Here is a 124,335-nt window from a genome sequence, read left to right as displayed (position 1 = left end):
AAATAAAAAAGATTCACAGATGCCCTCCGGTTCAAGCTTTACAGTATTAGAAACTATTACTACCCTCTTATAAAAATGGACTCGTCTGCACGATTGTCTCCGCGGCAACAGTGAAGGTATACCGCGTTCGTACTTGAATACATGAATACATACCGCTGACAACTTGTACAAGTCGTTAATGAGGAGTCAAAATCGGGGAGCCATCAGTTCGCGCGAGAGCCATCAGTTCGCGCGAGAGCAGTGAGTTCGCGCGAGAGCAGTGTTGTCGGGGGAGCACTATCTCAGCACGTGGGGCCGATTTAACGACTTGTCCACAAGTCTAGTTGGTGACCGGTTCAAGAGTTGTTGGACTAGTGTTCCCATTGGTTGGAGTTGGAGGTGACCAAACCACTGCAGCGTACGGTTTTCTTATGATGCTTGAGAGTGGAGGCTGCTTAAGCATTGGTCATATTGTGACATGGAGTTAAAGAGGCGCATTGTCTTCAAATCTCCCAAACTGTTCCTGTTTATGCAATAAAACACGTGTATAAGCGTGTTGTTATTATAATGAGTATTGATTAGAAAATCTCTTTGCCTCAGCTGTGGCAGCAGAACAATGGGAGACTTTCTGGGACGATAGAGGGCAGCAGACTTACCGGGTAAATCCATTGTTCTCAGAATTATGCGCATGTTCAGAACTACGTAAACAATGGAAATTTACCCGGTATGTCTGCTGCCACCTAGCGTTGGAAAGTATCCTATTAGGCCCGCCATTTTGTGTGGAAAGGACATTGCCATGATGATTGAAATTCTGTTCCGCTCAGCCCAGCTGGCTGTTGTTTTCACTGACATTTTAAAACTTATCTCTTTAACAACGTAAAGTTCCTTTTTGTTAATTTTTTGGGGGGTATTAATACATGTTCCTATAAGACTAAAGAAATACATTATTCACATTTTAAATGATTACAGGCCAGTGGCACTCACTTCAGTTCCGATGAAAAAAAGTTCAAGGTTTCGTTTTTCAATTTCTGAAATCAATTTTACCCCCTAACTTGGATAGTCATCAGTTTGCTTACGGAACTAATCGTAGTGTTGAGGATGCAATTTGTCTCAGTCTCCATGAAGTTTGCGCCATCTTGAGCAAGCTATGCTACAGTTTGTTTTATATTGAATGAAACCGTGTAAATTGCATTATAAACTTATCAATGACCTCGAGCTCGCTGTTTCTATTTCTAATTGGATTTTATACATTTTATTAAAACGTCGCCAGGTTGTAAGAATCGGTAATTGCACTTCACATCCTGTTGTGTTAAACAGCTACTTGAGCGGAATGTTTTTAACGGAAATGCTATTTTAACTTGTATGAAATGCGTTTGTTCACAATTTAAATGTAATTTTGATATGTGTAACAGTTCTGAATGTTTCGTAATATCGATTAAAAACTCAGGGTCCAATCTCAATGTTTTGAAAAACTAAAAACGCTTCTACCGTTGACTTCAAAATAATGCAGCACGCATAGTCTCATTTTCTTGGAAAAGACAACACATCACATTCAAATTACCTTCACTGGCTTCCTGTTCACTATCGTATATTTTCATGTTTTGCGTTAATTTCAAGGTTTTGTCTCTAAACATTATCCCTCTCTAATGACCAAATATAAGCCTCCGTGCTAGAAGGCTAAGATCTTCAGATTTGTCCTTTAATTGCATATATGTTTTCTCTCTCACAATGGAGGAAGAAAACTAATTTTCTTCCTCCATGCTCTCACCCACAATACCTGATCGATCATTTTAATAGTGCTGGTCCTCTTCTTTGGAATAAACTTCCTCAAAACATTCACGAAATATCTTTTATGAATAGGGAAACTCTCAAGTTAACCCAAGCTTATAAATAGCCCGTTAAGTTTTGTTCAATCTGTTTTTTTTTTATAATGGTGTTTTTGTAGTAGCGTTGTATATATTTATACTATAATATTTCTTACAAATAATTTTTCCGATTGCACAATGAGCATCTTGTGTGATACCGGTGCATAAATATTCATATTATTATTAATGAGTATGGTAAAGATGGCCTAATAAGCTTTCTATCCAAACCGAACTTCTTCAGAGGCATAAACAAGTACAAGCAAATACATATCCATGTACAGAAAAAAGAGGGGAAAGGGATTAAGGGAAGGATCCAGAAAAAGTGGGAAAATTATAACCGATCAAAGTTTCTAAACAATTGTTGGCTGTATACCAACATGAGTAAAGTGGTGAGGACAAAGGACATCTATATTATAAAAGCGCTTAAATCGCATGGGCGCCGCCATGTTGTTTTCATGTTAAGTGGTGCCCACACCCTGCTAAAATGATGCATCCCGGGGTCAATTTCGGGGTACCCGTGGGTTGGGGATAATGTGTTGTTTGTGACGTCACAGTCAAAGCGCGGCCGTTCAGTAACTTCGCGCGTACATACAGTAAAGAACAATGCATGGGAGGGGGGAGCTAGACACGACGACAGGACGTAGGCTGGGGGGAGGGTATTAGAGCACGTTGTGGTACAGGGAGAAGGGGTACGCAGTGTGGTACATCTGTTTGAAGGGTGCGGGGGAATGGCAAAAAATGAAGGGAACATAGTGAAATGGCTGGGAAAATAATACGGAAAGGGGAAACAGAAAAGGGGACTAATGATGACATTGGACAGGGGAAAATAAACTGGACAGAGAAAAAATACACACAACGGAAAATAACCTGACTGGCGGGACCCGCGCAGAACGGCGAAAGTTTTGGGCCGGAAAAAAGTGCAAAGAACAATTCACGGGCGGGATGTAGGAAAGGAAGTACGGGTTAGATTTAGGATGGGGACAGGAGGAAGGGGCACAAAGTGGTATGTCTGTGTCGGCCCTAATGGGGGACGGGCGGGGGAACGGCAAAAATAAAATGACGGGGGGAAATGAACAGGGCTGGGATAGAGATTGAAAAAATGAAAAGGGACTATCATGATATGGGACATGGGACAGGACAATATTAAACTGAATGGGGGGATCAAGCCCATGAAACGGGAAAGAACCACAAACGGGACCCGCGCGTAACTGACAAATATGAGTTATGGGCAAACAGTAGCAAGCAAAGAACAATGCCAATGCACGGGATCGCGGGGACGGGAGGCGCGCAGGCGTGGGTTCGATATAAGGGACGGGATAGGGAAGGGGCACACGGTGGGACAGGGAAGTGGGGAAAATGAACGGGGCTGGTGAGGGGGGAAAACGAAAGGGGACTTGAAAATGATACAGAACATGAAAGTAATAAACTGAACGGGAACAAAGCAAACGAAACGGGATATAAACCGGGCTTAAAGAACCACTATCGGGACCCGCTGGAAACTGGAAAACACTGGATGGGATTGACAAATAATGCCGAGACGAAAACAAAACAGACAAGGGTTAGTGTACGATTTCACAAAGCACTAAGATTTTTCTTAACTTTGGATGGGTGATTTGTATTGTGACCCTGCCAAGCCACTTTCACCCTCCCCTGTACACAACGCAGCATTTTATACGTAGAGCTTTCTAGCGGGGTTGCCGCGCGAAGCGCGGCAGCCCGCTAGTATTTATTATTACCATTATTGATGATTTTTTTGACTAATGGTGCCGGTAAATAAGCACGACCATGCTGCACAAATAAGGGCTCGAAAACAGTTCATAAATAGGCCATGGATAGCCTAATTTCCATGAAGTTAAGTCACCTGAAAATAAAATTTTACTTTTCCCACCCTCAATGATTAAACCATGCGGGTTTACTTTTTCACGACGCAAAACACCAACGTCACAGAAAGCGTCCCTTATAATGTTACTTGCTGAGGGCTGTAGTTTGGAAATAGTTTCACGAAAATAAATGTTGTCTAATGAGATATGCAAATTATCATTTACAACTCATTTTACGCGGATCTCTTGGGTCACTTTTTTCTCTCTCCAAAACTTTACGACTAATGAGGCTCTAAGAACAAATTATACAGTGAAATTCTTAAAATCTTCATTCACATTGAGTGGGGATTCGTGTCATTGGCAAAAACTTGATCTACAAGAGGTACGGGGTTGATTAGATTGGCGCGCGTGGAGGGTAATGTTCCTGTGAATGAATCAAAATTGCCCTCTCGGTGCTAGTTAGTAAGACACTGCTCTAGAAAGATAAAGGTCGAGGGTTCAAATCCCACCTGAACAATATGCCTGTAACCTTTTTTTCAAAAAACTCTAGAAGGCCTATAATGAGTTATTAGGCCCTACATATTTACTAACAATCCGATATAAACAAAACACAAAATACCATATCGGCTAATTCTTGGATGCAAATTATATGTAAAATATCCTTAAAGACTGGACACTATTGGTAATTGTCAAACACTAGTCTTCCCGATTCGTGTATCTCAACATGTGCATAAATTGAACCTGTGAAAATTTGAGGTCAATTGATCGTCAAAGTTGCGAGAAAAACACCTGTGTCACAGAAGTTGTGTGCTTTCAGATGCTTGATTTCAAGACCTCAAATTCTAAATCTGAGGTCTCAAAGTCAAATTCATGGAAAATTACTTCTTTCTCGAAATGTACTCCACTTCCGGAGGGAACTGTTTCTCATGTTTTATACTACCAACCTCTCCAATTACTCGTCACTCAGTAAGGTATGCTAATACATTATGGTTATTTTGAGTTATTTACCAAACCAATAGCATGCGAACGCAAACAATTTGCGAGCAATATTAACACCACCTTTTGCTCTCAAAAGTCCAGCTATGCAACTGGGGCGTTATTGGATGTTTTTTTCTGAATTTTTGTATTTTCCATTAAACAAGCACTGTGACAGTGGCACTTTTGTCACACCGTACCGTATACAAACAATATTTGCGGGGGGGGGGGGGATACAACTTGATTGTCAACCTTTGGCCTTTTGGTACAAGATGGCGCCTGTGTTTAGCAAGTTGCTGTCAAGCCGGCTATCGGCAGCAGTCGTAACAGGCGCTTTCCTTGTTCACATGCTCAAGAACAGACAGGCCAAGGCACAGATTCGACGAGTCGGAAGGTATGTTTACAGTTTGGGATATTTGGGGACTTTAAACCGTTTCATATGGAAGTTTCAACCATACTTTTGTCGACTGGGGTAGCGTAGATTTGCTGCGTAACGTAAAAACATGCATTACAAAGACCGCTGGTGCCGGTGGGCGGTGATTAGATACGGTAGTTATATAACTACAGTGGTGTTACGGATCGATGGTCGTGTATTTCCGACATTACATATGTAAACACAAATTATAACAAGAAAAATACATATTTTCTCTTTCAGTGTGGCCGATTTACCTGCCCACATAGATGTAAGTATTCAATTTTAAGCTTTAGAAAACCATTTAATCATTAATTAATGGTTCATGTTATTGCTTATTCTAGCATGTCTAGTCATTGTGAAATCAGCGGTTAGTTTGGTAGGATTCGAACCAACAACCTTGTGATTGCAAGTCCTGCAGTGTAACCATGGTTTAACTCAACACTTGCAGTGGCAGACTGGACCACGTCAATGTAGTCAAGACTCAGTTTTATGATAAATATAAAAACGGGGCTCTGTTCTGTACTATTTTTTGCCATTATTGTGGGGGGGGGGGCCTTTTGAGAGGGTTCTCGTTTTTAAATGAGGGGGCAACTTTGTTGTTGGTGACTTTGCTGGCGGGCGATTTGACTGGTCTCTGTCACTGACTTTGTTAGGTATACTTTCTAGTGGCTGACTTTTACTGGTTTTCGGGGGAAAAAAAGTCAAATAGAAATGAATTTAAATCCTTCAAGGAAAATTCAAAGATTACAATAAAAGAATAAAGAAAATCATGATAACAACATGAAGTTTGTCTAACCTATGTATAGTAAGGAGAATACATACAATGACTTACAAATCAAGGTGATGGCCAGTAGGGCTCAAGTGCTTATTATTAATGGCCTCCTTGCACTGTGAAGTATATAAGCCCTTGCCTTACGATTTTTTTTAACCAAAAACATTCCAAGTTTGTCAAAAGTTAATAGACCAGTAGGCCTATCGCAAAATAATACAATTTTTAAAACTGTTATTCTCGGGGATGCTGTAATTGCTAATAAAGGATTTGAGAATTAAATTAATTAATGAATGATAAGATTTTCTTTTATTAATCTACATTTTGATCAATTGTGTACCCAGGATCAGCCTCTAATTCAAAGAAGCAAGAATGATAAAGCAGCAGTGGATCTTGTATTTTTCAAGTAAGTACACTTTATTGTATCCTTAACTCCCTGAAAGCTGGATCACACCAGCAGGACAGACAGTTCTCTAAGAATAAACTCTACCTGGCAAGTACACACATGGTGTAACCGCAAACCTAATATATATTGATACCTCACCATGCAATGCCTCAATTCCTATACACACCAAACTAGTTCTCAAAACGTCCTAACCCGTCCTAACAAATCTTAAAACGGGCTTGGTCTGGCTGGAGCATAGCTTTGGCCGGCAAATGCATACAATGTGACCCTATCTGGTATGAGTTGTGTCTGTCTAGTCTGTGTACAAGCAGACCCGATCTGTGTCCACACATACATTGTATGTAAATCCGAATGACACCCAACCGCACCATGTCTAGAACATCCCTATCTTAGTATACAAATACAATCCAAGTATGGGTTTAAAAGGGCTAGGGCACCAAGGCATTTTCTCCTTGATAAAGGGCACCCTATGAGGAAATTATAAATTTCTACTGGAGCATTTCAAGGGCAACAGTGACCGGCATTGAATTTGTGAAGTTTTAGCGAGTAGCTTTTTGACTGCTTCAATTTCAGTGATTTTTTGTTGAAATGGGTACAGTCACAAAACTGTTTAGCCTACTTTTAAAATTGTTTTCTTCTGTTCTTCATTTGCCATGTTTACAGGCGTTTGGGAAGAGTTCTCAAGGTACTCATTCCAGGATGGTTCTCGGCAGAAGTAAGAGTTTTAAATTGTTATCGCCATTTGGCTTGTTATTCCCATTTGGCCCAATTTTTGTTGTTGTTGTTACATTGGTTAACAGTAGGTAAAAAACATCAGTACACAGAATGAAATTAAACAATGAAATAGTCTATAAAAACTGTTAAGCGCCCATAAAACACAAGCAGTGAAATCTTTGAATAAAAGCAGGGCATAAAAACAAGCACAAACACCAATGAAAAAAAAATATTATTTTAAAAGGAATGTCATAAAAATAGCAATCCAGTTATATACAAAAATAGGGCCATTATGAATGCCTATTTGGGCTGTTAGCTCAATGTGGCTGGTAATTCTCATTTGGTTTCGTTGAAAACTAGTCTGTTAACTGTTTAAAAGCTAATGCCCAACTCTTCATTGGTTGGAAATATTTAGTACCTGAGGGGAAAATTGCCCAAAACAGAGACGTCTCATACTATAGACCTATTGCATATGACGCACGTCACACTCTCAAAAAGGAGGCAGATCATTGGACAATAGCTGTTCTCTGTGCGTAAAAACATGCGCATGACCTCAGCATACCTGTAGCGTTTCACGTTATGCAAGGGGGAGCTATTGATTTCTTACACAATACAGAATGCACCTCCGCACTATGTGCGTAATTTTGGGTCTCTTTTGTGCATGTTTGTATACTTTTTTGTTTTTTTATTTCTATTTGTGTTGTTCTATATTAAGGTGCCTTTTTGAATTAGTTCCAATTGTTTTCTTTGTTGAGTAATTGCAGCCGGTAAATTGGTCAAATGAAGTTACATTCAATCACTCTAAAACAGATACACATTCTTAAAAGACCTTATATTCACATCTGAAAAGGAAATAATATGAACATTTTAAACAAGTAGGTTGCACAGTAGGCAAGTTGAGAAGTGGCGTTTACTAGCCTTCAGCATTTTACACCAGACAATTACAACCTGTATCTAGAAGAGTGGATGTATGACCAGGTTTCAGAATAAGTAGCTAGTAAAAACTAACGTCAGTTGCTTTACTAAACCCTAGGAGAGTCTCTTTCAATATCCTTGATAGTACCATGATCATTGAGTGTTAAAACGTGAGGCCACTTACATTTTAATGTCTTTATCCTTACATCAACGTAAAATTATCATTTAATGTTTAAGTTCAAAGTGAGGTTGCAGTTTTATGGTCATTAAGTACCATTGATAGAATTGATCATTATATGGCTTGTCACAACTGAGCAATCTAGTGCATCGTTCTCGACCTCTTGTGTTTGTGATCAGCCAAGTGTGGGTTTGAGTGTCAGTCTTTATACTATAAGTCATTCTCCCTTAAAGTCACCTGGAAATATAATTTTTTTTTCTTTTTTGAGTAATTGTTTTTAACGATTTATATGTTAAAAAAAAAAAAAAAAAAGTTGTGTGGGGGATGACTCCGCCTACCCCTTTTGTGACGTAAATCGAGGAAGACTTTGCCTCGATCTAACATCGAACACACATACTTGCAAGTACATTCAAGTCCTAGTCGTGAGTTTTACATTTGGAAAAAGGTTTTTTCTTGCATTTTCCCGGCAATGTCGACCAGGTGGATGCAGCAAAACAACTAAAGATCGGGTCAGTTTGCAAAGTGGTCCGGTCCGACGTCTTTTCCAGCGCTGTGCAGCAAACACTTCGAGCCGTGGTACTTAGAGAATCCGGAATACACTACACATTTTGGCATGAAGAGAAAAGTTCTTTTCTAAAACATGACGTCATCCTTACAATTTTTCCAACTAGTGTTGAAGTAGAAGAAGGTACCTGACAGACGTAACGAATCTAAAGGAGCATTTGCCTAACGTGAAAAAAATCAGGGATTGTTTCAACTTTGAGGGCATGTTTTTAGCTTGCACCAAGCGCCACTATCTTGTTCTGGCACTGCATGCGATTCATCGCGCCTCAATTTACGTTACGAACAGCGCCCTCTCGGGTCGGGATTATTTTTGAAATTTGTAAATAACATGGAAACTAATTTTTCAAAACCTTAGTTAATTGTTTATTCATCATCTACTCATCAAAACACATATTTTAGTGACAAAAGCTTTATTTTGACAAAATACCACTTCCAGGTGACTTAAAGACACAATAATGGTGGGAAACCGCTTGTACAAAAAAACCATAGTGGCCGGTAATGGCTGCAGGATCTGACCTACTTCCACTGATGAGACCAAAAAGGTCAAAGTAAAGGTCATGACCTGAACTGACATTTTCTAATGTTGCCATAGTAATATAAAACAAATCAAAGTTTTTGTCTCATTATTTGGTCATATCAACAAGTTTCAAAATTTCAACAACAAAACTATGTATGGGCATCTGGTCACATGGTGATGATTGAACAGAATATAAGAAGTTTAGGATTCGAGCTGCCTCTAGCCAACGGGCAATCTCGGTGGTCTAGTTGGTATGACACTGCTGTAGAATTGCAAAGGTCGTGTGTTCGAATCCCACCCGAGTAATATGCCTGTGATTTTTTCACAGAACTCATGTAAGTACCGAGTACACAGTGCTAACACACATTGGTGTATTTGGGTAAAAACAAAATGAATATTCTTTATTCCCGATGCAAATTTAACTATCTATTGAAGTATAATATAAAGCAAAACAAGTCTTTAGAAACCATTGATCTACTCAGCCAGTAGATGCACCCATGGTGTTACCGCAAACCAAATATACCTCACAACGAACGCCTCAAATTCCATATCAAACAAGACACTTTACCATTTTTTTCCGACCCTTGAACAGGGCCCGATTTCACAAAGCAATAAAATCCATCGTAAGACAAATTTTCAGTACCACCATAGTGATTTGCGTTGTGACATCACACTTTACTAAGCAACTACGACTGATTTGCAGTTGCGATCAATTTTAGCTCTTTGTGAAATCGGCCCCAGGACCACAAAGCTGTACATGTGTACTTGTAGGTCCCATACATTGTAATTCTTAGAAATTGTCCTTATAGTTAAAACAACACCTAGCATGCCTGTCGTTAATACTAGTGCTTTGAGACACCCGTAGACTAAGTGATTTAAAGAACCAACAATTTTACATGTATTACTTTTTACTATTTATCAAAATTGTACAATTTTGTTTCAGACGGGTTATTTAGCTTTAGTTGCTCTTGCGTTGATGGCAAGAACATACTGCGATGTATGGATGATACAAAATGGAACGGCTATTGAAAGGTAAGCACAAATAAATCAAATTATTTTATCAAACATTCATCTAGAATTTGCAAAGTTTATCTTTGAAAACAAGTGGCTTCCAATGAACTGCCAGGGAGGTCTGTAGCCAGCCTCCGTCTTTTTTACAGATATTTTCATGTTATGTGCCATCAGTGTGTTCCTCTTTATCAGGATGTTTGAGCGTGCACCCCATGCTTTCTGCTTGTTCTCATCGGGGCCCAATTTCATGGCTCTGCTTACCGCCGAATTCTGCGCTTACGATTACGATTCCCTGCTTACGTGCAAGCGCCGAATTTCTGCGCTAGCCTTGTAAGCATAGAATGCCTAGTAACTTGGAGTATGCACGCGCAGAATCCCAAATTCGCCGCTTACCCATTAAGTACGCTTGCTGTAAGCACATAATTCCCTGCTTCTGTAAGCGCCGATTCTGTGCTTACGGTAAGCAGAGCCATGGAATTGGGCCCGGTACACTCATGATTTGCATGTAGAACAAAAAGTCATTCCAAAAGTTATTTCAATGTACTTCATCTCCTTGCCTGGTGCATGTTTCCCCTCTATCATACAATTTGTACTGTTTTAAAGACACTGGACAGGTTTGGTAATTGTCAAAACCAGTATTCTCACAAGGTGTATCCCAACATATACATCAGATAAGAAATCTGTGCAAATTTTGACAAGAATGAAAAAAAACAAAAAACACCTGTGTTACACAAATTTGTGTGCTTACAGATTCATGAGAAAGGCTTCAGGCCTGAAGTTCTTTCTTAGGTTCAAATATTAGAGTGAACAATTATATCTTTCTGAAAAACTACATTACTTCAGAGAGAGTCTTTTCTCACATTGTTCCAATTATCAACAGCTGTCTGTTGCTTACCAAGTAAGTTTTTATGCTAGTATTTTGGGTAATCGTATTTTCGTCTTTAAAAGGATTTGTTCAAAGTAATCAAGAACAAAGAATATAATTTGTTTCAATCCGGAGGCAGCGAGCTTCAGGCTGTATACTCCCACCCCCAAGGAGTTGGGAAACCTTTGTAATTTATTAATTGTCATTTAATTGACATGCCTTTTGATTTTGATTTGTGTTGCTCTATATTAAGGTGCCTTTTTAAATTAGTTCCAATTGTTGTTTTTTGTACAATTGGTATGCAATCTCTTTTTATTCTTTTTAATTGTTTATTCTACACTCCTGTCATCTGTAATACTTGAAAGGGCAAGGGCACCAAGGCATTTTCTCCCTGGCTAAGGGCACCCTATTAGGAAATTGTAAATGAGCATTTCAAGGGCGCCTACTAGGCATGACCAGTGGGCACGGAGGCAATCGTCTTTTTTGCCTCCAAGAAGTGTCAGACCTGTAACTGTTTTTGATTCACTTTTTATACACTATTCTCTCTAATGTCTTTCTTGTTCAATGTAGTGGCTGATTCTATGAACTTGTACTATGTACAAATTTCATTGTTTGTTAATTAATTCATAATGTATCAGAGCTGTTTTTATGGAATTGGATTTTAAATAAACCATTTCAGTTCAATTAAATTTAAAGTATACCTGATGAGTAGGGATTAGGTAAAGTTCCTCAATTTAGGCATGTTTGTTTACTTTATTAGAACCCAGTATAGACCAATGCGACGCGCACCGGGCGCGCAAGTGTTGGGCACCGCGCGCCATTTGCTGCGGTATCTTCAATGCCTGGATTAAGCACAAAGACACCGCAGTTGTTAATTTTGTTTCTTCGGATTGGTCTATAGACTGTGCGAGTCACTTGCGTGTTTCAACCTTTGGGACCAGGGGTGGATTTCACAAAGAGTTAAGACTAGTCTTATCTCGAGTTAGGACGAGTTACTCTTCCTAACTTAGGACTGTGTACATGTACATTCATTTTAAATATCTCCTAGGACTAGTCCTAAGTTAGGACTAGTCCTAACTCTTTGTGAAATCGACCCCAGTGCCGTCCCAACAAGATTAAGTTTGACGTGGATAAGATTTTGTGTTGTCAATTATTTTAGTTTAACGTAGTTTATGATTATGAAAAATTTATTTATGTTGTTGTGTATGTGCTACTAAGTGATAAGCACTATCAATGTAAAATCAATTCAACAATATAACAGAGAAAACCTAAGAATTAAAATTAAAAAGCAGCTTCCAGTTACTTGCAAAAAAATAATACTCTGTGCCCCCTCCTATCACGAAACTTGGCCGCGCGGAACGAAAAGCCTTTTCATTTGCCGTTGAGGCATCAGAGTCCTCTTTAAACTGCATCTTGTGTTAACTCTACGCGTATAAACAAGCTTTTAGTAGTTGCACATCATATCCGGCGTAGATTTACAAAAGGGGTTTCTCAAAAGTTAGGATCAAGTTAACATCTTTGTCCCAGACTTTTACTTTTGTTTCAAAAGTAATAAACTTTATTATTTGTGTATTCAATAAAAAAAGCTGAAACTCCTTTTATAAACATTGCAATGAGTATTTTTGTTTTTCTCATTTCCTCGTAGATAAGATTTAAAACAAAAGATGTTCTCTGTTTTGCGTATTTTTTGGTTCATAAATGCGCAAGACTTGCACACTCTGCATTTTGTAATTCTCTCCACAGCATCAGGAAAGCAAATCAGCTGAATAGCACTAATGACATAGTTTTAGCTTTAAATACCTGGCTTTCATACAAACATGCCACACCATCTACGTGATCACCGTGTCAACGATACAATTTGGACATACATGCGCGTTAGTGGAATTTGATTATTTGTCTGAGATCCGGTTAACTAGCTTCTAATTTTAGCATTAGTGCGAAATGTTATTGTATCCTTGCCCATGCTGATACATGTATAATCAAGACAGTGGGTCGTCTGTCATTGTCTGTTGCTCCAAAAATATTTCTTGAAGCGCGTAAACAGGATATAGTTTTCAAAGAAAGTCTTATTTCATCAACCTTCAATTTCTTTTATGGAAGCTCTAACTTCAAACAAAATGTTTGCGCTTTTTGTTTACTGAAGTCAAATATCAAGCAGTAGTAGGCCGAGGGAAATAGGCCCCTCTTCTGGTCACTCACAGGCCCGAGGGGGAATAGATGTACACTAGTTACCGAATTATGCCAGTCAATATGTGTTTTATAACACAGCTCGGTTTTAAATGTCAAATAAGAACAGAAAAATAAGTTTTGTAGTTGTTGTTCACGGTTCAAGTCAAGAGAGGGCGCTGTTACCGCGGGCACTATTTGCGAAGACTAGTTCTCGCTCTGGTACTATTCCCGCAAAACGCGCGCGCGCGTTCACTAGCCTTTATTACTTCCTCCCACGTGACCGTGTTTCAGCCAACCAGAATACAGAACAAGCAAGAGGTGTGTTATAATTTCTGTTATTATCAAAACTGTCATCCTTCAGTCTATTATCATAAATCATGAAATTCTGATGATTAGGAATAATTCCTTGAGAAAAATGTAGATTTTCTCTATCAAAACTGCTAGTTGGTAATGGGGGGGGGGACACATAATTGTCATGAAATAAAGAACCATTGCCAAGCTTCAGAGGTCTGCTTAAAGGTAGTGGAAAGGGTCGTTAAGTTTTATGCAATTTTGCCGATGATAAGAGCAAGTTAATGGATTTTCACACAATTTAGTGGTGATTTATGGATTTCATTCCCAAGAAAATCTAATGTGGTATTACTGAGTGGGGTGAACCAAAAACAGGTTTTAAGTGAAGTGCTTTGGGACACTACAAAGTGCTGTATAAGATCCAAGTGTTTTCTAGGGTGTCATGGCCGAGTGGTTAAGAGCCTCAAATTCAAGTTCTGGTGGTTAAGTCATAGGAGTTTGGGTTCGAATCCCGGGCATGACCCTTGTGTCCTTGAGCAAGTTGCTTTACCATGTTTACTATAATTGGTAAAAGCCACAAGCGCCCTGTCAGCTAATGTAAAGAGCACTGACATGTTATTCTGAAATGCGCTACATAAGAAATGGATAACTATTATTATAATGTGCAAAGTTGATGGCTCATGTATCACTTTTTATTTATTTTATCAAAACAATGTATCCTAGTTGTTCCTTAGCCCTTTTTTATGCAAGTCGCCAGACACACAAGGCCTGAACGCCACTTCAAGGTGTGGGCTTCCAATTTTATTTTGTTGCCAGAGGCCGTTGCCACCTACTACTGTGGCTGATACCCCTTTACAGTCCATACAGATGTAGGCTTGGGTATCATCCATCAGAAGCCTGGCTGGTAGAGCAGAAAGCACTACCTCCCCAACTTTATGAAGCAATTATGGTTAAGTGTCTTGCTGAAGGACACAAGTGTCACGACCGGGACTCGAACCCACACTCTGCTGATCAAACACCAGAGCTTGAATAAAACACAAACAGATTTTCGTCGCAAGAACGACACATCTATTGACCCTCACACACTTCAACTGTGAAGATTTATAAAATAGATTCGTATAATGCACCTCAATGGTTAAACAAAAACAATTATTTGACAACATTTATTAAAAAAAAAAAAAAAACCATTCACATGCATGGATGAGAAACTTGTTTTTTTGGTTTTGTTTTTTGTAGGGGGGGTCTGCCTTTTGAACAAAAAACTGTTCTTTTCTCCAGAACTAGATAAACCTTGCTCTTTGGTCTACTTCTCTATCAATGAGGATTCTGTTCCTGAAAGCTCCGTGAAATATCTACTCAAGGGGTACCAAAAGGTTGACATGCGATAATTTCATCACGTCACCGAGTTTCCAGTGGGGACTCTCACCCCCAGAGTTTTAGTTTGTGTTTTGTTTTTGTGTAGGTGTGAAATTGTCAATGGAAATTTGCTCCACAGCACCTTTTATGGCTTGTAGTGTTTTTTGTACTGTTATATGGTAACAAATAGTTTTGTGTATTTTTTGTAAGTTTGATGTATAAAAGGCCAAAATGAATTTCCAATCGTGGATAATAAAGTGAATCGGATTGAATTTCAAATCCTTCTTAGGTTCTACATAAATCGGTGTCAGTAGTTTCAGTAAGCCTGTCTTAACCATTACATGTTTTTGTTTTTTTCAAGCACCTTGAATTGTGTGTTTGTATTTTTTTTGCACGATACTCAGGAAAGTTCTGAGTTTATTAATAGTATTTATGGTATTATCTTCGTTCTATTTTGCAGTTCCATCATTGGACGGGATGTTAACCTCTTCAAGACATACCTATTCAACTTTATTTATGCCATGCCTGCGGTGAGTGGTCGCAGCATAATTAAACAGAGCTCCTAATAATAAAACCCTTATAGTGTCATGTATAATGATATTCAACTTGTGGCCGCAGTGCGCAATTACAAGAAAGTTCACTCTGAGCCCACCAAACACAGGTCTTCTTTCAGGAGAACCAACCAGAACAGTGACTGACTCTACACAGAAACCTCTGAACCCCTATCAATAGGCCCACATCTCTCCCATGCTTCAGTCACCTGACAATGACTAGAGCAAGCTAGTCGAAATGTTGAGACCTGTTAGGAACTCACTCAGCGGTAGTGAAGTTTATAACAAGATTGTCCCCTCTATCCACTTAAGTTAATGTAGTCCCGGCCGATTTTCTACCTTCCTTCCATTTCTTTCCAGAGAAGTTGAGAAGTTTTCCGAATTCCGAAAAGGTACTCCGCAGTAATAGAATATAAAGCAAGACAAGTTCTCGAAAGGAACATAATCTACCTGTTCAAGTAGATACATGTACACACGTGGTGTTACCGCAAAACAAATATGTATTTTGTTAATAGTCTTTTTGCACACATTCCTGTGAAATAACAACTATTTCTATAAAGATTGTGTTGAAAATTATCTAAAGTTCACTTATTGTTTATTTGTCAACAGATCTCCTTGGTAAACAATATACTGAAGGTAAGTGAGAGACTTAATCATAATATTGTTGTAAATACGGGGTGTTTCGGGACTCTTTGGTTATGGGGGGGGGGGAGCAGAGGGGTCAGATTTAAGTTGTCTTTGTATGGTCCCTGGTAAAAAGGTCTCTTTCTACTTAGTAGAAATAATATCCTAGATCTGTGATTTTATCAGAAAACAACTAATTAATGTCTTCCAACCCTGATATTCCTTTTAAATTCCTAAGTTAGGACGAGTAACTCATCCTAACTTGAGATAAGATTAAGGCTTAATAAATAGTTAAAACTATTTGTGAAATCCACCCCTGTTTTAGTAAGAAGAATTCTTTGTTCACCTCCAATTGTTTGTAAATTATTTTTTTGCATACAGTATGGATTGAATGAGCTGAAACTTCGCTTCCGAACTCGCCTAACTACCCATCTGTATGAACAGTACCTCAAGTAAGTGAATAGATAAGTGTGGACCTCGGAGCTGCTTAACAGAGCTGCTTAACGGCCGATGTTGTGCTTACTGAACCATTTCATAGCATTGCTAACCGTAAGATTCCAGTGCTTACAGTATGAAAATGAATGCCCAATTAAAGGTTATAAATAACCTCCTTTAAAATAAATGAGGGAGCTATTTCTCCCAATGTTTTATTTTTATGACTAGCTCTCCATTGCTCGTTACAATTAATTTGAGTAATAACCAACTGGTGTCCTTGTTTCTTCTCAGGGGTTTCACCTACTACAAGATGAGTAACCTTGACAACCGCATCGCTAATGCTGATCAGCTACTCACCCAAGATGTGGAGAGATTCTGTAACAGTGTAGCCGAACTCTATTCTAATCTCAGTAAAGTAAGTCACTGTGGTTTTCTTGTTTAAAGACTGTATTGAATATAACGTCACCGTTCAAATATCTGCCCTACAACGTGGCGTCTGTAAGCATGTGTGTGTTTGTACGTGCATGTGCCGTAGAAATCAACCGGGAATGCTGCACATGCTGCTTGTTTTATTGATGTACGCATTTAGACGTGCATATGGTTTGCCATACAAGATGGTGACTTTCATAGCCAAAAAAAAAGGGTTATTCAATACGGTCTACTGTTTGGTTTATTCGTTTGTGTGTGAGAGCCTCTCGACCCATTTAAACCAAGAGGGATCTGGGTAATTTAACTGACAAAATCATTAATGAAATTATTTTTATGTTGCCCTTGCACCGATAAGGGAATAAAAGAGTAGCTAATGAGGTCTTTAATGGCTGTTTTAAAACTGGCAGGGTCGTGACCCTGTGATAAAGGCCCGAGCCGAAGGCGAGGACCTTCATCCAATGGCGAGGACCTTCATCCCACAGCGAGGACCTTCATCCCACGGCCACGACCCTGCAAGGTTTTAAACAGCCGTTTTAAGATCGAGTCACCACTCTTTTCTTCCCATTCATTAATGCCCTTTCAAGTTTCAGCTTCATTTGTCTTGAGTCATCAAGATTTTGAGAAGTAAAAATCACAAAGCACTGTTTTCAGTAGAGTCGCTTAGTCCGTTGTATATGGAAAATAAATGTTTTCTCATTAAAAAAAAAAAATATTTTTGAGAAATTGTATTAGTAATTTCTCAAAAAGTACACCACACAGGCAAGTAATACTTTAATGGTTGGTTAGAAAAAGGACAATTTTGGCGGAGCTACTGTGTAGTATGCTGGGTGGGCGCAATGGGGTGCCCTCTGGTTGTAAATTTTACTAGTGGATTGGCCTGTCGGCTATGAAATTTGTGTTTTGTGTCGTACAAAACTGTTCCCAAACCTTTCAACTACTTATAATCAGTCATAATAACACTAATCATATTTTAAAATATTAACAACAGAAAAATATTGAATATTTGACAGGTTTGCATGTTATCTTGCCAAGTATTCATTCATTCAATGAATTATTAAAAATCTATTAAATTTGCTGCCAGCAGCAGAATTACATGAACAGTAACATAATAATCTTCAATTATTCTTCATTATTTTCCCATTTGTTCACAGCCCATTCTGGATATTCTGATTTACGTGCGTGAATTGGCTGCCACAATAGGCCCCCAAGGTCCCACGTACATGATTGGTTACCTAGTGCTTTCAGGATTAATCCTTACAAGGTAATTGGCAATCAGAACAGAGATTGTAAAGGCACCTCTATGTACAAGGGGTCATTGTCTTAGTTCAATATGTAATAAGAATTGTAACAAGCAATAGTTAGAGCATTTTTTCAAATGAGAAATTGAGTGTATGCAGATAACAAAAAAAACACTTTTGGAGAACCCCCCCCCCCTCAAAAAGGCAAAACACAAAACACAAATTTGTTATGAACAAAAATCTTAAAAATAATGCTGCTGAAAACAATCAGAGCATACTGGTTGAGACATGTCCCATTGATTTGTCAACCACTGGCTCTTCTCAGAACCAGCACTCTGATACAAAGAGGTTTACACATCGTGCTACGACAAAACCGAACCCAAGTATTGTTAACAATTGTATGCCTAAACGCAACAGTAAAACCACAAAATATTTTTATCTGCTGCCTGCAAAAAAAAAAACTTCAAAACCAATCCACTGTGTGCGATTATATTTCTTTACAATGTAGATTGCGTCGGCCAGTTGGTCGGATGACAGTAGACGAACAACGATACGAAGGAGAGTTTCGTTATGTAAATTCTCGTCTAATTACAAATAGCGAAGAGGTTGCATTTTATCAAGGGAACAAGCGAGAACGAAGAAATATCTACCACGCCTTCAACAAACTGGTGAGTACTTTATTATATTAAAGGGAGTGGACACTATTGGTAAAAACTCAAAATAATTATTACCACAAAACCTTACTTGGTAGATCTCTGATTGAAAGTACTTTTGTTTCGTTTCTTCCAAGGTGAATCACCTGAGGAGCTTCATCTTTTTCCGTTTCTCCATGGGGTTTGTGGATAACATAATCGCTAAATGTAAGTACTATTTACTTTGATTTGTAAAAAAACTGCCAACATTCGTTCATGAAGGATCTTGGAAACCCATGTGCAAGGCCCTTGTTCAAGCCGGGTTTGGAGCGGGGTTCATAGAAGTGAAAGGCAAGGAAAGAAACCAAAGAGTTAACCTGATTCCACTTTAATCAGTTAGAATCTTCAGGAAAAAAATGTGAAATGGATTCAAATTGGGATTCACAAAGGTGAAATGAAGGGAAAGAAACCACTGAGCCAACCTAAAACCGCTGAGCCAACATAATGTCCAAATAATCGTGTAGAAACCAATAACTAAAAAGCAAGGCCCTTGTTCGAGGTGGGATTCCACAGAGAAAAGACCAACCACAAAGCCTACCTGATCTGCCAATAATCATATAGGATTGGGAAACCCCTAAAAGCAAAGCCTTTGTCAAAGGTGGGAATCAAACCAGGGTCCTCAGATCAATAAAACGACAAAGCCAACCGAGCAATACTCAACTAGTAACTGAAAACCCAAGGCCCATGTCTGAGGCTGGATTCGAACCGGGGTCCACAAAGAAAAGAAACAACTAAGCCAACATGATTCCCTTATTTGCTTTGCTGTTTTCCTATTATCTCATTCCAGACATAGCCACAGTAGTGGGTTACCTGGTGGTCAGTCGGCCGTTCCTCAATCTCAACAACAGTGCTTTCATTGGCAAGAAGCATTCCTTCTTGATGGAGGTAAGTCAAGGAAAGGTTAATAAAAATAATAACAACAACCAGTTTAAAAAAATCGCGTTACACATCCAAAGGGCGTCTCAAAGCGCTTCCAACATTATTACCCCTGATCACTGGGCCTTAATTCCATCCTTAAACCATCTCAGCTCCCTGGGGGGTTTACAGCCTGTGCAACAAATATGCTACTAAGCTAAACCAATCACAAGAACCATCTGTGCCCTCACAGGTACCCATTTGCCCCTGGGTTGAGAGAAGCAATAATAGTTAAGTGTCTTGCTTGGGACACAAGTGTCACGACCGGGATTCGAACCCACACTCTGCTGGACAGAGCTTCAGTTCGGTGCTCTTATCCACTTGGCCAAGACACCCTACAAAGGTCACTTTAACCTCAAATGATTTGTCATCGTTGAAGTAGAACATATTTCATTTTAATCTAAACAAGACCCAACAACTCGTTAGGGATAAAGCAACCTGACACTATTTCATCAAAGCTGCTTCTACTATTCCGTCCAAGGACGAAGGATGATGATTATTATGGCTTCTTTTACAGCGCTCAAATTAGTGATGCTCGAGGCGCTTCAGCATTCAGTATTTTTCCTGCAAGGATGCCGAGCTATATTTTGAAGTATGGGACCTACTCCTTGTACTTACATGTGTAGCACCATGTCAAACAAACAAGGGACACTTCCTCTATACAATAATAAAATGCACTGGGTTCTTTATGTGCATTACACAACACACTGGACCTACGGCTTTATGTCCAATCCAAAAGACTAAGCAATATTGTTCAAGTGTCTTGCTTAAGGACACACGTGTCATGACTGGGACTTAACCCACACTCTGCTGATCAAAAAAAACACCAGAGCTTGAGTGCAGTGTTCTGATCCGCTTGTCCTGAAAAGTCAAAACTATAAGCACGTAGGTATGTTTGATATAGTGATAGTGTTCTCTGCCTTTAAGTAGCTATACAAGAGCTTTACCCTAGTGCCCTAACCATGTGACATACGTGTAGCAACAGTCATGACAGTAGATTTAGTCTAAGGAATAAGGCATTGCACCAGACACCTTTCAAATCTAATATTTTATTTTACATTTAAGAGAGTGTTATTAATGTGTACTATAGAAACCATAAATTATTTTTATATTTAAAAACTATAGAACCCTGACCCTAATTCTTAGTCCACCATTAATTGCTTCAGGCATACTACAAAGCAGGATACATGATGGTACGCATGTCGCAGGCTGTGGGTCGGGTCGTCCTAGCTGGGCGAGAATTGACCCGGCTTGCTGGGTAAGTAATTTGCCCCAGTCCAAGAAACCAAATCCCCCTTTAAAGAAAATGGAAACTTCAAGCAAACCAGCATCACAGTGGCAGATCTGAAGCATCCATTTTGTTTGAGGGGGTTTTCTCTTCTTTCATGGCCCTCCAAGTCATAATTGCTTCTTGTCTTGTGTATCATTTGCTGCATGCTTCATTATAGGTCAAAGATCAGTGACCTCTAGGTTGGGATTCAGTGTGAAGAGCAGACAGTCCGAAGGAAAAACAAGTTTACATTTCATGAGGAAAATTTAAAGAATTATTGTTGAGCTGAAGAAGCTCCACAGGTTCTCACACAGTCTCCATATTTAGAGGTTCAGTACCTAGACTCCCTTGACAATATTGGCTATTCCTTTATTCAATGATTAGGAGTATTACCAGGCGGGTCGCATGCTGCTACGTATGGCCGAGGCGGTAGGCCGTATTGTCCTAGCTGGTCGAGAAATGACTCGATTGGCAGGGTGAGTGATGAGTTTTGAGTTTTGTTTCCATGCTCTATCATGAGCTCATAGCAAATCTCACCTTGTGTCTATCATGCCATTTCCTCTTAAAAATCTGTTAACACATCTCAGAGTTAAGGGCACTGGACATTATCACTGACTATTGGTAATTACTCAAAATAACTGTTAGCATAACAACTCACTGGGTAACAAAGCAAGGGAGAGCCGTGGATAGTATAAAACAATGAAAGAAACAACATCATTTGAAGTAACATAGCTTTGGAGAAAGATAATTTCTCACTCAAATATGAAGACTTTAAAGGAACACGTTGCCTTGGATCGGTCGAGTTGGTCTTCGAAAAGTGTTTGTAACCGTTTTTGATAAAATGAATATGGGTAGAAAGATGTTGTAAATATAGAATACAATGATCCACACAAACATGACTCAAAATTGCACGGTTTTCCTTTTACCTCGTCGACTAACACGGTCGGCCATTTATGGGACTAACACGGTCGGCCATTTATGGGAGTCAAATTTTTGACTCCCATAAATGGCCGACCGTGTTAGTTCGCACGGTAAAAGGAAAACCATGCAATTTCGAGGCAAACTTGTGTGGATCATTGTATTCTACTTTTAAAACATCTTTTCAATCATATGCATTTTATTAAAAAAAACGGTTACAAATGCTTTTTTATAGACCAACTCGTCCGATCCAAGGCAACGTGTTCCTTTAAGTCTGAAGCCTTTTTAGGCATCTGAAGAAAAAAAAACCCACATAATATATATGTGCAACAAGGGTGCTTTTTCTTTCATCATGCTCTTGCAACTTTGAAGACCTATTGAGTCAAAATTTGCACAGATTTGTTATTTTATGCATATCTTGGGATACACCAAGTGAAGAGTACTGGTCTATTAGCAGTACTATCTACCAAGGTTAACTTCAAAACATCAGTCCTTGTTATGAATATTTACGTATCTTATAAAAAACGCACGAGGGCCATCTCAAAATGCTTCTGATTTTTAGGGAAGTTAAGTATGAGGTTAGAATTATGAGACCTGTTTATGTCGCACCTTTGTATTGTTTGCTGTAACACCAAGCACATGTAAATGAGTAGGATTTGAACTTTGCATGGTGGAGATACAACCTACATGTAGTATGGTTTGCAGTATCACCATGTACATGGGTAGGATTTGAAACCTTGCATGGTGGAGATACAATCTAGTAAGGTTTGCAGTAACACCATGTACATGAATAGAATTTGAAACTTTGCATGGTAGAGATACAATCTAGTAAGGTTTGCAGTAATACCATGTACATGAGTAGGATTTGAAACTTTGCATGGTGTAGATACAATCTAGTAAGGTTTGCAGTAACACCATGTACATGAGTAGGATTTGAAACTTTGCATGGTAGAGATACAATCTAGTAAGGTTTGCAGTAACACCATGTACATGAGTAGGATTTGAAACTTTGCATGGTGTAGATACAATCTAGTAAGGTTTGCAGTAACACCATGTACATGAGTAGGATTTGAAACTTTGCATGGTAGAGATACAATCTAGTAAGGTTTGCAGTAACACCATGTACATGAGTAGAATTTGAAACTTTGCATGGTGGAGATACAATCTAATAAGGTTTGCAGTAACACCATGTACATGAGTAGGATTTGAAACTTTGCATGGTGGAGATACAATCTAGTAAGGTTTTCAGTAACACCATGTACATGAGTAGGATTTGAAACCTTGCATGGTGGAGATACAATCTAGTAAGGTTTGCAGTAACACCATGTACATGAGTAGGATTTGAAACTTTGCATGGTGGAGATACAATCTAGTAAGGTTTGCAGTAACGCCATGTACATGAGTAGAATTTGAAACTTTGCATGGTGGAGATACAATCTAGTAAGGTTTGCAGTAACACCGTGTACATGAGTAGGATTTGAAACTTTGCATGGTGGAGATAAAATCTAGTAAGGTTTGCAGTAACACCATGTACATGAGTAGCGCTGAAGAGTAGGATTTGAAACCTTGCATGGTGGAGATAAAATCTAGTAAGGTTTGCAGTGCCTCCATAGACTTGATTTGAATTTGAAACTTTGCATGGTATGGTACAGATACATTTGTTGATTGTTGTTGTTTGTTGTTGTTTGTTTTATCATAGATTCACTCAGCGTGTAACTGAATTGATGACTGTCCTGAATGATCTAAACAGTGGTCGTTACGAACGGACAATGGTCCGAGAGTCAAAAGGTGAGTCACCTCCATGACCCTTTTACCTCAATAATTAATCCCAACCTAAGATCACTTATTAGCTCCACACCCATTTCCAACCGTGTTATATGCCTGTGATTTTTTTAACAGAATTCGGGAAAGTACCGGTACTGATTATCAGTGCTAATGTAACCCGGAAAAAGGGTACACTTAGAAAATGAATGAATAAAGCTAAATAAAAATGCTAACTATGGGGGCACTCGCTTGAACAAATGAGAAAAACCAAGATCGGTTGGGCTAAGACGCGAGGAGATGAAAAAAAATAGGAACAGTGACTCAAAGTGTAGGTTTCTCAACAAAATAATAAAAAATAACTTTATTGACTATAAATCAATCAACAAAAGCAGTATTAAACAATAAAAACCTCTAGACCAAACTCAGGATCTAAACTTTCTTCCTTATAAACCTTAAATTAAACCAGTCAAACCTAAACCAAGATATCTAACTGAAACTCAAAAACCAAAACTAAACCAGAGTTAAACCTAAACCTGAAACACAGTGTCAAAGAAAAGTTACAAATTAAAATCAAAATGGCTTTAGGATACCGAGTCCAAAACAGCAGAAAATACTTCAAGATGGCAAATTAATCGTAGAAGTTAAAACTTGTGATGAGGCACACATAAGTGTGCAGTGTTCCTCTTTCGCTGCCAGGCTGCTATCTGATTATAATTATATACAACGCACTGGATGGGTGACTACACTACCAAAGGATTAAGAAACTGTTTACCAACATGTAACAAAAGACTTCTAAGAAATAACAACCTACATGTACAGGGGTGCAATAAAACAGCTGAAGGGACAATGTAAACAGGAAAAGCAATTAACTAGAACCTGGAATTAACTAACTTGAATAATAATACAATGAATTTTCTACCCCTACTACACTAACACACATCGGTGTATATGGGTAAAACCCAAATGAATTATGAGCAAATCTGTTCAAATAAATTTTGAATAAGTTAGACTCTTCTTGTTTGAGCAGTTGCCGCTCTTCTTAAAGGGTCTATGTACTTTTTTTAGGACAAAAAACACAATGCTACAGATTTACATTAAACTTACACAGTTTGAAGATAATGATAATAGAAAGCTTCCCTGGAAATATTACTTGATGAGGTGCTGTAATTTTTGAGAAATGAGTAAAAATAATGTCACAAAATTTTTTTTACCATGTAAAATCATATTTTCTTGACATTGTTTTAGTCATTACTCAAATGCACCTCAGCAAGTAATACTTTCAGGGAAGCTTTCTGCTATCATTATCTTCAAATGGTGAAAGTTTAATGTAAATCTGTGGACATTGAGTTGGGTGTTACAAAAACGTACCCAAATCCTTTAATTTGGTTCTTATCTTAATTTGGTTCTTGTTTTGTTCCATTTTCTCAGCAGATTCTGACAGTGAAGAGGATAGAGAACCACTGGTTCCTGGCAGCGGAAAACTCATTCATCAAGACCACATTATTGAGTCAGTACCATAACAATCTTCTTTAGATTAATACATGTAATCAGTGTTGTAGCTAGACCAATTTTAGTGGTGGGCTCTAAATCCAATTAAGTCTACCAAGTGTAGTGTTTACTATACGCATTGCAGGCAAGGTCTGCCTCGATTGACATCACAAAAGGGGTAGGCGGAGTCAGCCCCCCAAACAACTTTATATATTTTTTAAACATATAAATCGTGACAAACAATTACTAAAAAAATTGTTTTATTGTTCGCAAGCATATACTCTTATGTTTGAAAGAAAAACAATTCTATTTCCAGGTGACTTTGAGGACACAAGTGTCATGACCAGATGACTGGGACTCTAACACACTCTGCTGATCAGAAACGCCAGAGCCGTAATCCGGTGCTCGCAACCGCTTGGTCCAACATGCCAACTGTTTCTTTGTAAACCTATCCCCTGCCCCTGCTGACCTTCTACCCCCTATAATTAAAGTAAATTGAACCATAGTATTGTAAATCCTCAACAGTTCGATCAGTTGACCTAGAGTGTCTTCAGGAGAAACTCTATAAGTATTATTCCTATTTGTGTATGAATGCTTTGTCATATTCAGGTTTAAGCAAGTTCCATTGGTCACTCCAAACGGAGATGTCTTGGTCAGGGAGATGACCTTCACGGTCAAGTCAGGGGTCAACGTCCTGATATGTGGACCTAACGGCTGTGGCAAGAGCTCGCTTTTCAGAATACTTGGAGAGGTTAGTCGGAGCTTTCATTTTCCTCGTGGGCAAATGTAATAAAAAACAATATTAATCGGGTTTTTTATACAGCGCTTGAACACCCACAAGGCCTTTCAAAGCACTTCCAACATAATAACCCCATGGGGTTGATTTCACAAAGATAGTGTTTACTGAGGACTAGTTCTAAGAGTTATTAAAAGCTTAGATTCGTCCTAAGTGAGAATGAGTTACTTGTCCTAAACTCAAGATAAGACTAGTCTTTACTCTTTGTGAAATCCACCCCTGGTCACGGGCCCATTTAAATAACTCCTTAAACAACCGGGACTGGAACCCACATTCAGCTGAACAGAAACACTAGAGCTTGAGTTCGGTGCTCTTATCCATGACGTCCAATGTACTACTGTTTTGGGTTCTGAGGTCCACATGAAAATTTTCAGTGCATTTTAGAACCTTCACCGTAGCTATCTGAATGAAACAAGTCAGAGTACGAAAAAAATAATAAAGTTTAAAAGTTTTGTGAATGACACAAACTAAGTGCTAAACAAAACCTAAGGTTTGAAACTGCTTTGCGTTGTTGTTTTTGTCGCTATCAAAATAATGGTTGAACCCCCAGTATAGCAACATCCATGGGAATCGGCATACACAAGTCTTGTGTTGTATCAATTGAACAGATTTGATCATGCCATGATTTCTGTGTTTTATTCTCAAGTTATGGCCGTTGTTTGGGGGTACGCTGATCAAGCCGGAGGCAAGGAAACTGTTCTACGTTCCTCAGGTAACCTTTTTTAACTATAAAATGTTATTAACTTCCAACTGCAGAATGTTATTTTGTTTTCAAATCAGGGAGGCTGTACTGCTTCTTCAGTATATTATTATCATTACAAAAAAGTTTAAAATGACATAGAAAATTTCTTTGATGGTTGTTTTTCAGCGACCGTACATGACTCTTGGCACTCTAAGAGATCAGATAATCTACCCAGACTGTAAAGAGGACATGTTGAGGAAAGGTATCTCCGATAAGGACTTAGAAACTTTAGTTGCCCAGGTGAGTCGAGTCTTGTCAGATTGAAAAAGAAAGGCATGTGATCTATCTCTAACAGTCCCCAAAAACAAAAAGATTGTGTGGTGACCGAGCATTTGCCACCGCCCCTCGCTTGTGAAACAAGCTTCCCAACGCTGTGAAGACATGTTTGACTGTTGAAAGCCAAAAACCAAACTGAATACACACCTCATCATGACACGTTATTTGTAATAACTTTTCTTCTCGTTAGCCTTGAGCACCCCTTGGGTGGATATGTTTTTGGGCGTTATAAATGTCTTTATTTTTATTATTATTATGTTAAATTAATAGTGGCTTCTTATACATGTATAGCACTCATATCAGTGACAATCATTTCATTCAGTATTTTCCTGCAAGAAGTGGGACTACATTTGAATTATGAGACCTACTCCTTTAGCACCATGTAATGGTTTACAGGGTGCTGTTGCACAATATGCTGCCAATCGAACCAGGAACACTGGGGCAAACCCCTTCTATTTACGATAAGAGCACTGGGTTCTTTTATGTGCACTTCACGTCACACAAGACCAACAGCTTTACGCCGCATCCGAATGACAAAGCATCATGGTTAAGTGTTTAGCTTAAGGACACAGGTGTCATGACTGGAACTCGAACCCACACTCTGCAGACACACCAGAGCTTGAGTCTGGAGCTCTTGACCACTAGGCTTCATGTATAAAGACTGCATTCTCTTTGTTATAAATCTTATTGTTGAGAAAAAAGAATCAGCTGTTGCAAACAACTTACTAACCAAATGGGCCGATGGTATAAATGCAAACAATAGTTAATGGTCTGACGTTTGGACCCTAGCAGAGTCTTTCTTAAAACGCTAAGTGACAACACAACAAACAGGTTACTAAGTGTTACATAGGCAGTTAGGAGGAAATACTTGAATGGAGTTAGAAAACATACAGAAAACGGCAAGAGGTAAACATTGAACAGGGAGTCAAAAGGTGGGGGGTTGAAGGGAAGGGGCTAACTGTTATAAGTAGCAGAGTTTAAAACCTCAAAAAATCTTTATCTCCCTCTACAGGTTCAACTGAGTAACATCTTGGACCGAGAAGGTGGATGGGATTCTGTACAAGACTGGATGGACGTCTTGAGCGGAGGAGAAAAACAACGAGTCGCCGTAAGTATCAACTTCCCAGACGTCACTGGACATCTAAGGAAAACATTTATGTAATCAATTTGTAAAGAATTCCATTAATGGTCAATGTTCTGTCAGTCCTATTTAAAGGGTTTTAGTACTTTTTGTACAGCACAAAACATCAACAGATTAACATTGAACTTGCACGGTTAAAAGATAAACTGTAACTTTTGAAAAATGAGATAAAAAAAATTCCATCACAGTGAGAGGTGCGGAGTAGTTAAATGACAATTGGCTTGAGAAATTACTTAAAGGATGTGCTAATAACATAAGTGTGATTGCATTGCAGATGGCTCGTCTGTTCTACCATAAGCCACAGTTTGCCATCTTGGATGAATGCACCAGTGCAGTCAGTGTCGACGTCGAAGGATTCATATATGCCCATGCTAGAGAGGCAAGTTCATTGACAATGTTTAATTTCTTTTTATTTTAACTCACTAAGGAGAGAGTGGTATGGTTTTTACTTTCCCACAAACTTTGTTATAATGTGTTTTCAGTTGTTGATAACGCAGGCAGTTGAAGTTACTTATTAGTCAAAGTCATGATAATTACATGATGACTTATACCTATATTACAGCAAAAGCCAACGTTACAAAAAAAATACGTGCAGTGTCGCTATCTTGATTACAGACCTTGATTACATTACATTGCTTGAATGTTTGCACAAGTGGAACACACCCCTGGTGTTGAAAAATTACCTATGTGGGCCTAGGACACTGAGGATAAAGGGATCGGGAGATCTTATGTAAATATCTTTGTTTTTTTATTTCCGGTCACAGGTTGGGATTACCCTGTTTACAGTGTCACATCGTAAGTCACTCTGGAAACATCATGAGGTAAGTCAATACATTCCTGACTATCAAGATCACCAACACTAGACAACAAGACAAGATTGTCACTAGGCTAGAAAAATTTACTGCCAAGGCAAACGTAGATCTGGAAGACAAAAAAAAGAAACTGAAGTTCAGAAAGTATTTGGTACCTATGGGAAGTTGCGACAGCATTGATACGGTTACAAATTTGTTTATTTGTCAACAGCATCAAGATCAGTCCATGAGTCCATAATAAGATACATTAACGAAAATTACTACAATCTACAAATAGCTAAGGAGATATTCAAGCTAAATATACAAGGATAAATCTGCTCATTGAGCACACACCAAGAGCCGTAAAAGAACACAGTCACGCGAGTGCAAACCCCAGTACAAGTGTGTCACAGGGATGAGAAGTTTGAGACTCAACTCTGAGTTCACTGTGGTGCTCCAGTGGCATTTTCATACACAATACCAACCTCTACCCTCGAAGGTACCAATTTGTACCCCTGGTTGAAGAAAAGAGATTATAGTAAAGCACCTTGCTCATCAAGGCCACAATTCTACTGACACAAGTCTCCTGACAATGACTAGAGCAAGCTAGTCGAAACGTTCAGACCAATTAAGCCCTCACCCTACTGTAGTGACAAGAAGTTCCCTCGATCCACAAAACCAAAAGTAGTAATCCCGACAGATTTTCTACCTTTCGGCAAGGCAGGTAAGATCTTTTTGGAATTGAGAATGTCCCTGAATTCCGAAAATCTACTCTGCGGTCAACTTGTCTGCGGTAGAAGAATATAAAGCAAGACAGTTCTCTAAAAAACACAATCTACCCTGCAAGTAGATGCACGCATGGTGATGCTGCAGACTGCAAACCAAATTATTGACACAAGTGTCATGACCGGGATTTGAAGCATTCACTTTTCGTTTTTTTAGTTCTACCTGATGTTCGATGGGCGTGGTGCCTACGAGTACAAAAAGATCGACCTCGAGACAGTACAGTTTGGTTCTTAAGAAGATGTCCAACCAACCCAAGACAAGCAGAAGGAAAGCACAGCCAACCAAGACCAAGGAAATTACAGCCTGATGTGCGATTTAACTTACAATTTAACATTAATCAGGTGAAATTTCAGTGAAAAATGCTCCATTGAATTAATTAAGAGCAACTTCCAAAACTCAAATGGCGTAATAAGTGCCAATAATTCTCATCAATGGATTAATTTGGGTTTGAAAGTGCACAAGAGGCAAAGAACAAGAACTCAATGAGAATATTTCGTTCAATGTAATTCATCCTTACAATAATTCTCATCAGTAATTAGGAATTAATGGTTTGTGCGGAAAGGACAATAGGCAAGCTGGTTTAATGTCGCACACATGTAGTTTAAGACACTGGAGTATGGGCTGCCGGGTAAAAATCATTAGCCCTCATGATATCAAAATCTTGATCACAAAAACCCAATGAGAATATTTATAACGTTCAATTAAACTCAATCTTACAACAACAAAAATTATCCTCAGCAATTACAGATGAATGGGTGTGCAGAAGTGGGGATTGGAATATTAGTTTGGTAACACCTGTGATACCCTTCCAAATGAATTAAAAACATCTCAGAATCTAGACAAAGTAACAGTCTAACAGATTATTGGGAACTGGTCATGTTGGGTGATTGATCAAGATACTCAATTTGAAAATGATTTTATTTAAAATATTGATTTAAGTATTTTGTATTTATTAAAATTAAGCAAACCCCTTTACTAGATGAATTGATCATAAAAATCCCTGAGAAGATATTGGGTTGATTTTTGTTCACATTTGATTTGCTAACCCTGAAAATTTCCCAGGAAATATCTTCTGGTTAATTCAGTCAACAGCTAACCCCTTCTTGAGAGTAGACTTTTTGAAGCAAGATAACACTTGGGTAAAAATACTGAGTGCTCATACTCCCCAAGAGAAAATGGCACCAAGTAAAATGACGAGGAGATGTGTAAAGGGCTCAAATGAACTTTGCAAATAATTTATTAGTTTATAGTCAACTGGTCAGGGCCCAATTTCTTAAAGCTGTAAAAGCAGAAAAAATGCTTCAAGCAAGTGTATTTGCAAAGCAACAAATGAGGAGGGCATCTGTGACACAATGCAAGCTTTATGACATCTTTGCTGGTCGCCTGTTTTCGATATTTGTCTGTGCTTAGCAAGGTTTCATATGAATAGGCTTTATGAAATTGGGCATTTTATAGGAAAGAATTTATTTACATTTTTTTTATGTGGCAATCAAGTTCGTTTATCATTAACAGTTAGATATTTAAGATAACGGGGTGTAATTGGTAGATAAATGGTGGAATTAAATTTAAAAAGTAAAACAAAAAAAAAGAGTTTGGATAATGACCAAGCCGTGCAGGGATTGTTTATTATTCAGGATTTAAGAATTACAAAAGGCTTTGCCCAAACCTTGCCTTAGGCCCCGCTTAAAACTTGGCTTAGGCTCCAGTTGAAGTAGAACAGGGCCAATTTTCATGGATCTGCTTTATGTAAGCAAAGAATCGGTGGTTACTAAAGCAGGGAATTCCATGCTCACATCAAGCGTACTAATAATGGGTTAGTGGTTGCAGGTGAGTGTGCGTACTCCATCTCTTACACAGAAATTTGGTACTTGCATAATAAGCGGAGAAAGGTCATCACTCAAGCGCAGAATTCGGCGGTAAGCAGAGCCATGTAATCGCGCCCTGCTCTATTGATTATGGGGCGGAGCCAAAAGGTACAAGTCCTAGGTCTGGAAAGGGCTCAGAGAAAGTAGGGAATGGTCATTGTGGTGGTTGAGCATACAATTAGCTCATGGTGTGTATGAATGAACGAACAAATGGCGCCTCTTGTATGTATTGGGTTCATGTAGACTTGATCTTAGGTTTGATTTGTGATATGGGTTAGCAACTTCTGAAAAACCAAAGGAACAACAAACATCAATTTGTTAATGTCCACATCTTGGGGGTAGTAAAATGGTATTAGACAAATTTCGGCTGTATTTACCGAAGTGAACTTTTTGCATGCAATGCAGTTGGTGCTTGCACAAGTTGGCCTGTGTGCAAAAGGCCTTACAGGCAGTGGACACTATTGGTAATTAGTCAAAATAATTATAAGCATAAAGCCTTACTTGGTAACGAGTAATGGGGAGCTGTTGATAGTATAACATAGTGTGAGAATCGGCTCCCTCTGAAATGACGTAGTTTTTGAAAAAGAAGTAATTTTCAACGAATTTGATTTCAAGACCTCAGATTTAGAATTTGAGGTCTCGAAATCAAGTATCTGAAAGCACACAACTTCGTGTGACAAGTGTGTTTTTTTCTTCCAATATTATCTCGCAACTTCGACGACCAATTGAGCTCAAATTTTCACAGTTGTAATTTTATGCATATGTTCAGATACACCAAGTGACAATTACCAATATTACCAATTACCAGATGATCAGATGATCGGAAAGCACACAACTTCGTGTGAAAGGGGTGGGTTTTTTCTTTGATTATTATCTCGACCGATTGTGCTCAAATTTTCTAAGGTTTGTTATTTCGTGCATATGTTGAGAACCACCAAGTGAGAAGGCTAGCCTTTGACAATTACCAATAGTGTCCAGTGTCTTAAAGGAACTGGTAAGAAACAAAAATCGTGAAGATCACCTATTTACATAAAACTTACATATCTAAAACATTCCTTTGAAATTATTTATCTGAAATGTCATATTTGATGAGAAATAAGTAATCTAATTTCGCGTTTGGAGTTTATCGCTCAGTGAGCGGTTCCCCCCCCCTTTTTTTTTGGGGGGGGGCATCGATGCAATGCAAAACTTGTAATCGGTTTTCACCATTTTCTCGCGACCCAGATGGCCGATCTATCTCAAACTTCTACAGGTTTCCAGTTCATGTATATGATGGATAACATAAAGTGCCTGCAACTGTTTTGTTAGCAACAACCAATTCTGTAATATTCCTTTAAATTGTTGTTTTGAGTAATTACCGATACAGTGTCCACTGCCTTTGTTTAGCCACAGTTAAATATTGCACGGTCACACTTTAACATGGCTCACTTTTTAGTCGAATACACAGGAGATCAGTTTTTGTTGATGTGTTATTTTTCGTTTCCATGGCAGCAGTGAAGGTTAGAGTATTTAGCTAGAATTTATATCGTCAGCATGCCTCTGAAATCGGCGGCATGCATAGGAAAATATGTCCCCATAATTTAATATTGTGTGATACTGACACGTATCGATTGAATGGTCAAAGACGACATTTTGGTGATCTACAAAATAACTGGAAGTGATCAAGGAATATAAAGACACCGGACACTTTTGATAATCACTTAAAATAGGTGAGAGCATAACAGAACTTACTTTAGTTTATGTATCGTACACGACAAACGTACATGATAAGTTATAATGTACGTACACGATGAGTTATATACGTACACTAAACCCTAATATCAATGGGGATTATGCATTGCATGAAGCGCCAACCCAATACTTCACATAGACAATCGACTATACGTTGCCCCTTGACATTGCCTAGGTGCTCATTGAAATGCCACACTATAAAGAGGGGACATTCTTACCAAGGAAAAAACACACGGGTACCCTTCTTTTCAAAAGCGAACTATCGGCCTGGCAGGGGGTTGACATTCGTGTTTTGGGCGACTCGATGTAATATTTAGAGTCGGGTTTGCAAAATTGTATGAATTAATCAAAACGACCTTTGAAAGGCAGTGGGCACTATTGGTAGTTAGTCAACATGATTATTAGTATTACTTGGGAAACGAGTAATGTGAGAGGTAGATAGTATAAAACATTGTGAGAAACGGCTCCCTCTGAAGTAATATAGTTTTCGAGAGATGAAAGTAATTTTCATCGAATTTGATTTCGAGACCTCAGATTTAGAATTTGAGGTCTCGAAGTCAAGCACACAACTTCGTGTGACAAGGGTGTTTTTTCTTCCAATATTATCTCGCAACTTCGATGACCAATTGAGCTCAAATTTTCACAGTTGTAATCTTATGCATATGTTGAGATACACCAAGTGAGATGACAATTGTATTGTCTTTGACAATTAGCAATAGTGTCCAGTGTCTTTAAGAAACGCTCAATAAATCTAACGACTGCGGGGGTTTACACTCCCTCGACCTACAAAGGGAAATTATTTTCTTTAAATCGAGGTTTTTCCATTTTGTCTCAGTTAATTAAAACAGTCACACACAAGGACGCAAGTTGTAGCTTTTCAGTAAGGGTGTTATTGATTTTGGTTATGATGCTCAAGGAACTAAAAGATGAGACCAAGATTCGGAATCACGAACAGCAGTAGCTAATTTCCTCTTAAAGATCGATTAATCAACATAATCCTTCACCGTCATGTATGGCTAAATTACGACGTACATCAGAGCTCCGTCTATGATTGGTCAAAACGTGCGTCTTGAGTTGTTCTTCTTTTTACTCATCTTGTAGTGACATTGGATACTTTCCACATTGGTTGATAGACCGATCCATTAATCTCCGCCCGTTGCGTATTGACCAATCAAAACGCAAGGTCCGACACTAAGGTCCGACATGCGTGCGCGTATCTGCAGAATGGCATTGGAGAGCCCCACGTGTTCTTACTCACACGTGCGTCGTGGGCGGAGCTGGATCGGTCTAATAGGTGAGCGCCTCGAGACAACACACATATAGATATCTCATCTCCCAAGCATGGAGAAAATAACGAACGCTCTCACCCACATTAATAGATTGAAATTTAAAATCTGTCTTACTTTACTTCTTGGACTGGTTTCACTCAACGGCTCCCAAGCCTATCTCGACCGTACATTTTTCGCAGCTAACCATCGGTCTCTCGAGAATGTCAATTTCTTAGCGAAGAAGTTCAATTCAGCTGTGCTCTGTGTGAGTTACTGTCACTCTGAACATGAATGCAAATCAGTAAACTACCGTCTGAAAGATCAACGATGTGAGCTGAATAATGCCACCAAAGACAAGCATCCTGATAACTTTGTCGTCAAGTATGGCAAGGTGTACTATGACGATGATGTGAACACCCCTCACTCCTCCCTTTTTGTAGGAAGTACTTGTAACGAGCTCCTTGAGGCAGGTTTTGAGAGCGGTATCTACACTATCTTTCCCAGTGGGTTCCCGGAGGGTCTCAGGGTCTACTGTGACATGACAACCACTGGAGGAGGATGGATCGTCATTCAAAGGCGCCTAGATGGGAGCGTTGACTTCTACCGGGACTGGGCGGACTACCGGGCAGGTTTTGGCAACTTGACGGGTGAGTTTTGGATTGGAAACGATAACCTACGCGCCTTGACCGAGTCGGAAGGGACATGGCAGTTTCGCGCTGATTTAGAAGACTGGAACGGAGGAAAACTTTGGTCAGAGTATGGTGTTTTTCGAGTCCACGGAGAGAACTTTGCGCTCCATAGAGATGCACAAACCGGTGAACAGATTCATTCTTCTTATGACAATGTATTATTTAGCACAAAGGACAGGGACAATGACTTCAAATCCGTAGTACACTGTGCCCAAGAACGTAAAGGAGGTTGGTGGTACGCACGGTGCTACAACGCTAACTTAAACGGCGTGTATTATGACGTAGAGAGGGTGAAAGCTATTGAAGGAATAACACTGTTCAAGGGGAATGGTGTATATTCCAACACATTGAAAACATGTAGCATGAAAATTCGCCGTGTAGCGTAAAGTTAATGACAAATATTTAAGTATGATTTAAAACGGCATGGAAAGGTATACGGTAGCACGTAATGACTATATCTCTAATGAGTGGGGGTGGTTCTGAAAAAAACCGTGGGTTTTAACTCCAGGTTTCGAAAAGTTTGCTCTGATCGTCATCGTCTTCTAGAAGACGATCAGAGCATACTTATCGGGACGTCGAGTTGAAACAAACCATTCTTTACAGAACCACCCCAACTCATTAGAGATAGTCATTACATGGTGTCACCGCTGCAAACCTTCCCATAAACTATTTCATTGCAAAAACGAGGGCACACAATTATGAAAAGCCAACGCTGCCTTTCTTTGTTGATTTTTTTACTTTTGATCTTCGTTAAGAATGTATATAATTAACCTGTGGTTTCTCAAAAATATTTCAAAAAAAAAAAAGGAGAGATAAACAAACTTGCGAGCATGAAATAACTACCAGTATCAGCATTCTGCAACATTGGGAAAAGAAACCAAATAGGAAATTCTTGCCCCAGCGTTTCTTCATTTTTATTTGTCGACACAATGTATTATTATTTTGTGATTTATTAATCGAAGCTGACTTACCCACTTATTTTTCACAAAATGAAGCCTTCACAGAGAAAAATAATAATGTTCATTGAATTTCCTTTTATTAACCTTTTGATGCATCATGGTGGATATTGTGTTTGGTTATTTATTTATGTGACCACACATTGAACATGAAATAGTTGTCTGGTAGCTATCATGCCATTGTTCGAATACGAGAGAGTTTTCAGGGTCTTTATTGTAAGTTTTGTATCCGATATTTAAAGGGGCGTTAGGTGAAAAAAGCTTGAAACAGGTTCAAATAAAAAGGCGTTTTTCTTGTTGCCATTTTACCTGATTCCGGAGAGATCTTTTGACTAATAATTTCCAATGAGCATCACAGGCCAATCACAAAAAGCTACTCAAACAGCAATGTTTATTGTTATGTTAATCCCCTGTAACATTTTTGCAAAACATATTTTTAGGGAAGTTTCCCGGCCAGAACAATCTTTATACCATGTAAATTATGAGTAAAAATGTGGTATAAGCTTTCTAACCAGTTACTTGAAAAATTAAAGTATATTGGGTGTATTTGTAAAATAGCTGACGTAATGTCCTCAAGCTTATTAGTGTTTGAACTCTAAAATGCCATCTGTGTATGGAATGTTTTGTCACGTCAGATGATAGCTGTTTTAGTCTGTAAATGAAGCAAGTTCAATTTGACAAATTAAACAAACAAAAGCTTAATGTGTGTATACAATCAATTGATTTCCTTTGTTTGGATATACTTTAGTTCTTATAGAATTTTGTTCCAGACAGGAATTTGACACTCAAGTCCGTTGAAAGACGTTGAAAGACCTTGAAAAAGCAAACAACCTCAATACAATTATGACTAAGATTCAACTATGTGTCATAATGATCAACGTTCCACGGCCCAGAAAGACCGGCACCGCAAAAATCCACGATTTCAAGGTTATAAATTGATCGTGACGTTATTTACATGAATGTGTTTTTATCGTTTATTAGCGGATATGTGGGCATTCGCGGGTAAACATGAAACAAAACAGCTAACGGTGGGAAACACACACAAATCCAATTGGGGCGGGGCTTTCGTAATTGTCAAAGACCAGTACTCGGGCATAAAACAAAACTCATGGTGTGACTATCTGTGGCGTAACGGAGGGGAGAGGGCGGGGGGGGGGGAAGCAGCTTCTGCTCAGGTCCGCTTAAAACCCACGCCTCATCTTTGCCCCAACAACAAACAATAAGATAAGATCATGGTTCAATGGGTAAAATGACAATAATAATGCCTACCGGAGGTTAGTTCTTAATAACTAGCACGAGGTCTATTTAATATATACCGCATTTGAATTGGCAACGAATGGATGATCTGAAACTTCCAAACTGTAGTTCTTTTGTGCTAGTGATTAAAATATCTAGCACAAGGGCTATTAAATATAATTATACCGTATTGAATTGGCAACGAATGGATGATCTGAAACTTTCAAACTGTAGTTCTTTTGTGCTAGTTATTAAAATATCTAGCACAAGGGCTATTAAATATAATTATACCGTATTGAATGGGCAACGAATGGATGATCTGAAAATAACTGTGAAGGACTTTAAAGGAGGTATGGTAGTTCTTAATGACCCGGGACACTTTTGGTAATTGTCAAAGACTAGCCTTCACAGTTGGTGTATCTTAACATATGTATTAAATAACAAACCTGCGAAAATTCTCGACAGCGAGAAATTACGGATTTATAGTAAACACATATCATGACATGGCGAAACGTTCGGAAACAAGGGTGGGTTTTCTCCGTCATTTTCTCCCGACTCCGATGACCGATTGAGCTAATATTCACAAAAAAAATATTTGTTTGTTATTTTATATATAAGTTGTGATACACGAAGTGTGGGCTTTTGGACAATACTGTTTACCGAAAGTGTCCAATGGCTTTAAAAACAGCCATTGACTGCTGATAAATGACCAAATCAATAACCCTTTCATGAAAAGCTACCAATTGCGTCCTTGTCTATGGCGGTTTCTAATTGTATAAAACAAAAGGGAAACACTCGATTTATTGAACATAACTCCCCTTTTGAAGTCAAGAGAATCTAAACCCTCTCAGACGCATAGTTTCTTAATTAAACTGAAGGTTTAAGAAGGTTGTTTGGTGACTACAAAAATACACGGTGTTTCTATTAACTGACTTTGACAACATATCGACTTTGTTTGTAAGTCATTAAACTCACCATTGTCAACTGTTGCGTGTCTGGTGCTTCGTGTTTTAAAAAGGCAAGGGCGCCAAAGAATTTTCTCCCAGGTAAAGGGTACCTTTATATGGAAACTTGGAACCATGTCAAGGCGCACCAGGGCGATAACCAGAGACATTAGAAATGATTGCCCCCGTTGCCGCCAAGAAGCTTTGGGCTTCCATTGCATTGCGCCAGTTGTTCTGATTAAAACTACAGGCAAACTTCATTTTCACATCAAAACAGTCGAAGAATTTCTTATTGAGAATTTTGGCAAATAAATTTTAATTTGGGCAGTCATGACAGTCCAGTCCAGTTGGTATTTAAAAATAAAAATGCTATTTAATAAATTAGGCCTACAGCCTAGCCACTCGCCATCTGTGACAAGGTGAGAACATTTGTGTGTACATTTTGTTGAACACAGTGCTCTAATAGTATTTCAGATTTATGTAAAGTCATGTAGGCTACATGTAGGCCCCAAGTCATTTTCACAAGTGAAGTCTAAACAGTTAGGTCGCATTTCTTTCTCGAGTCGCAAGTAATTTGTTGTTCAAAGTAGACGTCATGTTTGCAGAATTGTGTTGATAACTAGTATATGATTTACAGAGTGCACGCATCTGTGCATATATGATATGGCGGTGTTTTCCATATTTTATTTCCACATTTTCTCCAATTTTAGTTGAGGCCTTCTGTTATTTTAGTGTAACCAACATAATTTCACTGAGTCAAGTCGAGTCGAGTGACCCAAGTCTTCATTTCCATACAAGCCCATGCAAGTCAAGACCAGTCGCAAATCAATTTAAATAAAATCGGATTCAAGATTAATTTAGTCTAAAGTCACCGATTTGAGTCAACAACACTGATAAATTTCCTAAAGGTGTGATGATTTTGTTCATGATTTTTTCCCATCTTTGTCTTTTTGTTTCAAGGTGCTTGTACTTTGCAGTTGTATGGCACACCGGCCAAAAAGGTGCCAACATAGAGTTGACTACAAAGCATTGGCAGAGGGACCAGCATTCCACCGGGAGCGACAAACGGCCACAAACTGGTCAACAAGCAAGCTGTACCCTCTGAACATTTTGGATTTCAAAACAGAACATCACATCGTGTATGGCTTAGTACACTACATTGGCTGGGACAAGCGTTACAATGAATGGCGGCCAGTGAATGAAATCGTTGATATTCCCAAAGAATTCATAGAAACAACAGAAGAAGCCACATCCTTCTTTTATTTGCAACTTGCCGCAAGAATCAAGGAGGCGCTTCACATACAGCGGAAAACAGACAGCTCTGTGGAGGTGCGTCTTCCAATGCCAAGGGATGCCTTCGAGCCATTGAAGTTGTATGGACAATTAAACAGCAGTGGTAAATATTCCCTATCCAAACTAACTGATTTAAATGAACTGTTGGGACAAAATTGGCACTTCAAGATCGACAGGAACAAAGATTTTGCTTTCATCATTGAAGGTACACTTAGCTTTCACATGAAAGAGAGACCCCGCTTGTAGAATTCAACGCCGATGGTGGAATAGTCAGCACTCATCGAGGGTTTGTGGTGGTTGTCAAATTTGTGAGAGACAGGGGTAACGCTGGGGATTTGCAGGTCTTTTTACAGGATTTGAACTAATGTACATCTGCTGCATTATTTTCTAAATGGTAAACAAAATATGAAAATTGGTTTCTCAGCCTGAAGTGACTGTTTTGGCTAGTCAATGCTCTGCTGACACAACCAACTTCCAGTTAATCGGAAAAGCTTACATCACAAAATACTTCATGTAGAAAAAACAATATAGTAAATTTTGAATACGAAGAACATAATGCAGCGATGATCATCTGAACTGAAATCTGTTTTATCTTGTTTTGATACAATATGAAGTACGTGTACATAAAAAAGTACTTGTTGCCGGCACTGGATGCATTGTTTAGGTTAACTATTACTTTACATTGCCCTCTATAAACCAATCCAGGCCCACAATGGCGGTCAATACAGTGATGGTGAATTTGTTTTTTACCTGTATCTTGTTTTGTTTTATGATCCAGTACTGTAGTGCCTTGCCTGAAGAACCTGTGAATCATGAGTTCAAACATGTTGTGTATTTACAGCTGAACAATTTAGTTCTGTACAAGTTGGCATCTGCCATGACAACCTGTTCACTATTGAGTTCTGAAAGTTTAGAACATGTCTTGCGATCTCTTCTGACACAATATCATTTAAAGAAAGATCAAATCAATGCAGTATTTGTCCTTAACAAACTGAAGAACAAAATAAAATTCATGTTTCGCCAGTTAAAGAGTGTGAATCGATCAGGCTTTAAACTACAAGCCTTAATGACAAAGTGGGAAAACACCACTTTTACTTTGAAAGTACCACATCGCACTGGATCACCAACAAAACGAAAGCTTGAAAACACTGAAGAAGAATTGTCCAGGGTTGCTGATGAGCTAACTACAACTAGGCGAGTACTGGCAGACATTAATGGGAAAAACAAAGAACTCGAACGGAGTATTGATAGATTGAGGAATCCCAAAAAACGCAAAAGTGGAGAAAGGGGGAAAGAAAAAGGAAAGGTAACATACAGTAACTCACAGAAACGTCGAATAAAACGACAGAAGTTGCAAACCGTTCAAACAGTTCTGCAGGATTTTTCTGCTGGGTCGTGGACACCCGTCACTGTATCGTTTAGAGACGATTTTGATGACGAGATTGTAGTTTGCTTAGAGAATGGGAGGGAAATATGTACCGAATATTCCGAAGACGATCTCGATGAAATTATATTTGTCCTAGACCAGTACAACATTCCGAATAGGGGCTATCATGAACTGGCTCAGAGTCAGAGTAAATCTTCGTCGCTTCCAAAAGCATGCAAAATAATAGACAGGCGACACAATCTCAATAAAGGTATAACGATCAAAAAAACGACTGCCGATTTCCCAGGGGTATACACCTCACTTTCAGTCTCACTAACTGAAAAACTATCTGACCCCAAAAGGACAAATCTGATAAAGAATGGAATAGTTCGAATTAAAATCAGTGGGGATGGGACAAGGATTACATGTAAGCAATCGTTTGTTAACATGTCATACACACTTGTAGATGAAGAGAACTGCATGTCTGAACATGGAAATTATCTGTTGGCTATAGTCAAATGTGATGAAAAAAACTCGACTTTGAAAGCTGCACTAAGGGATCTTATTCGGGAGTGTGAAGATTTATCATCTGTGTCTGTCAATGGACAATTAGTCAGAGTAGAAAAATTCCATGGTGGTGACCTCAAATACTTGAATCAAATTATGGGCATAGCTGGATTCGCAAGTAAGCATTCATGCTTGTGGTGTCACTGCCCAAAGGAAGAACGCTTTGATATGACGAAAACATGGTCAATGACAAACGTGGAACAGGGGGCAAGAACTGTTGACGAAATAGTAGCCTGTGCTCACAAAAAAGCAAAAGATGTAACAAAATTTAATTGCAATGAAGAACCAGTTTTTCTCTCAGTACCGGTCCATAGAGTTGTTCCCGACACTCTTCACCTTTGCCTACGCATATGTGATCAAATGGTGGGTCATCTTGTTGCTTTTCTGTTGAAGATGGACAATGTCTCTAAAAGCAGCGTAACTGCCAAGAAATTGGAAAATGCAAATAACATCAAGACATTCCAAAATTTTATACACAAGACAGCTGGCATATGCGACTGGAAATTTTTCATCAATGATGGAAAACTTGAATATCGGTCTTTCAGAGGTCCAGAACACCGTAAAATCTTGAAGACTATGGATCTAGACTACTTGATTCCATCCCATCCCAAACTTAATGATTTAAAAATACTGTGGAGAGATTTCCCAGTGTTGTTGGAGGAAATGGAAAAAGACCTGACAGATGTTGAAATTGATAATTTCCAAAGGTTGGCAAAAGAGTGGGTTAATTTGTGTTACACTGTTAACTGCAGCACGGATATCACGCCATACATGCATGTTTTAGCGTATCACGTTCCTGAATCCATGAGACTCCATGGCAACATAAACCACTTCACCCAGCAAGGCTTAGAAAAATTGAATGATCTTGTTACTAAATGGTACCATCGCTCTACTAACTTCGGCTCAGCAGCTATGACACAAATAATGACCAAACAACATAGACTGCACCTTCTAGCTAGTAAGTTCAAACGCAAGCCAAAATGGAGTGTCAGATGCAGTGTGTGTAAAACAAATGGCCACAACAAACGAACTTGTGAACAACAACTGTAAATGTCTTACCATTGTAACATAACGTTAACAAACTTAGAGGTAGGGTACATCTTTGGTTGTTTGAAGCGTATACTTATGTCAGTCTTACACAAATGTATGTATTTGTAGATAAAATTAACCTGTGAAAGTTTTGTTTCAAAAGATGGTAGTGCTTTTGAGATATCGGCGAAAAAATATGGTTATTTCCAAGTGAGCTGCTGAAACTGTATGGTTTTTTTTCATTATGTGAGAATGGCTTGCCTAAAAGTCTTTCTCGGATTCAAATATCTTAGGTGAAAAATGATCTCTTTCTCCAAAACCACATTACTTCAAAGGGAATCGTTGCTCACAATGTTTGATACTACAGTACCTACAGCTCTTCAGTGCTTACCAAGTAAGGTTTTATGGCCATTCATTTATGGAGTAATTACCAAAGATGTACCTTACCTTTAAACAAGTTTGGCCCATTATTTTTCTCTTGTATTATTCAAGTAGGAAAATTGTGTTTTTTGAAAGCGAAAATATTTCGTAATTCTACTGGTACTTGTTTTAGGAGTGCACATGTAATACATGTATGTTACCACAGCTTCATATACATGCGCAAAGAATTTTGTGAAATAATTGTTGTGCAGTAGGTGTTGAATTGTAATAATTACTTGAGTGTTTTCCCATTGAGGAATGTTCTGCAGAATACACGTATTTTAGTGTATTAGTCAGTAAATTGCATGTGGTTACAATAATTGCTATTAATTGTTCTAGTTTGACATTATTGGGTGAGCCACATATGTTTTGACAGGTTTTGATCGGTGTTTTCCTATTCAATAGTGTTTGTTTGAAGGATAGATTTAGCCTGTTCATATCAAAGCGTTTTGTAGCTTTTCCAAACTTTAATGTTTAAGCATTTTGTATTGGTTGATTAATGAATGCTTTGTTTTGTTGGTTTGCTATGATAGGCAAACAGGGTGCGTGTAAGGAAATACCTTTTAAAAAACATTTATCTTCTCCAAAACAACGCAATCTAAAAAATTATGTGCAATCTGAAATATCCATGAACTGTTGTATTAGGAGAATATTGAGGTTCTAATTTTAATCGCACTGACAGAAACTAATCAGCAAAAATAAGAGGCTTGGTTATTTATATTATTAATGTATTTGGCATACATCATCATGTTTGTGTTGCCAAAGCCCATACAAACTTGTCAGTTTATTCACTTCAGTTTATTGATACGAATGTACATGTGCTAAGTGCAAATGTAGACAGAATTACATGTAGACAGAAAATCAGGGTCCTAAATGATACTCACTACCTCGTTTTTGAAGCCTCCTGTCATTGCAGCTCTTCCTAGTTATTACAATAAACATGTATTTTTGTTGTGGTTTATTTTATTTAAATATGCAAAATCTATACATTGTACCATTATCCCAAGTGCAAATCATTTTTTTTATTTTTTTATGGACATTTTATATTTATATTATTATCTTTGTGACATATATCATCTTATTTCAGGTCTTGCCAAAGCCCATACCAACTTGTCAGTTTATTAACTTCAGTTTGTTGATACGAGTATAGTTCATTGATAGTACTCTGCTGATAGTAAGTGCAAATGTAACATACATGTAATGAGACAAAAAATCAGGGTGCTAAATGTTCCTCACTACCTCATTTCTGAAGCCTCATGTCTTTTACAATAAAAATGTGTTTTGTTTTACTGTGTATTTAAATATAAAAGTTCCCATTTTTACAAAATAAATGTTCAAGTTTATTGTTTGTCGAAAAAACCTGACTTGTCTGTGTCATTTTAATTATAGTATTTCTTGTGTGTTGTTATTAACTTGAAAAGTGTGCTGCACTTTCTGTGTGTGATGGAACAACCTGGGTGCCCCTCAATTTAGAACCTCCTACCCCACAATCTGCAATGGACGAGTCCAACACAAGTCCACTTCCCCTCACAGCCTGTGTTGTGTGTGGTATGCAATGCCACCTTTCCGTGGCACGCACACACACGGACCTTATGCACGTTTAGGGCCAAAAGTTTTCATTATGGCCCAATGGCCCATAATGAAAACTTTTGGACTGTGTCTCAGTACGGTACTGAGACACAGTGCAAACACACATCGGTGTATGGTGTATGGGTAAAAACCAAAATTAATATTATTTAACCCCGATGCAAATTAAACAAATATTATATTATGATGAAGTGTTGCTTTGGACCTTCTGCAGTGCTTGATATATCTGACTATTCATTTGAATTTATTTCGCTGAAAAGAGATTGCAGTCTGCCACTAAACAATAAAGGCAATTAGCTCCAAATTAATTATTGGTTTGACTACAAACTACGATGAATGGTCGCGGGATGAAAGACTGTCCGGCTGTGTCTGGATGTGCTTTACTTGGCCTTCTGCTGGTCCTTCTAGTTCTACCACATCATTCACAAGGTAAGACGATTTTATGATAATGGAGTTTTCCAAATCCCCCCTGTTGTTGTGTAGTTGCTTGTTTTTTCGTGTTTGTTTCTTTGTGTGTTTGCAGGGGTGTTTGTTCGTTGTTTTTTCTTCATTGATAGTTTGGATCGCATGACAGCCAGTGATGGGCATATATTGTGCTTTACCGGCTCGATGTTTGAAGCCACCGTTTGTACTAGTTTATTTTTTGAGGAAACTATTACAATACACCAAGTGGGAGTTCTGGTCTTTGACAATTACAAAAGGTGTTCAGTACCTTTATTGAGGCATATCAACTGGTGCACAAAAATAAATGATATACAAACATCTAGAAAATAGTTTTTTTCCAGTGTTTGTTTGGTTTTGCGTTATCATCTTGCTGCTTAATAATGCAATGCATCCACGAGGTATTACAATGTCTAAATAATCAACAAATAATATTTTGTATTTAAAGGGAAGGTTTGGTAATAACAAATGTTAACTTAAAAACTGACTTGGTAACGAGCATTGGAGAGCTGTTGGTAGTATAAAACATTGTGGGAAACGACTCCCTCTGTAGTTTTTGAGAAAGAGGTACTTTATCACGAAAATGATATAAGATGAGACTTCTAGCTAGAAGTCTTTTATTCCTATCTGAAAGCACACAAATTCATTCAAAAAGGGTGTTGTTTCTTTCATAATTTTTCTCACAACTTCGATGACCGATTGAGCCCAAATTTTTCTCAGGCTTGTTATTTTATGCGCTTGATGGGATACACAAAGTGACAAGACTGGTCTGTGACCATTTCCAAACGTGTACCTTCCCTTTAAACAAATGCTCTCAACTGTTTAAAGATATTTCTCATTGATTGTACTCTTTGCGTTTTGCTTTCTAGGAGCAGTTCCTGATTTCACCTTTTTCAATGGAAGACTTTATGCAACAGAAGGAAATTCACATACTATTGGTGGCTTCAAAAGTGGTAGCGACACTGGAGCAGCAGTCTCCTTTGAGCGTGTCCTAGATACTGGTAGTGGTAGTAATCTACCAACTGGAGGAAGTGAGAGCGGTCATCCAGCCCCTTCAATCAGTGCCAGACTTTATAGGATGCCTGCCTCCATTGGGGCAGACAGATTCGGTGCTTACAACTGTATCTTCAGGTCACAAGACCCTGTAAAGATAACAACAATAGTTTTGCGGGAAAACGGTCAGTGAGATAATATTAACTGCCGTAATGCTAATTTAAAATGAAGGATTTGTGTTTTAAATCGTCAAAATCATCGTCAGTGGCAGGCGATTGAAATTACCATTGGCCCGTTAAACTGATTCAAGAGTTTGACATTAACAATTTACAGGGCGTTGTTTTCTCAAGGACCTAATTTGGACTATTTTTCTTCTTTAATTTGTATGATACTGGTTTAAACTTGGTCCTTCCCTAATGGACTATTTTCTAGGGCCCTTAACAAAAAACAAAAATCATTCTTTTTTCAACTTATGTATACGGTCACATAAAATACTAGTGAATAGTTGTTGAAACATTTGTCTGATAATTGTTTCAAGAAAACGATGTAAGGAGATTGATGTATCTCCAGCCTCATCCACCTTGACTGCAAATGCTGGAGAGGACGTAACATTGACAATGACACAGTTATATAGGGCTATCAACTGAGCTTATTATTGATTATGTGATGTATATCCAGCCCCATCCACCTTGACTACGAGTGCTGGAGAGGATGTAACATTGACAATGACACAGTTATATAACGGTCCATCAACTGAGCTTATTATTGATTATGTGATGTATATCCAGCCCCATCCACCTTGACTACGAGTGCTGGGGAGGATGTAACTTTGACAATGACACAGTTATATAACGGTCTATCAACTGAGCTTATTATTGATTATGTGATGTATATCCAGCCCCATCCACATTGACAACGACACAGTTATATACCGGTCTATCAACTGAGCTTATTATTGATTGTAGGTGATGTATCTCCAGCATCATCCACCTTGAATACAAGTGCTGGAGAGGATGTAACATTGACAATGACACAGCATAACGGTCTATCAACTGAGCTTACTATTGATTGTAGGTGATGTATCTCCAGCCTCATCCACCTTGACTACGAGTGCTGGAGAGGATGTAACATTGACAATGACACAGTTATATAACGGTCTATCAACTGAGCTTACTATTGATTATAGGTGATGTTTCTCCAGCCTCATCCACCTTGACTACGAGTGCTGGAGAGGATGTAACATTGACAATGACACAGTTATATAACGGTCTATCAACTGAGCTTACTATTGATTATAGGTGATGTATCTCCAGCCCCATCCACCTTGACTACGAGTGCTGGAGAGGATGTAACACTGACAATGACACAGTTATATAACGGTCTATCAACTGAGCTTACTATTGATTATAGGTGATGTATCTCCAGCCTCATCCACCTTGACTACGAGTACTGGAGAGGATGTAACATTGACAACGACACAGCATAACGGTCTATCAACTGAGCTTATTATTGATTGTAGGTGATGTATCTCCAGCATCATCCACCTTGACTACAAGTGCTGGAGAGGATGTATTATTGACAATGACACAGCATAACGGTCTATCAACTGAGCTTATTATTGATTGTAGGTGATGTATCTCCAGCCTCATCCACCTTGACTACGAGTACTGGAGAGGATGTAACATTGACAACGACACAGTTATATAACGGTCTATCAACTGAGCTTATTATTGATTGTAGGTGATGTATCTCCAGCCTCATCCACCTTGACTACGAGTGCTGGAGAGGATGTAACATTGACAATGACACAGTTATATAACGGTCTATCAACTGAGCTTATTATTGATTGTTTTAGGTGATGTATCTCCAGCCTCATCCACCTTGACTACGAGTGCTGGAGAGGATGTAACATTGACAATGACACAGTTATATAACGGTCTATCAACTGAGCTTACTATTGATTATAGGTGATGTATCTCCAGCCTCATCCACCTTGACTACGAGTACTGGAGAGGATGTAACATTGACAACGACACAGCATAACGGTCTATCAACTGAGCTTATTATTGATTGTAGGTGATGTATCTCCAGCATCATCCACCTTGACTACAAGTGCTGGAGAGGATGTATTATTGACAATGACACAGCATAACGGTCTATCAACTGAGCTTATTATTGATTGTAGGTGATGTATCTCCAGCCTCATCCACCTTGACTACGAGTACTGGAGAGGATGTAACATTGACAACGACACAGTTATATAACGGTCTATCAACTGAGCTTATTATTGATTGTAGGTGATGTATCTCCAGCCTCATCCACCTTGACTACGAGTGCTGGAGAGGATGTAACATTGACAATGACACAGTTATATAACGGTCTATCAACTGAGCTTATTATTGATTGTTTTAGGTGATGTATCTCCAGCCTCATCCACCTTGACTACGAGTGCTGGAGAGGATGTAACATTGACAATGACACAGTTATATAACGGTCTATCAACTGAGCTTACTATTGATTATAGGTGATGTATCTCCAGCCTCATCCACCTTGACTACGAGTACTGGAGAGGATGTAACATTGACAACGACACAGTTATATAACGGTCTATCAACTGAGCTTATTGTTGATTGTAGGTGATGTATCTCCAGCTTCATCCACCTTGACTACAAGTGCTGGAGAGGATGTAACATTGACAATGACACAGCATAACGGTCTATCAACTGAGCTTATTATTATTGATTGTAGGTGATGTATCTCCAGCCTCATCCACCTTGACTACGAGTGCTGGAGAGGATGTAACATTGACAATGACACAGTTATATAACGGTCTATCAACTGAGCTTATTATTGATTGTAGGTGATGTATCTCCAGCCTCATCCACCTTGACTACGAGTGCTGGAGAGGATGTAACATTGACAATGACACAGCATAACGGTCTATCAACTGAGCTTATTATTGATTGTAGGTGATGTATCTCCAGCCTCATCCACCTTGACTACGAGTGCTGGAGAGGATGTAACATTGACAATGACACAGTTATATAACGGTCTATCAACTGAGCTTATTATTGATTGTAGGTGGGTGATGTATCTCCAGCCTCATCCACCTTGACTACGAGTGCTGGACAGGATGTAACATTGACAATGACACAGTTATATAACGGTCTATCAACTGAGCTTATTATTGATTGTAGGTGATGTATCTCCAGCCTCATCCACCTTGACTACGAGTGCTGGAGAGGATGTAACATTGACAATGACACAGTTATATAACGGTCTATCAACTGAGCTTATTATTGATTGTAGGTGATGTATCTCCAGCCTCATCCACCTTGACTACGAGTGCTGGAGAGGATGTAACATTGACAATGACACAGCATAACGGTCTATCAACTGAGCTTATTATTGATTGTAGGTGATGTATCTCCAGCCTCATCCACCTTGACTACGAGTTCTGGAGAGGATGTAACATTGACAATGACACAGTTATATAACGGTCTATCAACTGAGCTTATTATTGATTGTAGGTGATGTATCTCCAACTTCACCCACCTTGACTACAAGTGCTGGAGAGGATGTAACGTTGACAATGACACAGCAAACCGGATCAACCAATGAGCTTCGATGGAGACACAATGGTGATGACGTCACTGCATGGAATGGCCAATCAAGCATCAGTATCCTTAATGTCCAACTCCATCATACTGGTATCTATGAATGCTACATAGAAGGCAGACATCATCTACAGAACCATGCACTCATGAAACTCCTTGTAAGGCGTAAGTTTCGACACAAGTTTCTTTTCTTACTCTTGAATAACAACAATAGTAATATAATGACATGCATAGGGGATATAAAACCACATACCGATCTTTTAGATTTACTGTGTCCTCAAAACTCATTGCTAATCACAGCTTATTAATTTTTTGGGATTCTTTATCGCAGAATGCTCTCCCAATAAGTTTGGACCAACTTGTGATAGTTACTGTCCATTATGTTATAATGGCGGTCAGTGTGATGACGTGACTGGTGACTGTATCTGCCCACCAGGATTCAATGGCAACTCATGTCAAACTTGTAAGTGGATTATTATTTTGTTACAAACAATCTGGTAAAACATATGAGCGCTGATTGGCCTTTTATTTATGTGTGATGGACCAAGGCATCGGCGAAAAGGTTCTCCCAACTTTAGTATGGTAATTTTGTGATTAATGGATGTGTTGTTAAGGTTTTTCCTATAAAAGTGAACGATAGAAGAAAAGAAAACTCTGGGAAAATAATTTTTTACTTAGATTATCTTAAACCCTTGCAGTACCCGCTGCTAAAATATAGGATTCGATCTGCCTCTAGCTACCGGGAAATCTCGGTGGTCTAGTTTGTAATACACTTCTTTAGAATTGCAACGGTGGGGTCGAATCCCACCCCACCCGAGTAATATGCCTGTGATTTGTTTTCACAGAACTCAGGAAAGTTCTGAGTATACTTGCTAACATCGGTGTAGATGTAGAACCAGAGTTAATATGAAATAATTAAAAGGTAATGGTATAGTATATGTAGCTTTTGGTAAAAGAGTTTACATTCATCAATTAAAAGTGGGTTTACTGCACCTATATACTACCTTTGGTCCTTTCTATATTATGATGTGTCATCGTTGGTTTAATAAAATGTGTTTCTTTGTTTTTATCTTTTCACAGTGCATGGTAATAACTGCTTTGGTCAAGACTGTGGTTTACGTTGTAGTAGTTCTTCTACAGCTTGCCGTGGCAATCTACTCTGCCCTAAAGATCCCTTTGGATGTACATGCGCAGCTAGCTTCACAGGCAACAATTGCCTAGATGGTATGTTTGTTGATTTTGTCATTTAATTTTAGGCCCCAAAATACAAGAGTGGTAGATTGAATGCAAATTTAACAATGTTGAAGATATAAATTCTTTTCAGGGCAAGGCCGAGTACGCAAATACGAGTACTTTTATCATCGAGTACGAATCAAATTTCTGATTTAAGTAAGATTTACGAGACGAGTACGGGTTTTCTTTAAAAAAAAAATCAATATAAACCACAAGGGAAACTGACTGGGTAAATTTGTAAATGATTTTTGGGGTTGAACAAAGAATTGACAAGAGTGGGATTCGAACCAACGACCTCCGGCACGTTTATCCGGAGGTCGTTGGTTCGAATCCCACTCTAGTCAATTCTTTGTTCAACCCCCCCCCCCCCCCAAAAAAAAAGGGTTGCAAAAATGAGATATCTTTCTTATAAACATGATTTATTCACCGTAGAACAAAATGTTTTTGTTTGTTGACATAATTTATTCATCAAGAGAAACAATACGAGTGAAAATACTTCTGAATACGACAGTTAAAAAAGTTCCAACTAAAGAATGATGACACATGTTTTATCAGATTGTCCTGCTGGTTACTTTGGTGCTGGCTGCAAGTTGAAATGTCACTGCCAAGTAGGCTTGACATGTAACAAGGCGACTGGTAATTGTCAAAACAATGGTGGAGGTTGTGCAACTGGCTTCACTGGAGAAAACTGCCAGGGTAAGGAAAACTGGCTCAGAGTAAACACACCTCTACTAGTAACCTTTTAACAATTCATCTGTAAACACGCAGACTATATACCTCATAAGTTATTTAATGCTTTCCAGGTCTCAATTTTACAATGCTTTCGTATTAATTTGTGCACTCTGTAATTCGACATCTGATATAGCCTTGAATCCTAAATAAACGTGCTTTAAACTATTTTGTCATAAAATAGATGTTGGTAAAAAAAAAAAAAAAAACAACAAGACCTACATTCACGACGACTAATTTTCGAATTACAAATCATACACGTTGCAAATAAGATCTAGTATGGTTAGACCTACACCTAATGCGAAAGTTCTGGTTGTCAAATGTTCTATTCAAGTTGAAATCGTTCTGTAGTTTAACGCACATATCCAGGAGGTTTTAATCATTTTATGTGTGTTTTACAGGAAGTTAACACTGGTATCTTTATAGTCAATGAAGCTATATGTAGCCTACTGCTGTGGTGTTGATTGAATCAGAAAGTTTTTTACGCACGTTTTTGTCTCGGCTAAACTTGAATTAACAATAATTCTTTCAATTATTTTTTTCTGTAGAATGTCCGGCTGGACTGTTTGGAGGGAATTGTGACCAACAATGTCATTGTTTAAATGATGTAGATTGTCAGAAAGGTAATGGTGCATGTCCAGCTGGTGTCATGTGTCAACCTGGCTTTAGAGGTGAAGATTGCCAAAGTAAGTACTTGCACTTCATTAATGCTTTTAAATTAGCATTTTCCATCCAGTTCACGACCTTACCATAAGATGCAATAAGATAATTTTTCCTCAGAATATCATAACCTACACGTCCACACAAAGTCTTTAAATAGCTCAAAGTTTTCTTTGGTTAATACAATTTATGATATGTAAATCCCAAAAAATTATGATATGTAAATCCAAGAAAAATTCAAAATATTCTGTTTGATTAATTTTGTTTGTACACAAAATAAACGTTTTAAAGTATATTTACCCTTTGATTTACCAACTTTTTTTGCAGACTCTTGTCCGTATGGCCAGATTGGTCTTCAACCAAACTGCATCATGTGTAATGGTAAGATTGATACATATAGCAATTTCATATACGTGTTCATATTCAGTTGTGTGCGAAAGATTTCACTTGGTTGCGATTTGTTATGGACAGTGTTAAGGTCAAGCAGCTACTATATTTCCATATTTTCATTTCACCATAAACCCCTCATAGTCAGGTGGCTTAGTGTATTATATTAAGGTAACCGTTATTCGGCGGATAAAAGAAAACAAATTTGCACAAGGCTCCCCCGGGACCTATTAATTAATATTAAACAAGGAGCCCTCCGGATTTAATTTTTTTAAATATTTTGGTGGGTAAATCTTAAAACTGTAAAAATTCGCAAAATATGACAAAATATCACTTTTCTCTAGCCCTGATGGAAATTATACGAACTAAGAAACATATAAAATAATGTTTGTAATTTGGGAATTTCAAAAGGAGTGAAATTTCACCATATTTTGTAAACTGAACAATTTGAACAGACCGGTAACAGTGTGCTGCATTATATCAATGAAAAAGTATTGTAAGGTTTAGCCCATGACATAGTTCATAGATAAGATGGGTATTTTGTAATCTATCTTGTGTACCATCTTTTTAGTTCCTGTATCAGTGATATATGAAGTCAGCTCTGAGCAAGACTCAAGCAGAACCATTACATGGACGAAAGCTCCTCAAAACAAGTGTCCTGTTATCGACTTTGCGATACAGTATCAACTGGTTATGAGAGATCTTTGCCAAGAGGAGGCTGGTGAGTTTCAAACTCTACACAACACAACTGAGAGACAGTCTCCTTTTCCATATTCTGATTCATCTTTAGAGTCCAATTCAATCTACAAGGTTCGTGTTCTTGCCAGGAATGAGGCAGGACTTGGGGAATTTCAGGAGAGCATTTATATCGAACATACCACACCTGAGAAGGGTAAGTTCCTGGTAGGAGAGTATCTGTATAAGGGTGGGAACTGTGACTTTGAACTGGATTCATACTTATTTGTGTATGCCTGGTGAAGATAATACCTATTGTTTGCTTTCATCTAAAGAACTTTTCCTCGTTTGATTTGCTTCTCCAGTAAAACTTTTCCTGATACTGGAATCTATAACTCAAGTTGTTCAAAAAAGATGGAAACATCATTATTTCAAAATTAACTTCAAAATGTTGTTACTCACTGATTTCAAGAAGCATATGTTAGTCAGTGAACTGAGCTAGTTTTTCGGTGGGCATTTTTTTTAAACGAAATGTTAATCTTTTGAATTGGACTACAAGTGCTTTAAAATAATGGTCTGTTATGCTGTAAGAAAATTACTTTTAATGAAGAAATGAGGGATTTAAGGTAAAATTACAGACAAAGTGTGACATCTTTGGAGAGGAAACCAATCAATGGATCCTTCAAATTGACTACAATTTGACCTGTAGTATAGGTTTGCGAATGTCATCAGTGTAGAGCAAAGATGATGAAGAAGTGTTCAGATTTGGAACCCTTTTATTACAGTGAGTGATTCTTATACTGTCTTATCATCACCATGACAGATCGCATCTATTAAGCATACGGAAGTAAAAAGTAAACTTGCTGTTTTGTGTTTTTATTTAAGAGCCAACTGGACCTCCAACAGAATTCAAGACTACTTCAACAGCGAAGCATAGTGTGGCATTGAGCTGGAGTGAAATACCGTGTGGTCAAAGAAATGGTTTGATAACCAAATACAGAGTGAGTCTTCATAGCAGATGGTTTTAAATCAAAACAATTTTTCCAATGTTTTCAATTATTCCACATTTCATTATTTCAAACCTCATTTAAGTGTAAAACTTTGCGAAAATTGTCAGTGTCCTTTTATCTCCCATTTACATACAATGAACAGCTCTCATACAGGGTGCTGGAAAAACCTTATGACACCAACTTTAGTCCAAACAGCTCATTTCAGTCGGTTGATATAGAACCATCAGATATGCACAGCAACATCAGTGGTTTAGAACCATCAACAAAATATGATTTCCGACTACAAGGTTTCAACAGTGCTGGTGTTGGAGATAAAGCAACATTAGAGGCATTTACTGAAGTTCAGACAGGTATTGTGAGACATAGCACTCAATAACTAGTTCGTTGAACTAAATTGACAGATATTTTACTTTATACAAAGTTTTGTTAACAATAAATCCAAGTCACTAAAATTAAAATTAGAATAAAAAATAAAAATTAATAAAAAATTATTGTCTTTTATTGTTACTTCATAGCCTAATTGTAACATATTCTTGTTTGGGACTGTCTCAAAAGTTGGGCACATTCTAGGCGCAAAAACATGCTTGTAGACATACGTCAGCAATTTACTGGACTGCCAGAACCGCTTTTGAATTTTGAGATGTTCTCTTATGGTTTTGTTTTGGAAAGAGAACCTCCCCTAAGGTACACAGTTTCTTTTGCTTTACAGATCTTCCTGCTCCAACTCAGCTTTCCCAAAAAGATATCTCAGATTTGACTTCTTCCACAGTCACTATTGCTTTGAATCTTCCACCCTCGTCGGAGTACATTACGTGAGTTGAAATTATGCATAGGATGTTTAAAGACACTGGACACAATTGGTAATTGTCAAAGACTAGTCTTATCACTTGGTGTATCTCAACATACATGTATACACAAAATAACAAACCTGTGAAATTTTGACCTCAATCGGTCGTCGATGTTGCGAGATAATCATCAAAGAAAAACTCCCTTGTCACACGAAGTTGTGTGCCTTCAGGTCTTGAAATCAAATTCGTGGAAAATTACTTCTTTCTCGAAAACTACATTACTTCAGAGGGAGCCGTTTCTCACAGTGTAAGGTTTTATGCTAATAATTATTTTGCGTAATTACCAACAGCGTTCAATGCTATTAACCTGAAAAATTCTAGACAAAAAACTTCATAGGAGCCATTTGCTAAACGCACGTTTCACAGTGCACGTTTCATCAGCGTTTGGGGTGGGGCGGGGGGTCTGGGGTCCAAAGTGACTAAGCCATGTTAGTGATTTTATTTTAAAATACCACTTGACATTTAAAGAGGACACTAAAGTTCAATTTCAGTTTTGTGATGCGCTCAATAGATTGAGATGAGAAACCCAAAGTATCTACCCTCACTTTTATATGGGGTTTTCTAAGTTTGTAATTTTCCACCTGATGTCATTGTAACCATTAACATAATTAATTGTACATTCCAAAGAGGAATTTTGCGCAAAAGTCGAAGGTCGATTCAATGACATTTTGACTGATAAAAACTCCAGAATAAATCATGAATCGCCGTAAATATTCCTGTTATCGTATGCCAACCAATCAACGTTGTTATCTTAAAAGTAATAGTTACAATTATATGCGCCAACGTTCATTTTTTTCTCGTTGATTAATGCAATGTGTAGTGAATCACCGTTTTTGGTTTTTAACATTGCATCTGTTTGGTAAAGAAAAAAATTTCCCAAGAAAATGTCAACATTGTGACAGAAACAATGAAAACTGAAATTTAAAAATTCTACTCAAGAACATTTTTTGTATTTCTTAGAGGCATGCAAGTTGGTGTACAGCAGGTTAAGACAGTCAATAGAAGGGACACCAGGGGATCAAGGTACCAACGATCCACTGTACCAACTCTTGATTATGTAGCTGCAGAATTACCTAAGAAGGACCTTCCTGCAACATTCACTGTGGGTGACGGAGAAACAGAGGGAAACAAACCCCTGGAAAGCAACACTCAGTATGACATCTATCTGGGATCAGTCAGTAGGATTTCTCAATCGGTGAGCCTTGAATTTTATCTCTCGTGTTATTATTTTAACAGTGACAAATTGACCATTTGCAACAACACACCATGCGCAGATGTGTGTGTCTCTGACACGCTTGCCTTCAATTTCTGGAAGTCGCTTATAAACAACAGTCTTCTGAAGACAATCAGGTATACTGATCGAAACGTTGAGTCGCTAACGTCCAGTTCTTTTCAGGCCCAACACTACTCAATCACTGTCATATTAATTTTAAAAGAAGTGTTTTATGTATTAAAAGCATGTAAACATGCGTTGGAAGTTGAATATATATGTAAGAATGATAACAGCTTAACAATGTGTTGCTATTTCTCTCTTATTTTTTTCTTAGACTTTTGCCGTTAAATGGAGTAAGCCGCTCAGAGTTCAAGGTAAGTTACTGCTCAATACCTCCACATTGATCGTATTGTAACATTTCTCTTTTACCCGGAATCTTTAAACTCCGGCCGTGTCCGAATTGTCTTCTAAAGCTACTGCTACGGCTGTTGTTAATGGTGTTGCTAAGGACGTCCTATACCCCCAACGCATGGCGGCGTGGATGCAGCTGTAGCCCTAGCTGATAGCCGCCCATTCCGACATGGCCTACACTGTACAAACGAGTGTTTTGATAGGTTAACAACTTAACAGTGTATAGGGCTCATGATGAGTTGTGTTGAAAAGCAATTAACTTTGGTGCATTTTCTTAGTAAAGGCACAGTGCCTCTATACATCAAACTTAAACACTGGTGTTTAGATACCGTTCGTGTACTGAACATCACCGTTTAAACGCTTCCTCAGAACACATTCTAAACACAATGTTAACGGCTGAGCAAACTTGCAGTCAAACAATTACAGTATACATATTTTTCTCTTGATTTCGAAGATGTAAGCTTTAACATCAATTCACATCTTGATATGATTATTTGTTTGGTTGGCAGTACCGAAACGTGCAGTGCCACAAAGTGCAAGCCCATCGGTAGCTGCTGTTGTGGTTCCATTGGTGTTGATTGTCCTGATTGGTATTGGGGTTGCTGTGGTCGTCATAATAAGGTAATAATTGAGAAATGTTTGTTTGTCAGTGCCACAAAGTGCAAGCCCACCGGTAGCTGCTGTTGTGGTTCCATTGATGCTGATTGTCCTGATTGGTATTGGGGTTGCTGTGGTCGTCATAATAAGGTAATAATTGAGAAATGTTTGTTTGTCAGTGCCACAAAGTGCAAGCCCATCGGTAGCTGCTGTTGTGGTTCCATTGGTGTTGATTGTCCTGATTGGTATTGGGGTTGCTGTGGTCTTCATAATAAGGTAATAATTGAGAAATGTTTGTTTGGCAGTGCCACAAAGTGCAAGCCCACCGGTAGCTGCTGTTGTGGTTCCATTGGTGTTGATTGTCCTGATTGGTATTGGGGTTGCTGTGGTCTTCATAATAAGGTAGTTATTAAAGTCTCAATTGAGTAAATGTTTGTTTGTCAGTGCCACAAAGTGCAAGCCCACCGGTAGCTGCTGTTGTGGTTCCATTGATGCTGATTGTCCTGATTGGTATTGGGGTTGCTGTGGTCTTCATAATAAGGTAGTTATTAAAGTCTCAATTGAGTAAATGTTTGTTTGTCAGTGCCACAAAGTGCAAGCCCACCGGTAGCTGCTGTTGTGGTTCCATTGGTGTTGATTGTCCTGATTGGTATTGGGGTTGCTGTGATCGTCATAATAAGGTAGTTATTAAAGTCTCAATTGAGTAATGTTTGTTTGTCAGTGCCACAAAGTGCAAGCCCACCGGTAGCTGCTGTTGTGGTTCCATTGGTGTTGATTGTCCTGATTGGTATTGGGGTTGCTGTGGTCGTCATAATAAGGTAATAATTGAGAAATGTTTGTTTGTCAGTGCCACAAAGTGCAAGCCCATCGGTAGCTGCTGTTGTGGTTCCATTGGTGTTGATTGTCCTGATTGGTATTATAGTTGCTGTGGTCGTCATAATAAGGTAGTTATTAAACGCTCAACTTAGTGAAATTCTCTGATGTTCCTTAAACAAAAATAGGGGAAAGAATTGAAATAAAAAACATCAGAATAAACAGGATATAGGATTTGAGGCATTGTATGGTGAGGTATCATTATATATTTGGTTTCCTAGCAATAATATTTCGAGGGGAAAAACATTTTTCGAGGTTCTGCAATGAATTTGGGGAGCGGAATGATGTCAGGGCAACAAAATTACATTTTAAGGAAACGTAATAATTTTGTCGAGGGAAAGGAATACTTATAACTTCGAGGGGTAAAAATTATTAATCTTTTCGAAAGAGCTCCGTAGACCTCGGCTTTTGGCTGCGGCGCATGTGATAAACCCTTCTTAATGATTTGGTGAACTAATAAGTGCAACTGTTCTTTGCTTAGTGAAAGGTTAGTTTTGTGTTTGTTGTTTATTTTCCGTACCTTTGACAGGTGGAAGAAGAGGCTTAGACATCTAAACGCTGTAAATGGTATGTCATCATTTACATCTCTGTAAACTTTCATTTCAGAAAAAAATATTTTTCAGTTTTGTGTGAGAGGATGAGAAATTTCAGACTTTAATTTGAATTTAGGTCTTTAAATAATTGCCTTGACAAAATGTATAGCTGCTATTATCTTCATATTACCACGAAACTCTACCTATTCATCTCCCTGCAGTGTTGATGACAAAGTTCCCATGAAATTCCTTAAAATCGAAAGTTCCAGAGTGATCTTTGTCATAATCATTTTCACAAGATTTAAATCATTGGGGATTAAACAGTTTTGATAATGTGAAGGTAACACCTTTTTTTGAAACTTAAATGTAAAAACAATATTAAATATTGTTCCTTCCCCTCAAAATATAATTTCGTTATCTCAAAATACTTTTACTTTTGTCAATGTAATGCGTTATTTTGTTCCCTCGAAATTGATTTGTTCTCTCGAGATTATTTTGGTCCCTCGATTTTGTTGTTCGCAGACACGAACAATGGGTATGTATTAAAGCATATAAACTAGGGAGATCAAATATTAAATTCATTTCAAATATGTTTTGCATATCCTCTTCTGTTGACAACTTCAGTAAAGTTTGTTTTCAAATGTTTGTTTTCATTTGTTTTATCAGTAGTGCGGACAGGCATGGAAGAACTTTCTACAGGACCAGACAATCCTGACGTTGATGTCACCTCTGATGTTATTGCTGACACCATATCAACCAATGTACCTATCATTGCACCATCCGCTCTATCAATTTGATTGACTAATGTTTACAAGCAATTATGCAGATTTTATTGAACATGTAACAGATGCCTGTGGTCATGCAAAGTATTTTTTAAAATCTTACTAATCTTATTTGTACACGGTTACCCTAATCTGCACCATCCGCTCTATCAATTTGATTGCACCATCCGCTCTATCAATTTGATTGACTAATGTTTACAAGCAATTATGCAGATTTTATTGAACATGTAACAGATGCCTGTGGTCATGCAAAGTATTTTTTTAAATCTTACTAATCTTATTTGTACACGGTTACCCTAATCTGCAGACAGTTAAACATGTAACAAGATCTAAGAAGAATGAGAGGGGAACAGTTGCTCTTTGACTGAATTTCTTTTTTATAAATTACCATAATTTAGAATGTGCAAAGTGGGTAGACCACATACCCAATAATCCAATTGTGAGTTAGATTTGAAAAATGTCTGGTAAAATGACTTAGTCAAAATGAAACACTTACATTTGAAGTTCTCGCTTGATCACAAGTTACCACTTAAAGAGAAACGGATATGGGCTATATAAGAAGCCACGATATAAATTAATTAATTACCCAGACAGTTATTTGGTAAACGTGTGATGTCAAGATTCACAGCCTGAGGTGAAGGCAACACCATGAAGTAGTCCTTAATATTTACAATGACCGTCTTGCACTTTGTTAACTCAGTCTCTCTTCAAAGTCCATCTTGAAGGAATACACTGTTGCTTTCAAGTCACTTGCTACGAACCAAACAATCTGCAATAAAGAAATAAAACAAATGTAGTGTAGTGTCTGGGGAGAAAAGGGAACAAAATTCTTTATGAACACAACTAGTCTCACCGCTTTCAAAAAGGCCCTCAAGACCCATCTTTTCTCTGGTCGCATGTTTATCAGCCCCCCTAATCTTTCCGGATTTTCTTCTTTTTCTTTCCCAGCACTTCGCATTCTCTGGTTAAAGGCGCTTTGTCAATGTCTCGTTTATTAACGTTATATTGTTGTTATAACTAGTTGTTGTATAAAGAGCTTTATCTACTGGTGTCTCAAAGCACTTGTTAGTATCTTTAACCTGACATAAATTGTTTGCGGTACAAGCTGCTAAATACATGGACTAAAATTGGACTCTAGTCACTGAGCATGCTTGGTGGTAGTCCTGGTTCAAATATGTTTTTTCTGCAAAAAGAGGGCGCTATGACTCCTGTAACAGTTATCACCCCACAAATAGCGGTCACAGTAAGGAAAGCACCCTCTTCTGGTAAGCATAGTTTTGTTGTGCTTGGCTGCTTTTTGTGATGTAGGCTTGGGTATCATCCATCAGAAGCCTGGCTGGTATAGCAGAAAGTACAACCTCCCCAACTTTTATGAAGCAATCATGGTTAAGTGTCTTGTTTAAGGACACAAGTGTCAAGACCGGGACTCAAAGCCACCAGTCTGAATCTGGTGCTCTAAACCGCTAAGCAATGACATGCCACGTTATGGTTTATTCAGCCAAGATTTCAAATAAATGGGTTGGAATCCCATCTGAGTAGTGCAAATCAAAAAAATTAACAATGCATTAAAAGAAAACTTACACAAGCATCATAAACATGACACAGATGTTCCACAGCCCAATGAAGATTCGGAAGAATTTTAAATTCTGGAGGAATTGTCGGATCTGGTCACCTGCAAAAATAACAAAAATAGTTTGATAAATAGACAGAAAAAAAGGTTAACATCCCAACCAAGAACAGAATAAAATTTAGTCAGACAATTTAAATCGGAATCCCAGGTATCAAGTTCGCGGATTTGCTTAAAGGGTCTGGGTACTGTTTGTACAAAAAAAAATCCACAAGTGTCAACAAGTACTTACAAGTAGAGTCGAATTAATAATTTGCATATTCCCTATGCCGAGAGGTAATAATGCTAAGACTTTCACACACACACAATAGCGCCCTCCACCGTCCTACCCACAACGCCCCGCGACATGCCTGCCACAGAGTCGTGGTTCTCTTTTCTATTAGCCACGAGTGATAAATAATGAAGGTAGAAAGCTTCTCTTAAAAAATTACTTGCTGAGTTGCGGTAAAATTTACTACAGTTGGAGTGCAAACTGCAGATTATTGTGATGGCACTCTAGCAACTGTATTGTGTCATCTAGCCCTAATGTTGGCAGTCTCCCTATTTTGTCAGTAGCTTTGTTCAGGGGGCGCCATCCAGAAGGTACTCAACCCTTGAACTACTAACTGTTAGTATAAGGCCATACCAGTATTGGCATCTACAAGTAAGGGCTTCAAAATATTGCTAAGCGTTCTATACATAAACACAAGATGACTCGGAAACCTAGCCGTAGCCGTAGCTGTAGGCGCTTATTCAGACACGGGCCTTGTTATACTATATGGTACATTAGAGTGGCTTATGGAACATCACATACCTGTTGTTGGTTCCGAAATGTCTTTTTCTCCGAAACCTTCTGTCTCACTTGTCTTTTTCTTACTGTAAGTTAAAAAATAAAAAATTTAAATCATATAGCCTATTGTTTATCACATGTGCAAATAATGTTGTGGTATCAAGCACCTGCTTAGACTTTCAAAACAATTGTAGACAGGGCTGAACGATTGGCATTCAAGCCCGGTTTATGCATCCTGCGAATGCGAATGCGATACAAATTTTGACATCACAATTTTGCAATGAATGATTCGCATCAGTTGAAATGTGCTCAACTCCTGCGAAACCTTGGGAGCGACAACAAGGCTATGATGTCAAGCACTGTGTTTGTAAAATTATAAATGGTAACCCAATTAATGCACACACTTGCCCTCCCTCCATATATTATTTCTGGACAGTGCGCACGCGCATGCTGTTACTGGGTAAGAGTTCATAAAGTGCGCACGCGCATGCTGTTACTGGGTAAGAGTTCATAATTCTGTGTTGAACAACAAATTTTGGCAAAACAGTTTTAGAAATATTTAGCTGGTACAAACTGCTTACCAACCAAAAGGACTTAGTGGTATAACTGCTAAAAATAGTTAATGGCCTGACATTTTTACCCTAGCAAAGTCTTTCTCGAAGGCCTGACGTTTAAATCCTATCTGCATGGGTAGCAATGCCAGTCCATTAGCTACTTTTTGCAAAATATTTGTATACACAATTTAAAATGGATCCACAGACTTACAAATTGAAATTCAGGACGGCACCTGCATTTACCATCAGTGTCCTGCAAAATAAGGAGTATTATTGTTAAAAGATTGCATACAAAAGAAGCCATGTTTTGATTTACAATAAATTTAAATTGCGTCCTACTCAATAGTGAGTTACTGAAAATCTTTCCATATTAATTTATATATCCATCATGCAAAGATTCAAATCCTACTCATTGATATCACACACTGCAATCATTCAATTAATAAAAAACATTAATTTCCATACAAACATACACATTATAAACAATTACATTACTTGTATAATAAATTGTATCATTATGTATTTATAAATTAACCTTTTATAAAAAGATCAAAGCCCTGCATGTCTGTATAAAATAAGACGAGAAACAAAAGTACAAAGATGGAGGTGTTGAGAACAAACTACTAAGACGTTTCCTGGAAACATGAAAAATGGCGTTAGCTGAGCATTCCTGATGCTAATGATGATAGATTAATATCTATAATAGGTAGTGGAGTTTTGATGGTACTACGTACATGGTACTACAAACCTTACTAAGAATATAATACTACATTTCCACCATAATTCATGGCCATGGTCATTACTTCTAGAAACTATAAGGCTCCCCCGTGAGCTCACGGGGAGCCTTATCGTTTCTAGAAGTGGTCATCAGGTCATGATGGGTTGTATTCAATTTTGAGTTGGTGTTTCAAGATAAGAATTAGATTAGAATTAGATTGATCATTTCAATGTTCAGAATACATCGTACATTTCAACAGAAACATCCCTTACCCGAACAGGATCAAGTCGGCAATCATCTTGTCATTCGTGGGCTCCTTTTGACTATTTTAAACCATTTCACAGCATGTATTTCATTCTCGAAACCAGCAGCTAGCAAGCAGCGTACACGTCAGACACATACAACCATTATTTTGTATTAGGACGCCCTCTATCGATATGTTTACGTTTACTTCCAACAAAGTAAACTAGAAAAAGCAACCGCGGCAATCTTGAGTAGGAGACTACGTTGCGACGGGGTGCGTATAACAGCGTTAGAACAATTATATGGAATTCAGGCTTTCTTTCTCTTTTTGAAACAAAAAAATTCTTACCAAAAGGTAATTTTGTGCATTTATTAGTAACATAGTCTCACCTCAAGATAGCAATTTGTAGTTCTCCCAGTACAAAACCCCTCACAGCTAGCTAGCGGTGTAAATAATCATGCATGCAGCACACACAACGCAATGTACATGTACTTTTCTTATCAACTTCGTGCATTGTTGTTAAAATAAATAGCTTGGAAAATCAAAAGACATGCGGAAAAGTTTCTGTTGTTCATTCGATAGTATCTAATTTACCTCAAATATCCCTTTTCGTAAAAATGAGTGAAAACGTGGTGGCGCCATACGGATCCAGACATGCTTTCAAACTGAGAACCCATTGCTTACATCCGTGCAGTATTTTCTCAGCAGGCCTAGATAAACACAATAATTTTTGTATTAACCTTTATTTCAATTTCAGCGACTATAGATCGAAAACTTGAGCATACTTACTATATATCATACAATATTTTAGGGCGACGGCCGCATATTTGTGTAGGCCTACATTTTGCCCATTTGATTTATTTATTGATTCAATACTTTTTGTGTAAAGCTATTAACGTTTCCAGTAGATGTCATTGAAGAGATACAGTTTGACGAAAACTAAATTAACAGATATTATTATTAAAAATTGAATGTGTTAATCCTGTTAATCACTGCATGACTGTAAAATGGCAGTATATTTGTGCACAAGTCTTAGTAGAGTAGAAAGTGTTTGCTGAATGGAGATTCCGAGCCCGTCATTAGTCATACAGGGTCATAGGCCTTGTTGATCGGGCCTGTGAGGATAGAACCTAAAGGGTTTAACAATTTTTGTTAAAAATTGAACGAGGTATTAACTAAAATATGTTTGCAGTCTACTTGTGTACAGACAGGAAGGGCAGCAGCCATGAGAGTTAAAGGCACTGGACACTATTGGTAAACTCAAAATAGTTGTTGGCATAAAACCTTGGTAATGAGCAATGGAGAGTTGCTAATTGACACAGCTAGCCTCTGCAGTAACTTAGGATACATCTTAGGAGTTAGGACGACTTAAGTTCCGATTGTAGACGTGAGGACGCATTGAACCCATCCTAGTTAGCCTACAACTCGATTAATCCTAGCTTTTCGTGAAATCGGCTCCCAGTGCCTTTAAACCTGACATCTCTTAGCTTTAAAGATCACCCAAAAATGTCACAGACAGTGCCCTCAGGGGGAAGACCAGGAGTTAATTTAAGACGGCGATGATCAAACGGATGACCTTTTGGAACACGTGACCGTTGACCTTAAAGCGGAAGTTCCCTTGCGACAGTCTGCCAGACAGACGCAACCCAAGCACTAGAAATTTGACCTTTAAAATGGGAATCGGTATATGGGGCGAGAAGGATTTACCAGGTAAGCGGACATAAGGGCACACCCCACTAAAAATAAACTCCTACAGCATACAGTGAAAATGCTAATTAATGTTAAAAAATACACAAAAAATATTCAAAAGTCTCACAGGTTTTTACAGTAAAGTGACAATACTCATTGGCTCTGGAACTTGAATCCTCGGCTCAAATTAATATGGGGAGTCCTTGGGGATGGGCCCGTCGAATTATTTCCATCCAAGCTAAACCACCCACACCAGTGTGATTATTTGTGTGTTTTTTCAAACGTCCGAGCATCAATCTTGAAAAATGTCCCTACACCTCTCAGCAAATAGACAGCAATTTTGTGAGGGCCCAATGTCATCCAAAATACATCAGGTTGGAAGTCAACAACCCCAGGTCACATGGACACAAGTTGTGCACTCTCATGTCTGTCTAATATAAAACATTTTGATGACGTACACACAATTATAATGAGTTCGACGCTGTTTTCTCCTTATTTAGTAAGGGTGCACCCATAAACTTTAATGTATATAGAAGTGCCAGGGGTCATGGACGTGTCTAAAGGGACATGGGGAAAAGGTTGAAGACGAGGTGGACGGTTGGCATTAAGTCTTGAGGAGGGTCAGAGGAAATAGACTCCCACTCATAATAGGATGTCGATCCCCGAAGGTACATAATAACCAGGAGGAGAATGGAGGAGAACTTGGTGGATTGGGCATTAAGTTTTTCCAGACCCATGTCAAAGACGCTGTGGTCGAGAGGAGCATCTTGGGACCAACGCACAGTTTCATTTATGGGGCATGATGGTACCCTGCCCCTCTTGTAGACTTGTGGACAAGTCGTTTTATGTCTGTCTCGGCGATAGAAAAGGGACTCTCCCGCAATTAAATGGGACTGTAGTGAGAGCAGTAGTCTTGCGAGATTGTTACGAGGGAGCCGTCTCGCTACTATCACCGTTACAGACATTTTAACGACTTGTCCGCAAGTGTACTGTATTATTGTAATCTCATGACTTTTCTAGAATACTTTGTGAGGGGGTGTGATATATAGCGAGGAGTGTGATATAACTGTACATCAAGCGGAAAAATAGTATTGAACGATTAGGGGAAAACCCTCTAACCACATATTGGGCACGGTTTAGCAACTTTAATTTGCGGTTATTGAGAACTTCGTGTGGGCATTTGCACTGGACACTACTGATAATACTCAAAATAATTATTAGCATAAAAACTTACATGACATACCATGACCAGGAGTGATTATCTAAGTTCTTATTATACAACATCCCTTTCCTACTATGGAGATATCTACCAACTGCTATAGGCACGCTTCATGATAATAATGTTGATGAATTGAGGCATAGTTGGTGAAACGAATAAAGGAAACCTTACTTGATTTTGATGACACAAGGACCAAATCGAACGACATGCAACCAGTTCCAGCAGGCAATACCTCCCCCCTCCCCCCCCCCGGGATTATTAGAACTTAAACACAAGAGTGTGTCTGTGCTGTCAAAAGTCAGAGTTCATCTCTGCATAAAGTGCAGTTGATATTACCTCCAACTTTTAAAAACTTTGGAAGCTCGTCCATTCTTTCAGCTGAATGGATCGGTTGCTATGAACTTGACTTCCATAACACCGCTACGCACAGGAAAGGCGGGCTAAACCTAAACATAGTGCAAGCTTGTGCTTGTTTGTTGCTATGGCGAATCATGAATATTCAACGACATGCGCAAAGGCGGCCACATTATTTGCGGCTCCGTCTTTCTCGAATGTGCGAATGAACAGAAACTATGTGTGACATTTTTGCAGTTTCATCATTAAACGGTGTACGTGTATTTGGGCACTGTTGATACTCAATATTGTTAGCATGAAAACTTACTTGGTAACGAGCAATCGAGCTGTTGATAGTATAACAAATTGTAAGAAACGACGCCCTCTGAAGTAACGTATTTTTAGAAAGATGTAATTTCTCACTTAAAAGTCCTTAACCTGACAAAAGCACACAAAAGTGTGCAACATTGGTGTTTTTTCTTTCATTATTCTCTTCCAACTACGATGAGTGACCAATTGAGTCCAATTTTGCACAGATTTGCACAAAGTGAGAATACTGGTCTTTGACAATTACCAAAGATGCCCAGTGTCTTAAAACCATTTTGCCAAAACAAATGCATGTTTTGCGACATTGTGAGCTATCAACAATTGGTTTGTGTACGTATACGAAAATTGTTTTAGCATTTACAACGTATTTACCAAAGATGCCCAGTGTCTTAAAACCATGTTGCCAAAACAAATGCATGTTTTGCGACATTGTGAGCTATCAACAATTGGTTTGTGTACGTATACGAAAATTGTTTTGGCATTTACAACGTATTTTATACGCGACTCTCATGAAAACATTGCTCTGTGATTTTCTTTTCTTCTTTTCGCAAAACCTTGACTATAACTAAGCTGAAATATCTACAGTTGAATTATAACATACATCTTCATTCACAGTGAGTGTGGATTTATGTCATGGCAAAAAAATTTATCTGCAGAAGATCCATTGTCCCGTGTATTTGTGTTTGTCTTTGTCTTTGTGATTCTGTCAATGGGTTAGGGTACATAAGACAAGGTTTCACCTAGTCCTAAGTTTTGCCCGTCTGAATTGAAAAAAAAATCATTACTACTTAAAACTGTCACTGTTAATATTTTGAAGGAAATACCGAAATAACTGTTTATTAAATTGAATGGAATTAATTTAATTTTTTTTTTTTTTTTTTTTAAGTATCAAGACCCTTCATTTAATTTGTGTCTCTATTCGGCCAGGGAACTAGTATCACAATTACGGGATTCAAGAAATAATAAATAGATAAGGCAAAACAAAATAGAACAACAACAAAAACATTACAGGCGAAAAAGGAAAAACGATGACGAATGATGACATTTATATTTGTTTATTCTTTGTAATGCTGAGAGGGAAGATAACTTTGCTGGGATGTTCAAACTCTGTGGGCGGGGCCGGAAGTTAAATCCCTTTTCGCGAGTGTCAACAATCCCGAAAAAAAAAAACATTTACAACTTTCCTCCTATAGTATCATTTATTGTTTATTTTTTGCTCGATGCGGTACTGTTTTCAACATTGGAAGGTGACTAGGCTGGGGTGTTCACATTCTGGGAGCGGGACCGGATGAAGATGAATCCATTTTCGCACGAGTGTCAACAGTCCATCCTGCAGGAAAACATTTACAACTTTTCAAAGAATGCTGCGTTAATTTTTGTGCTCCTTCATTTTCCGTTTTTAAGCCGAAAAAGGTGTGCCAAGAATGTGTTGTAGTTTCTTGATTGTGGCATGTTAAAAGTGAAAATTGTCTCAAATTAAGGGCCAAGGGTCAAGATTTCACAAAGATAGTCCGAACTATAGGACTTGTCCCATTACACAAAATGTTCTGTTTTATAAACCGAAAAAGGTACGCCAAGAATTTATTTTAGCTTCTTGATTGTGTCATGTTTTTAAAGGTGACAACTGTCTCCAGTTATAGGCCAAGGAGTCGACTTCACAAAGATAGTCCCAACTTAGGACTAGTCATGATGACTCTTTGGAAGTTATTAAAAACTTAAGGCTAATCGTAAAGGTAGGACGAGTAACTCGTCCTCTCGAGATAAAACTAGGTGTAAAGGAGCACTTTGGAATTTGTTTTTACTAACAAAACAGTTGCTGGCAGTGTAAACACTTTATGTAATCCACCATATACATAAACTATAAAAAAAAACTTAGAAGTTTGAGATCGATCGGCCATCTGGGTCACGAGAAAAATATTAAAAAACGATTACACCTTTTGCATGACATCGATTTAAAAACAAAATGAATCGACCGGGTAACTGTACGTTTTATGTACACCTATGATCTTCCCCTTAGACGAGTTTTGTTCTTACCCTTTCTGGAATGGGACTCGTCCTAACTCAAGATAAAATAAGTCTTAATCTTTGTAAGGCCACTCCTGTTCACGTTTAGACCTTTTGGAGGCATGTCAAAATCCAGTCGGATGCCAACTCCCTCCTAAACTTTTCCCCATATTTGCATATCACCATAGATTAAGTCAAGGTGGTACATCATTAACATATTGAGCGGAAGTTGTACTTGTCAACTCTGCTACTGTATATAGGCTTCAGAACGACGCACCATCGAGCACATTTCCATTGGGCAGATATTACTCACAGAACGTGAATCATCGTCAGACAGACTTTGCTTTACAATCATATAGTAACAGCGCACAACTTTTCGAAAGTTTTTCCCTCCAAAAAGAAGAAGAAGCAATTTTGGAAAGTATAATCATGTTGCTGTATGTATCGAGTTTAACTTTGCTACTTTTATGCGTAGTCAGCTGCCAAGAGCCGGAGAGAGCGAGGCAAGGCAACCAACCGTCGCAGGCCGTGGTCGGGGGCCAGGGGACGGGGCAAGATGTGACCGGGGAAGGGGCGCCAAAGGAGTGTACAAACTTCAAGCTTTCCATCGGCAAGTCCACCAACTATTTCTACACATGTTGTGGGCAGCTGAAGGTTGACAACCCCCCGAGTGCAACTGAGGTAGGGGCATAAATTAAACTTCCCGAAATGATATCATTTTCAATATGAAAGGCCTACATCAAAACATGAGTGAAGAAAAAACTATTCTAACAATTTTAGTGTGTAGCTTTTCAGGATGAATCTATAACTTTTTGGAACGAAACCGACGCGACTCCCCTGAAAACTTTGTTTTGTGATTTTCACTATTTTTTCTCAAAACTAAAAAATAAAGCTGAAACTGCTACAGTAACCCGGTGTTGCAAATCAACTCAGCTGCAGTGAAAAAAACGCAGACAAGTTATTTAAACTCGCCTATTTCCTAATCTACTTCAAAGGCAGAGCATAATTAAACAGCAAGACAATTTCTTATTAAGATTAATCTGGAAACAGTAAAACGGGAAATGTAGTTAATAATTTCAAAATGAACTGCAACTTGAGATGGGATTGTACTGCCTAACCGGACACATTTTTGGTAATCCTGTCAGAGGCAAGAATTCTCACTTGGTGTATCCCAACATAAGCATAAAATAACGAATCTGTGAAAATGTGGACTTAATTATTGGTCATCGAAGGTGCAACCTAAAAAAGTGTTTAATCAGATTCAAATATTTGAGTTAGAAATTACCTCTTTCTCGAAAAATACGTTACTTCAGATGAAGCCGTTTCTCACGATACTACAACATCTCTCCATCCATTGCATGTTTGTTACCAAGTAAGTCTCTATATGCTAACAATAATTAAGTCTCTATGCTAACAATTATTTTGAGTTAATACAAACAGTGTCCAGTGCCTGTAAGTGATTTGTCGTGAGAAATTCCCTGTAGAAAAACCTTTGATTACGGTATGCAATAATACAGCATTGTTATATTTTTCTTGTGATCCAAGGAAATGGTGGCAAACTGGGACTGTAACCCACCACGAATTGGATGGGCGACATTTAACGAGACGGAGCGGTATAACTGCAACAGTGAAATAGGACAAAAGACGGCCAGAGAAATGTAAGTTTTAAACCGCACTCTATAAACAGTTCCGGTCAGAATTTATCCGGATCTGGGTTCCGTGGGGACCTGACCTATCCACGGAACCCTGTGTCAAAAATGACCCAAATAATTGGGACAAACGTCACAGTATCCGAATTAGTTTTCTAGCAAGGGATTATATATTCGAAGGGGCAAGGCCATTTACATTTACCAAAGGGGGCCTTCCATTGGAAAATCTGCAAGTCAATTGGAAACTTTGAAGAGGGCAACAAGGCCAAGACCAGAGGCAATGGAGACCGCGTAAATACAGGCCTGATTTATTTCAGTTTTGTTACCTTTTTTAACCTGACCAGAAAATGGATCAGCTCCAATTATGGGAACCAGAAATTGGGTCAATAAGTTTTCAGAATGTAACACTTAAACTAAAACAAATAGAATAGACAGGGATAGCCAACTTTTTATGTCAAGAGGATTAATTATTAGAACTATTGAAGTTTGTAAATTTTGCCGCAGTTTTTCTGATCGAAAAATTGCTATTTGAAATACGAAATTTGGGAACGTTTGCTACAGAGGGATTAAGATTATAAATAAAAAAAAACAATTTTTGTTAATAGACAAACATTTGACTTAGATAATTTATTTCGGTTTTACAGTCTCTTAAATGAAAGTTAACCTTCTTGAGTCTAAAACAATAGCTATTTCAAATTTGAATTTAAATAATTCGAGTCAAATCGGCCATAAACCGGACCTAGATCTTAAAGCTTAAACATAATTACATAGGTATAAGTGCTTTATGGTCGATTTCACGTACACTAGGACTGGGACTATTTGGAAGTTTTTAAAAACTTAAAGTTATAGTCCCTAAGTTACGACAAGTTAAACTCGTCCTAACTCAAAATAAGGCTATAATTACAATGGAGATGTAATTACTGAAAAGAAAAAAAAAACTCAACAGCGCTGTACATAGTATTACAGTCATGTAGGACTCGAAAACACTGCTGTCCCACTGTACATCTGTGGTGCACAGTAGCTATCATATGACATTCTTATAATAGGCGTCGCTTCCGATCTGTCAGCTTAAAATACTCCTAAATGAATGAGTTCCTCTACGAGAAAGACGCTATAACAAATCACTGACGCCATTAAAGGCACTGGAGACTACTGGCCGTTACTCAAAATAATGTTAGATGGAGAGCTGTTGATAATACAAAACATTAAGAGAAACGGCTCCCTCTGAAGTAATGTGGTTTTTAAGAAGGAGATAATTTCTCACTCAAATATTGGAAGACTTTCGGCCTGGGGCCTTTTATTAGGCATCTGAAAGCACACACAAAGTTGTGTTATAAGGGTGTTTTTTCCTTTCATTATTATCTTGCATATTCGATGGCCAATTTAGTCCAAACTTTCACAGATTTGTTATTTTATGTTGGGTTACAAGTGAGAAACTTGGTCTTTGACATCAAAAGTGTCCAGTGCCTTTAAAGTATTTAACACATGAGCTTCCAGAATGAAACTTACAAAATCCTACAATATAGGCCATACCTTTCAGCAAGCAGGTCCTCGAATGGACTGTACAGTGACCACTTTATAGGCCGTATCCGAATAAGCGGCTACAGCTACGGCTACGGCTAGATTTCTGCGTCATCATGCGTTGAAGTATAGGACGTCCTTAGCAACACACTTAGAAACAATCGTAGCTGTAGCCACCGATTAGGATACGGCCCTAGGTCACACACGGGTCGGTCTTCAGTTAATTCGTTTAGTTTGTATCAGCAGACAGACGTTTGAAAGGAAAAAAAAACAGAACGGCAACCAAAATACCGGTCATACCCCGGTGAATCATAACAGTTACGAAGCCAAGGGTAGGTCTACTTCATTATGGGTGCGTTCGTTTAGCTCCCCTGGGTCGACCCCGGTGCGTTTTTTTTTTTTACCAGGACGAACGAGGGTAATTATCAGCACACACTTGTCTTGGGGAAAAAAAATGCCACACACCGGGGTCGACCCAGGGAAGCTAAACGAACGCACCCTTTATCATGGAGCTATATAGCATGGAGGTAGAAACACTGGACAGTATTGGTATAAGTCATTGTTAGCATAATAACTTACTTGGTTTAAACGAGCAATATTGAGAGCTGTTGGTAGTATAAAACATTGTGAGAAACGGCTCCCTGTGAAGTAACGTAGTTTTTGTGAAAGAGGTAATTTCTCAGTCAAACAATGAATCGGATAAAAGGCTTCAGACCCGAAGTTTTGTAAGTAGTCTGAAAGCACACTAAATCTCTGCAACAAGGGTGTTTTTTCTTTCATTATTCTCGTGCAACTTTGATGACCAATTGAGTCCAAATGTTCACAGATGCTAGTTTATGCATTATTTTGTGATTACCGGGTGAGACGACTGGTCTTTGACAATTACCAAAGGTGTCTACTGTGCCTTTATATTTGAAACAATTTCGCATAAAGCATTTATTTTTGTTAGAGTAATTGCACTGGTATCCCGTTTTGTGATTTTTGTTCAACATATTAATTTGTTTCAATTATACTTAATTAAGCAAATTCACAATCAACTAATCAAACAAGTCTACAATGCTCATGATTTTACAAAACCCTGAAAAATTATGACATGAAAGAATGTTTTATACAATTAACAGCTCTCCGTTACTCGTTACCAAGTAAGTTTTTATGCTAACAGTTATTTTGAGTAATTACCGATAACCATGTCCTGTGCCTTTACAGAAAGGTATACTTTTGGTAATTACTATTAAAACAAAATCATTTCCACAAACTTATACTTAGTAAGAATCACTACAGATGTCGATAACGTATGACATTTTGAGAAACAAGTATACTTTCAGAGGAATACAGTTTTTATAAACAAACGTTTCAATCAGAGAAACGTTTTACGGATTGTGCATTCCAATTGCGGATTATTCTTCCTGCATGGACATAACCGCTCCAGATTTTCGGCAATTTTTTAAAAACGCTACCACCTTTTGACATGAAATTTTCAAGGGTATTGTTGCTAAATCTTCACTTGTAGGACTAAAACAACAGAATAGTTAAAAAAACCGAATGAATAGACCTACTTTGACTTTAAGCTCTATGCTTTAAGACAGTACAGAGAATCCGCAAAACACTTCAAAACAGAAAAGGAACATCAACAAAAATTGCAAATAATTTGCCTTCAGTTATTTTTTACTTGGTTAACAAAAAAGCCGAGGGCATTTTTGTGTTCGATTGAACTTAGCTTGGGATCGCGGTGACGTAACAGGAAACGTTTCGTCAGTGGCCTTTTGGTATCCGGCCAAAGAATAATGCCAGTAAAAACAAAACAAACAGTCAAATGTAGTGTACCAGAGCTCAGAAAAATTGACCCACAGTGACCCACCCGGCCTGCTTAAAGGCACTGGACACGTTTGGTAGTTGTCAAAGACAGTATTCTCATTTGGTGTATCCCATGACATTATGCGAAAAATAATAAACCTGTGAACATTTTGGCTCAGCTGGTCATGGAAGTTGCAAGAGAATAATGAAAGAAAACACCCTTGGTGTGGTGCTCAATTTGTGTGCTTTCGTATGCCTCGGAGAGGCTTAAGGCCTGACGGTCTTTCTTTAAACTCAGTTTCATACTGAGTGAGAAATTACCTCTTTCTTTAAGCTTAAAAACTACGTTACTCAGAGGGCAGTCTAGAGGGAGTCGTTTCTCACAATGTTTTATACTATCAACAGCTCTCCGTTGCTTGTTAAAAGTTTGAGTAAATACTAAACGTGTCCAGTGACTTTAAAACTAAAAAAAGAGGATTTCCTTCGAAGGAAACGTTTGGTGTCATTTGTAAAACCAAAAGTAGAACCACATGTACACTGCAGGTATTATTAAATTTGAAATGGTAATCGAACGGCTTGTGGCCGTTCCTTATAAACCAAACATTCCTGAGATTTTATAAATTTTTGACCATCAAAGATAACAATAACATGTAACTAAAAACAACTTGATTGGTTGGCACCCGAACCAAATGACATGCTGCGTTTGAATGGTCCCCAACTAATTATTGTTTAGTAATAATTTAAGATTAATGCCAAGTTCTCATTTGGGGGCAGTATAGCTCTAAAAGATTTGGCCTCGACCGTTTGCAAGAACGGTCTTCCTGACCAAAACCTCATCAATAACTTTCAATATTGTAACAAATATCAACCTAATAAAAGAATATCCTACTGAGCAAAATCATTTAGTTGTGAAACAGATACACCCCACTGATTAAACAAACAGCCGTATAGTTATTTGTCTCATATGTATTCGTAGACTTGTGGACAAGTCGTATAAAATGCAATACGTAATATTGTAAAGACCAGTATTCCCACTTGATGTATCCCAACCATAAAGCAACTCACAATGTTTATACTATAAACAGCTCTCCATAGCTCGTTAAGTATTTTAATATTTTGAGTAAGAAATTACCTCTTTCTCAAAAACTATTAGGAAACTATGTACCAGAGGGAACGGTTTCTCATAATGTTTCATACTATTAACAGCCCGCCATTGCTCGTTACCAAGTAAGTCTTGATGCTAACAATTATTTTGAGTAATTACCAGTAGTTTAAAGAACCTTTAACGACTTGTCCACAAGTCTAATGCATTTGTTGTTTTGACCACCGGATGCTATCTTTGCACCAATGACCGACTAACTTCTGTCATGATACTTTCTGTACACACATGTCCTTGGAGGGCACTTGTCTAACAATATCCGTTGTGTTTTTCGGACCCCCCCCCCCCCTTGAGATTAAAGATGTCTGGTCAAAGTTGATAAAATCAATCTTTACAATGGATAAAATAATATTGGTGACTGCTCTGTATTCAGTCACTTGATACAATGTAAGGGCCGTTCACAACACTTTATAAAGGCGTATTATAGCGTACAAACCGTACGCTGTGAGGGAGGCGGTTCATACCCGCCTAACTCTTTCGTTTTCTGAAAATGCTGACATATCTCGTGGGGGACGGAGCTCCGCTGGCCCCACAAAAGGCCTCCGACTCCGTGGGTAAAGGGAATAAGACAAATATGGTCAGGGCCAATGAGACATGGTGGATAAGGTGGGCTAAAGTATGTGGTAAAAGAATGAGACAATGACATTTGTTTTTTGTTTTGTCTTTGTGGTGAAGCTGTAACCATAATGTGGTGTTTCTGGGGAACGGACCGGGCGTGGTTCAGGATCCACCGGAAACATAGAGGGGGTGTTTGTGCCTGTCATACTGCTGAACCTTAAACTTACTGACAACAAAAAATTGTTTTGTTACTTCTGATAAGGCACTTTACAATTAAAAGTTATGGTAATCAAACTTTTACAACGAGTATCAAATACTGGGACCAATACAACTCTTAAGCAGCAAATACCGCTTGACGATCTTCTTTGATACGCAAATATTGAGTGAGGCAGTCACAACAATTGTTATTATGGATAACCTGTTTCTGTTAAGCAATACTTTTTCTGTGCTTAGCAAGTAACATGCCTTATGAATTTGAACCCTGTTGAGTACGTGGCCGACTAGCATTCGAATACGAGTATTTGGGCAACAGACGGGGGGGGGGGGGATTCACGAGTATATGACAGTTCGAACGCCGAGTCATACTTTATGATCACTGCAATGACAGAGTGAATCTTTTTGAAACCTGATTTGAACCCCACCCCCTTAAAAAGGGAGGGGGAAACATGCATGCAGAGTTATTTAGCCTTAGCTTATCAAATCGTCCTCCACTGTTCCTTCTCTTTGACCGTATAAACCTAGGCTTAATGATTATGTTCGCTGGTACATTGCTTTCTATAATGCTGTGTTTTTAATAGAATATTTTTCGAGTCATTCGCCGCATGCTTATTTCTTGTTTTTGTATTTTGTTACCAGGTGTAACGCCCGATGGGGTTGGATAGCCGCCGAGGAGTGTTGGGCTTGGACGGCATGCTTTGCTGGTGTGTGCATAAAAGAGGAAACGGACCCCGGGTAAGCCTGTTTGTCTAAAAACACCCCGTTTCCCCCCGTTCAGAAGCATAAATATTTCAATAAGAGAGAACTGGACCCTACCAAATCTTGCTTTTTTTTGTGAACAGCAACTGTCATTTACAGTGTGACGTTATTCAGTTTTACACTTTGACCCTTTATAAGAGTAAGGCCTATGTGAACTCGTTCCGTTCAGCAAAGCAATATGCAAGGCGAGAGCAAACCATTGTGTCAGTGTACCTTAAAACTGCAACCCCCCCCCAAAAAAAAAAAAAAAAAAAAAAAAAAAACCTAATAATTGTGTTCCCATACATTTTTATCCTAAACAAATTTCCGCGCTGGTTTTTGGCCAACTTTTCTGATCGATCATCAGAAAGGAAGCCCGCGTTCCGGGGTATCTTTGAAACATGCATCCGGATTCATTTGAAATACACGAAGCATAAAACAAGTATCTAAAACAATGAATGACAATGCTCTTTGTTGTTTCTATGATATATTCCACTATTTTCCTGGAACGATGACCAAGGTTGTAATATTATCTTCAAGGAAGAAGTACACCAGATGAAGTGATAACCGTGTGAACAAAACAGTATAACATCCTTCAGGGATATGCAGTAAATAAACACAAAACAATTAAAGGAAACACGGGTATAAACAAAGAAAATGCAAATTCATAATGACCAGGTACGGCTCCTGGTGTACCGATGACCAATATTAGTTTACTTTTTCAAAGGTTTATTATTTGTTATAGGGTCACTTAAAGTCCAGATCCCGGTATTTTGTCCAAACATGGTTGTGGTCAAATTTTAGTAAATCCTGCTATGAGATCCTTGTTATTGAAGGCATGGACACACTGGTAATTACTCAAAATAATTAGTTTGCATGAGTTTGCAATGGATAGCTGTTGGTAGTATAAAACATTGTGAGAAACAGCTCACTCTGAACTAACGTAGTTTTTTAGAAAGGGGTAATTTCTCACCAAAATGTTTAAAGACTTCAGGCATCAAACTTTTTGGTCATCTAAAACTAAAGCACACATTGTGCAACAAGGGTGTTATTTCTTTCATTGTTCTCTGGCAATTTCGATGACCATTTCAGCTTTAGTGGATCGAGGGACTTCTAACTATAAACTTCACTACCGCGGAGTGAGTGTGTAAAGGTCTCATAGTTTCGACTATAGCTTGTTCTTGTCATCGTCAGAAATAATAATATCCATTTTGGATGGCATGACATTGCGCCAGCACCTTGTAAACCATTACATTGTGCTATAAAATGATTGGATCGCATAATTCAAACCTAGTTCACATCTTGCATGAAACACTGTATGTTACAGCGCCAGGAGCGTCACTGAGTGACGGATTTGTGCGCTTTATAAAAAAAACACTATTATTATGCATTATTATTATTATATTTAACTTGTCTATCTTGTAGGTACCTATCGGAAGGGTTTTGCGGTGACGGACGTTGTGATTCGACCGAGAGCACCGACTCATGTCCGTCCGACTGTTGCCCCCAAAAGAACCCGGAAAAATGCCTCATGCGAAACAGCACGTGTACCCCGGCCTGCTGCTCTGAGACGGCGTGCTGTGCCAGCTCTACAGAGGAGTTCTTCAATACCTTTTGGATCATTGTTTTCAGTGTAATCGGAGGAGTATTCCTACTCATCAATTTCTGCTGTTGCTGTTGTTGTTGGTGTTGCTTCAGGAGATGCAAGAATGTGCAGAGAAAAGAGAAACATCCACCTAGGGTAGACCGTCAAGACACCACGATGACGGTGTTATCCATGTAACGCTTTCCATCCATTACGGCAGTGTGTCATCATGACGGCATATGACGTTGATTGTATCGAGCCGGCATCTTTTTGTTTAATCTGCGGGCAACAACTCGTGCGCGGGAACGATGTGAAGAAACACTTAAAATTCCCGCGTAAAACCAAGGCAGACAAAGACAGTCATTTCTGAGACAAAGACAGTCATTTGCCACAGATTTACGTCGCAGGTTCAGAACATTGGTTGGTGTTCTTGCTTGTTGCAATATGCCATCTTGGTTGGTTCCCCGTTCACAGCAATGTGAACCAAACCAATACAGTGAGGGGAATAATAGTCAGGTACCTCGATCCCCCATTGAATGTCGGTATTCATCGATTACTAGTGTACATTACAGTGTTGTAACCAAGTCATTAATTCTCAAGTAAAGTTAGGTCACAAGTCACTTTTGTGCAAGACAAGCCAAGCCTCAAGTAGTTTTCCCTCAAGTCAAGTACAGTCAAGAATTACGTCATTTTCCCTCAAATCAAGTCACAAGACACACCCCCCCCCCAAGTAAGTCACAAGTTCCCCCCCCCCCCAACTCACGTCAAGTCTCAAGTCAGTAAAACTGGTGACTCGATTCTGACTCGAGTCCAAGTCACCAACTCGAGTCAACAACACTGGTACATTTATGTTAGATTAAAACAATGTTTGCAGCACCAACTTTACTAAAAAAGATGAATTTATCCGCTTACAGAGTCACATCCCGGCCTGAAACAATATGCATGCACGAAACAAGTATAATCCCCCAAATAATGAACCATTTTACTTGACATAACACCGTAAATTAACTCTAAAACATTACTTAATTTTTAAGGCAATCCTTACAGCAGAACATGTTAAATCGTATTTGGACTCTTTCCCAACTTCATAGAGCTGCTCAAGCACATAGGAAACGCTCAGCACAACCAACGTCATGCTTTACAAGAATAAGTTCACCAGCCAAAATACCATGTCACATGTACAACCTGTGACTGGTAAACTTGCCTATCTTTGCTCAACAGCAGGCGACTAGTTTCTGCTTAAACAGCTCTTTATCATTATCGAAAATGTTTAAGTACGGTTTCGGTTCAGATTAGGCGCGCACAACTGGACAGTAAGTTAGGCCTAGTAATCAAGTCATATTCCAGCCGGCTAGACTCTGCATAACTTTTGAGAGACGACTAACCCTACCACGACAAACAGCTACATTACAAGTTTGAAATTTTGAAACAAACACCGAGCGAACTTGGAATCGATAAGAAAACATTTAACTGTTAAAAAAGCTGTCATAGGCCTAGTACTTCGTAGATAGATTGCACATGAAGTCATTGACCACAATCTTTGATGTAAAACCAATGGGAAAGATTACGCGTACACGCCCTGCACACGACTCTTAGCCAATGATAGCCTTTTATGCAAATCGAACGTGTATATAAAATATGATGGTATTTTATGCAATTGACAACAGTTTTCGGAATGAAAGTGTATTTTTTATAAAAGATAATCGACTCCAAGATGAAAATATTGTCGTAAAGGAGTTATTTTTCAAATGTATTCATTTGTTTGGTCATGGATGATATTATTATGAAGTAAATTTAAAACTTATTACGGGACTGTTTTAGTGTGTGGTCATGTATAATTACCACTTTTGTTTAAATTCTTAAATTCCTTTTTTTAACCAATTATGGTATTAGACAAAATAACTAATATATTTGTATTATTAACCAAATTCATCTGACGTCATCACTCAAAAACTTAGTTGCGCCGTTTTTGAGTCAGGGCCCGATCTCACACAACTGCTGTTTATGCACAGATGCAGATCTAAATGTTGCTTAACAGTTTTATGTTAAGCAAAAATAAACTTTGCTTACCTTTGTGCTTAAACAGATCAACGAAATTGGGCAAGAATTCCCCATCAGTTCCCCACATGTATACATACGTGTCCGTACAATTTGAATGCGAAATGAAAGTGAAATTAACGATACATTCATGCCACGTGACCGTCAGAATCTTGACGTAGGCTAAATGCCACTCTCCGACGAAATTCATGAGCCTCGAATTGTTACGTCAGATATGTCCAGGATGGCCTCATATATTTCACTCAAATAAAGAGAGCGATTTGAATAATATTAAATAATTTAAATGTAAGGTAATTCTTGATATTATTTTGTATGTAATCTTATTCAACTAAGATAATTAACTAAAACGGCAGGTAAACGGGTTAAATCAATTCCATGCAAATAATACTTCGGCTTTACAAAGTATTCTTAAAGGTTTCTGAATAAATATTGTGTGATTTGAAAGTGTAATATTAACTTTGATGAACGGGCATTACCAGAGACTTTATATTACTGCTTTTTTATTTATCTTTTTGTTATAAATGATTGTGTTACTTGTAAGTAAGCAAATTTTGAAGGATGGTGGACCCAACACGACACTATTTAGTTTGGGTAACATTCTCTGTAAACACCCAAACCAATCAGTGCACTCATGTAGTGTCCGCCATTTCTCAAAAAGGCTAATGCGATTATGCGTTACTTTCCCAACAATTTCGGGTATATTCAAAGGAAGTCATTGTTCTATAACAATTCTTACTTTCAAATTTGAAACTTTTACTATTTTTGAATTTCTTTCAATTGATTTCAGGTAATTGCTATTTCTTTCAGAAGGTTTTGCTTGTTTGAAAAATATGATTATCCCTAAAGTAGAAAGTCAATGGGCCACTATAATCTTCAAAATAAAAATACACTCGATCATACATCATAGTTCTCAGAAAATGTGATTATTAATTAATTTTATAAATTGTATTATTAATTTTATTAAACCACACCAACAAATGTTCACAGATTTCCTTTTTTTTAAAGAGACCACAGTTGAAAAAAAACGTCAAAGATTATTGATACGGAAGCGTATCAGTTATCGACTCGTACAAATCGATTAGTTGTTTTCGATACAAACAAAGCGAATTGCTGTCCATAACTTAGAAAGAAACAAACGAAATCGAATTTCAAAGTCGACGATATAGACAATGACAGGGTCTGTGTACGTCTGGTAATGACTCTGAAAGTAATGTAAGAAAAAAAAACTTACGTGGTAAGAAGTACAGCAGATTTGGATATGTGTAATACATTTTAAGAAACATTTTAACTTTGAAGAACTGCGGTTATGGAAAAATATATCACCTTTTCTCCCTCAATATTTGAAAAAAATCAGCGTTACCGCGGTAACGCTTCTAAGATTATGTATGTCTTAGGGATTATTATGATTGTGTGGACATATTCAATCCAAATTGTAAGCGATACCTTAAAAACGCGACCCTGGTTAAGTTTTATTTAATGTTAATATACATTTATGATTGAAACATTCGAAGGGTTCCAAAAACCAAACGTACAGATCATTTAATTACAATGAATTGATTTTTAAACCAGCCATTTACTGCTGAACAGTAATTATTAATTTGTATAACTTATTTCCCGTAGGCCTAAAAAGTATAATAAAAATATTTAATTTGTTTGTAAATTTTTAAATATTGCGTTTGTAAATGTCATTTAATGAATAAAGACAGTATAAATAAACTTGTTTCGATGGTTTTAATTTAATCGGCTTTTAGGGGGGCCCTCTGACGTCATCAAAGATGGCGGTTATTGTCGCACATTGGGCGATTTTGCCTGGTACACAGGATGTATTGCACGAAAAGGCCACCATGGAACATTGACTAGTGGTTGACAAAAAGTGTCATTGCTCGAACTTGTCCTAGATTTACATCTAAACCGCCCTCTATTGAAATCTATTTGCATCAATGTCGCAACTGACTTCACTTGTCATGCAAATCAACATGCAAATATTATGATGACATATTTTACTACTGAGTGACTCTGGGCAAAATGACATCTGTCATTGTGTGACTATTTGTCATTATGTGACTATAAGATGCCCGGTTCGTCTGAAGTAAATTTCATAAAATTAATTGGGTTACAACCTACAGTAGCATCAGTTCAAGGCCTTTTGACATCCTGCCAAGTTTTAAGATTGACTTATCAGGTAAAAAGGAAGTAAACGGATGGGCACACCGCACAGGAACAGGAACTTAACATCCTTAACGCTATTCACAAGATAGAGTATTATTTACTCAATCGAGGTTGCCATACAACAACTTCTACCACATCAGACTTGGTTCCAAGTCCGTGAAAGTGGCTTTGAAGTCTACCTGATGGCCAAAACATAATTGCATTACATCGCGCCCTCTTGTGGATTAACCTCCGTCATCACGTGAATGGATGACACTTGTTGATTCAACAGACAAAAATAAATATGAATAGATGGAAATCGTTGCAGACCCACTGCTAAAATAAATGATTCCAACTGCCTCCTAGCTACCGGGCAATCTCGGTGGTCTAGTTTTGGGTAGACACTTCTATAGAATTCGATGACCATTATTCAGCTTTTAATAGTGGATCGAGGGGACATCTCATAATACGTTCATTGGTCTGAACGTTTCGACTAGATTGCTCTAGTCATCGTCAGGAATATTTTGTAATAATGTCCATTTTGAATGGCATCACATTGCGTCAGCACCTTGTAAACCATTACATGGTGCTATACAAGGATCAGGGGTCGATTTCACAAAGAGTTAGGACTAGTCCTAACTTAGGACTAGTCCTAGGAGATATACAAATTGCATGGATAGTCCTAAGTTAGGACGAGTATAAACTGGTCCTAACTCGAGATAAGACTAATCCTAACTCTTTGTGAAATCCACCCTAGGTCTCATAATTCAAACGAAAATACTGTATGTTAAAGCGTCCACAATTGTGTATAACAAATTATTAAGAAAAATACAGATGCGAACAGATCCCTCAGTAAAAGTTTAAACGACACAAAGGAAAATCAGATGCATCATCTATATGTCATGGGTAGACCTACAACAATTAATATTAAACACTCTCAACCGCATCCAAATTGTGTGTACACAAGTTCTAATACTATGGCCCCATCCGCAATAGGTGTAACAGTGTAGCAACTTCGTATGTGAAGCGATACACCGGGGAAGGCATCAGCAAAACAGCTTTTATTTCCTGAGCAAGGGACTGACAGCTTCCCCGTATTAACAGAGAGCAAGGCCACCGGGTAACACAGCGTTCTCCTCAGCCGGAATCCAACTTCCCCCGATCACAATCACTTCAACTCACAGATCCACATTTCCCACCGAAGCTCTACTGTTGAACACTTCCTTCTCAAACCTATGCCAAGCAACACACTATATTTCCCTCTTCAGTGAACACCTAAAACTCAGCCATCATGTGAGGAACGCGGGCAGCTTCTCAGATTTTAAACATGTCATCATTATGTGGCCTTTACCTCTGCATTGCGACAGTTTTGCTCCTCGGTGTTGCGAGTCTGGCGACGGATTCGCCACCGATTCAAGACGCCGCTGATCGGCCACAGAAGGCCGCCCAGTCCTCCGACAATAATTGCGTCAACTACAATCTCGTCGATGCAACGAGAAATACAGACTACTTCTACACGTGTTGTGAAACGCTTGGTGAAGGGACAGCTAAAATAGACGCCAAAACCAAGGTATTACACTCTGTTTTTAATGTTTTTAAATGTTTTAAATGTTTCAATGTTTTTACTGTATGCGAATTTGAATTACCCTTGGGATCTAATAAAGATTAATTGTCGAATTGTCTATCAAGTTGGGCCATGTTGAAAGTCAACAATCACCATAAGCAATAATTATTGATCATGTTTTCAACAATCCCTAAAAGTCAGCACCTAATTATTTGGTTTACAAAATAGTGTTGGTGGTTCACAAATTATCAATGGGGCTCGTGGCACATGATTTCCCCTAGTATTTGGAGTCATACAATATCAAATCATTTTAATACAAGGCATGCAGGTATGTTTCGTTTTTTAAAGGGCGTGGGCACCAATGCATTTTCTCCGTGGTAAAGGGCACACAGGAAACTATACATTGTTACTGGAGCATTTTAAGGGCATCAAGGCAATGACCAGGGGCCAATTTCATAGAGCTGCTTAAGCAAAAAAATTGCTTAAACATGAAAATAGCTCGCTTATTTTTCACATGTTACTGGCAAAAATGTCATGCCATATACATTGCTTGTGACTGGTATTTAGCTGTTGTTAACTTAGCATACCAATTTAGTGGAGTCTTGGCCGGTAATCTGATTTTACTAAGCAAGGACGTTTTTGCTAAAGCACAATTTTGTGCTTGAACAGCTCTATGAAATTGGGCCCAGGGGCATGGAGGCAGTCGCATTCGTTGCCTTTGTGAAGCATCGGGCCTACAAAGGGGAAACTGAGATACTTCCATTATCAAATTTACAGGTGACCATACACAACTATGACTGCAACCCATCTCATCTCACCACAACAGACTATAATCAACAGCAAATGTTCCAATGCACCGACAAGGGAAACGCTGAAAAGTGGTAAGTAAAGTAGGCTTTGGAATCTAACAGGAAACGTCATGAGATACAGGAAAGGTTCAGCAACCATAATAATATAGCATTAATGACCAAACATTGTGCGTAACTTTGAGCATGGAGGTAGACCTCCATGCTTATAGAGCCATGATCTGGTTGAAAAATGGTAACTATAAGCAATACAACATCACGTAATTACGGACAAAATGTTAATAAACAGCAAAATTTAACCATTCAGCGAAAAGGGAAACTCAGAAAGGTGGTAAGTAGATCGGGAATTTAACAGGAAATGTCATGGGCGCTTACACGGAAAATTTAACCAACAATAGCCTAGTAAATAAACTTTGTAAGGCCATATATATTAAATTATTTGAAAAAATTGTAAGCATCGAAACGTAACGTATTTACAGATAGTGCAGTTACATGTAATACTTTTAAAACATAATATTGCGAGTGTCGTAATGTCAACATGTATAATCGCCACCAAATGCATGTTATCAATAAACATTATTTATTTATTTTATTAGAATAAATATGACTTTTTCTCGACAGGTGTAACCAGCGATGGGGCTGGTTAAGCACAGACGACTGTTGGGTGTGGTCAGAATGTTTTGAAGCTGCATGCAGACCCGGGTAGGTTTGGGCATAATGGCCTATATTCCTCATGAATAACATAACAATTACGATTTATAAGGCGTTATTCCATCAATATCATAGCGCACTTGAAAACAACTAACAAGATTAGGAAAAGGTGAGTCTTTAGAGCTTTACGAAATGTAGATAGAGTAACAGATTCCCTCATGGCAATAGGGAGATTGTTCCACATCATTGGCCCAGCTACACTGACAGTTTTTTAACTCGAACTTTGTTTGCTCGGGGAACATTCAAGCGAGTGATGTTAAAGTGTGGACTGAAGAAATCGTGGAGGAGTGTGATGTGACAGTAAAGTGGAAATATATCGAGGAGTAGTTTTGTTCTAGCATTTACAAACAGGAAGAGCAATTTTTAAATGGATACGTCCTCTGATCGGTAGCCAATGAAGTTCCTCAAGTGATAACATGTTCTTTCAAGGGTGTGGAACAATTAAACGGGCTGCACTATTTGTAATATTTTAACTCTGTCAAATTCATGTCATATTCATGTGACCTGGCACCAAATAAAAGTAGATTGCCGTAGTCAGTATAAGATAGGACTAAAACTCTGACAACATAATGGAGAGTATCCTTAATCCTTATTATCGTACCGTTTCATTGTTTGGTGGTTATAATGTGCCACTTAATAGAAGCCCGACCGAGAACAAACAATTTCAAGCCATTCGCGTAGACAGTGACAAAGACGCATTCATATAATACACGGCTACAGCTAAATGGTTATTTTAATAGATTTACACGTCCGACTGTCATTTTTCGGCAGTTAAAACAAAATTTGATATTTTTTAGGCAGCAGCAGAGGACATGCTCATTAAAGTTGGGAGGGGGAAGCAGAATATTACAGTGAACGTATTTTGAGAGTTTGGAGCCTCTCCGATACTAAATATAAACACACTGACAGCACATCAACAAAAAAGCGGGGAAAATATGCCACATTTGTCGTGCGTATCCTTCCACCACTTTTTCATTCGTTATGAAATAATATAGTACTCAAACGAGATATTCCTTTTTGTATAATAAAATGAGGGAAAGGTGGTGGCAGGATACGGACAGTTTTCCTTCCAATAATTGAGTTTATAAAAAGAAAATCTCTTACAAATTTGCAGGTCGTCCGAAGGTAGCTTTTGTGGGGATGGGCGGTGCGACGACTCCGTTGAAACTTCGAACAGTTGTCCGCTCGACTGCTGCCCCGTGGTAAATCCAGACCAATGCATCATCAAGGTGCGTAGCATTTCCACAAATCCATCGACAAAAACATTCCTTTGACATCCAAACAGTTTCTTGAAAAGTCTCCTGTTATCTATAGCTAGTTTCACATATCCAGCGAGGTTCTTTTTCTAGCGAAGACAGTCCTTTTTTGTAGTGTCTGAAAGTTTTCAGCTCTGCTCCTCCCGAAAATTCGTGCGTGTTCCATTAATGGCCGACGTGTAACTTTCGCAGGTTCCCTACGGCGCACGCAACACGAGGCAATTTTACAGGCAACCAGTTCTCGGCAATCTCCGAAAAGACTCAAAATTTAACTAGCCGGGTGATGAAATGGTCATTTACATTTTGAATATTCACAAATTGTTTTTCTTGGCGTTCATACATCGTTCTAAAAAATGATATACTCATGGGAAAAAAATACCGTAGTCTGCAACCACTTTTTATTTAGTTATGGAATAAAATATTGTGATCTAATCTAATCAAAATGAGATATTCCTTTTGGTAAAAATTAGTGAAAAGTGGTAGCAGAATACGGAAGTTTTCCCTACTCGTGTGCTACCAATGCTCCCGTAGCATGCACTGCAGTTGGTTGCCTTCGCCGTTGCCTGTAAAAGTTGCCTCGTGTGTGTAGTGTCAATGCCCTTGACTGAAATTTACGCATGTCACCGTCTAATGCACCACCAAATGTGAACATGTCAACAGGCGGGATTCGAACCCACCATATTTTGCATTCCAAAGCAGACGTATTCTATGCTCTAGCTATATTGAGTGTTTTTTATTATGATGCAACATTTAGGCCTACAACAGTTCAGTCTCCTGACGATGACTAGAGCAAGCTATTCCGAAACGAGGTAATAGAAAAAAAGCAAGCAAGTTCTCAAAAGAAAAAAACCACCTAAGTAATAGTAGATACTCATATGGTATTACTGCATCCAAAAAATAAATGGATAACAGTTAAGTCCTTAACCACGTACACTTCTATGGCCCCTTTCAATGCATTGACCTGGCATTCTTGCCCTAATCGTTTCTTTTGTTCTTGTTATACTTTACAGAACAATACATGTTCCAGCCTGTGTTGTTCGGAAGCCACATGTTGTGACGGGAGTGAAGCTTCTACATCTGCAGAAGTAACAACTTTCTGGCTTATTGTGGGTGCTGTAATAGCTGGTGTGGTATGCCTGCTGTACTGTTGCTGTTGTTGTTGTTGCTGCTGCTGTCGCCATTTGTATAAAAGCATGTTCCACCATTCGAAGAAAAGAAGGCATGGGTCGTTCATAGTATCGGGCGCAGTTTAGGGATAACGTGGGTAACGTGCAATGATTGTGGTAATTAGGTTTGTAAAATAAAGATTTTTTAAAGTAGATCTTTTTATATAAAAAAAGGACTAGTTCTTTAAATGGGGGTCGTAAGTGTTGTACGGGAGCATATTGCGCCACATGAATAAACAAATTCTCTCATTTTGTATACGTACACGATCGTTTACGTACACGATAAGAGGGAGCACATTTATTTATTCATGTGTCTGCAATACGCTTCCGCAGTGGTGCGTTTTTTTCTACTAAAAGGATAATAATAATATTGTTGATTAATTTATACAAATTAGTGACAATGAAACGCTGTTCATTTGTCCTGAAGATCGGTATACAAAAAAAATATTTACTTGGTAATATCAGTAATATATTGTACATACTTTGTAGAGTGAGAAAATATAATTGGCTGTTATCATCAACCAAAATGACTTGTGCCCAATTTCATAGAGCTGCTAAGCACAACAATTTGCTTAGCATGAATTGTCTGGGTAAAAACAGGATTACCAACCAAATTTTCAGGTTATTTTTAGGATAAGCAAAGAACAGCTGAATACCAGTACCAAGCGATATGCAAAGAATGGAAATTTGGTTGGTAATCCTGGGGTTTTTTTTCATCAAGGAAGACATTTTATGCCAAGCAAATTTGTGTGCTTGGCTGCTCTACGAAATTGGGCCGGGTATGGTAACAATGCAAAGAATAGTTAATGGCTTCTACTTTGATAGAGTATCGGACTTTTTGACGTGTTTTAAAAGTGTGACTCGGCATATAAAACTGCAAGAATAACAACAAATCTAACTGTAAAAACAACAATGAAGCACCGCCTGTACAAAGTTGATTGTCTTTTGATTTGCAAAATATTGATTACTCAAACTAATAAGTACTAGATGTTGCCTTAAACATTAAACAAATAACATAAATATATACAAACATTAATGGCTACCACCTAGTTCTTAAATATAATTATTATTAATACAAACTTTTGTAATGACTATTTTATATTATATGATGTAAATAATTCGGATGTTAATGATTTTTGTAAGTACCTTATCGGCAATGGCGTATAACGCATCGTCGGTAAATTACGATTAACCAGTAAGCACTGCCTTGATTAATGCTTTAATCGCTGTTCTTGATGAAACTTCATTTTGTTTTGCTAATAAAATTGTAAATGACTGTAAATATTAAAATATGCCTCAGATATGTCATAATTATTATTTCATTGTCTTATGAGCCGATCTCAACAGGGCCACCCTATAGAGCTGCTTAAGCGTAAAAAGTTGCTTTGGGAAAAATTGTTGCTTATCAGAATAGCATTACCAGCTAAAAATAACATTTTACATGTCCAACATTTAATTGGTATCCTGCTTATAGTTGTGCTTAGCCGACATTTTAAGCAATATTTTCAGCTCTATGAATTGGGCCCAAGATGCATCTCACTAAAGCCCCTGCAAAAAGTTCTGTACTAGACAAATTGAGAGCCATGGGGTTCATTACTAACTATAGAAAAATTGTGGATGACATGGGCCTCAAAAAACTAATTTGCCGAAAGGTGTAGGCCTGTGTAAAAACAAAATGAAAGACTGATCAGCTCAGACGTTTGAAATGTGCAACCAATGGAACAACCCATATCAACTCTAGCAGAGGGTACAAGTTTATTAAATCAATAGATAATTTTCTCTTGACAGTAACAAATTGAAAGATTTCTACTTGTTTTATTGTAAAAACAAACAAAGCATTATTATCCCTTTGCGTAGCAGACGACAAAAACATGCATTGGAGGGCGCCCTCAAGCCTGAACCTTTTAGTCTTTTGAAGACTTCAGGCACTGTCACAATATTGTTATACTCCTTTCGTTTTTAAAAACTTGTCTTTATAAATAAACTAAAATTTGATTAAATGATTCAGTAATACATGAACATGCATATTTTTAACAACAGTTTAACTACAACATATGTACTGTTGAGTTGAATACGGCCTGTACACAATTACATTGTTTGAACGAGGCTAAAGGTCAAACATTGGATGACTCGCACGTGTTAACGACCACCTGATCTTTATTTACAACCACTCGGTTACAGCACACCTACAATATACTTCAGTGATCAATCCTACGTTCACTCACACACAATGCTATACTTTGTAGGTTTAGGGCTGGGAGACGCAAAGGATATCACAGTGAAAGGGTTAGAGGTGGTTCGAGGAGCAAAGAGGGTGTATTTAGAGGCATATACATCCATTCTCACAGTTGGTAAAGAATGTTTGGTATGTACATTTATTTTTTGTTTTGTTTTTTTGTCAGCTCAGAATCAGATGTCATGATTATTGATTCAACCCAGGTCAGGCAGCCATGGAGAAAGTTCATAAAGATATTTTAATTAAGTGGTAAATACTGCTTGACGACTGTCTTTTAACGAAGTCACAACAGTTTAAACTTATTGTTGTAATTTTGGCTGGTCCTGTTTCGTGCTTTGCAAGTTAGTTTTTGTGCATTACAAATTTACTCCTAGAACTATGAGGTTTTTGTTCTGCTATCGTCGATATCGAAACGAAACCTCATAGTTCTAGGAGTAATTGTCAGGCAGCCAAGCCACTCGTCATTTAAGTATTCATATTACCAAAAATCAACAATAAAATTCTTAGGGTTGGTGTCAGTTTGTGAATGTTGCGGAGCCCTTTGAAAATACAGTGAAATTGTTTGCTGTTTTCTCAGAAAATGCTGTTTAGAATTTCAGTTGTTTGAAGAAACATTCACTTTCGTTTGTTTGTTTGTTTGTTTATTTGTTTGTTTGTTTGAATGATCTTCCCATCAAGGGAACTCAGCAAATTCCCTCAAAGAGATATAAACGCCAAGCTAGCAACAGCATCTCTCTCAGTCTCATACAAACATTGGTTTAATAACGCCTATGTTTATTCAATATTCATTTTCAGTTGTTTGAAGAAACATTCACATATTTTATTTAGACACGGTAACTCGGGCTCTGTACTCATTGTTTTTTAAATGTTTACATTTGGGCACAAAAATACTGGCGCTTTGCATTGGCGCTGGGGCTAAGGATATGAAGTGGATGGGTCGTATTTATAGGGCTAGCAATAACTCAGCATTAAATGACAAAGAACAATCCATGACATTAACTTTAAACTTCAATATTTGACTAGGAGGAGTTTTACGGCCGGGATCTGATTCTGGCCGATAGGGATATGGTGGAACAACAGTCAGATGAACTTTTCAGAGACGCAAAAACTGAAGACATCGCATTCCTCGTGGTTGGAGATCCGTTTGGGTAAGATAGGCGCAGGCAATCAGACTTTCGCTCCCTCGTAGTTTTATGGTGCATTCAAAACAATCAATGTATAAAGGGTTTGGGTACTTTTTGTTTTGACACAAAACTTACATTTAAACTTACTTGGTTTTACGATAGTGATGATGATAGAAAGATTCCCTTAAAATATTACTTGCTGAGGTGCTGCAGTTTTCTAAACAATTTTAAGATTATCCAATGAAACTACCCTTCAAAAAAAAAATGATCTAGCCTTCTTAGATAAAGTTGCAGGCCTGTAAGTGTAAGCTCCCGAGTCTATGTAATGCTCATGTGATTTTCCGACCTCATTTATACTTGTACTTTTTTCTTTCATTCAGTGCAACAACTCACACAGATTTAGCCCTGAGGGCAAAACAAGAAGGGATAGAGTACAGGGTGATTCACAATGCATCAATTATGAATGCGATTGGCTGCTGCGGTCTACAGGTATGAATGAAATGTGCATAATTACTATTCATTGATTGCATAGTGTAGAGTACAGGGCTAGAGTGATTCACAGTGCATCAATTATGAATGCGGTTGGCTGCTGCGGTCTACAGGTATGAATGAAATTTGCATAATTAGTGTTCATGGGAACTTATTTGCATATTGCAGACTCCTATAACTTAGTGAGTTGTTGCTGTTCTGTTTAATTATACACATGGTTTAGGATGCTCTTTACCAAGGAGAAATACTAAGATGGCGGCTTAATGACTTCAACTCCTTTGGTCCATAGTGTCCAGTGCCTTAAAGTTGTACTTTACAAACTCTCTATTGTTTCTTCCCTTTGTAGTTGTACAACTATGGTGAGACAATCTCCATTGTGTTCTGGACGGACACGTGGACCCCCGACAGCTACTACGATAAGATTGCACGAAACAGAGCCATGGGTTTACACACGCTGTGTCTTCTTGACATTAAGGTCAAGGAACAATCCATTGAGAACATGATGAGGTAACTTGGCTTAATAATAATAATAAATTGAGACCGCAATATCTCACTTCTCAGGAGTTAGATGAAAAGCAGGACTTGTTCTCGCAAGGACCAAGTCACTCCAGGATTTCCCAATCTACAGAAGGAAAAGTTGTTGTCATCAAAACTAGATTTTTTTCTCGATTCCAAATCTACTCAGCAGCAGATAACAGCAGGACAAGTTCTTGGGTTTATTTTATTTAGCTGTTAAGCATGAATTACTGCTTACTGCTTTGTAAATGTCTATGCTAAGCAACAATGAGTGAGGCGGCAGTCAAAACATTGCAAACATTATGGAATTTTGGCTGGTAACCAGTTTCTGCTAAGCAGAATTTGTGTGCTTAAATTTTTCATGAAATTGGGCCCTTTGATCTCGGTAGACTCCTGATTTAAAGTCTACTCAGAACCAGTAGACATGGTAGATAACAGCAGTACAAATTCATATTTGAACTCAGCAGTCTCTCCTGATTAGTGAAAAACTCAAGGTGTCACTGAAAGAAAATTGTGTAGTGAGACCTGTCTTCAAATGTAAAAACTACTGTAGTAACTTTCTGGTCATGAAATCAAGGGACCCTGAAAGGTGACCAGCACTGTTGCGACCCATAGGCCTGTTGAAACTTGTATAGAGCTGCTGTTGAAAATTTCAGAAACCCACACAATTGGGTAATGAATTACTTATATCTTTGAGGATGAATATTAGAAAACGGAAAATAAATATTATTTAATTTTAACTTTACATCATCAGAGGGAGGAAGATTTATGAACCACCTCGTTACATGACGGTCAGCCAAGCAGCTTCTCAACTCATTAATATCGTTGAGAGGAAGAGAACAACGGAGAGTCAAGAAAAACTAGGTGAGAAAGATTTTGTATTTTATACATATTTGGGATACACAACAAGTGAAAATACTGGTCTTTGAAAAGTAAAGTACCAAAGGTGTCTAGTGCCATTAACTGATTTTTGTTTACTCTTTCAGCACTGAGTGAAGACACCATCTGCGTAGGAGTCGCACGCGTCGGATCCGAGTCGCAACAAATGGCAGCTGGAACCCTTCAGCAACTGGCAACGGTCGACCTCGGTGAACCGCTTCACTCATTGATCATCACAGGCCATATGCATCCAATAGAGTTAGAGATGTTAAAACTGGTTGCCGTAGAACCGGCAGTTTTTGATCGGTTGTTGGAAGAAGCGGAGAAGAGGTGAATGGAGGAATAGGTGGAGGGCTTACAAGGGACCAGCTAAAATGTATTGTCTGTTACCTCGGAAACAGTACTACTTCTCTGAACTAACTAAATAATGGATAGATTAATCCGCCAAGCGACGCCTCAACCAAGCTCATTGACTGTACATTAAAGATTTATTATCCATGACATTACTTCCAAATCACATCAGGGACACAACATCCATCCTTCAACACATACAGGTCACTTCTGAAAGCCCACTTGTTTCGAAGGCCGCCCGTCAATGACTTATTTATTTCTTCTGTGCCTAAGCACCTTTAAGCAAACCTTTGATTTGGGCGCTTTAAAAATTATTTATGATTGATTGATTTGATTAAAGGCTTTGAGACTTTGCTTCACTCACTAATGACGAGAGACACATAACCAAAAGTATCGCTCACCAACAGGCCAACATTTACATGTTGCAGTCAGGGAGATTTTGTACAACAATCAGAAGGGAATGATACTTGATATTTAGAGTTTCATTCAACTTTCTTGAGGAAAAGCTTTCAGGGAGATTTTTAAATTTGTTCACCAGATCACCATCTGGTATGCAGATGTCTAAGTAGAGCAGCGAAGACGCAATAATTTGCCGACATAGCACCGAGAAGACCCACAGCACCTCGCCAGCCATAAAGGTTGATTAGGGCGCTATGTAAGTTTGGGTATTATTATTATATGGAAAGAGTGGTTAATTTTGAGGGAACTTGATGCAGAATCAGGAAGAGTTGGCAATTCGCACCAATCATTGATGTAAACTAAAATATTCAGATTTTTCCTTGATACTGTACGTATGTAGTTATAAAAAAAACCATAAAATTAATATCTATCATATAAGACATGTCTTGTTTAGCGTCTAGAGGTCGTTATGCGCTGGAGTAAACATGGTAAAAGAAAACAAATGAAAACTTCATTTAAACGAATGTGTTTTGACCAGTGTTTTGAATTAGTTAGTAGTTTCAGCAAGTTTAACAGCAGCAAATAAGTCCAAGGCATGTAGATAATGTGACATCACATAATTACAAAAGAGACTGCGGCCAATTTCACAAAACGCTAGGATTAATCCCATCTCGATTTAGGACGAGTAACTTGTCCTATCTTAGGATGGGTTCAATGCATTCCAACGTCTATGGATACGGAACTTAACTCGTCATTAAGTCCAAAGATTAATCCTATTCGTTAGGAAGAGTTTGGTGAAATCAATGGCTGGACTTCCTGCCTGCACGATTTGTACACAGCTTAATGAAAGAAAACGTAAAATGTTATAGTTTATGGACATTGTCCTGTCTAATTTTTATCAGTTTTTTAAATGATAAAAGGGGGCACAACTCAAAAATTGTTCAGCTGTTACTTTTACAACTCTTGATTTATGTGGAAATTATGACACAAAATGCAATCTTTCTGGTATGACCAGTGCAGTGTCTTGCTTAGTAGAAAAGCCCCAAAATGTACATGGTCACACGTATTGTAAACAAAGGTCACATGATCTATTAGGGGTTTATACAGGTTTCATTTATTAGCTGACGAGGTACAATAAGACAGAGAACTTAAAACAAAGTTTCAAATCCTACATATTTAAAACAGTATGACTAGACACAATGCTCATTCATAGAAGTAATTTTGACAATCTCAAATCCATGACTTAAAGCATACAAAGGTTGCGTTCGATTGCGTCCCAGTGTCGACCCTGCGGTGCTCATCCCAGTGAGCCCCTGACAAGAGCTAATCGAACGATCACACTCGCCCTCTCGTGGTGACGTCATGCACCTGGGGCCAGCCCCCATGTGACCCATTCCACAAGCAGGCCACTTGGGGCTGACCCGGTTGAGCCCCTGGAATGATGGCAAAGCTATTCGAACGAACCTGGGGAAGACCGGGGTCGACCCGGGGAAGCTAATCGAACACACCCACAGTAAGACATTCAGGAAAATATGAGAACTCTTTAGGAATCGTGCAAGAGTTGCGAACAAAAATTAACAAAACAAAACCTACCCTCAAATAAAATAACTTCGTTTTGGCACCATTGGTTAAATGTTCCATTTAACAAAGGGAAGATTGGAACGTTCTATCTTTCAACGATTGAAAGTACAATCGCCATTGCAGGGATGCAAAACATTTATAAATTGATTTATAAACATCAAAGTAAATCTTTGTCATTTCAGGGAAAACAACCCACAAAATGTACACGAATGTGTTCTGGCATTCACAATGAGAGCCATTTGTACTACTTTAATTTCAAAGTGCTTAAAAGGTGTCGAAGGCACTTGACAATTTTGATAATTGTCAAACACCAGTATTCCCAGCATAGATGCATAAAACAACAAATCTTTGAGCAATTTCACCAAATTGGTCAACGAATTTGCAAGGGAATAATGACAGAAAAAACACCCTTGTTGCACAAACTTTTATGTTTTTTTCCAGATGAATAAAAAGGGCTTCAGGCCAGGTAGTCTTAAATATATTTTAATGAGAAATTACCTCTTTCTCAAAAACTGTTTTACTTCAGAGGGAGCCAGTTCTCACACTGTGTTTTACTATCATCTCTTCGTTGCTCAATACCAAGTAAGGTTTTATGCAAACAATTATTTGAGTGAATACCAATAGTGGACAGTGCCTTCAAGGCACATAACACTATTGGTAATTACTCAAAATAATTGCTAGCACACAAACTTACATGTATTTGGTATCAAGCAATGGCTGCTGATAGTATAAAACATTGTGAGAAACGGCTCCCTCTTAAGTGATGTCGGTTTTTTTCTTTCATTATTCTCTTGCAACTTCCATGACCAATTGAGTACAAAAATTCACAGAGTTGTTATTTTATGTTTAATTATGATGGGATATACATGTACCACGTAAGAATACTGGTCTTTGACTATTACCAAAGGTGTCCAGTGTCTTTAAAATAATACACCAACAATAGCGCTTTATACAGCAAGGTGGTTATAGATTCAAATCTACTTCCTGCCTCAGCAGTGAATCATGAATAATTCCAAGCTTTGAATAACAACTTCCATATTGGGGATCGGATGGTCAACATCCTGCTGTAATATGGTTATGTCATTTGTGTCAGCAAGTCACCAATGATTTGACATTTCCCTTTTGTTGTCAACATGGTCAACTACAAAAACAATTGAGAGAAAAAAAGAATGAATTTTTTTTTTTTAATTTAATTTCTTACTCGGCAAACTGAATTAATACAGCGCTTCTCACACATTGATGCTTGGATGGGTAAAAGCACAAATACAAATTTTAAGACCAAAAAACATTTTATACCTTACAGGGAAACATTGCCTTGGATCGGGCGAGTTTGTCTATGAACAGGATGAAAAGTGTTTAAACAGTTAGTTATAAAATGCATTTGGTTTAGAAAGATGTTTTAAAAGTAGAATATAATGATCCACACAAAATATGTCTCGAAATTGCATGGTTTTCATTATACGTCGTCAAACTAACACGGCACTCCAATTTGTTGAGTCAAATTAACGAAATGGTCGACTGTTAGATCACAAAGTTAGGAAAAACCATGCATCTTCAAGGCATATTTGTGTGGATCATTACATGTATATTCTACTTTTTAAACATCTTTCTAACCATATGCATTTCTGAACAAACAGTTTCAAATGCTTTTTTAACTTGCCTGATCCAACATTCCTAGGCAACGTATCCCTTTAATTGACCTTGGAAACCATAAGTTCTCATGTGGCAGTGTAATTTTAAGCAAAGCATTTATTAGTTATTTCAAAATTAAAGATTAATTTCAGCTTTTGTTGTTTCTTTTTGAAATGGCTTTCAATCCATTTATAATCGTTACAGAGGCCGATTTCACAGAGCAATAAAATTCATCGCAAGACAAATAATGAGTATTACCAGAGTGATGTTTTATTGTGGCATCACACTTTACTTAGCAACTACGATTGATTTGCAGTTAAGATCAATCTTAGCTCTTTGTGAAATCAGCCCATGATGCATCGCCCCATTTTTGGCCAAATTTATGGTCAGATGGGATTGTATGGAATTTACAAAATAGATGCAATTGTTTCCTGGTGTGGCAACAAAGCAACTTGAATGAACATAATGTTGCATGCTACAGGTTAAAGACAGTGGACACTATTGGTAATTGTCAAAGACCAGTCTTCTCACTTGGTGTATCTCAACAAATTGTCACACGAAGTTGTGGGCTTTCATATGATTGATTTTGAGACCTCAAATTCTAAACTTGAGGTCTCAAAATCAAATTCGTGGAAAATTACTTCTTTCTCGAAAACTACGTCACTTCAGAGGGAGCTGTTTCTCATGTTTTATACTATCAACCTCTCCCCATTACTCGTTACCAAGTATGGTTTTATGCTACTAATTATTCTGAGTAATTACCAATAGTGTCCACTGCCTTTAACAGACTATATCTTTGAATTTCAAACAGGGCCAAACTTCTTAAAGCCCGAAATTCAAAAAATCCTGGCAAATCCCAACTCATGTAATTTTTTGATGTAAACATTTGATAAACCACTTTCAAAGTTGTTTGGCAAAATATTGGGCGATGCAACTTGAAGTAATTTTTAACATCAGAAAATGTTTTTTTGACTAAGCTGCATTATGGCTGTACAATAATAAGTAGATATACTTCGCCATGAACTTTACAAAACAAATTAAGAACAGACAAACAAACAAACAAACCCAAATACCATGGGTTTGCCAGCTTCATGCGTTTAAAAATGACAGCCACATTGTAACAAGAGAGTTATGAATTAAATCGACTAAAACTAAATCATGTTTGGGATCGGGAGTTGAAAAATGTTACTTTAAAATGTAGGTAAAATATAAATTTCAAGGAAAAATAAATATAGTGGTCGTTTCTCTGCCAAGTAAACTTTGTTAGAGAACATTTTGTTGTTTTAAAAAGCTACTTTATTGAGGTTTATAAGCTCCCAGAACCATTTCAGATGAGAAAGCATGAAAAATAATATTGTTTTTGTTTTCGTTTTTATAGGAACAGAAAATAATTCTTTACTTGTAACATCCACGCCCAGACCAAACACTTTCTGCCCAAAACTCGAAACTAGGTTGCCCCTTATGATAGCAGTTTTTGCCACTGTTGCCAAAGCAGTAGCTACTTTTGGTTTCAGCAAGTCATGGCGTGTCATGGCCGAGCGGTTAAGAGCACCGGATTCAAGCTCTGGTGTTTGATCAGCAGTGTGGGTTCGAATCCCGGTCGTGACACTTCCTACGTAAAATTGGGGAGGTAGTGCTTTCTGCTCTACCAGCCAGACTTCGGACTGACGATACCCAAGCCTACATTCGTATGGACTGTAAAAGGGGTAACCCTGTTTCAGCCCTAGGAGTAGGTGGCAGCGGCCTCTGGAAAAAAATAATTGTAGCTCACACCTTGAAGTGGCCTTCAGGCCTTGTGTGTCTGGCGATTTACTAAAATAAAATAAAAAGCAAACCTATGATTGCAGTTTTTGCAACCAATCCCAAAGCAGCCCCTAGTTGTGGTTCCAGCAAACTTATGATGACAGGTTTTGCCATTGGTACTAAAGCTGAAGCTACATGTAACGTTTTACAATTATTCTACTAAATCAGACATGAGTTGTGCTACATGTCACACTTTCTCTGGAAGGACAGGGTCTATAAATAATGCATGCACTTTGTGACATGAAAATAATGGTGCATACCGTTTATATACAAGACAACAACATGATATTAACACATGAAATTCTAACATTTCCAGCACTTTGTCCGAAACAGCCGCGGGTTTGAGGGAAGTGAAGAGTTGTTTCTTGTTTGAACAACTGTTGGTCTGGTCATTTAACTATGCATACTCAGTCGTAATATGTTTGATGATGACAACAGAACTTGGAGAAGGGGAATAATAATGTTACCAAGGTATATCAAAACAATTGTTGCATGCTATGATGGGGATCAATGCGTTCGCCTCGGGGGCCACTTGCCCCCCTTGGGTGTACAAAACACCATGGATCCTGTCACAGCGTGCAACAGCTGTATACTGTGGAATGACTTTGTCAATCTAGTACCCTCCTAAGCGTATCGCATTCTACCACTTGCCCTCAACACACAGTAGTTCATTACGTAACACGTTCTTAAGGACGAGAGGGCATCTTAGGACAGCACTTTGGCATCTTAAAGGGTTTTGATACCTTTTGTAGATCAAGTTTTTTGACATGATATAAGTCCCTACCCACTGTGAATGAAGATGTATGTTATATAATTTACCTGTAGAAGTTTCAGCTTTATGAGTCATCAAGATTTTGAAGAAAAAAAAAAGTGGAGATCACAGAGCCATGTTTTAAAAACCGTCTCATAATAAGACAATTATTTTTATAATTTGTCTTACTCATTTCTCAAAACTACAGCACCACAGCAGGTAATATTATAAGGGAAGCTTTCTACCATCATAAACCATGTAAGTTTAATGGAAATCTGTGGGTGTTGTGTTGTGTTTTGTACAAAAAGTACCAAAACCCTTAAACATACAGTAGTTCATTCTGATCCACCTTCTTAAGGATGAGATGACATCTTAAGACAGCACCTTGTCATCTTAAAGCCACTGCCAGAGCATGACACGATGATGGATGTTTATATAGCTGCTTGATCAACCTGTACGTAGAGCTGCCTGACGCTAACCTGTAGTCAAATAAAAACAATGAGTAAGAATTGAAGCTCTGCGAAGTGTGGGATGTGAGCAATAAGCTACATTTTGAGAGATGACAATGTAATAACCTCTTCATGGCAATAAGTTATGGTTCCAAGTCCACAGCGGACTGTGGAATTTATGTAATTCAAATAACAAAATAAAATAAACTTAAATGTATTTGTTTGAAAAGATTACGGCAAGCCTGATACTTCACAGAGTCATCAAAGGCGATTGCCTTCGTGTCCCCTGGTAATTGCCTTGGTGCCATTGAAATGTTCCACTACAAATTTGCAATTTCATCATAGGGTGCCCTTTACCAAGACAAAAATGCCTTGGTGCCGTTGCCCTTTCAAAAATGCAGCATACAGCCCTGTTACGGTAACACAAAAAATATAAGAAACCAGAGATACATGAAAGCTGTAGCATCATAGGGCAATACTAGTGTGACTGTTTACAATATTACAACATTAAACAAATTAAAGACTAATTTGATCTAAAATTCTGGATCAGCCAAATCATTAAAATATAGAACTCTAATAAAACTTAGGTTGATAAAATAGAAAGAAGGACTACATACAACTTTTTTTAAATCTTGTTGCTTTTACTTTCAAAAGTCAATCTCTACATACGGATTTAAGAATGGTGAGAATATTTTATCATAAAGTCTTTTTAAAATGGCTGCAACAAATGGCTTACCTGGGTAAAGATATTATGCGTTTGACTCGTTATGTATTTAACATCTGCGTTTGGTGACACCTCCAACTTCAGGGTACCGACGTAAACATCAGTGCACAGAGTCCAAAAGTGTGGTTCATGAATACTATACACACCTTCCAGGGCTGTGACCTGAAGACAATAACAATAATAATTATCATATTCATAATAATTATAATAATAATAATAATAATGTAAATTTCCGATTAAATCGATGCAGTTCCCAATGCTAAAATACAGGATTCAAAACTACCTACAGACCAATCCGAAAAAACAAAATTGGTAGCGCCCTCCATTGAAAAATTAACAACTGCGGTATCCTTTTGTGCATAAATTCTGCACTGAAGACACCGCAGCAAATGGCGCGCGGTGCTCAACAATTGCGTGCCCCGTGTGCGTCGGATTGGTCTATAGCTACCGGGCAATCTCAGTGGTCTAGTTGGTGAGATACTGCAAAGGTCATGGGTTTGAATTCCACCCGAGTTTAAACATGTCTGTGATTTTTTTTCCACAAATCTCGGGAAAGAACTGATTAAACAGTGCCTACACAAATCCATGTATATGGGTTAAAATCAAAATTAATTGTTAACCCCAGTGCAAATTTCCATCTATTAAATATAAGAAATATTGTAATAGGCCTAAAAATGGATTTATAGAGCGCCCTATGCAAACTTTAAAGCGCTTAACAGTAAATCAGTAAGAATAATATAAAATTTAAGTGAAATGGGCGAGTATACTTGAGGCAAAGAAGCATACATGTATCTGGTAATTTACACACCCCAATACCTAACAATACCAAGCAACAATCATTAATATCACTATTTATTGAAAATTAGAAGAGTAAATTATATCAGGTAAAATACAGCAATAATATAAAGTCATAATGAACTTAAGAAAAAGCAACAAAAACAACAACCAAAATTTATAATAGTAAAACAAATAAACATGATTCAAAACAGACCATTTATAAAAAATTATATAAATAAGTGAAAAACAAACATGAACATTCCATTCATGACTTGGATACAATTTATGACCGGTCCTGTCAAGTCAGTTTTACTACTATTATTTCTTTTCTTCACCATATAAAAAGAACAATACAAAATACAGAAAGAACAAACAATACAAAGGAACATCTGTGCCTCCGATGTGATTTGCTACATCAAAATAAATAAAATGTCTATAAATGACAAGAGTACAAAATACCAACAATAATGTATGCACAGAAAATACACAGAAATACAAGTTATAAACTGCCATATGATCAGCGGACCACTTTTAAAGGCACTGGACACGTTTGGTAATTGTTAAAGACCAGTATTCTCACATGGTGTATCCCAACATGTACAATTATAAAATAAAAAATCTGTTAAAATTTGTAACCGAAGTTGCAAGAATAATGAAAGAAAAAACACCCTTGTTGCACAAATTTGAATGCTTTTAGATGCCTTATAAAAGGCTTTAGGCCTGAGGTCATTTAAAGGCACTGGACACTACTGGTTATCAATCAAAATAATTGTTAGCACAAAAACTTACTTGGTAACGAGTAATGGGAATAGGTTGATAGTATAAAACATTGTGAGAAACGGCTCCCTCTGAAGTAATGTAGTTTTTTTAGAATGAAGTAATTTCAGTTTTATACTATCAACAGCTCTCCATTGCTCGTTACCAGGTAAGTTTTTATGCAAACAATTATTTTGAGTAATTATTACCACTAGTGTCCAGTGCCTTTATAAGGCTGTGTCTGAAATGGCAACTTCGGTTTGAGCTACGGCTAGATCAGCACAGCTGCCAGTGTTGAAAAATAGAAAGAAGTACGTGATCTAGCCGTAGTTGTAGCCAAAATCTCCATTTCGAACACGGCCTGACATGTACGCTTGCCGCAGAATGAACTTCCTGGAATAATCACTTACCCTGCTGTAACAACCCGGTAACGCCTTCTCAAGAGAATATGGCGTTCTCATCATCAGAATAAAAACGGAATCACGTAATAATGGCAAGACACTGAAATCAAAACAGAAATTAAAACAGCATCACTCTTGGGATGATACAAGTCGGACCTTTTGAATATAACAAACATTAAAACCTTTCTGTTATTGGTGATCTGGATAATAAATTTAATTGCATTATTATAATGAATTCTGGGGGAGGCGTCCCATCCCCCCAAAAAAAAAAAAATGCTAGTTATGACACTGTCTATTTCTATTTCTCTTTATTACTGGCAGCCAGGTGCCAGGCTTGGAATTTCATCTTTGAGAAGGCATGACAAGTTTGCATTTTTCAAAGTGGACTTCACTGAGAAATCTTAAAGTCTCTAGCTAAGGCTCCAGTAAGTGCTTGATCAGTAAGTTTGAAAATGTTCAATTTGGTGCAGGACCTCAAACCTAGGAACACAGTGCTTACGCAAGAACCCATGCCCAAGCTAAGCTGGCCTGTTGAAACCTTTTAAAGGATACAGACAAGAGGACAAGACCAGGGCAACAGAGACCAGGGCAACAGAGCAACAGAGGCCATGGCCTCCGTGTTTTGTGCGAACTTCTCATTAAATAGAAAATAAAAAAGTGTATTAACAAGGCTTACCTGAGCATAATTAGTAGAGCAATGAACATAGAGCAGATTGGGTCAACAATCAACCATCCAAAGAAATGCATTAATACTGCAGAGACAATGACTCCTACACTGCCAAGTGTGTCTGCTAGAATGTGTAGAAACACGCCTAGAGAAACAGAACATCAATGATTCAAAAGTTAGATTCTGAAACAATCTAAGAAGGTTGTTGAAATAATAGTTAGAGGCATTTGGTAAGTGTCATAATGTCAGAAAGACACTCCTGGTGTCTAGAAAAAAAACATTCTCTATAAGATTTGACCAAGGCGTCGTCAATAAAAACCTACCATGCATGATTTCTGTTTGAGAACCTTGTGGTGTGTGCTGATGTTCATCATCATCCTTGTACTCTAAACCTGTAAGGAAAACAATCAAAATACAGCATTACACCACCCAACTCTTAGTAACATTTTCAAGACGACCAACCAGTTGAAACTACAGTGGCTTCTTATGTAGCGCATATCCGTCATTCAGTGACACTTAAGGCGCTTCAACATTCAGTATTTTCTTGCAAGGTATGTGGGGCTACATTTGAAGTATGAGACCTTCTCATTTTACGTAGCACCATGTAATGGTTTACAGGGTGATGTGGCACAATGAAATCCTGCCAATCAAACGAGGTACACCAGAAGTGCACTGGGTTCTTTTACGTGCATTACACAACACAAGGGACCAATGGCTTTATCCCCCATCCGAAGGACGAAGCAATCATTGTTAAGTGTCTTGCTACAGGACACACGTGTCACTACTGGTACTCGAACCCACACTCTGCTGATCAAAAACACCGGAGCTCAAGTCGGGTGATCTTAACCACTAGCCACGATACGCCACAACATCACACACATCAACAGACCCCAATTTTTCAAACACGCACATTGCCTGGTCTATTGACCCAATTCACCTGACGTCATCATCAGAACAATCTTCAGGGAAGTGCGCATTTTATGCAGCGCGGCATTTAAGAACTAAGATATAAGATATAAGAACTCTGTCACACTTACCGAGACCGTGCGAATGGCCGTGCCCATGACTATGACCATGTCCAGCACTACCATTAGATGAACCATGGTCATGACCTGAAGGGAAATACAATTAGAAAATAATTATAAGAAGAAGAATAAAAACTTATAAGAGCCTCACATCCATCAAAGTGCTCATGGCACTATATACAAACATTAACAAAGTACAAAATTAAAACGTAAGCCGAAGCTATGAAGTCCAGAAGATGACCAACAAATAAATCACAAATTACAACAATCCAAATGATGTCAAATTCAGGAACTTAAAGGAACACGTTGCCTTGGATCAGTCGAGTTGGTCTTTGAAAAGCGTTTGTAACCGTTTGTTATAAAATGCATAAATGGTTAGAAAGATGTTTTAAAAGCAGACTACAATAATCCACAAAAATTTGCCTCAAAATTGCATGGTTTTCCTTTTACTTTGCGAACTAACACGGACGGCCATTTATTTTATGGGAGTCAAAAACTTGACTCCCATAAATGGCCGACCGTGTTATTCGACGAGGTAAAAGGAAAACCGTGCAATCTCGAGTCATACTTGTGTGGATCATTGTATTCTACTTTTAAAATATCTTTCTAATCATAAGCATTTTATAACAAATGGCTACAAACTTACTCCGTCCGATCCAAGGCAACATGTTCCTTTAAAAGAGGAGCTCCAAGAACAATTCAGTTTTGTGGTGCACAATAGTTACTAAAAAAAACAAATGTCAGCATACAAATTTACGCTGTAAAGAGCAATGGGGAGCTGTTAATAGTATAAACCATTTTGAGAAACGGCTCCCTCTGAAGTAACGTAGTTTTTTAGAAAAGTTTTAACTCAAATAATATGAGCGGTTCCAGAAACCCCAAAACAATGTCTACAAGATGAGTTGTTAAACGCAGTGGACACTATCGGTAATTACTCAAAGTAATTATTGGCATAAAACCTTTCTTGGTGACGAGTAATGGGGAGAGGTTGATAGTATAAACATTGTGAGAAATGGCGGTCTCTGAAGTGCCATAGTTTTTGAGAAAGAAGTAATTTTTTCCCACGAATTTGATTTTGAGATCTCAGATTTAGAATTTGAAATCATCCATGTAAACGCATACAACTTCGTGTGACAAGGGTATTATTTCTTTTATGATTATCTCGCAACTTCAACGACCAATTGAGCTCAAATTTTCACAGGTTTGTTATTTACTGCATATGTTGAGATATAGCAAGTGAGAAGACTGGTCTTTGACAATTACCAATAGTGTCCAATGTCTGTCAAATCAACATAGTGATTTGTATTGCGAGTAAATTTGCAATGTCTAACTTACCTCCATGGGAATGTCCATGACCATGTTGGAAGGCAAATATACCGACTAAATTAACAAATAATCCCAGAACGGAAACGACAAACAATCGTTCGTGTCTCACTTCAGGAGGCTCCAAGGCTCTCTGTCAAAAGAAATCAGAAGAAATAAATTTGTACATAAAGATAAAGAATAACAGTTCTAGCTGCAACCTTAATACAAAAACGTTTGGATTAAATACAATTGAATACAAAAGAAATTGCTTAAAAACTTATATAAGTTCATTACAAGAACATTTTTTTTTAAATGAAAAAATAAAAACCTGTCAGGACAAAAAGCAACAGCAACAGGAAGATATGTACAAAACAACGGAAAAACGTCTGGGAAAAAAGTGAAAAAGCACAATGGGCACGGAATGTACAATTCATTGTATGTGTAGGTAAAATGATCTCTCAATATAGCAACAAGAAAAAAAAACAGACTAAACAGCAGAATAAGAATTGAGTCTTTAAAATCGATAAAATGATTTGAAATACATGAAGTAATAAATGGCGAGTTAAAGAAAATATCAGCAATGACAAATATTACTTAAAAACATATACAGTGTAGAATACTTTAAAAACATTGGTAATAAAAAACATAATATAAAATCATGGTATACTTGGTACACTTTCTCAAGTTTTGCCAAAAAATCCAAAGGCAAATCACTTGGGTGGGATTTGAACCCACGACCTTTTTCAATCTAGAGCAGGGATATATTATCTTACCAACTTGACCCCTGAAATAGCCCGGTAGCTAGAGACAGTTTTAATCTTTTTTCTTTTTACAGAACTTGGGAAAGTATTGAGTAAACAGTTCTTTACGCACATCTGTGTATTTATAATAAGCTAAATTATAGTACACTGATTTCATTTGTTCATTATAAAAGTAAATATGATTTAATAATGTATTTGGCATAATAAGATAAAGCGATAAACTTTAGTGTTAACTGTTTATGCATACATGTCGGTGGGTAAAACATTAGTAATAAATATAAATTAATATAAATAAAAACTTCTCACCTCAACTGCCTCGGAGAATATAAAGAATGCGATGAAGAGTAAAAATAAAGCGTTGATGAAACCTGCCAGGATCTCCGCCCTCACATAGCTGTCGATAAAAAACAAAATCTCATCAATAATGATCCAAATCTGCACAAATCAGTTTTGTTTGAAAAAGGTACGGTCACAGTCAGAGGCCTGGAAATTTCATCTTGAAAAGGGCAAGTCCATTTTCATTTTGCAACGGCACTTCCATTGGAAAATCTGAAAGGGACGCGCTGCCTCGGGTCAGTCTAATTGGTCCATGTAAAGCGTTTGAAACCGTCTGGTTATGAAATCCATACGGTTAGTGGGTTTGTATCCCACCCGAGTAATATGCTTGTGATATTTTTCACAGGACTCGGGAAAGTACTGAGTATACAGTGCCAACACACATCGGTGCTTGGGTCAAACCAAAATTAATATTCTTTATCCCCGATGTAAATTTAACATCTTAATCGTTGCGGTACCCGCTGCCAAAACATAGGATTCTAACTGCCTCTAGCTACCGGGCAACCTCGGTAGTCTAGTTGGTAAGACACTGCTCTAGAATTGCAAGGGTCGTGGGTTCGAATCCCACCCGAGTAACATGCCTGTGATATTTGTTCACAGGACTCAGGAAAGTACTGAGTGTACAGTGCTTACACACATCGGTGTATGGGTAAAAACCAAAACTAGTACTTAATTAGTGAGAAGCACTGCACAGCTGTTGGTAGTATAAGCTCATTGGAGAAATTACTCCCTTAGAAGTTGTAGGCCCTAGATGTTTTGGAAATTTGTTCATGAAATGTGAAATTGCACTAGTACTGGTTGGCAAAGCGAAAAAAAAAAGGGAATTTTGGTATGGAGCTGATGGTCGCCTGACGCATACGCATTTGTGATTCTGCCTAGTGTGCAACACTATGGCATTTGCAAACTAGTAGTGTCTGTACGCATGTGTTTTAAATGTAACTAGCAAAATTCATGGGAAGCACTAACCCATGCGACACCATAACTCACGATAAACCTTGGCTACCCAATGTTTGAGCTTAATATGTGTACACACTGTAAGAGGAAAAATAATGAGCACTAATGCATTTAAACAAACAAAGACAATTTTGGCAGCATGTGTGCATGATCTTGATGGAGCTCTATTGTTGCATCATACATTTGCATAATGTGAAAAACAGCTGTCCGATTGACATGGGCCTTGCAAGCTTGTAAGCTGTGTCGAAACTGATAAATGAGGCTCGTCATCAGGGGCCAATTTCAAAGAGCTGCTTAAGCAAAAAATTTGCTTAAGCACGAAAATAGCTTGCTTATTTTACACATGTTACTGGCCAAAATTTCATGCCATATACATTGCTTGTGACTGGTACTTAGCTGATGTTTACTTAGCATAACAATTGAGTGGAGTTTTGGCCGGTAAATTCATTTTACTAGGCAAGGATTTTTTTGCTTAAGCAAAATTTTGTGCTTAAGCAGCTCTATAAAATTGGGCCCTGGGCCTTATTTCATAATTAAACCCTGTACAATGCCACCCACCAACACCTCAGAAGTACATTCGCCTAATACTTCCAATGTTTGCCAACGGTGGCGGTGCACATCTCGTTCCACTCAAAATTGTTGCAAACGAGCCCAACATTTGCGCAAGTGAAACGCAGCCCTGTACTAGGCCACTACAAAGAGAAAGAAAGTGTTTTTTTTACCCATATGAAAACTGTGGTGTTGCCCTCCACTTTGATATGACGGTAGCAGTGAGACCGGCTAGTAGTGCTGTGCAATCGAAGAACATGTGGAAGGAGTCCGAAATCAGACCAAGGCTGAAAAATAAATAGCAAAGCATGTTATTTTGGGTGGCCCACAGTTAATCATGTTTTTATTTTTCAAAATTTTTGAACTGCTCACTTCGATTTTGGTGGGCGGTGATATGCGGGCCTGCCCAGAACTCACAATTTTTCTCCATTACTCTGAGCAAATTACCCTGTGCTGCCCAGAACAGATTTCCTGTAGAATAAATCTAACTATTGTTCACTGTGCATTGATCCGAGCATGAAGGCTTATTCTACAGATGATCTGAGACACAGCTAATGATAAGGAGCATCACGTTCATTAGTGTCCCAGAGATAAACCACAGTCAGAATGCCCTACAACTTTATTGCGTGGCCCCATGGCATAAACATTTTGGAAACCTGGCATAATGCCTTAAGCTTGCAATTCAGCAATGATGGCACCAAAAACATTGATAATTTTGTTAATCCGCTCGCCCTTGGTGGACTTTGATTTGAAAACATTTGATAAAAGCCCACCACTAAAGTTGGTCTAGCTACAACCCTACTTAAGGCCATGTCAAAAACAGCAATTTTGTTCAAGCAACTTAGAGGCAACCGACTGCAATGTATGCGATAAGGTAATATTCGGCAGCACAAATGACAATCTTCCAGCTATGAACAGTGTTGAAGCCAGGGTGGGTGGTGCCTGGTGTGCGGTGCCGGGAGAGCCTGCCAAGAACTATCAAATTTCGCACAGCACTCTGAGCAAAATACACTGTGCCCCAGATTGCACTTCAGCATGAATAATTTTCTTTAAAGGCAGTGGACACTATTGGTAATTACTCAAAATAATTATTAGCATAAAACCTTTCTTGGTGACAAGTAATGGCGAGAGGTTGGTGGTATAAAACATTGTGAGAAACAGCTCCCTCTGAAGTGCCATAGTTTTGGAGAAAGAAGTAATTTTCCACGAATTTGATTTCGAGACCTCAAGTTTAGAACTTGAGGTCTCGAAATCAACCATCTAAATGCACACAACTTCGTCTGACAAGGGTGTTTTCTTCTTTCATTATTATCTCACAACTTTGATGACCGATTGAGCTCAAATTTTCAAAGGTGTTTTATTTTATGCATATGTTGAGATACACCAATTGTGAAGGCTAGTCTTTGACAATTACCAACAGTGTCAACTGCCTTTAACTGCTCTTCCTTGGTGGACTAATTTAGATTTGGATCCCACCACTAAAGTTGGTCTTGCTACAACACTGGCTATGACCATACCCTAGAAAATAGTTAGAAAACTGAAATGCAATCAAATTTTCTATCACAGATTGCCTTTTTAATCATCTCAAGTGACAAGACCTTTTCGTCTCCACATCATCAATTCAATCAGAAGGAATTGTAGATAATTTCTACTTTGATTTTTTTTTCTTCCAATTATTGATGGCTGACAGACCATCAAACATCTGTTCTGTTTGAGCGCACACATTATTAATAAGTGTAGCATACATGTAGGGTAGAGTCAAATACATAACTAACACTAGTAACAGTCCCAAATCCTAGCCTTCCAATTGCCAAAGGTAAAACATTCAGAAGGACTTGGGTGCCCAAGTTGGCCAGTTCGACATTCTGTTCCCAAATAAGAAAAACTAAGCAGTAAACTTGCAAAAAAAAACTTGCATAAAACTCATTTGGGAGAAGTGTTGGACCTCTACGAAGACCTGGGCCCAATTTCATGGGCAGCTATATAATAAAAGCACAACAGATGCTAAGCACAATGCTTACCAGAATAGGGTTACCAGCCAAACTAAGTCGCACAGACCATTTGTGACTGGTATCCTGCTCATTTCTGCTCAGCACAAAACTATTAAGGAATTTTTCTGCTTAAGCAGCACTATGAAATTGGGCCATGTTGTTGTCTCATTGTTTGGAACACTATACTCGTCTCAAGCCTGATACTTCACGGAGGCAACAAAAGGCAATTGTCCCCCAGCCCGCTGGTTATTGTCTTGGTGCCCTTGAAATGCTCCCAGTAGGAAGTTACAATTTCCTCATAGGGTACACTTTACCAAGGAGAAAATGCCTTGGTGCTTACAGGCCTGTCATATTCAGGAGAAGGGTACAAATGTAAACTGTTAGAGATGATGAGACCACACCAGCACTTCACCCAAAAGAACTGGATCAGTCTTGACATTTCAAATAGTATACATGTAGTCTGCTCGTCTTCAGGACTAGAGTACGTATGCTGTTTGAAACTTTAAAACCAAAGTAGCTTTTCTTAGAGCCAACACTCCTCTCAAAAAGAATTTCATACACAGATTGTACCCGAAAGTTTATTCATGATTTACTCGTGTTCAGGCCTGATACTTCACGGATGCCCCCTGGTCATTGCCTTGGTGCCCTTGAAATTTACAATTTCTTCATAGGGTCCCCTTTACCAAAGAAAACTGTTTTGGTGCCCTTGCACTTTAAAACACAAATCATACAGGCCCGATTGTTAGTTTTCTTTTTAAAATCCACACCATGCAAAGCTTCAAACATCTGTACCCACCTGTTGGTCCATACTCCGTATGATAACTCCACAAAAGCGAAGGACAGATTCAAGACAAGAAACATGAAGAGATTTCTGGATGTGGCGTCAGAGAAGATAGCCCTGGAGATACAATGAGAAAGTTACGAAATAAGCATCAATGATACTTATCCTATAAAAACAGGCTAATATTTACGTGTTAACTTTTAACACGACTGAGCATTTTTAGGCTGACTTAGATTTAAATTTTAAATAGCTGTTTTTATAGACTATAATTCATTTCAGAATTCATTATAGAATTCATTTTAGAAAAGTTGTTTAAAAGCCCTGCCCTTTCTTAGATTTTTTTTTTGGGGGGGGGTAAGTGACTCTTAATTTTTCATCTAAACAACAATTCCTGCTTATTGTCATAACACATCTAAGTATTAAAAGATTATTGTTTTTGCCAGATAATGATGTCCCTAATTCAAAGTCAACCATTGATAAAAAAAACTTTGTCTTCATCCGAAAGTGTATATTTGTTACACTAAAGTCAGAGTTAAAATGAAACTTAAAATTTGGCTAAGCTACATTTGCTAATTATACTTATACTTATATACTTTATAATCTTGTTAAATGTTAAGCCATTTTTATTTTTACAACCACACTATCTAGGGTCAACACCACAGCTCAACCCCCCCCCCCGAGACAACAATGATTTATTGTGTAGTCATCCTGAAAGGAATCGGTGGTTAGCCTGAATGGATTCAAACCAATAACACAACCTTGACTTTGCAAGTCCTGCAGTCTAACTCTAACCAGAGTTCCATCTTGAATTTGAGTTGAAGCTAAAAATTAAAAAGCATTTCAGCTAGATTGAAAAACTGGGAACAGCCAGATCCTGTCAAAATTGTTCAATCACATAAATAAGTATCTAATTATTATTCTGAGAACTGTCCGCATCCTGCAAGTGCAACCACTTTTTCACTTACTTTTACAAAAACAGGAATATCATTTGTTTTGATTAATTTAAATACTAAACATGCTAAAAATAAAAATCATGATTGATAAAAAAAATGAAAACAATTTTTTTTACCTCCACCAACTTGAAATCTTCCCTTTAATAGAGAATTCCGACCGACACACATCGTCATTGTGCTTCAATGGTAACATCTGTTCAGATAGAGGGCAAAATACAGCAAAAACCAGAAGGCAGCTGTGATGATTTTGTGACTTGTGCCGTGACTTCTTCCGGTAACTTTCTTCAGTAAATTTGCTTTTTATTTTGCTTTCGTGTATTTTAACTGGTAACATATTTCTACGTGGCATTTAAGGTAAGAAACACATGGGACCAGCTGATGTGCCATATGGCGACAAAATTGGTGTTGTACCTAACCTGCATACGATGTTATTTGAGGTTGAATAAATTCACGTGAAAACCAGACTAAACATTGCTTTCTTTTTGCAGTTTTTTTACCAACACTAACAGACTTTGTAATGTAGCAACAAACTCAAAGAATTCCATTCCTTATAATAATTTATTATTGTGTTTTGTTTCCTACCGATAAAATTCCACTCCTAAAAGATGACTCGTTATAATTCCATATGTGAGTTTTTCTCGTATGTGCAAAATGTTTATGGTTTTACTTTTTTCCTCTCTGGAAATTCAACAGCCACACAATTACCAACATGGCGTCCATGGGCGGTGGTGGAATACCGTGTGTAAGTGTTGTTTTTATGACGTTTGAAAGATATTGTCAGAATTTTAAAGATGATCACCCGATAAAACCATTCCAGGTCTATGGCTGTAGCAAATTTTTTGTTTTTCTACCCCAAATGAGTGTCTAAAGATGAAGATTTGCTGTTCGTTTCTACCGCCCAGAACTTTTTTGATGCGCCCAAGATTAAATCAATCAACTGTAGAGGGCGCTGTTTATTATTTATCTTTTAATTTTCTGATGAACGAGTATTCAGAAAGTTTAATATTTTGGTTTTGTATCAACAACAAACCAAACTGTATGTTACAACTTGTCATTCAAATGTAAACAAACATGACAAACCACTCAAGGTTATTATTGACTTCATTATTTACTTGTTTAACCACAACACCCCCTTTATTAATATATTATTATTGTTGTGACAACTGACATTGCCAATGTGATTTAGATTTATTTGGTGAGTCAAGTTGAAATTTAAATTAGTCTTTGGGAATAAATCAAAAGAAAAACTTGGAATGGGGATGTTTTTTGTACCTTTTTAGTCTATATTTTGTATATAGTGTTTCAATTGAGACTCGGGGGGAGGGGGGGATCAAGTGACAAAATTACTTGAACATTCTTTCACTTTTAGTTAAATCTTTCATACTTTTTTACTTGAATTTGTTTTCTATAAATATAGAATTACGCCAATAATATTGGCTCACTAATAGTATAGTGTGAGTAACTCAAATTGAACCTTGAACCTTGGCATTTGGACCATGAGGACGGCACTTGATTTTGAACATACTCCTAGAACTATGGAGTTCATTCTGCTACTGTCTAGAGACGATAGCAGAACGAACCTCGTAGTTCTAGGAGGAAACTTGGACAGTGACATCATGATGATGTCATCAGGTTTTGAATTACAAGATTTTTAAGTACTAATAATATTTTTGTCTCTTGACATTTTCAGATTGACATAACATTAAAGAAGATTCCCGGAGCTGGTCTTGGGCTAAGTATAGCCGGAGGAATCGATCAGGATAAATCCAAGAACCCTTTCGTACCAGGAGATGCGGTAAGAAAAATATTAATAATAACTACAAAGCGCATTTCACAACAACGTCTCGATGCACTTTACATTAGTGCCCTGGTCCTTAGGCCAATAACATTCCTTTGATCTTGCTCACCTCCCTGGGGAGTACAGAGCTGCTGTATGGCGCTAGTGGCCTTTTCATACACGCAACACATTATAAACCTCTACCCTCGCAGGTACCCATTTATATATCTGGGTGGAAGCATCTCGCTCAAGGACACAGGTGGGTCACGACCCGGATTTGAACCAACACTCTGATGACTTAACCACCAGTTGATGCCCTTAACCACTCAACCATGAAATTCAAACCCTCTTCTCAAGAAAGCGCAGGGCTGTCCTCATGCACCTAAGCTAACGTATTGAACTGATGCGCACGATTTGCGTGCAGATACAAGCACATTACGACTGATACGCCCCCAAGCGTAGATTACTCATTCCATTTGTTTTTTCCATTTTGCAGGGTATTTTTGTAAGTGTCGTGAAACCAGGCAGTCCTGCTGAACTCTCAGGATTAGCTATTGGAGACAAAATACTGGAGGTAAGTTTATGATAATATAAAACATAAATCCACTCGGGTGAGATTCAAACTCATGCCGTTTGCAATTCTAGAGCAGTGTCTTACCAAGTACAGACAACTGAGATTGCCGGTAGCTAGAGGCATTTTAAATCCTATATTTTAGCAGCCATAACTGCAACAATTACAGAGAGAAGATGTATTTTGGGGTTAGAGTGGTTTTCATTTTGCACGCAACGAGTTTTCTTATTTTGTGGATCTTTCCTGTTTGACAGGTGAATGGCCTAGACTTGACCATGTCCACTCACAGTCACGCTATCAAACTCCTCACAAAGGAGAAATACACCACACTCAAGATAAAGATTCATCGCAGAGGAATCTAGCAACAACTCAGAGAGGACCTGTTTACAAGTCAATTCTTCCGCTAACAAAGCAGGATTTATGTACAACTGGTAAGCATGAGTGTTGAGCTGGCAGCCTGCGACAAGAATTGTGTTCGCTCTTGAGAAATAGATTCAATTTATGGTAGGATTCTCTCAGATTTAGCAGCGGTTTTTTTATTGTGCTTGGGGGGAAAACTTATCAGTACTATTTATTTTTCCTGCCAAAATGAAAATGTTGGCGAAACAACAGACGTTTTGTTTCATTCCAAAGATTTCTCATGGCTTGCCTTATTTTGTTGAAGTGAATATTTATGCTTAGTAGCGGACTGTCACTTAGTGAGTGTAGAGAGCAGAAAAGGCGTGCAGAAAAGATTCCTAGATGAGTGTGCGTTCTGAAATAAATATGGTGTAACATTGTCATTAAATTAAGATAAATAATCCACAGGCTTGTACGCCTTGTTTTTGAAAGGGCAAGGGCACCAAGGCATTTTCTCCCTGGTAAAGGGCACTCTATGAAGAAATTGTAAATTTCTACTGGAACATTTCAAGGGCACCAAGGCAACGACCAGCAGGGGGCATGAGGCAGTCGCCTTCATTGCCTCTATGAAATATCAGGCTTGAATCCAACAATTGTCCTGAAACAAGAAAGGATTTTGATTAAGACTTTCAGATTATGACTGCCGCACTTATCTTCTAATTGGAACAATAGATGGATTGCGCATACCGTCATCTACTGCCATGTTTGATAATTAACAGTGGACAAAATGCACGCGTGTACGGGCTGCGCACAGCTCTCAGCCAATAGTAGCCTTTTACTCGTGCACGTTTCATCAAAGATGGTGGTCAATGACATTAAGAATCTTGTTTGAACTTTGAAAAAAAGTTAGCTTTCAGACTAAGATTAAAACATATATACTTCCCAACTCTGTGAAATACCGTTAACTTTGGCGCTATCGGCAAATTGCGATGCGAATTGCTTTTAGGATGTGCACAGTAAAACCTAACTTCTATGAATGAAGACTGCATATAGCAGTACACATATATGACTTTTTAGAAGATGAACTTTGGTTGTTGAAATAGATTGAAAATAGATAATGCTTTATTTAATTGAAAACAAATAATAATGTGGGATTGAGGATTATTTGGTAATGCAATACTGGTGGTGTGTTTAGCAGTACTTTTAGTCAGTTTTTTTTTTTAAAACAAATTGAGAAAAACCAAAGTTTTATGAATAATAATGAATTGTGAACTTGCTTTGTAGTTCAGAGGAGCACTCTAGTCATTTAAAATTATTCTTGAATATCAAGTAATAAACCAAAAGGGAAGCTGACTGCGTAAATTTGAAATGGGTTGCTTTCAACAAAACAAAATTTACTGGAACGGGACTTGAACCAACGACCTCTGGATTAATTCACCGGCATTGATAAGCTTCAGGTGTGATCCCAGTCTACACGACAGCTTAGTGTACGGCTTCTGGCTGGCATTTCTAATCAAACTTGACTGCTAGCTAGACCAGCATGCACCTTATTCCACACCTCATTCCACATAATTTGCAATAAGTCTATGTTATATTGAGGCAGCGCCATCAAGTGGTGGCCACTGACTAGCTATAGCCTCACGAGGCTTGTGAATAGACCGATCCAGTAGGCTCCGCCTACGACACACGTGTGAGCAAGAACACATGGGGCTTTCCAATGCCTTTCTGCACAACTCTGCCGCGCGCGCCAAGCATACGCACACACATGCCGGACCTTAGTGTCGGACCTTCGTTGCGTTGTGATTGGTCAATACGCAATGGGGCGAAGCTTAATGGATCTGTCTATTAAGCCCGAGAGTGGCCTCGAACCAACGTTAATATATTGACAGTTATGTGGTTCAAATATACACCGTTGATTTCATTTCGCAGTCAAGATGTATGTACAATTTACATACATCATCATATGTATGCTGTACCCAATGATATCACTGGTTCTGTAAAACCAATACCTGTCCTTATACTATAAGAACAGGGAACCAGTTTAATGACTAGCTTGCCCCTTTTTGGTCTTTTTATCGGCTCTGTTTTTATGCACAAATTGTTTATAATGTTTAGTTTAAAAACTATTAGCTATGCGAACCACTGTTTACTTAGTGCGTGTGCCCATTTTATTTTTTTGTAACGATAATACACAAACCGTTAGTTTTTGTATTTTTATAAAAATTATTGATTCTGATTGGTCCTTGAAGATGGGAAACAAGGGATAGCTCTTTGTGAAATCGGAGACAAGAATGCTGCTTACGCATTCCTGTTCTTAAAAGCACTGGACACCTTTGGTAATTGTCGAAGACCAGTCTTATCATTCTGTGTATCCCAACATATGCATAAAATATAACAATTCTGTGAAAATCTTTACTCAATTGGTCATCGAAGTTGCAAGAGAGTAATGAAAGAAAAACACTCTTGTTGCACAAATTTCTGTGCTTCAACAATACCAAATTAAAATACTCTTTTCAATTACTAGGGATAATAAAAGTACATGGAATTGACATTTAAATAAAATGTAGTGTCAGATCATGACAATATCATAACTGTAATACTTGTCAATATATTATCACAAAGGTGCTGTTTACGTAATGTTGTTCGTAAAGATTAATAAAGTTTATCGTTTGTATAATTTAATACTTTGTATTCATTGTTTAACAAACATCACAAGTGTGCAACAAAAATGGTAGATCGTTGAAAAAAACCTGCATCAGCGACCAGTCAAGAAAAACTCAAGTACGGTCATATGTCTGTACTTTATTTTTGCCTACCAAAATAACCGCGACCCAAATGGAATTTAAAATTTGCAATACCAATATTAAAACTTCCCTTCTTCCAAACCCAGGTTTCAAATTCAAACAAAATGCGACTCGTATAAAAAGTTGTATTTTGTAAATGCTTACTTCTAATTTTCAAATGAAGTTGTTTGGTTCTTACATGTAGTTGCATTTTGATTATGTTGGAAGATTATTTTGAGATATAACCAAGGAATATTTATGGTATCACCGATCATTTCAACTATTTTGTGTATTCTTTATTTAAGTTGTAGGTTAATTTTTGAAGCTTTATCTTTTAGTGTATTGCTTGTGTTTTATCCTACACTGATGTGTGTTATGCACTGTGTACCTAAAAGTATGTTACTTGGGTGGGACTCGAACCCACGACGTCATACCACTATACCACCGAGCTTGCCCGGTAGCTAGGGGCAGTTCCAATCCTATCAACAAGAAGCAGGGGTTGATTTCACAAAGAGTTAGGACTCATCTTATCTCGAGTTAGGACCAGTAACTCGTCCTAACATTACTCGTCCTTAACATAGGATTAATCTTAAGGTCTGCATGCTACAGTGCAGGCTTGGGACTCGTCTGAGGTCCATAGATTAATCCTAAGTTAGTGAGAGTTTTGTGAAATCGACGGCAGGTACCGCAACAATTCATTAGATGAAAACATCTTTGAAATATCTTAGTATTCAATACTGACTGACCTAGTGTGCATCTTTTTTTATTCATTTTTTTTTTTTTCTGTTTCATTTTCTTAATAGTGCCTTGCATACTTTAACTTGATTGTGAATGAAATATTATGATATAATCAATTAAACAATTTTAATAACCTAGTTCAAACTTATCTTGTATTGTTATTTCTTGGGATCATTTGTATTCTAGTAAGCAAAGAATCTGCACTTACGGAAGCAGGGAATTCTGCCTTTACGTCAAGCGTATTTCACAGCTATAGGCTTGTGCGCGTGCGTAGTTACTAGGCATTCTTCGCTTCGACAGCTGCGCAGAAATTTTGCACTTGCACGTAAGCAGAGAATGGTGATTGTAAGCGTGAAATTCGACGGTAAGCAGAGCCATTTAAGGACAAAGCCTCGATGTTGTGTATTCAGGGAGAAACAAAATCAACCAAAAAGTCGCACAATCTCTCACAATATCTTGTCAATTTATTGACATCATCAACTTGACAATTTCTGGACAACAATATGAATAAGTAATAAGAATACATGTCATGTAATATTTATAAAAAACAACTCATAACACAGCCTGTATTTTTCCACTCGTGAAATCATTGATGAAAGTCGTGGTACTGTTTCAAAGTTGTGCGGTACCCGGACCGCTTTGTATGACTGTTAATGCCAGATATTGAAAGGTAGTGGGCGACATCCAAAGTAAAGCCTGGTTTGAATAAGTCATTTGCGTGTTAGATTTTAATATTGTCTGGTACAACGACAAAAAAAGTTGTTTTGTTTGTTGCATTGATTCCGTTAAATGCTCATCAAAAATTCTGGTTGTTTCAAGAAGTTGTACGCTTGTGAAACAGAGCACTGAAATCTGTCTTATTTCGTTCCGAACAGTGTTTTTTTGTTTCAGCGAGAATCATCAAGATTTCTGCGAAGGAAAATATGAATGATAAAAAGAAACTACATTTGATTTCAAGTTTTTGAAAAAACAGAGACATGATAAATTGTTTGTACAGCTGAACCCAATTTCATGGCGTTTCTTAGACCAATACATGTACTTTTGTGCGTACGGCTCCCTCGTGTGATTCTATGGTAAGTAAGCGCAGAGTTCCGAGATAAACAGCGCCATGAAATTGATTCCTGGTGTTCATTTGAACCACATCATGTCTCGATGATATAAACATAAGTCTTTTTTTTCTTCTCTTTTCTCCTTTTAAAAAAAATAATTATCATTAAATTCTACAAAGTAAAACCGTCTGGAAAATTGAATGCTTTCCAATAAAATAATGAGTTGTCACACCTATAACGTTATCACAAAGAAATGAATACAATAAGGGCAGGTAGCCGTAACCAACGATGGCTGCTTCTTTGCCGATTTTACAAATAATAACGTCCACAGTCACCATGGTGAATTGCTACCTTGGAAATAAAACTTTGGTGTTTGGTTGACCAAGTTAAAAATAAAGAGGACTGATACAAAGTGAGATTCTTCTTGAAACCATGGTAAAGGCTAAGCCTCTGTTTGTAAAAAGGTGCGCTTATGGTACTCCGCTTTAAACGAAGATGACGGAAGTGAAGCCAAAACTGAACCCGAAGAACTGGTTTCCAAAAGGGCTACATGAATAGTTTTACTAGATACCAGGTGGACCCAATTTCATAAAGTTGTTAAGCAGAAAAGTCTGCTTAGCAAATTTCTTGGCTAAGCAAGTAATTATTGGGTATTAGAAGTGGTTTCCAAAAGGGCTACATGAATAGCTTACCAGGGCCCAAGTTCATAAGTCAGCAGAAAATTCTGCTTGGCAACTTTAGTGACTAAGCAAGCAATTACTGGGTACCAGAAGTGGTCTCCAAAAGGGCTACATGATTAGCTGTACTAGATACCAGGACTCAACTTCATAAAGCTGTTAAGCAGAAAGTTCTGTTAGCAAATTTATTGGCTAAACAAGTAATTACTTGGTACCAGTCGCAGCAATAGCCATCGTATGGTATTCTGGCTGGTAACCTATTTTTGCTTAGCAAAGTTTGTTTTGCTAAGCAAAATTTGTTGTGCTAGGTAAAGGTTTGTTGCGCTTAGCAAGTTTTTGTGCATACAGGCTTTATCAAATTGGGCCAAGCACTTTACAAGTATTATAATTACTGTTATTATGATTCAGAAATAAAGTACCTTAAAGATGGGACGAACTTAAATGATTGTCAGTATTAAGGGTTGACTCCCTAACTCCATGCAGACTAAATAGTTGAAAGATATTATTTTTGTATAAGTTAAATACCCGGCTCTAAAAAATATACTTTTAATAAAGAAAATTCAGGCTTTTGTTACAGATATAAATATATAAAGTGTGGACGGAGTGTTTTGTGGGGTAGCAGAGGTTGTTCCTCATGGACAAGCTACGAGAAACCACAAAAGTACAGACTGAGTAAAAAACAAACCTGAAACTAAGTGAACGTATTATGAATCACTTGGCATGAATTGGACGGCCTTTAAATATTTATTTTGTAAAAAATTACACAGAAGTGACATGATTGATATGATCCGACTTGTAAAATTATTAAGCAGCCTCATATGAAATGTTTTTAAGATATTTTTACTCTACACACTGGCAGAGGGGTTGAGGGTTCAAATCTCCATTGAATCTGTGTGCATACTGATCAAAGGCACTGTACACGTTTGGTAATTGTCAAAGACCTTTGTTCTCACTTAATGTATCCCATCATAAGCATAAAATAACAAACCTGTGAAAATTTGGGCTCAATTGGTCATCGAAGTTGCGAGAAAATGATGAAAGATAAATCTTTCTCAAAAACTACATTACTTCAGAGGGAGCCGTTTCCCACAATGTTTAATACTATCAACAGCTCTCCAAGGGTCGTTACATAGTCCGTTTTAATTTAATATTTGTTTTGAGTAATTACCAAACGTGTACCTTCTCTTTAACCACCGGTTCTCTTCAGAACCAACACTACTCAAAGACAGATATCACATGGTGTTATCACAAACCTCTCTTTAGTTACTTCCACCATGCAAAGACAATTCTTGGTTCTCTTCAGAACCAACACTACTCAAAGACAGATATCACATGGTGTTATCACAAACCTCTCTTTAGTTACTTCCACCATGCAAAGACAATTCTTGGTTCTCTTCAGAACCAACACTACTCAAAGACAGATATCACATGGTGTTATCACAAACCTCTCTTTAGTTACTTCCACCATGCAAAGACAATTCTTGGTTCTCTTCAGAACCAACACTACTCAAAGACAGATATCACATGGTGTTATCACAAACCTCTCTTTAGTTACTTCCACCATGCAATTCTTGGTTGCGCCACCGGTAAACCCAACCTTATTCAAATTCAACTTGCAAATACCTTATTGATTCAAATAATAATAATAATAATTTGGGGGCTAATCATCCTTACTCGCAGCTAGAGCTGAATTGCAAAGGACGCGGCTACAACGTGTTCGAGAAGCAGGCATGCAAGGGTGCCTTCAGCTGCCCATTATGTCCACGGATCACAGCCAAGATCGAAAGTGTTTGATTTTTCCTGAGGGAGGAAAACCGGATAGTCTGGAAAACCCTCATGGCACAGCAGAGAACCAACGCACAACTCAACTCACACATGGCCCTGGCAGGTATCGAACCATGGTCACATTAGTGAGAGGCGAGCGCTTTACGCACAGGCCAACTGTGCCACCCAGAATTGGACTGAATTGTTCAGAGAGAGAGAGAGAGAGAACTGAATAAAGACAGCCTGAATAAATTCTTGATTGTACTATTCATTGTTGTAGGAACGTTCCTTGTAAAAGAAAAACAGTTAAAAAAAAAAAGTCATTAAATTAAACTTTCTGCTTAAAAAGAAGGGTAAATTTCAACTCCCCATCACTCCAGCAGCATATCATCATTATATCTATGTCACTTTATACAAAGTAATATTGAAAAAAATTACATTGGAAACAAAGCTGGACACTTTACTTGGGCAAAAAAGTCAGAAACAAAAAACTCCTTTACTCTATACCATGGCCGAAAGTGGCAGAGGGTGCCCGCTCCCCCTTCTCAAATGTTCTGCAAAAACTTATTCTTATTCTTAAAATTATTCTGTCCGTATCTATAGTGTAGCAACACCAACATGGTGTGATAACTTCACAAACGATATCGGAATTGGGATTCTATGTTCTTGGGTTAAAACGCTGCAAAAATACAGGATTCGAACTGCCTCTGGCTACCGGCCAATCTCGATGGTAAGACACTGCTCCAGAATTGCAAAGGTCGTGGGTTTAAATCCCAGCCTGATCACAATGAAGACACAATGGGAGGGGAACCATGCCACATATCAAGCATCAAACGCTTTTCTCTGACAGAAGAAAACAAAAAAAATTAAACAAATTCCCCAAATAAAATTTGAGGTTTTTCTTCAAGAGTATCTTACAGTATTCTGTGAAGATAATACACTTCAATGGATGAGAAAAACCACCCACTGAATTTGGACGGACTCATGATAGGGCTTTTAGAATCGGGAGGCCACCAGAATACGACTACAACCCTGGTCATGTCTCATTGAGCCCCCTTCAATGTTGGCTCTCATTACGCGGTCTGCGCTCCCATCAACATTGAGCAAGGGAGAGGGGGGAGAGAATGTTTATAGTCAAGCTGCGAATGGGTAGCCCAAGCATTTTGGACGGGATTGTAGATGGAGCACCAGCAAATAAACCTGAAGGTCTCAGGTTCAAATCCCGATTCTAGTCAACTTTTTCTTTGTCACCAGCAAAGTTTCTTGAAGAGTACAACTTATTTCACATGATACAAAACTCTGACTTATAAATAGGCTGGACGGAATATTATCACTGTTTTGGTTTTTTGTTGAGTAATTAAGATTCCAATTAAATTAATGAGGACGGATATGTATTCCCTTAACTTAATCAGCACATTTACGTGATCATTTCATTTCCTTAGTTTGGTTTCAAACAAACTTTCTTAGTGAACTAAAGATTCCTTAGATAATGAGAAAAAAAATGCTTAGTTACGTGAAAATAAACTTTTCATGAATCAATTCACGAAAAATAAAATACAAAATGGAAAGATTATTTTATATCTGAGTAAATGTTCATGATGAATAGCTCTTATAAGTTCCTGTCATTTTGTTTGTCTTCTTTAAAGTTGATGGGTCCGATTATCACCGAAAGAAAGTTTTCTTTTTCTCCAAATCGTATGATTATTTTTGTTCTTGTATTGAAACAGATGTTAAAAAACGCGAAGAAACAAAATAAATAAAAAATGTACAAATGCAATGGACAATGTTTGTGCCTGATGGACCTGAGATAATGTTGGAACTTGACAATAATTAATTTTAGTTTTTAATTTAGTTCCAGTTATCATTGCTGGGGGGGGGGGGGGTTCATGCAAAACCTTAAAAGGACAGCTTATAACTTTCTCAAATCTGTAAAAAATAGACAAATTTAAAAATCTAAATTTTGGGGTCAAATCAGGCAAAAATCGGACCTTGCATCTTTAGAAGAAAAAAATCTGTTAGACCAAGTTATCTTTTGTAAAAAAATTCTACTTTACACATTATCTATAAATACTTCTTTAGAAACATTTCTGGGCGGACACAAAATATTAATGCTGTTTCAGTTTTCTTTTTTGTAGATTGTCAAAAGTGAATAATTGGAAATTCGTTATTAATTTCTTTATACAGTTCCAGTGTCGTCAGTAAAAAAAAAAAAAAATTATGAAATTTAAACACAAAAAAAAAACCTCTCATAAAATATAGGATTCTGTATAATATGTACAATATCTGTTAACACAATACTTTGTTTCTTTTATAATGCTGTAACACTTACATAACAAACAATGCTACACTCAGACCTACTTAAAGTTATAGCGAAATTCGTCTCGCTTTTGCTACAGGAAGTCCTCCGAACAAAACA

The 124,335-nt window shown here is 38.0% G+C and overlaps 9 protein-coding genes and 1 long non-coding RNA gene across 14 annotated transcripts; 8 read left to right on the top strand and 2 right to left on the bottom strand.

The window, feature by feature from the left end:
- The first annotated feature begins 4,891 nt into the window (after positions 1-4,891).
- Positions 4,892-31,243, top strand: LOC117297448 (ATP-binding cassette sub-family D member 3-like). Of its 3 annotated transcripts, none has more exons than XM_033780490.1 (23): positions 4,892-5,033; positions 5,295-5,322; positions 6,168-6,229; positions 6,893-6,944; positions 10,061-10,149; positions 15,270-15,339; positions 15,970-15,996; positions 16,366-16,436; positions 16,711-16,834; positions 18,000-18,109; positions 18,595-18,754; positions 18,877-18,946; positions 19,566-19,663; positions 21,348-21,439; positions 23,581-23,669; positions 25,077-25,152; positions 25,743-25,884; positions 26,576-26,641; positions 26,798-26,911; positions 27,960-28,055; positions 28,363-28,467; positions 28,853-28,909; positions 29,822-31,243. In XM_033780490.1, exons 1-23 carry the CDS (start codon positions 4,912-4,914, stop codon positions 29,897-29,899), a joined length of 1,998 nt encoding a protein of 665 aa, XP_033636381.1. In that variant the 5' UTR covers positions 4,892-4,911; the 3' UTR covers positions 29,900-31,243. The 3 variants fall into 3 exon arrangements, with proteins under 3 accessions (XP_033636381.1, XP_033636380.1, XP_033636379.1); XM_033780489.1 differs by having other exon boundaries at positions 25,074-25,152; XM_033780488.1 differs by lacking the exon at positions 21,348-21,439 and adding an exon at positions 20,860-20,951 and having other exon boundaries at positions 25,074-25,152.
- Positions 31,244-34,526: 3,283 nt separating this feature from the next.
- On the top strand, positions 34,527-35,732 carry LOC117297999 (ficolin-2-like). Its single transcript, XM_033781211.1, has one exon. It carries the CDS (start codon positions 34,603-34,605, stop codon positions 35,602-35,604), a length of 1,002 nt encoding a protein of 333 aa, XP_033637102.1. The 5' UTR covers positions 34,527-34,602; the 3' UTR covers positions 35,605-35,732.
- Positions 35,733-44,861: 9,129 nt separating this feature from the next.
- On the top strand, positions 44,862-57,458 carry LOC117297678 (tenascin-R-like). Its single transcript, XM_033780826.1, has 15 exons — positions 44,862-45,045; positions 45,927-46,235; positions 49,581-49,832; positions 49,999-50,130; positions 50,748-50,891; positions 51,456-51,596; positions 52,178-52,315; positions 52,617-52,670; positions 53,248-53,568; positions 54,237-54,352; positions 54,504-54,711; positions 55,071-55,173; positions 56,170-56,404; positions 56,757-56,796; positions 57,343-57,458. Exons 1-15 carry the CDS (start codon positions 44,949-44,951, stop codon positions 57,456-57,458), a joined length of 2,406 nt encoding a protein of 801 aa, XP_033636717.1. The 5' UTR covers positions 44,862-44,948.
- Positions 57,459-57,461: 3 nt separating this feature from the next.
- Positions 57,462-60,383, top strand: LOC117297504. Of its 3 annotated transcripts, XR_004519894.1 has the most exons (3): positions 57,462-57,706; positions 58,111-58,248; positions 58,375-60,383. It is a non-coding gene; the product is annotated as an uncharacterized LOC117297504 (long non-coding RNA). The 3 variants fall into 3 exon arrangements; XR_004519893.1 differs by lacking the exon at positions 57,462-57,706 and having other exon boundaries at positions 57,979-58,248; positions 58,833-60,383; XR_004519892.1 differs by lacking the exon at positions 57,462-57,706 and having other exon boundaries at positions 57,979-58,248.
- Positions 59,644-64,326, bottom strand: LOC117297503 (small integral membrane protein 7-A-like). Its single transcript, XM_033780577.1, has 5 exons — positions 63,559-64,326; positions 62,780-62,821; positions 62,039-62,100; positions 61,200-61,290; positions 59,644-60,387 (listed from the first exon to the last, which is right to left on the bottom strand). The coding sequence occupies exons 1-5, from the start codon at positions 63,582-63,584 to the stop codon at positions 60,372-60,374; spliced, it is 237 nt and encodes a 78-aa protein (XP_033636468.1). The 5' UTR covers positions 63,585-64,326; the 3' UTR covers positions 59,644-60,371.
- Positions 64,327-65,203: 877 nt separating this feature from the next.
- Positions 65,204-79,064, top strand: LOC117297677. Its single transcript, XM_033780824.1, has 5 exons — positions 65,204-65,240; positions 69,578-69,783; positions 70,648-70,760; positions 76,639-76,734; positions 78,163-79,064. The coding sequence occupies exons 1-5, from the start codon at positions 65,204-65,206 to the stop codon at positions 78,518-78,520; spliced, it is 810 nt and encodes a 269-aa protein (XP_033636715.1). The 3' UTR covers positions 78,521-79,064.
- Positions 79,065-83,682: 4,618 nt separating this feature from the next.
- LOC117298055 lies at positions 83,683-88,640 on the top strand. The gene is made up of 5 exons (XM_033781283.1): positions 83,683-84,098; positions 84,870-84,973; positions 85,520-85,600; positions 86,724-86,838; positions 87,876-88,640. Exons 1-5 carry the CDS (start codon positions 83,856-83,858, stop codon positions 88,116-88,118), a joined length of 786 nt encoding a protein of 261 aa, XP_033637174.1. The 5' UTR covers positions 83,683-83,855; the 3' UTR covers positions 88,119-88,640.
- A 1,518-nt stretch (positions 88,641-90,158) lies between these two features.
- Positions 90,159-94,730, top strand: LOC117297647 (diphthine methyl ester synthase-like). The gene is made up of 6 exons (XM_033780787.1): positions 90,159-90,396; positions 91,291-91,415; positions 91,772-91,880; positions 92,227-92,387; positions 93,151-93,260; positions 93,383-94,730. The coding sequence occupies exons 1-6, from the start codon at positions 90,262-90,264 to the stop codon at positions 93,607-93,609; spliced, it is 867 nt and encodes a 288-aa protein (XP_033636678.1). The 5' UTR covers positions 90,159-90,261; the 3' UTR covers positions 93,610-94,730.
- A 5,305-nt stretch (positions 94,731-100,035) lies between these two features.
- LOC117297373 (zinc transporter 7-like) lies at positions 100,036-112,419 on the bottom strand. Its single transcript, XM_033780365.1, has 11 exons — positions 112,338-112,419; positions 111,284-111,385; positions 108,670-108,783; positions 106,964-107,051; positions 105,927-106,047; positions 104,604-104,678; positions 103,890-103,958; positions 103,576-103,711; positions 102,909-102,999; positions 100,978-101,127; positions 100,036-100,271 (listed from the first exon to the last, which is right to left on the bottom strand). The coding sequence occupies exons 1-11, from the start codon at positions 112,412-112,414 to the stop codon at positions 100,224-100,226; spliced, it is 1,071 nt and encodes a 356-aa protein (XP_033636256.1). The 5' UTR covers positions 112,415-112,419; the 3' UTR covers positions 100,036-100,223.
- On the top strand, positions 112,381-115,462 carry LOC117297374 (tax1-binding protein 3-like). The gene is made up of 5 exons (XM_033780366.1): positions 112,381-112,508; positions 112,915-112,963; positions 113,912-114,016; positions 114,495-114,572; positions 114,824-115,462. Exons 1-5 carry the CDS (start codon positions 112,405-112,407, stop codon positions 114,929-114,931), a joined length of 444 nt encoding a protein of 147 aa, XP_033636257.1. The 5' UTR covers positions 112,381-112,404; the 3' UTR covers positions 114,932-115,462.
- The last annotated feature ends 8,873 nt before the right edge of the window (positions 115,463-124,335 follow it).

The sequence above is a fragment of the Asterias rubens genome, chromosome 12 (genome assembly GCF_902459465.1).
Source record: "Asterias rubens chromosome 12, eAstRub1.3, whole genome shotgun sequence".
In the NCBI taxonomy this organism is placed as follows: Eukaryota; Metazoa; Echinodermata; class Asteroidea; order Forcipulatida; family Asteriidae; genus Asterias; species Asterias rubens.
Note: the sequence above shows the minus strand (reverse complement) of the source record. Positions and strands in the feature narration are given on the sequence as shown.

Excerpts from the sequence above, each read along its gene's own strand:
- LOC117297448 (XM_033780489.1), top strand. The coding sequence starts at position 4,912 with ATGGCGCCTGTGTTTAGCAAGTTGCTGTCAAGCCGGCTATCGGCAGCA. Across the intron at positions 15,340-15,969 it reads TTATTTATGCCATGCCTGCG|ATCTCCTTGGTAAACAATAT; the intron begins GTGAGTGGTCGC and ends ATTTGTCAACAG. Across the intron at positions 15,997-16,365 it reads TGGTAAACAATATACTGAAG|TATGGATTGAATGAGCTGAA; the intron begins GTAAGTGAGAGA and ends TTTTGCATACAG.
- LOC117297999 (XM_033781211.1), top strand. The coding sequence starts at position 34,603 with ATGGAGAAAATAACGAACGCTCTCACCCACATTAATAGATTGAAATTT.
- LOC117297678 (XM_033780826.1), top strand. The coding sequence starts at position 44,949 with ATGAATGGTCGCGGGATGAAAGACTGTCCGGCTGTGTCTGGATGTGCT. Across the intron at positions 46,236-49,580 it reads AATAGTTTTGCGGGAAAACG|GTGATGTATCTCCAACTTCA; the intron begins GTCAGTGAGATA and ends TATTGATTGTAG. Across the intron at positions 51,597-52,177 it reads CACTGGAGAAAACTGCCAGG|AATGTCCGGCTGGACTGTTT; the intron begins GTAAGGAAAACT and ends TTTTTTCTGTAG.
- LOC117297503 (XM_033780577.1), bottom strand. The coding sequence starts at position 63,584 with ATGATTGCCGACTTGATCCTGTTCGG. Across the intron at positions 62,822-63,558 it reads GCCGACTTGATCCTGTTCGG|GACACTGATGGTAAATGCAG; the intron begins GTAAGGGATGTT and ends CTTATTTTGCAG. Across the intron at positions 62,101-62,779 it reads GCCGTCCTGAATTTCAATTT|TAAGAAAAAGACAAGTGAGA; the intron begins GTAAGTCTGTGG and ends TTTAACTTACAG.
- LOC117297677 (XM_033780824.1), top strand. The coding sequence starts at position 65,204 with ATGGGAATCGGTATATGGGGCGAGAAGGATTTACCAG. Across the intron at positions 70,761-76,638 it reads CAAAAGACGGCCAGAGAAAT|GTGTAACGCCCGATGGGGTT; the intron begins GTAAGTTTTAAA and ends TTTTGTTACCAG. Across the intron at positions 76,735-78,162 it reads AAAGAGGAAACGGACCCCGG|GTACCTATCGGAAGGGTTTT; the intron begins GTAAGCCTGTTT and ends TCTATCTTGTAG.
- LOC117298055 (XM_033781283.1), top strand. The coding sequence starts at position 83,856 with ATGTCATCATTATGTGGCCTTTACCTCTGCATTGCGACAGTTTTGCTC. Across the intron at positions 84,099-84,869 it reads AAATAGACGCCAAAACCAAG|GTGACCATACACAACTATGA; the intron begins GTATTACACTCT and ends TCAAATTTACAG. Across the intron at positions 85,601-86,723 it reads GAAGCTGCATGCAGACCCGG|GTCGTCCGAAGGTAGCTTTT; the intron begins GTAGGTTTGGGC and ends ACAAATTTGCAG.
- LOC117297647 (XM_033780787.1), top strand. The coding sequence starts at position 90,262 with ATGCTATACTTTGTAGGTTTAGGGCTGGGAGACGCAAAGGATATCACA. Across the intron at positions 91,416-91,771 it reads GTGGTTGGAGATCCGTTTGG|TGCAACAACTCACACAGATT; the intron begins GTAAGATAGGCG and ends TCTTTCATTCAG. Across the intron at positions 92,388-93,150 it reads TCCATTGAGAACATGATGAG|AGGGAGGAAGATTTATGAAC; the intron begins GTAACTTGGCTT and ends TTACATCATCAG.
- LOC117297374 (XM_033780366.1), top strand. The coding sequence starts at position 112,405 with ATGGTAACATCTGTTCAGATAGAGGGCAAAATACAGCAAAAACCAGAA. Across the intron at positions 112,964-113,911 it reads GCGGTGGTGGAATACCGTGT|ATTGACATAACATTAAAGAA; the intron begins GTAAGTGTTGTT and ends TGACATTTTCAG. Across the intron at positions 114,017-114,494 it reads CTTTCGTACCAGGAGATGCG|GGTATTTTTGTAAGTGTCGT; the intron begins GTAAGAAAAATA and ends TCCATTTTGCAG.
- LOC117297373 (XM_033780365.1), bottom strand. The coding sequence starts at position 112,414 with ATGTTACCATTGAAGCACAATGACGATGTGTGTCGGTCGGAATTCTCT. Across the intron at positions 108,784-111,283 it reads TACGGAGTATGGACCAACAG|CCTTGGTCTGATTTCGGACT; the intron begins GTGGGTACAGAT and ends TTTATTTTTCAG. Across the intron at positions 103,000-103,575 it reads GCTCTACTAATTATGCTCAG|TGTCTTGCCATTATTACGTG; the intron begins GTAAGCCTTGTT and ends TTTTGATTTCAG.